The 144,179-nt window shown below is 41.8% G+C and overlaps 2 protein-coding genes and 1 long non-coding RNA gene across 7 annotated transcripts in view; 1 reads left to right on the forward strand and 2 right to left on the reverse strand.

The window, feature by feature from the left end:
• The first annotated feature begins 41,121 nt into the window (after positions 1–41,121).
• Positions 41,122–105,713, forward strand: LOC142109367 (interleukin-31 receptor subunit alpha-like). The gene is made up of 14 exons (XM_075193529.1): positions 41,122–43,010; positions 56,912–57,041; positions 57,872–58,029; positions 59,370–59,488; positions 67,296–67,431; positions 68,806–68,885; positions 72,520–72,727; positions 72,962–73,123; positions 74,830–74,949; positions 75,899–76,051; positions 89,791–89,937; positions 101,096–101,189; positions 103,799–103,883; positions 105,341–105,713. Exons 1-14 carry the CDS (start codon positions 42,635–42,637, stop codon positions 105,593–105,595), a joined length of 2,223 nt encoding a protein of 740 aa, XP_075049630.1. The 5' UTR covers positions 41,122–42,634; the 3' UTR covers positions 105,596–105,713.
• LOC142099304 (uncharacterized) lies at positions 93,547–99,476 on the reverse strand. Its single transcript, XR_012678508.1, has 2 exons — positions 97,567–99,476; positions 93,547–96,843 (listed from the first exon to the last, which is right to left on the reverse strand). It is a non-coding gene; the product is annotated as an uncharacterized LOC142099304 (long non-coding RNA).
• Positions 105,714–132,037: 26,324 nt separating the features above from the next.
• The window catches only part of SREK1 (splicing regulatory glutamic acid and lysine rich protein 1), a 62,567-nt gene continuing 50,425 nt past the window's right edge, over positions 132,038–144,179 (reverse strand). For 2 of the 5 annotated variants that reach the window (XM_075182668.1, XM_075182660.1), the window contains exons 11-13: positions 136,836–136,928; positions 135,644–135,773; positions 132,038–133,278 (exon numbers count right to left, since the gene is read on the reverse strand). In XM_075182668.1, coding sequence (XP_075038769.1) covers positions 133,147–133,278; positions 135,644–135,773; positions 136,836–136,928 — 355 coding nt within the window. In that variant the 3' untranslated portion in view covers positions 132,038–133,146. Of the gene's footprint in view, positions 133,279–135,643; positions 135,783–136,835; positions 136,929–144,179 lie in introns of all 5 variants that reach the window. The other 3 variants (XM_075182653.1, XM_075182643.1, XM_075182676.1) reach the window with 2 other exon arrangements.

The following is a 144,179-nucleotide window of genomic DNA, read 5'->3' on the forward strand; positions in this document are numbered from 1 at the left end:
TTATATATATATATATATATATATATATATATATATATATATATATATTAGAGATGTTCACTGACCCCCGTGTTTTAGTTGTGATTTCGGTTTTGGATCTGCATTGTTTAGAAAAATAGCTAAAATATTCTAAAATCACATCATTTTTCTCTTTTTTTGTTCCTACATTATTATTAACCTTAATAACACTAATTTCCAGTCATTTCAGTCAATTTTGACCACCTCACAGGTCACAATATTATTTTCATACACTTTTGGACAAAGACTGCAGCGACCTGGCTGGATGCTGAGCGACAGAGCAATGACTCAAACAGACGGCAGTTTATAGCACATCTGGGAAACATTGCCACACAGCAGTGGCAGAAAAGAAAAGTGGTGCAAGATGGAATTGTCCTTTGACCCTCCCACCCACCCTCATGTATGAAATTGAAAAGGACATGTACAGTTTAACAAAGCAAGCACTCCATGACAAGGAGTGCACTTTTGTGGCTGAAGTGTTTGGTTTGTTTGGGCCCCCACAAAGCAAGCTAACAATGGGCTTACGGCAGCTAAGGTAACAGAGCTGTCAATGAACTCTACAGTGGCAAGATGTTGTCATCATCTTCAGCCTCATCCTCACCCTCATCAGTGTGTACATCATCCCAAAATTAATTCATCCCGCACGAAACATAAATGTAAAAAAAAAAAGGTAAAAAAAAGGCTTTTACCTTTTTAAAGAAAAAAACACATCTTTAATAAAGCTGAAACTTTACTGTGGAAAAACATAAAATTGCCAACATGCATTTTACCCAAATATTAATAAGCATTCCACCATCAGCTAGCTTCCTTCTCTCAGCTAGATCCCAGCACCTGCAATGTACACTACAAGTCATCATCCTCACCCTCATCAATGTGTACATCATCCTCACACAATACTAATTAATCCCCGCTGGAATTCCTTATTACAGAAGTCTCTGTACTTTGATCTAAATGCCAGTACAGGCCTTCTTTGGGAATTTGTAGTTCATTTTGATGAACATCATCTTTTCCTCATTTTTAGTAAGTAGCCTCCTATGTAAATCACCAACAAGGTTCTCGGCTGTGCTGAAAACCCTTTCTGAGTACACACTGGAGGGTGGGCAGCTTAGGTATTGCAAAGCGAGTTTGTACATGGGTCTCTAAATTTACTTTTTTTCCTCCCAGTATGTAAAGGGACTGTCTGACGTGTCTTTTCTATGCTGTCATTAAAATAATCCTCCACCAATCTTTGGATGTTGATAGTAGGATCAGTTTGCGTTACAGCAGAGGTGCCATGATTTTTGTGCAATTCTTTTAGACCAGATCAGATGTCAAAATGTTCTGCTAAATCATCTGCACCATTTTTGGGTCTCTTAGAAAAGCTTATGTTTTCAGGTTACTGCTGCTAGGAAAAAACTAAGGAGGGGATGCCATCATATCAGGTACCAGGCAACTGTGTGTGATCTTAGGTTTAAGAGCTATGTCTTCTCTTTCTTTCCAACTGACCCAGATCTCAAGAGATGCAATGAGCTCCTGGTCAGCAAGCTGACCACTCAAGTGGTACATGACACAACGACTTATTCTCCCACAATTTCTTTGGCAACTGCTGCTAGCTTTCCCAAGACACCCAGTGGTGATGCAGATGAGTCAGCACAGCATTTTGACATTTGGTCTGGTGTAAAAAAAATTGCCCAAAAATTATGACAACTCTGTCTTAAAATGAACTATAAATTCCACGGGGAAAGCCATTACCGGCAATTACATCAAAGTACACAGACTGCTGTAATGGTGGATTCCAGCGGTGATAAATTAGTATTGTGCAAGGAAGGTGATGATGATAACATTGTAAATTGCAGGTGCTGGGATCTAGCTGAGAGAAGGTAGCTAGCTGATCTGGTATGCTTGTTAATATTTTGGGTAGAACGACATGTTGGCAATGTTATGTTTTTCTACAGTAAACTTACACCTTTATTAGAGAAGTGTTTTTTCTTTAAAAAGATCCAAGCTTTTTTTTACATTTTTGTTTTAGCTTTAGCACATGACGTAGATGGATTAGTATCATCATGACTGAGACTAGAGAGTGACAAGAACAATGTGACTAAAGACTGGAGAGTGACAAGAACAATGTTACTGAAGACTGGATAGTGACAAAAACAATGTGACTGGAGAGTGACAAGGACACTGCCACCCCTCCTGTCTCTGTATAAGCTATGGCAGAGTAGAATGTCACTGGAGACTTTTAAAAACACTGCCAGCAATATTATTCTGAATTTCTGTTTCAGCACTGAACACTTGTACCTCTCCTGTTTCTGGGTGAGTTATGGCACAGTAGAATGTCACTGGAGACTTTTAAGGACACTGACAGCCCTATTATTTGAATTTCTATTTCAGCACTGAACCCTGCCACCCCTCCTGTTTCTGGGTGAGCGATGGCACAGTAGAATGTCACTCGAGACTTTTAAGAACACTAACAGCCCTATTATTAGAATTTCTGGTTCAACACTGAACACTACCACCTCTGCTGTCTCTGGGTGAGCTATGGCACAGTAGAATGTCACTGGAGCCTTTAAAGAACACTGCCAGCCCATTTGTCTTTCTGTCATCTCGCCCCCCTCCGGCTGCTCGAATCATCTTTCTCTCACGCCGCTCCTCCTCTGCTTCCCCTCTCTGCCTTGCCCTACACTGGCTCCCCATCCCCTACAGAATCCTCTTCAAACTCCTTACCACCACTTACAAAGCTCTCTCCCAGTCTACTGCCCCTACATCTCCGACCTCCTCACCATTCACACTCCTGCCCGATCCCTGCGCTCTGCCACTGACCGTCGCCTCTCTTCCACTCTCATTACCACTTCCCACTCCAGAATCCAAGACTTCTCCCGAGCTGCCCCCCTACACTGGAATGACCTCCCTCGCTCCATCCGTCTCACTCCCAAGCTGTGCTCCTTCAAACAAGCACTTAAAACTCACCTGTTCCTTAAACCCTACCAATCATCCACCTAACCCCTCACCTACTCTGCTCGCTCTTCCCTCTCTCCACTGGCATCACCGCTCCCTCTTGTGTCTGTTTCGTCCACCCTCCCTTAGGATGTAAGCTCGTTTGAGCAGGGCACTTCTTCCCTCGTATCTCCACACCTGTTCTTCTGCTTCGTCCTTACTCCATTTGTCTGTCCCAGAGTTTCTGAAGCACTGGTACTTTGTGTTTACTGTTCTGTACTGTTTAACCCTGTATGGTTTACTGTTTGTACTATGTACGGCGCTGCGGACACCTTGTGGTGCCTAACAAATAAATGATAATAATAATAATAATTTCAGCACTGAAAACTGCCACCTCTCCTGTTTCTGTGTGAGCTATATCTCTGTAGAATGTCACTGGAGACTTTCTGTTCTAGCTATGACTCTGCCCAACTGCACTGGAAACTGCCAACAACCCTGCTACCCCTTCTGTGTCTCTCTGTGAAATGGTGGCCGATCTCCTTAGAGGGCGGTATTTATAGCATCCAAAACTCCTGAGATCTGATGACACGACAATGCCTTGCTTTCAGTTCTGAGGGCGCGCAAAAGTACCGAGCCAACGCGGTTCGGTACTCAGATTTCTCTATGTTCAGGTGGGCTCAGTTTTCCGTAAAATGAGCGTATGTATAAAGATGCTTCATTTAATTCACGAAATGTACAATGCCTGCACATCAATAGTAAACCCATTTATTGTGAAGATAAATCTTCACTTGACAACTCTTCTTTTTGACTGTGGTGGTAATATAAAAAAGAAAAGTGTTACTATATGGAAAGTTATACAAGTTACAATATCCCAAACCTCTCTAGCAATGTAATTCCCATGTTCAATCAATTCACTGTATTTAAAAAAAAAAAAAAAAAAAAAAAATTTGCCACACCAACCAGTTCTGATATTTGATTTCAATAAGTTTTAAAAGATAAACACTTACATTTATTTTTTTAATGGCAGGCCCTATGCCATCACTCCACGATATGCCAGTTATATTCCTGGATAGCAGTGATGGACCCTGATGTTGTCTGCTTAGTTGTTGTCTGTGTTGAAAAGAAATTATATTAACTATGGTATTCGTTCTCTGTATTCATTGACAATTATATTTAAAAATCTGATTCTTCATCAACTGTTATTTCACCATTTATACTTTCAATTTTAAACAGAGTTTATGTCTAAATCTAAATGATAACAAATGTTTAATCACAAATCGTATACATATACTTACCGTAGCTGTAATCAAATTAAAGGTAATTGACTTGTATATGTGCCTTCATCAATGCTTCCAATAAATGTGCCAATAACTTTTTCCTCTACGGCATAGGCTAGGTACACACTGGCCCGATGATTGCACAAAAAACCTCCAATCAGCTGACATCTGACAATTTGGTCAGATATCGTGTGAGTGTGTATAGTGACACGATGATCTGAAGTTGTCCCAAAAGTGCCGATCATCATTTCATTTGGTTGTCGTACTGTTTAATATTTTCCAACCAATCACTGAACGATAATGTAGTATGCATGCACTCGTAATCACGATCTCCATAGAGTTTACAAACTCGTGTTATCTTCATCCAATGCTAGTGATGAATGTCTCAGTGAATAAATGTAGAAAGTCCTGTAAAAGGAATAATTTATTTGTTCGTTCTGAGACAGAATGTTTAGTTTCAGAGTCACAGAAGCCAATGAATTTCATTAGGACATGTCGATAGATTAAAATTGAAATAGAAGAAGAAACAGCCTGCAAAGACTGTACAATAAAATAGAAATGCCCAAAGCAGATGTTCTGTTTAGGTATAGATGATTCCCATAGATTAAAATTGAAATAGAAGAAGAAGCAGCCTGCAAAGACTATACAATAAAATAGAAATACCCAAAGCAGAGGTTTTGTTTAGGTCTAGATGATTCCCATATATTGAAATTGAAATAGGAGATGAAGCAGCCTGCAAATACTGTACAATAAAATAGAAATGCTCAAAGCAGATGTTCTGTTTAGGTCTAGATGATTCCCATAGATTAAAATTGAAATAGAAGAAGAAGCAGCCTGCAAAGACTATACAATAAAATAGAAATGCCCAAAGCAGATGTTCTGTTTGGGTGTATATTATTCCCAAACCTTATTAGTGCAAATAATGAAAAATACTGTGTAATCCCTGCTAGGCCCTCCTTAATTCTACAGCTACACACACCAATCCAGGGTGGCAGGCAACGGTCTAAAAAGAACTATTGAAATTCATAGCAAAAAAGGCAGTTGGGTGTATTTTACACCCTACACTTATAGTTAAATAGAAAAAAATTCAGCCTGCAAAGACTGGACAATCAATAGAAATGCCCAAAGCAGATGTTCTGTTTGGGTCTAGATTATTCCCATAGATTAAAATTGAAATAGAAAAAGAAGCAGCCTGCAAAGACTGTTATATAAATAGAAATGCCCAAAGCAGATGTTCTGTTTGGGTCTAGATTATTCCCATAGATTAAAATTGAAATAGAAAAAGAAGCAGCCTGCAAAGACTGTTATATAAATAGAAATGCCCAAAGCAGATTTTCTGTTTGGGTCTAGATTACACCCTACATTTGTCCTCCACCATCCTTTGCATGTTAATAGTAGGATTGGATGGCGTTATGGGCAAGGTCACACATTTTTTGGTAAAATCTTTCAAGCCAGCCCAGATGTCAAACTCTTGTGGTCTGCCACCTGCGTCATCCCTGCTTCTCTTTGGAAAGTGCAATTTGGTGCCATAACCTCACGTGCCAGAACTTCTGCCACTGGTGCCACACTGCTGCCACTGGTGTAAGGATTTACACAAACAACCTCATCCTCATCAACATCCTCATTAGCGCCCTCGTTGGCTACACAAATCTCCCCCTCATCCTCTTCTAATTCCAAAGTGTCATCCTCACTTGGTGTATCACCGGCTCCACTCCGGGCTGTTCAGGCACACATCAGCAGAAATGCCGAAATGGCCGTTCTTTATGGGTACACTATCAGAATGGTCACGATTACACATACCACTCGTGGATGGACTCTCCTCAGGGATTGGTGTCATTTCTCATTCTGAGCATACAATTTCCTCTAATGCCTTACTGTTTTCTTGCAGCTCGACTTTCACACGTAACAGTAGTTGTGCACCACTTTTGGACTCCGAATTACTTGGTCTTGCATGGTCACGAGTGACCTTACAAGAAGAAGGCTCAGTAACATTTTTAGATCTCGCACTAATAGAGAAAAGCGAAGTCCTCATTCTTTCTTTGCCACTGTGTGTGTAGAATGGCATGTTGCCAATTTTTTTTTTCTCGGTAGTTAACTTTTCATCAGTTACAGCTCTCTTTCTCTTCACCACGGTAAAAGGTTTGTTTTGTGTGTTTTTTTCCCTGACTTAAAAAAACTATGTACTTTTACATAGGCTTTACCAGATGACGTACAGGGAAGACTACCATCAGGACTGGTGCCAGCAGCTGCTTGCTGATCCTGCTCATATGTAGCCTGCTGTGAATCCATTTTAATGAGACCCAAAACACTTGTAGTGCAAATTCAGAAATATATACTGCTGGTATATAATTATTTCAACACCAGAAAATAGATTTTTGGGCAATGGGAAAAATGTCACACCCCAAGCACTTGTAGTGCAAATTCAGAAATATATACTGCTGGTATCTAATAATTTCAGCATCAGAAAATAGATTTTTTGGAACAGGGGAATATGTGACACCCAACACTTGTAGTGCAAATTCAGAAAGAAATTGTGCTGGTATATTACAATTTCTGCAGGCAGAAAATAGTTTCTTTAGGAGGGAATATGACACCCCAAACAGTTTGTAATGTTTGGAAAAATGCCTCCTCTATACTCCTCTCTTCCTGCTCTAATAACTGCTCTCTTCCTGCTGTAATAACTGTTCTCTCCCTGCTCTAATCCTGCGACCTAACCCTTCTCTCTCCCTCTGTCAAATGGCGCTGGATTGCTGTGGAGGCGGATATTTATGCATTTGAAACATCGCGAGAACCATGCTCCGAGATCCGATGACGTCACAATGACGTTTTGCCTCGTTTTCAAATCCGAATTGGCAGGAGAGTACCGAGCCGGCTCGCATACCTGAAGTTCGGGTGGGTTCGGTTCTCGGGGAACCGAGCCCGCCCATCTCTAGTTCAAATTCTCATTGGCATCAAGTCCTTCCTATTCTGCACCCTCCTCTTCTTGGCATACAACATGTTCTTGGTTCCTATTTTCAGATCAGTGACTCAGAAAATGTCATACTTATGCAAACTGTATATTTTTTATTGAATTGTGGTTTAACATGATTACCCAGTGGATTGCTTTGCACAAATTCAGACATTAGTCAAAGTATACACTCACCTTTGCTTCAAGGGAAGAAAGCTTGATATCTGTACTTGCAGAAAGTTAACGTCAGCTACATAGTTTCCTGCAATCAAAACAGAATAAAAAAAAATAAAACTACTTTGCTGTTTTACATGGTAGCACAGAGGTTTGCATTGTGAAGATGCAGACATTAGGTTAAGTACACACTCACCGTGAACCTTTTGAGATGGCAGCTTGACACCAGTATTTGCAGTCAGACAACACCACACTCTTGTTTTGGTACAGGGATGGCAAACTATTAAAAAAACATTACATTACAGTGTAACATGGTTGCACACTAGTTTGCATTACCGAAGTGCAAACATTAGGCTAAGTACACACTCACAGGGAACTTTTTGGCTGTGATCATTTCCAGTGCTGTTTTTTCATGTGCCAATGTTGCATTATATGTGCTGCAAATGTGTAAGTTGTAAGCGATCCCTCTCAAAAATGCCATCAGGTCCACATTTTTTCTCTGCTTGATGCAGGTTTCTAAGGCAGTTTCCTGTCTTGGCGGTGTCCATCTACTGTTGGCAATCATTTCCTCAATTTGTGCCTTGGTTGGGGTCTGTTCTTTTATGAAATAGGTGATCAGGTAATAGACACCTAACTTTTCACCCAGTATGCTGTTCCAACGCTGGTGTCAACCATCCAATTTATTCTATATTCTTGGGATCCCCAAAGTGTTATTCTCATGCACCGACCAAATGCTGGGGGGAAAACAATGGTGTTGTTCTTATAGATAAGCTCCGGATTATTTCGCAACGTCTTCCCAGCACATGGTTTTTTTTTAAAAAAAACTTGACGACTGCTTCTGCATTTTTGGGTAAATGTTTTTTCAATTGCTCAAAAGCAGCTGGAATCTCTGTCAGTGGAAGAAATGCCAGGGCTAGTAGATACCTCATCAGGAGTGAAATATCAGTGTCCATGCCGTATAGCTGAGCTAATCCTGTCATCTGGATGCTTCCTTCGGTAAAGGCTCTGACCCAAATGAAATAAGCAGCATTTATGAGTGCTGTTTCCAAATTCTTGGTGAGTGGCATTGACCCCAGCCATTTCGAAATTGGTCAGGATGTATTGTGGTGCCAGCTGGATGTCCTATGTCAAGGCACACTCCTGGAGGTCTTGGAAAGATCCTTCATAGCACTCCTGGCTTTTACCTGACAGTAATCAAAGGTTCAGGTTTTCTCGACGTCAATTTCTTTAAATTTTCTTTGCTGCAGGATGTAGGATGTGCTGGCATATTAGCGAGTTTCACCCTCTTCACCCACTGTCTGAGAGAGTCTCTCGTTTGCATATAAATGGTTATCCGCTGTAATTCCGCTGTCACACAATGAATTATCTGTGCCAGTGTCTCTACGGTAGTTTGGACCTGTTGCCTGATATTCTCCCTTGCAATCGCCACTTCTGTTTTATCTGCCCTTGCTGGGTGGTTATGCTCGGATTGTGACACAAGTTCTCTGCTACTGGCAAATTCAATGGGGATGGCCCATGATCGACAATGGCCAGTAGTTTTCTCTGTACAATTCCAATAGCACCGTTCTGCACCCTGACGGTTCTTGCGGAGCTTGAATCAATTCACATTCAGGACGAATCCGCACTTTTGAGAAGGGACCAAACTACAGGCATCTTTAGCCATCATTTATAAACTACAGTTGTCTGGGTCGAAATGACTTCCAATGTATTCCTCCAATAGGTCACAAATCTGGATACCAGCAGAATGGCAAACAGGTGTTAGGAACTCTCAAGTCATTACAGTGAAACTCGGGAACTACTCTGAAGGCCAGATGTTCGCTGGAGCCCCTAGTGGTGGGGACAGACTGGGCTGCGGGCTGACCAAGGGTCGAGTAACGTATACTGACTTAAAGGAGTTCCCAGAAGTGGAGTGATTGGTGGATTGTAGTATAAGAAGAATCCTAGGTCAAAAGGTCATAAGCACAGATGCAATATCCAAGGGCAAGCGAAGGGTCAAACTCACAGGCAGAGAAGCAAAATCCGAATTCCAGGCAAAAGGTCAAGGTCAGAAGAGAAGAGTCACAGGTCCAATAACAAGCAGGGGTCAAAACACGGGTAGTCAAATCCAAGGTAGCAGGAACCAAAATGGATAGCACAAGCAGGCAGCAGGACTGAGGACAGAACGCTATAACCGGCAGTGAGGCTGCAGACCTCACTGCCCTAAATACCACAAGCCACCAATCAGAGCCTAGCTCTGAGTCTCACACAGCCCCCATATAAATTACATTAATCAGCCCACAGGCTGTGTTAAATTGCGCGCATGCGCCCGGCCACTAGTACCGCCGGGACGCAGCGCTAAAGTATAAGCGTCGGACCGTTGCCTTGGCAACGGCCGACCAGGAACTGGAAATGACGTCCCGGTCGTCAAGGTGACGGCCGGGATGCTAGCAGACCCAGGAAGCCAGCAGCAGCGGCTCGTAACAGTACCCCCCCCTTGAGGAGGGGTTAAGGAACCCCGACACCCAGGTTTAGTGGGAAATTTCCTGAAAAATTCTTTAATGAGTCTCCCAGCATGGAGACGCCTCCGCGGTATCCAGCATCGCTCCTCAGGGCCATAACCCTTCCAGTGTACCAGAAACTGAACTTGGCCTTGGACCCTCCTTGAGTCAAGGATTCTTTCAATGACATATTCCTGGTCTCCATTCACATCCAACGGCCGATGCCTGCTAGAGGAAGGCTGACTGAATCTGCTGGGAGCAGTGACTTTCTTCAGAAGCGAACAATGGAAAGTAGATGGTATTTTTAAAGACGGTGAGAGTTTCAACCTGAAAGCCACTGGATTTATCTTTTTCTCAATTGAAAATGGTCCAATGTATCAGGGCCCCAGTTTCTTGCAAGGTTCCCTCAACTTGATGTTCCGTGTGGACAACCAAACCCGATCTCCCACCTTCAGAGAACATGGCACACGATGGCGATCAGCGAAAGCCTTGGATTTTTGCGAGGCTTGACCCAGGGCAGAGTGCACCTTTTTCCAGATAGATCTCAACCTGGCCGTAAAAGCAGGTGTTCCAGAATCCCCACTGGGAACAGCAGTAGAGAAAGAGTTAGACTTCGGGTGAAATCCAAGGTTGCAGAAGAACGGAGATGTGTGTATTGTGTAATGGCAGGAATTGTTGTAAGCGAATTCCGCCCAGGGCAAGAGAGAGGACCAGTTATCATGAAATTTTGAAACATAGATGCGTAAAAACTGTTCCACGGACTGGTTGGTTCTTTCTGTCTGTCCATTCGACTGCGGGTGATACGCTGAGGACAGACTGATAGTGATCCCAATGGACTTACAAAAAGATCTCCAGAATCGTGCAATAAACTGAGAGCCTCTGTCCGAGATGATGTCTTCAGGAAAACCATGGAGACGAAAGATATGGGTCAGGAACAAGGTAGCCAAAGTCCTGGCATCCGGTAGTTTGGGTAAGGATATAAAATGTGCCATCTTACTGAATCGGTCCACAACTACCCAAATGGTGTTATGGCCTGCAGATACTGGAAGGTCAACAATAAAATCCATCGAAAGATGGGACCAAGGTCTGCTTGGAGCAGGCAAGGGTAGCAGTAGACCATCAGGACGGTTTCTAGCAGATTTGTTTTTAGCACACTCAGGACAGGCACGAACGTAAGTCTCCACATCATCCGATAAGGTGGGCCACCAAAGCCAGCGAGAAAGGATTTCGATAGTCCTACGAATTCCCGGATGACCAGCAGAGCGGTTGTTGTGACCCTCTATGAGGACAGGTTTCCTTAGATGAACCGGGACAAATAACTTGTTGAGAGGTGTCTGAACGGGAGCAATTTTCTGGAAGTGTTGGATAGTGGCTCCCAGATCCTGGGTGAGTCCGAGATGAATTGAAGTGGAAGGAATAATAGACTGTGAGTCAGGAGTCTGAGGATGCTGAGCCAAAAAACTTGGGGACAAAGAATCAGCCTTAATATTTTTTGCACCTGGACGAAATGTGATGATGAACCTAAATCTGGTGAAGAATAGGGCCCAGCGAGCCTGCCTGGGATTCAGAGTTTTTGCAGTCTGAATATATTGGAGGTTTTTATGGTCTGTGAAGATGGTAATGGTGTGTGCAGCCCTCTTCAACCAATGTCGCCATTCCACCAATGCCAACTTAATGGCCAATAGTTCACGGTTTCCGACGTCATAATTACATTCCGCTGGCAGAAATTTTCTCGAGAAAAATGCACAAGGATGTAGCTTTTTACTCTGTGGGTCTTTCTGAGAGAGAATGGCACCAGCACCGACATCCGAAGCGCCCACCTCCACAATAAACGAAAGTCCTGGGTCAGGGTGTCTAAGGACTGGGGCGGAAATAAATGCAGCTTTGAGAGCTGAAAAACTCGCCAGTGCTTCTGCGGACCACTCCGCTGGGTTTGCTCCTTTTCGAGTGAGGGCAGTGATAGGAGCCACTAACGAGGAGAATGAGCCAATAAACCTTTGGTAATAATTGGCGAAGCCAAGGAATCTTTGGATTGCCTTCAAGTTAGTAGGTAGGACCCAATCCTGAATTGCCTGCACTTTGGCGGGATCCATAGCGAATCCTGATGAGGAGATGATATAACCCAGGAATGCCACTGTGGACACCTCGAATTCGCATTTCTCCCGTTTTGCGTACAGATGATGTTCACGTAATCTCAATAAAACCTGGCAGACGTGCTGACGATGCTGAGATAGGGATTCAGAATAAATTAAGATGTCATCCAAATAAACAACCACTGTTTTTCCCAAGAACTCACGTAATACATCGTTAATCAGATCCTGAAAGACTGCCGGAGCGTTGCACAAACCGAATGGCATTACGAGATATTCGTAATGTCCCGAGTGGGTATTAAAGGCAGTCTTCCACTCATCCCCCTTCTTGATTCGGATAAGATTGTAGGCCCCTCAGAGGTCAATTTTAGAGAATACAGTAGCTGTTTTTAATTGATAGAACAGAGATCAAGGGTAACGGATACATGTTCTTAATCGTGATGCTATTTAGTCCACGGAAATCGATGCAAGGCCTCAGGCTGCCATCTTTTTTAGAAACGAAAAAAACAACCTGCGCCAACCAGAGACTTAGAAGGGCGGATGAACCCTTTCTCCAGGTTTTCTTTTACGTATAATTCCATGGCCTGTGTTTTAGGAAGGGATAGTGAATATAAACGCCCTTTGGGCAACTTAGAACCGGGTACCAATTCAATGGCGCAGTCGTATTCCAGGTGTGGTGGAAGTGAATCAGCTTTCTTCTTGCAAAAGACATCACTGAAGTCCTGGTAGGGTACCGGCAACAATTTTGGACTAGGCTGTATAATTCTAAGAGGCAAGGTCAAGCAGGACGTAGAGCACCCGAGACTCCAACGGACAATCTCCCCTGTTTTCCAATCAATAAGGGGGTTATGACTGCGAAGCCATGGATACCCCAAAATCAAAGGAGCAGAGGGACAAGAGATGAGATAAAAGGAGAGCTCCTCCGTATGGAGGACTCCTACAGACAACCGAACCATTGGAGTCCTGGCGAGAATCCTTCCCCCAGGCAAGGGGTTACCATCCAAACCACATGTGGTGATGCTTGATCCTAACCTGATATGTGGAATATCAAGTGTCTGAGCCAAATGTATATCCAGAAAATTACCAGCCGCACCACTGTCAAGAAAAGCTTTCAGGTCCATGGATCTCTCACGGAAAGTTAGACGTCCAGGGACTAATAAAGAATTGTCTGAAGAGGTAATCTGAAGACCCAATCGCACCTCTTCACCTGCACTTAGGCTTTGGAGTTTCTCGGCTTGCTGGGACATGAACGGACTAAGTGGCCTGGTTGACCACAATACATACACAAACCTAGTGAGCGTCTTCTGGAGCGTTCCTCCGGAGGCAAGCGATAAGCGCCCAATTGCATAGGTTCAGAGGAATCGGGCAAAGTGTTATCGGAGCTAGTGAAAACGTCCATCGGAGCAGCGGACTCTCGTTCAGCCTTCCTCTCTCTGATCCGACGATCAATTTTTATGACAAGTTGCATCAAGTTCTCCAGCGTGTCGGATATCGGATACTGAACTAAGGAATCCTTAATCTGCTCAGTAAGTCCTAAGCGAAATTGGCTTCGCAATGCTGGGTCATTCCAGGCGCTATCAGTGGACCATCGCCGAAATTCCGCACAATACTCTTCCGCTGAGCGACGTCCTTGCCTTAGCGTACGGAGATGAGCCTCAGCTGAGGCTACCCTGTCCGGGTCATCGTACAATAACCCCAGAGCTTGAAAAAAGGCATCCACAGACTGTAAGGCTGGACTTGTGGAAGGCAAGGAGAAGGCCCAAGACTGAGGGTTGCCCTGGAGTAATGAGATGATGATCCCTACCCTCTGTTGTTCGGAACCAGAGGAACGTGGTTTCAGACGAGAGTACAACTTGCAGCTCTCTTTGAAATTATGGAAGGCTGGCCTGCTTCCAGAGAATCGGTCAGGCAAATTCATCTTAGGCTCCGGTGTGTCACCAGCGGGAACTTGCTGGAGCTGCCAGTCTCTGGAAGCCCCTTCTTGGACTGCCAGACGCTGGGATAAAGTCTGCACCACTTGGGAAACCGCCTGTATCTGGTTGGCCAGAATCTGGGCTGGGGACAGATTTGACTCCTCTCCGTCCATGGCCGTATGATACCAATCTTCCTTGGCCGGTTATAATGTTAGGAACTCCCAAGTCAGTACAGTGAAACTCGGGAACTACTCTGAAGGCCAGGTGTTCGCTGGAGCCCCTAGTGGTGGGGACAGACTGGGCTGCGGGCCGACCGAGGGTCGAGTAACGTATACTGACTTAAAGGAGTTCCCAGAAGTGGAGTGATTGGTGGACTGTAGTATAAGAAGAATCCTAGGTCAAAAGGTCATAGGCACAGATGCAATATCCAAGGGCAAGCGAAGGGTCAAACTCACAGGCAGAGAAGCAAAATCCGAATTCCAGGCAAAAGGTCAAGGTCAGAAGAGAAGGGTCACAGGTCTAATAACAAGCAGGGGTCAAAACACGGGTAGTCAAATCCAAGGTAGCAGGAACCAAAATGGATAGCACAAGCAGGCAGCAGGACTGAGGACAGAACGCTATAACCGGCAGTGAGGCTGCAGACCTCACTGCCCTAAATACCACAAGCCACCAATCAGAGCCTAGCTCTGAGTCTCACACAGCCCCCATATAAATTACATTAATCAGCCCACAGGCTGTGTTAAATTGCGCGCATGCGCCCGGCCACTAGTACCGCCGGGACGCAGCGCTAAAGTATAAGCGTTGGACCGTTGCCTTGGCAACGGCCGACCAGGAACTGGAAATGACGTCCCGGTCGTCAAGGTGACGGCCGGGACGCTAGCAGACCCAGGAAGCGAGCCGCGGCAGCTCGTAACAACAGGTATCTGAAAATAGTAGATCTTCAAATCAGCTCTCTGGATATGTTTCTATTAAATGTCATCCATTTTGTTCGGCGACCATTATTCCTGATTTCAAAAATGTACGTTATATAATAAGCACACCTTAGTCATTTGTATTACAATAAGATGTTTTATGTATTTCATTGTAGGATTGTAGTTTCAAACACTAACGGGGGTCATGAAATGTTGTACAATCGGTTTTAGGTAATGCCTGAAAAATGTGTCATTAGCATAAGACTGTTAATACATTTTTCTTTTGATACAGACCCCTGTAATGTTAATCAGTCGTATTTAATTACAATTATGTGGATTTAATGCATATCTGGATTACTATTATATACCTGTGAGCTCCAAACAAATACAGTATAATTTTTTATCATGAACAATTTATAAAATTTCACTATGGGTTGCAGTGAGACAGGGCAATATACCCAATATATGTTCATATTTGGAAGTAGCATGTGGTAATTAATATATGCTCCAAACCTATAAGGCAGTGTTATGTACGTCTAGTCGTTATCTTTATTGTCCACTTCCAGTGATGTGGTTCCAAAGCACAATGCGATTTAATAGCAAAAAGCAGCAGAGTAACAATTCAAAATAAAAAAAGTATAGCCGTTACTATTGCAGGCGCCCTGGATCCAGCATACAGTCATTCAGTCCTGAAGTCTGTGGTCAAAGTGACTGAATACTGGTCCAGAGCCCCTGCTTATATACAGTCAGTGATACAATGAAAACAATACAGATGATTTGGCTAGTTTCCATAGGTTCAGGCTTCAGGAAGGTCCAGTGTAATGCAGGTCATTGGCCAGTTCAAACGATGCCATCCAAGGGTGGGGTCAGCTCTTCAGAAGATGCATACTAATCTTCCCGCCAAGAACTAGTTCAAACTGGTCTATTTACATTACACAGACAATACCATTCTCATTATTTATTCCCTATAATTCATATCTAGCATACGCAAGGCGCGATCCTTTAGGCGATTAAACTGAACGTCTGCAGATAAATAGGGGATTAGAATGATACCATATATTATATGTTTCTTGTGACCTGAACCATAGCTCTCACTAACATGCATATAACATGATATATCACCATAAACTCTGTAACATTTCATTACAAATAACTATGTGTTGCAACTAATTTTAATTTGAGCTAATTGTATGTGTATGTGTTCGCGTAAATGCATGTATAAGTGTTTGCACATGTTGTGATAAGTTACTCTCTTCCACACCGTAGCGTGCTATTCGCATAACTTCAGACATAGACAATCGGATTGTTAGAAATTAGTTTGAAATGACCATATCCAATTAGCTGACTTCGACAGCTCCACCCTTTGATAGTGAACAAACCAATCACCTAATTATGCTCTCGATATCAGGATTGTAATGTAGTTCTTCATTGACTATGATACGTGTACCGCTCACCACCATTGCAGTTCCATTTTCAGTGTTTACCTCAGTAGAACGTTTTCCACACTTCAACACAGTAGGAACACATCTGACACATAAGCCAATTACTAAGGTGACACCAAGTATAAGGATAAGGAGCTTACCTATGCTAGCTGTCACGAGCCGCGGCGGTACTCACAGCTGCCGCGGCTCGCTTCTGGTGCCCTCTGGCATCACCTTGACGACCGGGACGTCATTTCTGGTTCCTGGATTTCCTGTGTATGACCCCTTGCCTGGATTTGGACCCTGCCTGTTGTTTCTTGTGACCCTGACCCTTTTGGCGTATACTTTGGACCCTACTACCTAGCCCGTGACCCCGACCCCTGGCGTGTTTACCGACCATTCTGTTTGCTCGTGACCCTTGACCTTGGCTATCGTTTGACTACCCGCTGCTTTCTACCAGTCTCCTGGTCCGCCGCTGTGATCCTGCATTACCAACCCACACTACACATACAGCTAAGTCCTGGGGGCATCCGAGTACCGGTGAGCGCGTCAAGCTCTAAGGGAAAGGTGGCTGCTATAGGCGAAGATCTTCATCATCTAGTTCTGTGGGTTGGTGATCAGGGCCAGCAGCCTAACATTATAACCGGCCAATACTGAATTTCCGGAGACAGAATACGGAATGGATGAAAGCGGAACCAACTTGTCTCCAGCTCAAGTCCTGGCTGGCCAAATTCAGACACCGTCACAGATGGTTCAGGGATTGTCCCAGCGTTTGTCCGCTCAGGAAGAGACCTCAAGGACTTCACAAGCCACTTCAGGTCCCACCTGTGAACCTAAGGTGAATCTGCTGAACCGGTTCTCCGGAAATAGATCCTTGTTCCGGAACTTTAAGGAGAGCTGCAAACTCTACTTTCGGTTGAGACCCCGGTCTTCTGGTTCAGAACAACAGAGAGTCAGGATTATCATCTCCCTTCTTCAGGGTGACCCCCAGTCCTGGGCTTTCTACCTGCCACAGACAAGTCCTACCACGCAGTCGGTAGAAGCCTTGTTTGATGCATTAGGTCTGCTATACGATGACCCGGATCGAGTGGCCTCCGCTGAGGCTCATCTACGGGCCTTAAAGCAAGGCCGGTGATCGGCAGAGGAATACTGCGCTGAATTCCGCAGATGGTCGCCTGACAGTGGATGGAATAATCCAGCTTTACGCAGCCAGTTTTGCTTAGGTCAAAGATTCACTAGTGCAGTACCCATCTCCTAGCTCGTTAGATAATCTTATGCAACTCGCCATTAAAATTGACAGGAGAATTAAGGAGAGGAAGTCAGAGAAGGAGGCATCTTCCTTTTTGTCTGCATTTATCCCTGTTTCCACGGATGTTGAGGAACCTATGCAGTTAGGAGTGTATCGCCTCTCTCCCGAGGAAAGAGACAGAATACGGTCACAAGGCCTATGTCTTTATTGTGGTACTAAGGGCCACTTCTCCCGTTCCTGTCCTAACAAATTGGTAAAAGAGCATGCTTAGGGAATGAGGGGAAGGTTCACCTAGGTCTGCAAATTGTTTTCCCAAAGAATGCTGTACTCATTCCCGCACAAGTCACTTTCAGTGCCAGTTCTGTGACCCTGTCGGCCTTCATTGACAGTGGAGCTGCAGGCAACTTCCTTGACATTGGGTTTGCCCGCTCTGCTGGGATTCCGACGGTGAAGCTCAAAGCTGCCATTACAGTCTGTGGCTTAGATGGGAGTCCGTTGCCTGGAGGCAAGATTGTCTGGGAGACTCCGCTACTACAATTGAACATAGGAACTCTCCATTCAGAGTCCATGACTTTCTTCCTTATTGACTGTCTCTCGGTTCCGTTAATTGTGGGCCATCCGTGGCTTTGCCGTCATAACCCTGCCGTGGATTGGGTAAAAGGAGAAATTATTCAGTGGAGCTCTTTTTGTGCACAGTATTGCCTAACTATGCCTCTGCGTATCATTCAGTCAATTCCTGAGCAGCTTCCCTCACAATATCATGAATTTTGGGATGTGTTCTCCAAAAAAGCTGCTGACACCTTACCACCTCACCGCGACTTCGACTGTGCTATTGTGATTATTCCTGGTTCCAAGTTACCCAAGGGACGCTTGTACTCTCTCTCTGGTCCAGAGACTAAGTCCATGAGGAGTATGTAGATGAAAACTTAGAGAAAGGGTTCATTAGGCCATCTAAATCTCAAGTAGGAGCTGGATGCTTCTTTGTATCCAAAAAAGATGGAGGACTAAGACCCTGTATCGATTATCGAGGACTGAACCTCATTACAGTCAAAAATACCTACCCCCTTCCTCTCATCTTCGTATTATTCGATCAGTTAAGAGGCGCTACAGTCTTCACCAAAATCGATCTTCGTGGAGCATACAACCTCATCCATATCAAGGAAGGAGATGAGTGGAAGATGGCATTCAACACACATTCTGGCCACTACGAATATCTGGTCATGCCGTTTGGTCTTAGCAACGCACCTGCAGTGTTCCAAGATTTGATTAACGAAGTTCTTTGTGAGTTCCTGGACCTTTTTGTAGTTGTCTATTTAGACGATATCCTTATATATTCCAAATCTTTATCAATACATCGGGGTCACGTCAAACAGGTTCTACAGAAATTACGAGAACACCACCTTTACGCCAAACTAGAAAAGTGCGAGTTTGAGGTGCAGAAGGTATCCTTCCTGGGTTATGTAATCTCTTCTGAGGGATTCTCCATGGATCCATCAAAGGTCCAAGCTATCCTGGATTGGGTGAAACCAAACAATCTCAAAGAGGTGCAGAGGTTCCTGTTCCTTCTATTATAGAAGGTTCATTCGTGGCTTTGCTGACATCGTGGCTCCTATTGTCGGCCTGACCCGCAAAGGAATGGATCCAAACTAATTGGTCGCCTCAAGCAGTTTGAAGTTTGAAAGTTTGAAGAAAGCCTTTGTATTTGCTCAGGTCCTTAGACACCCGGATCCTACTAAACCATTTGTTCTTGAGGTCGACGCCTCTGATGTCGGTGCTGGTTGTCACGGGCACTAGGAGTCTTTGCCCAGGATATCACCAGATGATGGACTTACCAGAGCGATATAGTTGGTACTATGGTTCTCTGGTAGCAGGGTGACAACGGAACAGGAGAAACAGCAGATGGTGAGAGAATGCTCGAGGAAAGTCTATGACTAGCAGCAACTGGTAATGAGTAGAAGAATGTACACGAGGAACCAGATGGACAAGGAAACGTGAGGAAAGTCAGTGGTCTGCGTATAGCAAGTTGTACCACTGCTATAGTGAGGAGGAATGTCCAGGAGTAGCGAGGAGGTAGTGAGAGTCAGCGGTCTGCATATAGCAAGTTGTACCGCTGTCTATAGTGAAGGAATGGAATCCAGGTGAAGGTAGGTAACGGGGAAGTCAGTGGTCTGCGTATAGCAAGTTGTACCACTGCTTATGTGAGAGGATACTAGAAGCTGGTGTCACAGGGAACAGGAGTCAGTGGTCTGCGTCAGCAAGTTGTACCACTGCTATATATATGTGAGGAGGGGCACGAGGAGATGAATGTAAAGCAGAGTATACACGGGGCACACAGAACTTGATCCCACGATGCTATCCACAATACAACGATAACTGACAAGCACTGCTTGCAATATACAAAGTCACAATAGCTATCCAGGCAATAGTAAACAAAGTCAATGGTAACAATAGCTTCAATGGATAGGAGGCTCCTGAGGAGAACACAACGCAGTCCAGATGGATATGCAATACATAAGCAAAGTCAATGGAAGGTATGCATACCGCGGTTCAGGAGAGCAGGCTGTCAGAGAGACGTGCAGGGATACCTGAACGGCTGAAGGCCGGCAGGAGGAGAGACCACTGGAGAGTGGAAGCGGTAATGAGGTTGGTGCAGCGCACGGCAGGTAATCCAGAATCAACTAAGCAATACTCAGGAAGCAGTAGTAAGTGGAACTGGAAATATGAAGAACACGGGAGAGTTGAGGTTGTCTGGTATCCAGTAGTAGAGGTGGAGGCAGCGGAGAGCTGACACGATAAACCCTGGAGAGATGAGACAATCAGGAACTCTGCAATAGTAACGGAGGCAGCGGATAGGAATCAGCTGAGTGCAGACACGATGAACACAGGAGAGTTGAAGTGAACAGGAACTCTGTAGTAGTAACGGAGGCAGCGGATAGGAATCAGCTGAGTGCAGACACGATGAACACAGGAGAGTTGAAGTGAACAGGAACTCTTTAGAAGTCACGGAGGCAGCGGATAGGAATCAGCTGAATGCAGGCACGATGAACACAGGAGAGTTGAAGTGAACAGGAAATCTGTAGTAGTAACGGAGGCAGCGGATAGGAATCAGCTGAGTGCAGGCACGATGAACACAGGAGAGTTGACGTGAACAGGAACTCTGTAGAAGTCACGGAGGCAGCGGATAGGAATCAGCTGAGTGCAGGCACGATGAACACAGGAGAGTTGAAGTGGTCTGGAAACCACAATAGCAGCAAACAGCAATCAACAGGAGCTGAATACACGAGGAACACAGGAACACCTTCAGAGGCTCATGGGGAATGAGACTCCAAGATCAGGCAACCAGGTAATGATCACAGGTGGTTTAAATAGGGAGGGTTGCCTGATCATCCAATCAATTAACAGCAACAGGTACTGAAGGCTTGATAAGGGCTGCACATGCGCAGACCCTCAGGATGGCGGACGGCCACGGTTCCTAAACACACAGGAAATGGCACTCACAGTCCGGTGAGTGACACTGGTGCTATATTGACTCAGAAAGACTCTCTTACTCACCGTCTGCACCCATGTGCCTACTTCTCCCGTAAGTTCTCTTCAGCTGAGGCCAACTACAATGTGGGCAATAGGGAACTACTGGCTATTAAATGGGCCTTTGAGGAGTGGCGACATTGGCTGGAGGGTGCAACACATCAAATCTCCGTTATCACAGACCACAAGAACTTACAATATATTCAATCGGCCAAACGCCTGAATCCCAGACAGGCCCGTTGGTCGTTGTTCTTTACTCGCTTCAGTTTCGTGATCACCTACCGACCTGGTTCTAAAAATGTCCGGGCAGACGCTCTGTCTAGAAGCTTCTTGGCACATCATGTTCCAGTTACAAACCCGGAGACTATTATTCCCTCTTCCATAATCAATGCTGGGCTAACCCAAGACCTGAGCGTCACACTTTAAAAATTTCAAAAATTAGCTCCAGATAATACTCCGGAACAATGTCTATTTGTTCCAGTCCATTTAAGGAAGGCGGTTCTTGCAGAAGCGCATAATTGTAGGACTGCTAGACATCCTGGAATTCATAAAACAATGGAAATCCTTTCCCGCACTGTCTGGTGGCCATCATTGTCTGCTGACGTTAAGAATTATGTCCTCTCATGTGAGGGTTGTGCCAGGAACAAAGTCCCCAGGAGTCGGCCTGCAGGCCAATTGGTTCCTTTGCCCATTCCTGCAAAACCCTGGACACACTTATCTATGGACTTTATAGTCAATCTACCTCGCTCCACAGGTCACAACACCATATGGGTGGTAGTAGACCACTTCAGCAAAATGTCACATTTCATACCGCTGACCAGGCTTCCTAGTGCTCGAGATTTGGCAGTCCTGTTCATTCAGCATATATTTCGCCTTCATGGACTTCTTACTGATATCGTTTCCGATCGTGGTTCCCAATTCATAGCACAATTCTGGAAATCCTTTTGTTCCCTTCTGGGAATCAAGGTTAGTCTTTCTTCTGCATACCACCCTCAGTCTAATGGGCAGACTGAGAGGGTTAACCAGTCCTTGGAACAGTTCTTACGTTGTTACACTTCAGAATTTCACGACAACTGGTCCTCCTTGTTACCCTGGGCGGAGTTTGCCTACAATAATTCATGTCATTGATCCACTCAAACCTCCCCATTCTTCTGCAATTTTGGTTTTCATCCCAGGGCCAATTCCTTGTATTCCCTCAAATCCGCTGGTATTCCGGAGATTCGTTCTACAGCTGCTGATCTCAAGGTCATCTGGAAAAAAGTGCAATCCTCTTTAAGACGGGCCTTATTCTTTGCAAAAAAAAATTTAGATCGCCACCGTACCACCTGCTCCTTCAAAGTGGGCCAGAAAGTGTGGCTTTCTACACAAAATATTAGGCTCAGACAGCCCTGCAGGAAATTGGGCCCTAAATTCATCGGTCTGTTTCTCATTGTCAAGCTGATTAATTCCGTAGCATTTAGGTTGAAAATTCCTGGGTCATTGAGGATCCCCAACACATTCCATTGCCCCCTGCTTAAACCTGTGCTTTTCCCAAGTCAATCCCAGCCTCCAAGTTCACATAGACAGAATCGGATTAGACCTAAAAAATGTATTATTCAGAGGACTCTTGATTCTAAGAAGGTGCAGGGTCAGGTGCACTTCCTGGTGCAATGGAAAAATCGAGGTTTGGAAGAGCGGTCTTGGGTTCCACGAAGACAACTCCATGCCATTAAGCATCTGAAGGAGTTCTTCAAGAAATTTCCTAAGAAACCTGGGTGTCGGGGTTCCTTAACCGTAGGGGGGGAACTGTCACGAGCCGCAGCGGCACTCACAGCCGCCGCGGCTCCCTTCTGGTGCCCTCTGGCGTCCCAGCTGTCACCTTGACGACCGGGAAGTCATTTCCGATTCCTGCCCGCCATTGCCAAGGCAACGGCCGGACGCTTCTCGTGTGGCACTGCGTCCCGGCGGTGCTGGTAGCCGGGCGCATGCGCGCAAATAAGTACAGCCTGTGGGCTGATTAATGTAATCATTACAGGGGGCTGTGTATGATTCAGAGCTAGGCTCTGATTGGTGGCCTTTTGTATTTAAGGCAGTGAGGTCTGCAGCCTCACTGCCGGTTATAGCTTACTGTCACCAGTTCTGCTGACCTGCTCTACTCCTTGTTCCTGTCCTGTGGATACTCTGTTGGATTGCCTGTGTATGACCCCTTGCCTGGATTTGGACCCTGCCTGTTGTTTCTTGTGACCCTTACCCTTTTGGCGTGTACTTTGGACCCTGCTACCTAGCCTGTGACCCCGACCCCTGGCGTGTTTACCGACCATCCTGTTTGCTCGTGACCCTTGACCTTGGCTATCGTTTGACTACCCGCTGCTTTCTACCAGTCTCCTGGCCTGTGGTCCTGCATTACCAACCCACACTACACGTGGAGCTAAGTCCTGGGGGCATCCGAGTACTGGTGAGCGCGTCAAGCTCTAAGGGAAAGGCGGCTGCTATAAGAGAAGATCTCTGTCATCTAGATCAGGGCCAGCAGCCTAACACTAGCAACTTTTTTTTGTATCCACTCTCATAGACCAGAGAACCACTTTGCAGGATTCAACCATGAGAACCATCCTGCCACCTTTTCTCCTACCTCATACAATGAAGAATTATGGTTCTTACGAAACTGCCATTTTAGGTGCAGAATTTCATCCATTTTCCGATCTATGACTTCTTTGGGGTCGTCAGTATTATTGGTGATGTACGTACAACATTTGATACCGAATTGGGTAGCCAAAGTCACACAGTATCCACCAGTAATAGACATGAGGTAATTCAACACTAGTCTATGTTGCACCAACTCTCTTTTATAAGCCTGTAGCTCTCTACCCGTATACCTGAAAGTGTCATCATACATCTTGCTGATATTGTCTATCAATTTAGCTAAGTCCTCTATATACCTAAAATTTAAATTTCCCAGAGAGATCCTGATGGGATCTAATGCAACCATAACTTGGAAACCAGTGGTTTCACTAATCAATTTTGTAGCTCTACGGGTTCTTTACCAGGAATCATATTTCTATTGCCACAATGTTCATACTTCGTGTGTATTTATGGAGGTGATGTAGTTCTATGTATATCAATCATTTCATCATGTGTAATGGTCATGACCTTAAGAACCAGTTTACCTAAAAAGCACAAACCCTTGGACCTCAGAGATAACCAGGAATACACTTTTCTTCCACAAACATAATAAACATCATCTGGGAGGACATAAGGTACAGTACGATCACTGATGATATTACCCATACCTATTGTCTCCATCTGTTCAAGACAAGTTTCGGCATGGATAACATTTTGACAGTAACTTAGAAGAACTTTCCCAACGAGTATTTTCTTATGTCTGTTAACACGTCCTTGTCTATGATATCCATCACAATTCCTGCTCACTGATGACCTTGAGAGTCTCCCCTCAACACTGGTGTTGCGAGCCATTGTCTGATCAGGTAGGTCAGCTTCCCAATTCTCCTGTCTTTTTACCTATGAGATGTTCAGACACAGCAAAGACCGATCTAAGGAGTATTGGCAAAGCTTTAGACCAGGGGACCTAGTGATATTATACCTCCCGTCTATGGACCTCCCTCTCCATAATTCGAAGACCTCAGAGATGTTTAGTGGGAACGGTACTAGTCCTATGTTATGCTGTCCATGAGGCACATGAGAGCACACCCAGCCCTCGGTTTGGTTTAAGACCTTACCCACTAGGGAGTGATAATCCTTCAGAGGATGCCCGCCCATGTCCAGATTACTATTGGACTGGCATCGCTGGATGCACTTCTCTTCAACTAGTGAGTCACAGTACTTACAGATACAATATTCCTCAGACAATAGCCCCTCACACTGCCTCTGAGTTCCAGAGCTAGCAGATCTTTCATAATCCCTGAACCGAGTTTGACAATTTTCAGACAAAGACGATCAAGCTTGCTAGATATTAATTGAAAAGACTTTATCCAACTTGCTGACTTCGACACTTGCCAACTTTTTTCACCAAAAGAGAGGTGAAGTCTGATGATGGAGGGGTGCAGGGCAGGGCTATTCATGTTATTTTGGCCCTGCGGTAAAAATGACATGATTCACCATGAATTGCATCATGGAGGCTCCTATCCTGCCCACTTCACTAGAAAGTGGGCGGGATGCGGGGGTATGGCTTGCTCTCCCTGGAGTCAGGAAAACCTACCCGGAATTCAGGAGTCTCCTGGATATTCTGGGAGAGTGGGCAATTTGGCTCTATCTGCGGCTGGGGGTTATTGTCTTTATATGACACTGTGTGTCCTCTCGTGTGCATTTTACTGATGGGTTCCATTAGGACTTCTTTTACATTTGTTTTGATATGAGATGCGTGAATCCCCCTTGGACCAATTTACAGGTCAGCCCACCAAAATGTTGAGGCTTGTCAACTTTTTTCACAGCTAGTTTTGGTTCTGAATAGAAGCTAAACCTTGTATTAATTTCTGGTGATACAGGAAGTGCTTAGAATTGCGAGAGAGAGTTAGCTGCTGAACTAAGCATTGGAAGCGTAGAACAGACCTACAAAAAGTTCACAGACTCTTCAGGGTTTCAGCAACAAATCTGTGTGTGCGCGTATGCATGTGGCCTGTTTTGTGGGCATGTGCAGTACAAAATTATTGGTTATATCATAGACAAATCAAGTCAATTGTTTTGCATTATTAAATTCTGCCATGCATTTTTCTACCTTTAGTAGAGTTTAGATTTGTGTTCTGTTGTTTTTTTTTATTGGTCTGCATTGTTCACTGTCCTACTTCTTTGCCATTCCCATAGATTGTAAGCTTGCGAGCAGGGCTTTCTCACCTCTTTGTCTGTTTTACCCAGTTTGTTTATTAGTTTATTATGTTTTTCCCCAATTGTAAAGCGCTACGGAATATGTTGGCGTTATATAAATAAATGATGATGATGATGATATTTATAGTACTGTTTGACAGGGCCACCCATAGGCCCAAAGCCCCATGCATCACAACCGCGTTGCAATGGTGCCGGTCATGTGACATGCAAGCCAAGCAGCTGCCAGCATGCAGTGCAGCATTGTTATTTCTCAAGTGAGAAGAGCAATGCACCAACCCACCACCGATATACAGTTCTGCTACTTAATATAGTTATTATAAATCTGTTTTTTACATTGCAGTAAAAGATACAGTACCATCTAGAGTCTATAGCTGATCTTCTGATCTGCACTGGAGATACCCAATTAAACTCTTACCGCCCACTTGTTAGAAAACCACCACAGTAAAACAGGTGTAGTGGTTTACTATAAAAGTTCCCTCTCTGATCAGCGTAATTATAAAGTGACGTGGAGGGCAAATACACAGCAGTGCACTTTCATCTACAATCAGAGTTTGGTGGTCAGACACAAGGGAACTCTGAATCTTTGATATTAACCATAATAACTCTTTGATATAAATCTGCATGCAGCTCACAGAGCCATAAACTGCATAATGGTGATGCTTCCTTTTCACTGCACTAAACCGTCTCTCATGCTCAGACTTAACACTGTACTTAGAATAAATAACAACACTGACACCAGGAATTTCGTTGCCAATTAAATGTCACAGTTTATTAAAACAAGACATGGTGGCGGAGAAAGCAAATTGCGAATCAGATACAACTAACCAAACAGTGAATGGCGCTAACCACTGGTCCCAGGATATAATCCTTTATGATTGGCTGATGCTAAATCTGGTGTCAGAGTGACTATACTTCTTCTTGACACACAATGATGTGTCCATACAAAGCAGGTCAAGGGATCTTCCACACAAAAGGACCAAGAGCCATAGTTACTTAGAAGAATTCAGTGACCTGCGGCCAATCAGCAGACGCACCGTATTAATTAGTCGCTGACTGCAAATGCCTTCTTGCCAATGCTGGAATCCTTTAAAAAACCTACAGCCTGCTACCAAGTGACTGAAATACATCTCTCAACCACCAGTAGATCTGCTCTATGAAAATCCACAGACCCTCTCCTGTAAGTTGTACACCATCCGCCCTATACAATTGCTTCTGCTCTGACGTAATCAAATGGTAATTAGTACACAACCCACCTAGCGACCCGACCATGTGTCCCATGGACCTGTTGACCTTTGTAATCAACCTTCCCACCACGATAGCCAGGATCTGAACCCTCTAGGAGAGCCTGGGTGTCATGTCCAACCAGCATTGAGTTACCATTGGCCAGCATGCCTTCATGGTCTTTAAATTCTCCCTAATGGAGATTAGCAAATTCGGGGACTTACCCTTTATCAAATCATTACCCCCTAAATGAATCATCATTATGTCAGGGGGACCAACTTTGTCTACCTCTAAAGACAGTAACGAAATGAGGGGCGGCCAATCCCAACCCCTCCTACCCAACCATTTCATGACCACAGGAAATGCAAATGAGGCCCAATTGCGCACCCATTGGTGACTGGATGCCCAGAATAAATATGAGTGACACACATATCCGGATCTTCTCCTGGCGTGTACCTAGAAGCATGACAAAGCAATTTCACATCAAAGCTTGGCCATAGCCGTCCATTCATCTGTCACCACTGCAAACAGGGTGGGACTAAAAACCCAACGGGAGGTGGGGGGTGGTTCAGGTATGCGGTAACCCATATAACGGTAAAAACCCATAAAACTCCAGAGGCACATAGCTAATCAGGGCTTGATCTGGGGAGAAAAGAGGAAAAAAATCCTTCATGTCCTTGCTAAAAGCAACAAGCAGCCGAGCCCTGCGTTACCGAAAGAAGAGGAGGGAAATGGACGGAAGTGAGTCTCTTATTTCCGCAGCTGTCTCTAAGTTTTGTAGGCAATGGACTTCCATCTATCCAGGGATTTAATGGCCCTTGTCTGGGAGTGGGGCACTGCGACCTCTAGCAGACCTGGTTGAGTGTCTTGGGCAAAACTTAGTGGAAAGTGGGTGTGAGCATACCGGGTTTACCTGGTCCACTTCTACTCACTTTACGCTGGCTGGTCATCCAAGGGTGCCTTACTATACCGGGAAGCCTACCTAGTGCTTTCTAGGGTTCATATAGTCACTCAGGAAAATGCAGTTAGAATGTACAACAATATATTAATTGTAATAAAAACAATCACTAGAATATTATATACAATAGTAAATAAATGCCAGGTAGGTTTACCATGTTATCTGTTCTTTACCCCATTAGCTTAAGGAATTACAGTGACCTGGTTGTCCTGACTTACAGAAACCAAAAACCCATGGATTTCTCTCAGCTGCTGTCAGGAGCCGCGGCGGCCTGGGGCACCGCCAAGGCAACGGCCAGATGCCGAGTGTAGCAAGCGGTGCGCTCCGGCAAGTGAGGCAGCCGGGCGCATGTGCTAGGATAGCCTGCGGGCTAATTCATGTTGGTAGCACACCTGGGATGCATTTCAGGGCTAAGCCCTGATTGGCCAAAGTCTGTATATAAGACAGGGAGAGCTTAGCCTCCCTGCCGGTTATAGCGTCCAGTTACCTGTCAGCTTAATCTGCTCCTGCTCCTGCCTTGTATTGGTGAAAACCTGTTGGTCTGCTTCCCTGTGTATGACCCCTTGCCTGGATTTGGACCCTGCCTGTGTTTCTCGTGACCCTGACCTCTGGCTTGTTTACCGACTTTCCTGTCTGCTCATGACCCTTGACCTCGGCTTGTTTATTGGAATTGCTACCTGCTGCCGGCCCTTGACCTCTGCTTGAACTTCACTCCGCTTGCCTGGGTTCTCCCCAGCCGGTACACACTTCACGACCCTCTGTCAGTCTGCAGCCCAGTCTGTCCCCACCATCAGGGGCTCCAGTGAACACCTGACTGGCAGAGTAGACTCCGGGTTGTGTTGTGCCGGCTGGAGGGGTTCCTAACAGCTGCAGATGTAGTATAATGAAACTCAACACCAGCCACCTTCCACCTTCCAGGAATCAATCCTCAGAGTGAACATCCCTTGAACACTAAACTGCTCCTTCTTATACCCACAGAATAGCCTCAGACTCTAGGGCTGTGTTTGGCTTCCTTCTGTGTCTTAGGATCATAAGAATACAATACACATTTCCTAATTAGGATGTTTAAATCAGGCACAGAGAGCCACCCTGTCTGGCATGTGAATACACTCCTAAACCTTATCTAGTTTCCCTAGAGATGTAGCTAAAAGCACCATCTTACAGTCTCTTACTGTTAGCCCGTAACATGTGGTTAAATAGCAAATATCAGCTTCCGTTAAACAAAAGTCTGGTCTATCTGATTATATAATTATTGATTCATTGTTTCTGCAGATCTAGAATACACGTAGACTTACACTTTTGGCATAAGTAAACAATAGGAAACCATAGACTAACATACATACCTCAACTACAGTATAATATATAACATTATACAATGTCAAATATTATGAATTTTAAGGCTGATATTCAAACACAGTATTGAGGTGAGCAGAGACATGGGGAATAAAAACACACATTCTGAATGCAGACAGTCATAATGTGTGCTCGGGCAGACACTCTAGGGGAACATAGGGATAAAAAGAACATATTCAATGGTGTTATCACAGTGGGCCGTGGCAATGGGAACAAGTATGTCAGAATCTATAAGCCACTCCTTGGTTGCATGTTCCGCTATTAAATGAGAAACATTGATTTCTAGGTTGTAGGGAAGTGCCATGCCTCCTCTGGGCAGGAAACCTTGAGCCCCACCCAGTGGTGCAGAGGTACCTCCTGGATGCACCATTTCTAACCATATCTCAACATCCTAGCAACCAAAAGGGATTGTGGGCCTGAGACTTTGCGTACGGAAATACTCATTGTACGTGCGCCAACTCGTGAGACCATCATTAACAAACATATCTGTGATCATGTGTAGATAGAGCCAGACGTTAATGGATGCAGCGAGCTTAGATTTAGCTTAGAGTTTAAGTCGCAAAAGCACAGAAACCCATCACCCATCTAGGGAAAGACTTATAGATTTCCTCGCCCATGCCCTCCTTATTCTTAGCTGCAGCAAGGTCTTTTCTTGCCATGTCCATAAGTGAGAACATGTTGACATAAATACCCTTCCAAATCTTATCCCTCATGCTAGTACGCAAACCGCTCAGCAGCGTCATGCTAGAGCACCTCACTACATCCTTATTAGGTTCCGGCGGCCCAGTAGCCCTGTGCAGAACCCTAGTGCCTCCAAACTGTGCATGCAGAAGCTTCATTAATATGCGCTGTCCCTGATCTGTGTCCGATGATTCGTCACTCGTACTATCTATTGGTGGACTATGTGTGTCTTAGTGCGGCATCATGCGATTCATACTCACTGGGAAGCGTCACTGTCTCTTTTTATTTCCTGGGGTCTCCTTAGCTTGCTGCATTGGAGTGAGGACACCGGATCCGGAAGGCTGCCTCATCGAATGGTGGCACCGTTTGAATCAAGACTCCATCCTGTGCACTGTGCATCTGTTGTGCTAAGGGACAGAAAACATTAGGTCCTGGGCAATACTGAGGCGCCAAGTTGGGGTATGTGGCAGGGGAACTTGAGTCGGGGCAGGATATAGGGTGCTCAAGACAAAACACGGGGCTGGGGGGTGCCCACGCTGGTGGATGCAAGTGGGGAAGTACTAAGGGCTTTCGTAAAATTGCAGAACATGGGAATTATCTCAGGACCGTGCATCCAAAACCTGGAGGCCGGGATTGGGAGGGGGAGGACCAGTGAGCCATGAGCTGTGAGGGCAGCGTGGGCGCATCTGGGTATGGCAAAGCTGGGAGAACGCCCAGATTGTCCCAGATACAGCAATCTGAACAGCTGGCCGTGACTGGCGTCACCATAGTCACTTAGCAATGAATACACCTTTTCTGCCACCACAAAGGATTTATTATGGTGTCCTTACATTCACCAGAACCACTTATTAATGTTTCACACTTAAATCATATGCACATGTAGCATGAGTTTCCCTGGGCTTCGTAAATTCACAAAGAATCATGGAGACTTCAGCTGGCAATACATTATCAAGATAAGTTAAACGGAAAAAAACTTTTTTTCGGAACTTGTTAGATTGCGGTTGGGAGCAGTCACCATACTGTAGAATGGTGACTGCTCCCAAAAATGAAAAGGAATGCAAAGCAGCAGATATCCATGATATCTGCTGCGATGCACCTGTCTTAAATATGCGGGACACACTCTGGGACCTGGATTTCACGGTAAGTGCACTATTACTATTTCTTAAATATGCCCCATAGTGTGTTTGTGGCAGTTGCTTTTATTTTTTTCATATTTTAGTATTCTTTATGGCCTGTCATATACACACACAGACAGACAGGGGCATACAATACAATATATGGAGGCTCTTGGCCACCAACACTTTCCAGATGAGCGGCAATTGTTCATAGACTCAAAAGTTAGAAAAAATCGAGTATGAAAAATATAACTGCAATATCTGTGGTCATTTGAAGATCGTTGCTGTATTGCTTGGTTTGCAACTTGGGTACACCAAATTCTGCTGTTTCTTGTGTGAATAGGATAGCAGGAATAGGAATAGGAAGTCTCACTAAATGAGAAAGCAACGGCCTAAATGTGAATCTCTTATTCCTGGGCAGAATAATGTGTTAAATACCCCTTTTAGTGGTTCCTGAAAAAGTGTATTTACCTCCACTGCATATTAAACTAGGACTGATGAAACATTTTGTAAAAGCAAAACTTTGTTGCATTTATGCATTTTAATTCTAAAATTCCAAAAGTAAGATCAGTAATGGATGATGAGAAATTTCAGGAACTGTTAAATCCACTGGAAATTGCAGCCTGGGGGTAAATGTATCTAGCTATCATTTATTTAGTACAGTCTAAAAAATGAAAGCTAGAATCTGATTGGTTGCTATAGGCAACATCTCCACTTTTCAAACTTGCCGGAAAACTCTCAGCTTGATACATTTACTCCCAGGTTGTCATTAAAAAATATCTGTTCTTGTTTTCTTGGAAATCATAAAGCAGAAAGCTATTGTGATATAGTGAGTGATCTAGTGAATTCATACAAAGCTATGGGATGCAACATGTCTTTAAATCTTCACTTCTTGGACTCCCACCTAGACTTCTTCCCAGAAAATCTTGGGGCAAATGGAGTTCCAGTATGCCGGCTGACTATTGCTGAACCATGAAGAGAAACGTCCCAAAGGCAAAATATGCCCAAAAATCATCATCTACAACTTTTTAGGTGAGCCAAAATTAAGTGTATATTTATCATTTAGATTTACGTAAGTACAAATTTTATGACATTTTAAACATATGTCACAAAAAACCCTGCCTGATGGAAACAATCTGAATGCATACTCGAATTCAGCACAAAACATACATTTAGATTCAGTGTTTTTTTGTAGACCAGTGTAATCTGTGTTGGTCATCTCTCATTCTGAGATGTACTGCATGTATCCACTGGTATGCTTATTTCCTGTAAGATGTCAAAAATACTAACACTGTATTTTAGTTAAAGATCTCAATCACCAGAGACATGGAAGTAATAATACATTACATCTTTGCACAAAACTTTAAACGATATCTCTTGGAGGACATTATAGTCAGAGAGGTGTGCTCTATCGTGATCGTATCTGTTCTAGAGAGGCAGCTGCAGGTACTTTGTCTTTGGCAAATTAAACACTTTGTATTTCATGCTGATAATGTATTTCACCAGTCAGCACCTATAGCACTGTGATATCTCTTAATATAAGTAATATCTGAAATCTGCAAAGCCTGCGTTCACCTGGAGAATTCTTTACTCTTTCAGAGAGATCACTAATTACAGACAATTACGTTATACCTCTGGGAAAAGAAGGTAAGGAAATTTGATTTGTTCCAAATCCATAAATGCTGTTGATGTTGATGTCATGTTGCAGCCATGCTTAATGCAAGTTAGTCGGAAGGAGAGAGGCTTTATTTCTAGGCGAATTTTGCTGCAAATGATTTTGTTATGCATCCAAGAACTGTACGAGGGCTGTTGCTTGTTTCTTCAGTTTATATTGACTGACAGAGACCTGGATGTGAAAAACAGATGTTTTCTACCTTTGGGAAACTAAACAGTACAAAAACAGTGATTAATCACTTTTATGTAAGCTGTCTAAACATCTATATCATCCTCAAAACAAGGTCTGAAAGGCCCAAAGAGGAGCAGCAACAGCATGATGGTTTGTCTTGTTTTATTGAAATGACAGAAATCACCTCTCCAAAATATCTTGTGGAAAGGCTACATCTATACATGGAATCGTTGGTGGGGCGCACCACACACTTTTTCTTTAATATGCTTCAGTGAGTGCTGAATAGTGATAGGAGGCTTAGTGGTTAGAATTTCTGGCTCACAGCACTAAGGTCATGAGTTCAATTCCCAACAATGGTCTTATCTGTGTATAGTTTCTATGTTCTCCCCGTGTTTGCGTTAGAGACGGGCGGGCTTGGTTTCCCGAAAACCAAGCCCACCCGAACCTAGGGGATCCGAGTACCAAGCCGAGTTGGCTCGGTAATTTCGCACTTTTTCAGATTCCAGAACGAGGCAAAACGTCACTGTGACGTCGTCGGATCTCGCTAGTTTTGGAATCTATAAATACCGCCCTCCAGGAGACCTAGGGCCATTTGAGAGAAGGATACAGAAGGGGTAGGATATAGAGCAGTTGGGCAGGCAAACTTACAGAAGTGAAAGAGGAGGGTGGTAGCAGTATTAAAGAAAGCTGCATTTCTAATTGTCATTGCTGAAATCCCAATATACAAGTCCTTGCAGGCTTTTCTTCTGAATTTGCACCAAAAAGTGAAGGGTGTTATATACACCCAAAGACAAGAGTTCCATTGTTGAATTTATCATTGCTGAAATACAAATATAATATACTAGTCCTTGCTGGCTTGTTTCTGAATTTGCACCAAAAAGTGTAGGGTGTTATATACACCCAAAGACAAGAGCTCCGTTGCTGAATTTGTCATTGCTGAAATACAAATATAATATACTAGTCCTTGCAGGCTTTTCTTCTGAATTTGCACCAAAAAGTGCACGGTGCTATCAAAATGGATTCACAGCAGTACACAGAAGAGCAGGAGTACCAAGCAGCTACTGCCACCAGTCATGATGATAGTAATCCCTGTATGTCATCTGGTAAAGCCTATGTAAAAGTATATAGTGTTTTTAAGTCCGGCAAACAAAAATGTAAAAAAGCACCTTTTACCTTGGTCAAGAAAAAAACACCTTTAATCAAGGCATAGTTAAGTGCTGAAAAAAATAAAATTGCAAATATGCCATTCTACACATGCAGTGACAAAGAAACAATCAGGCCTTCGCCTTTCTCTATAAGTGCTAGTTCTGCAACTGTCACTGTGGCATCTTCTTGTAAGGTCAGTCATGATAATGCAAGAACGTGTCATTTTGACTCAAAAAGTGTGTTATACAGGTAACACAAAAAAGAGAGCTGCGTTGCTAGTTCTCATTGCTGAAATGCAAATACTAGTCCTTGCAGGCTTTTCTTCTGAATTTGCAGGCAAATTCAGAAGTGTTAAATAGGTAACAGACAAAGAGGAGTGCTCCATTGCTAAGAGTCATTGCTGAGATACAAATAGGAGGGCTAGCAGGCTTGTCTTCTGAATTTGCACCAAAAACTGTAGGGTGTTATATACACCCAAAGACAAGAGCTCCATTGCTAACTGTCATTGCTGACATACAAATATACTAGTCCTTGCAGGCTTTTCTTCTGAATTTGCACCACAACTTGTGGGGTGTTATATACACCCAAAGACAAGAGCTCCATTGCTAACTGTCATTGCTGAAATACAAATAGGAGGGCTAGCAGGCTTGTCTTCTGAATTTGCAGGCAAATTCAGCAGTGTTAAATTGAATAAACAGACACATAGGGGGAGAAGGAGAAGAGGGAGACAGAAAATTAATCATCTTACTCTTCCACAGGACTGTCAATGGTGTTATAGTCTTACTATTGAGTGAACATACAGAACCTTACTATTAAGTGAACATTGATCATTTTGTAAATGCTTTCAAAATTCAGAAAAAATATAGCAGTACCAATTTTCTTGAACTGTTTGATGTTGGACAGATGCATTTATGTACATTTTACACTGAACATTTTTATTGACCCACCTGAATGATTATAATCTATTTTATTATATTTTACATACACTGGAGAATGGAAAGAGCTGATAGGAAAACTGTTCATAGATCATCAGGTGTTAAAAAGGATAAATTGCACATGCAGGATATTGGGAAACATGAGCATATTAAAGAAGTGTAACCAGATTCAAGTGTCCATTAACAATGTGTTTCAGAGATCCCCTTCTATAAACCTATGAGACACAATATAAACATATATTAGCAGCTAATTAACCAAGTAGTATGTTTTTGGAGTGTGGGAGGTCCAGGAGTGAGTCTAGCTTGACACCATGGCAATTGAATCAGTGATGGAAGGTCCAGCCTTAATGGACAAGCTTAAGGAAGAGAGAGAGAGAGAGAAAGTGTCATGCTCTGCCAGAAAACCTGAACCAGAGTATTGGTCGAAAGAATAAACCTCCGCCAGCTAAATGGATTGGAGAAAAAAACGAAGGCAAGCTGCGCAAGCTCCAACACAGAACCAGTTCCTGACATTTGTTGGCGAGACCTCCAATGAAGATTCCACCCGTCCCACGCCTCTGAGCAATCAGATTGGTCAGTGTGATCTAACTTGTTTCCACTGTGAGACTTTGGCTGAGACCAACTTGGAGATGGTACCTTAGCAAAATGTAACTGAGATAAATGGGGTAGAAAAGGCTGACAGGCCTGTAGAAGGTATTGTCTATTGATAAAATACAAGATAAAATTGCAGAACATTAGTTGTTGCCACAAATTCATGTACCACTTGCACTTAAAGCTGCACATACACATCTGTGTGGGGGACACTTGGGAGAAGACAAAACCAAGCGAAGGTAATAAAGACATTTTGCTGGATATGTCCGGTATGTCAGAGAACATGGCCAAACCGGACTACAGGGCCCTTTCTCGTAGAAGCGCATTCTCCACAGTGTCCGCATCACCGAGGTTGGCAACACTAAGGGGAGGGGAATGTGACAAAGAGGCTTATTTGCCACACCTCTCCTACAGAGGGATAAGGAGTCTGCAGGAACAGGCTGCAGACAGGATTAAATTCCCTCTGGGTTTCTATTGCAGCACCTAAACACACCGGTGCATCACATAGGTGTAATTGGTTTGTTGTTTTTTGTGATTGGTTTGTAGTGTTTGGGTGGAGGATAAAAAAAACTGTCTGTTCTTGTGGGCGGGCTGACCGATGCCATCTAGTTTCTATTTTTTTCAAGCAAGAAGTTGTTTGTGTCTGTCATCAGCTGGGTGTCAGTATCACAATATATATATAGCAAAAATCACATTTATGTTTGTTCAATTTCTTTTCCTTGTGTCTGAGGTATGTCCTTAGGCAAATCTAAATTGCAGTGTAAAAATAAAGCTGTCCGGTATCATCATCATCATCGATATAGCGCTGTACAGAGAATTGACTTATATCAGTCCCTGCCCCATTAGAGCTTACAGTCTAAATTCCCTAACATACACAGGTCAATTTCTTTTTTAATTGCAGCCAATTAACTTACTAGTATGTTTTTGGAGTGTGGGAGGAAACCCATGAAACACGGGAAGAGCATACAAACTCCACACAGATAAGGACCTGGTCGAGAATTGAACTCATGACCCTAATGCTGTGAGGAAGAAGTGCTAACCACTAAACCACCATGCTGCCCACAAAATTTTCCATGCATACAAAAAACTGCATCATTTGAATTGCAACATGGTTTGTCCTAAAATTAAATGAAGCCCTATATGTTTACATTTTGGAACCATTGCTTGGTCCTCAAAATATTTGAAAGCTATATATTGCCACAACAATCCAGTTATAAATTGCTTCTAGATGGAAAACTTCATGACTGCCGTAGCCCCTTATTATCCTACCTTTCCAATACGTATGACATATTATTGATGGTGTTTTTGCCTTATATTTTAGGTCTGTAATGTTTATCATAGTATATTTGTATGTAATGTTGATATTTGTATTTCTCTTCTCATTTTTTATTACATTCTGATGCAAATTATAATAAAACTGAATAAGTGAGGGTCAGCCAAAAAAACTAAATCTAAACAAAATAATATGCAGTATGTATATAAATACTAACTACAAAGTGTCAAATACATCAATAATTTTACGTTATTTTATGTTCACTTTTAGGACAATCATGAGACATATTTTGGTGCTAATATTCATTATACCTTATGTACCAGGTAAGGCAATAATTGAACTCTTATTTCATGTATGAAATGATTTACATGTGTTGTACAGGATACATGAAAATCGCTGTCTCCGACTGGATTTCAAGCACGGAAGGCAGAATTTATTTTTTTAATATTGCTTGATTTTACTGAGGAAACTACTTTTTCCTTAATGTTTCCTTTTAACTATTCAGATTACTGTGCAGCTTGTTATTGCTGATATATCTTATTGAGAAATCTTTTTGGCTCATGCTTTAGAAAGTTGAGCGTGTCTCAGCCAGTATTAAGGATGTGGTATTAAGTGTGTGTTTTGTAGGAAGGCTGTGGAACATAGCTGATAGATAACATGAGTGTGTAAAGCAGAATCTACTTGGTTTATTTAGGAGATCTTAACACTGTGCAATGAGTACACTTTTGAACTGGACGCCTGCTGATTTCAGTAGGTGTAAACCCAACTGCAACTACCTCATTGGCTGCCATTTTTTCATTTCTAAGTAAAATCCCCTAAAATATTGCAGAGAAAATGTATTCCAATAGGTGCTCTTTACATGCATGCAATCCACTCCTTCTTTCCCAATATATTAGACTGATAGACCAGGTCATGAATAAAATCAGCAGTGTCTTCATTCAGCACTCACTCGAGCCTGCCTGACGTGTGTGTGTGTGTGTGTGTGTGTGACAAAGGTTTAATCAAGAACAACCACCTAGTCTGTTTAAAATATATTAAAATGCTCCCTGTCTATCCCACACACTAACATCGCCTTACCGATTATGTTTTTTTCTGAAAAACTGACACTCTTACTAAAGAAGCTAAAGAAGCTTTTGGCTCTCCCTTCATCTAAACTAAACTCTCACAATTTACTTTAATTGGAATTATCCTAAACCAAATGAATCTAATATGGAAAATAAATGTACAATATTTAAGAGGAAAACACTTAACAACAATGACATGTAACAATATAATACAATAGTTTCTTGTAAAGATAAAAAGCAATAAACAACAGAAAATGGCACACTCACACATGATCAGTTTTCTGCCTGTTGTATTATCAGGAATTATCAAAATGAAATTGACTCCCAAAAATGCGAACAAAACTGTTTAATTTACAGGACATTTTAAACTTGTTTCAGGTGCAAAACAGCCCCATTCCACTGTAGTGGCAGAACTAGAAAGTCTATGTAAATGCAAATTAGTTTTTTATGACTTTCAAACACCTTTCAAGTCAGGGGTTCTTTTCACTGGAAAACAAAAATACAGTTGTTATCAGCACTTGTCCTTGACACTGCATATGTGTGTGTGTCTAGCAAAATGAAAACATGAGGTATTGGTTCATAATTTGATCAAGACATTTAAGTCCTATATCCCAACATCAAGGGCACCTCATTATATGCAGGTCCTACGCTGACCTATATTCTTCAAATACCATTAAAATGCAGTTAAAATGAGATGCACTAATGTGAAGGAGCGATTGCTTCTGAACGCGCCACTCGAGATGACGCTTTCGCGGTCTATCGTCACCACATTACAATAGCGTTATCGCAAATGGCGCAGTCAGAAGCAATCACTCCTTCACAACTAACCTCCTAGGTATAGGGGCTTATATCTAACAAGGACTGACTTGTGAGCCACACCCAAAATGGCCGTGTGTAGGCCTGATAGACAGCTGCTACAACAACAGAAGGCAATATTTTGAAACAAAATAAGGGAAGAAATAAGCTTGCACTAGGTTAATCCCATATTATACATGGTACCAGCTGCTTGGCAATGTAAATGTCCTATATGTATATAAAACAAAAAGACAGTTGTTGTCAGCGCTTGTCCTTAACACTGCATATCAGTGTGTATCTAGCAAAATGAAAACATGAAATGTTCTATTTTAAACTTAAAACAGCCCACACAGAATTATTTACCACTCTACGGATCTTAGAACTGTAGAAATAGCCAGCCCGGGTTTTCACATGATGTCTGAAAAACCTGTAGTTTAGTATAGCCAGTGCCACTTAAAAAAAGAAGAGGTTATCTGCCCTGAATTGGTAAGCATAGGGCATCACTCTGGCCACATTGGAATCTGGGGACCGGGTAAATATGGTAGGCATGATAAATAATACAACCAGAGACTGGCAATGTTTGACTTAGGGCTCACACCAGCAAGTTGTATAACAGCACCTCCTCACATTTGTTGGCTATCAAGTGCTACAGAGATAAAAGGATAAGCCGCCAGCAATGCCCTTCTGCAGGAAAGACTTATCTTTACTTATTTCCACTTCTAAAGAAATCTCCTTTGTATCTAATGTAATGAGCCTGTGACATACCTCCCATCTGTGCCGATGTAGATGGGACAGTATCGATGTGGTTTGGACTTTCTCACCATTCCGACAGTCAGGACTTTTTTACCCTTTCGAGAGGCTGTTTTCTGCTCACCTCTGTAAGTGAGTGGCACTTGTACCTGAGCAGGGCCTGATCAACCACTATGCTGATCAGGCTGCAGCCTGGGGCGCTGGGTCCCGGGGGCGTGATGCTGAGGGTATATTTTTTTTCTTTCATTCATTTTTTTTTCATTCATTTTTTTTTCGCGGTGGGGGAGGGGGGAGGGTCGCCGCACGCGGGGGGGGGGGTGGAGGTCTCAACAATCCAAAGCATTGGTGGTCAGTGGTTAGTAACATGCAGCCAATCGCTAGGCTGCCTGTTGCTGTGCAGCAGACAGGAAGCAGGAATTCTTCACTTCCTGTCTGCTGATCTGAGGAGTGAGGAGCGACGCTGGCCAGCACAACTACAGGTATGTGAAGGGGAGGACTGCCCTGCATATCTATAGGGAGGGGGGGGGGAACTGCCATTTATATCTATAGGGAAGGGGGGGAATTGCCCTGCAGATCTATATGGAGGGGGAGAGGGACTGCCCTGCATATCTATAGGGAGGGGGGGGACTGCCCTGCATATCTATAGGGAGGGCGGGACTGCCCTGCATATCTATAGGGGGGGAACTGCCCTGCATATCTATAGGGAGGGAGGGGGAACTGCCCTGCATATCTATAGGGAGGGGGGGGATCTGCCCTGCATATCTATAGGGAGGGAGAGGGGGGGGGGGGAACTGCCATGCATATCTATAGGGAGGGAGAGGGGGGGAACTGCCCTGCATATCTATAGGGAGGGAGGGGGGGGACTGCCCTGCATATCTATAGGGAGGGAGAGGGGGGGGGACTGCCCTGCATATCTATAGGGAGGGGGAGGGGGGACTGTCATACAAATCTATAGGGTGGGAGAGAGGTTGATATGTGTGAAGGAGGGCAGAGGAGGGGGGCTGATATATGTGACTGGGGGAGTTTTGATGTGACGGGGGGATAGCTACAGAGTGGAGGTAAGGAAAATAGCTGCAGGGGGATAGATGCAGGGGGGTTAAAGAAAATGGCTGCAGCAGGGGTTAAGGAAAATGGCAGCAGGGGGTATTTAAAAAATAGAGCAGCTTTGGGGGGCATAATCTCATAATTGTGTGGCGGTTACATGGATGCTCTTTGTGGTCTCAGCAATCACTAGAATAGTAAATATTAGTGGGATGGGGTTGGTAGAGGTTGTTAATTGATTGACAACCAATATTCAGATATTGCTTATATATGCCTGTACAATGGGGAACTTTTAGCTGGCCATAATGGAGTGTTTTATTTAACTAAAGGGCCTAATCATTCAGGGTTTGTTAACATTCTGCATTAATAAATGTTTGCATTTTCAAAACAGGACGCCAACTTTCCAGAAGCCAGCGAAAGGATAACAAAGTTGAAAGAGAGAAGAGCAAGAACAGGTAAGAGACAATGGCACAATCTGTCTAAATTTGAATGCTGGAGAATACACCTGAACATTCATATTCAGGAGTGTTCCTATACACCTATATATTCAGTGGGTGGGGGGGTTGGCGCTGCGACCGTATTAGCCTAGGCTGGCCAGAACCCTTAATCAGGCCCTGTACCTGAGGCTCGTTCCCATGTCAATGTGGAGGTGCTGAGTGGAGTGGTGTTGAGGTTGGCCTAGTGATAGAAGTGCTAGGCACAGCCCTATATGATGCGACCATGCATGGTGTCCCAAATTACACAATTAAAATGTTGAGAGGAATGCAGTGATACAAGTAAATAGCCACAAAATCACACAATATGCAGAGACTATTCACTGTTTATTGCACTAGCTGCAGCAGTTAAGGAAGGTTTACCCTTCTCTTAATGTGCTGGGTCTCATCTGCAATAATAAATTCAAAATTCATGAAAATAAACACAATAAGGACACAGTTTTAAAACTTTTATAATGATTGTTAGTTAGTTCATCTAAGCTACAAACAAATTTGTAAGTGCAATACATTTGTATTTTATATACTTTCCAATAATACTGAAAAACACACTTGATCTATTAGAATTGTTACCTTTCATAGCGCACAACTGATGGATTTATGCAAGAAGTTCACCTACGGAACAGGGGCGGAAGGATGGTTTGGCTGGTTTTCCTTAGAGTCAGTGGTGCTGCTGATACAGTTGGCCACTGGTGCGGTGTGTCTTCACTGTGCATATATACATGATTTCTGGTCTTTTGGCCTAATACTTGCTCCTCAGTGAGGACATCCCTTATTTGAGGAGAAAAGCTTAAATCAATGAAATAGGTGATTTCAAAGTAGTAGGTGGTTTCACTTTGATGTGACAATACACTTCTGCACAGTGCACCCCTCCTGATTTTCACTATCCCCCGTCAAGTATAAGTGCATTTAATTTACTGCGGCATTTTCAAAGATCAGAAAGTAAGTGAAGACCCCCCCCCCCGAAGTACACTGGGCAAGCCATAAAGATGCACCTGTGCAAAGCAGGGGAGGGCTGGCAAATTATAGCCCAGGGGGCAAGACTCAACTTGAGCAGCTTATTAGGAATATTTTAGGGAAAAAAATGCAGGTGGCCCAGTGACTCAGCCCAAGGTAGCCCACTATGGGACCGGCCCGGGGGGCAGATGCCATCCTGCCCCCAGCCCAGTCTGTCCCTGGTGCAAAGGCAAAGCAATTTTCAGTGCACATCAATGGGTAAATGTATCAACCTGCGCATTCTGCAAGTTGCCGATATTCTGTGACTTTGCAGGGCATATTTAAAACGGCAATGTCTTCACAGGCAAAACTTGATACTTTTACCCCCAAGTGTGCTACATAAATTAAGTCCAGTGAGTTTTCTTCCATACAACAGGCGAATATGACAGTTCATTGGCAGTCCCTTCTGCTCTCTCCCTTTCCCCTCACTAATCCCTGCATATTTCCATGCTCTTCTCTTGGTCTCGTCCTCTTTCAGACTGTCTCCACTGTTGCAGTAATATTTGTCGGGCCAAGACATCATCCCTTTTATCTGTAAGCAGAGCACTGTAATCAGATGCACTGTGGTCGCTTTCCTAGTCAACTCATCAGCCAATCAGAGTATAACTTCACACCTTGATAACACAGCACCGTTCCTGAGCAACACCGATGTGTGCTTTGAATTCATGTGAAAAAAGCAAGTGGTGCACTTCCGATGATGGCATTACTACACCTGGTGGGTCTTCAATGAGTGTTGGCATCGCTACATGGTTATCCAGTTCTCTGTGCAATGGGGAAATTGGGTACATAAGTCATAATGATGCTCACTTGGTGAGTCTCTGTACAAAGCAAACTATGAGTACACATCAAGGATTAGGATATTTGTTACATCCCATGTTGCATAATAATGTATACACCATACCTTTTGCAATTCTGATTCTTGCAGAATTTGAAAATGTACTGCCATCCTCTGTTTGTTTGTTTGTTTGTTTTTTAGCAGCTCTCTCAGAAGATTGTGACAGCTCAGATTGTCGTATGCCTCCGGGTAAGTTAAGCATTTACATATTTTTGATTGTCAGAATTCTACAGAGAAGTTGTCCCATTTATGTTGGTTTGTCAGGAGTCTCCGGAGTTGTCCTGTATGCGAGATGATGTTATATGGTAACAGACTATGACATAGGACACAGGACATAGGAATTTTCTGAGAAACTGTGAAATATAAAGTAGGCTCTTTAAACTCCACTTTATGAAGAGGTACATTTAACACCACAATCTTCCTGCATTATTCTGACAGGAAGCTCACACCACAACGCTTTCTGCTTAGGGACCTCAATCCTTCTAGCACATAACTCTCTCTATGTGTCGTTGAGCTTACCTTCATTCTCCTCCCCTCCTCACATTGGCACTGCCCTTGTCACGTACAACCCTGTCCTCACCAACATAATCACACAAATGGAAAGATCACTGCCTCCTACAAGATCCCCACGCTCCTCTACTGAAATGATTTGTGCTGCTGTCAGGATTGTGATAATCTGATCGGCTATCCTGCCCACTGCCTAGTACACAGACATCCACAAAACAAAGAATGATAACAAAAAAGGTGCTCACTAGTCAAAAATGAGAAATACCTATTTTTTTCTGTAACTTGACAGGGGCTGCTCTGGGGAAAGCTTTCACCGCCGTGATAATAACTTGCGGAAGCTATCTCTGCAGGAGAAACCGCATGGGGAACAGGCAGTTTTGATGCTGTCCCAGAAGGCTTAGTTTTAATAGTGGAGAAAACATTTTTTTATTACTGTGATAAGTGATGATAAAAATATGAGTCTTCTACAGATCATGGGTCAGATGATGTTTTTTTTTTATTATTCACTAAAACGTGACACATGCAGTAATGACAGTCCTGATGTCTCCTCATGATTAACTTAAGGGGCCCGATTCATCAAGGCACGTATCTGACGATTTTGAGCGTATCGTATGCAAAATCGTTCTGCGCATGCCAAGAACCTGAGAGATACGTCCGTGAACGCAGCCCTGTCCGCTGTGTCCACGAATGCAAAGGGCACTTACTAGATCCTATGCATTCAGGGAGTGAACATTTTGCCGTAGTCAATGTACTGAAGTATCTCTTCCTCCAGCTAAAGGGCTAGTCATCTAAGTCATGATCAACTGTGGTGACAGTCTTGTATGTATGCTCAGGGTCTGATTAGGGGTTCATGCCGCATTAGGCTAATATGCTTGAAGCACCCCTCACCTTCCACGCCACGCTAATACCAAGGAAGGTTAATCCCCCTTTCCCACCAATGTTTATGTTCCCATGTTTTCAATGCTTAGCTCGACTTAGCTTTTTAAATGGGTCACATCAAACATTTCATTCATTAAAATCATAACTGTATAGCAGAACAGAGGCGTGAACGAGCGCTACTGAGGATGATGGCATGAAGGGGGGGGTGAGGGGCAATCATTCCTGCCCCTGTCCCCATCCTTGGTTTTCCTACTGGTTTATCCTCAAGCTCCTGCCAGGATGAGTAATTCTCTTCTGCCTTTACCATAGGAATGTGTCAAGATTAAATCCTTATTACATTTTTCCCCGTGTTTTCTGGAGAACAACTAGTCTCTTATATTTTAAAATTAATTTCAGTTTATACCTCTCCCTGTCACAATTTTGCACCCCCAAAATCTTGCACCCCACTAAAGCCCTGCACCCTAGGCTGCAGCCTAGTAAGTCTATTGGATAAGCAGGCCATGTACCTTGCAATCACAAACAACTGTATAAATGTAGTTTATGCTCAGTAGACATTCACAACATCCTAATAAATGTATTTCACGAAAAAAACAAACACTTTTTTTAACTGTTTTATCATTAATGCCTTTATTGTTAATAGGTGACATTAATTAAAAAGAAATCTCCTCTGGCTTTTTTTGCGAATTTATCATCCACGTAGGTATTAGACGTGTCCTGCAGCATCCTATGTAGTAGAGCACAGCAGACCAGATTACGATTTCAACAGCACACGTATCTTGAGATCCGTGCCAAAGCTGAAACATGTGCGTTTAATACTAAACGCGGGTTGCGCTCAGGATGCCTGTCTTGATGAATCCGGCCCAAGATATCAAACTAAACCAAGAAGCATTAGAGAAAAAAAAAAAAAAAAGCTTCAATTAATGAAAAGAGTGGTCCCAAAGTGCCAGTGATGTTTTTACTGTTTCCACCACGCACGTATTCCAGTGTTTCTGCAAACCCAGAAATGTAGTTGCAATTTGACATTGACAGGTGCAAAGAGCAGAAAGTGAAGGTGCACATTGAAATGCTCTCATCAAACAAGTAGACTCACCTGCACATATATATAAGTAGACTCACCTGCACATATATATAAGTAGACTCACCTGCACATATATATAAGTAGACTCACCTGCACATATGTATAAGTAGACTCACCTGCGCATATATATATAAGTAGACTCACCTCCACATATATATAAGTAGACTCACCTGCACATATATATAAGTAGACTCACCTGCACATATATATAAGTAGACTCACCTCCACATATATATAAGTAGACTTACCTGCACATATATATAAGTAGACTCACCTGCTCATATATATAAGTAGACTCACCTGCTCATATATATAAGTAGACTCACCTGCGCATATATATAAGTATACTCACCTGCATATATATATATATTAGTAGACTCACCTGCTCATATATATAAGTAGACTCACCTGCACATATATATAAGTAGACTCACCTGCACATATATATAAGTAGACTCACCTCCATATATATATAAGTAGACTCACCTGCGCATATATATATAAGTAGACTCACCGCCACATATGTATAAGTAGACTCACCTGCTCATATATATAAGTAGACTCACCTGCACATATATATAAGTAGACTCACCTGCTCATATATATAAGTAGACTCACCTGCACATATATATAAGTAGACTCACCTGCACATATATATAAGTAGACTCACCTCCACTTATGTATAAGTAGACTCACCTGCACATATATATAGGTAGACTCACCTGCACATATATATAAGTAGACTCACCTGCACATATATATAAGTAGACTCACCTGCACATATATATAGGTAGAATCACCTGCACATATATATATATATAAGTAGACTCACCTGCACATATATATAGGTAGACTCACCTGCGCATATATATAAGTAGACTCACCTGCTCATATATATAAGTAGACTCACCTGCACATATATATAAGTAGACTCACCTGCACATATATATAAGTAGACTCACCTGCACATATATATAAGCGGATCCACTATTTTTGTGGTTCGTATATGAGCCTTTTTGAGTAACCAGAAATCATGTACATTTTGTGGTGAGAAAAAAAATAAACAACCAATGGGTTAGTACTATAGTGTAAATCCAATGTAAAAAAGTAATATATAGGATTTATTAGCTGATATATCGAATATCCACATAAGAAAAGGTGCATGTAACATGTAAACTGATTACATTAGCCATTCATCTAAGTAATTTCTGTTTGATTCCTTTTAATATAAACCTTTTTTTGTTGGCTAGAAACTTTGTTTTGATATAGTTAATATCAGCAAAATTGTCCTTAAAACAGTTTCACTAAATGATTAGGGGAATGAATGCAGCCATTAAAAAAAACTGTGCTTTCCTCCATTAATACCAATTTTCAGACCATAAATTTGTCATACAAAATCAGATTACTATTTCCAAAAAAGTAATGCCTGCAAAAAACACACGGATGCAGTGTTTAGTAATGATCTATAATAATTATAATTATAATCCCATGGAAAATAAAATAGAATCATTTAGGGTTTGGACTTATTTTTGATTTACTGCAAGTACGCTTATGAGGCAGTAAATAAATGACAGTAATTTGCAGTAAGAAATTTAACAAATGTGATTTCAGCATAATATCTTAAATAGCTCAATAGGAAATGTTTGCAAGCTTAGAAAATGCTGAATTTGCTATAGAAAATTATACATTTGGGAACATTCAGTGGCGTAGCTAAAGGTTTCGGACCCCGAAGCACAATCTGAGACGCGGCTCCTTAAACATGTTGAAGCATCAGCCTGTCCTGTTTAATAGACATTAATAGACTTTCTAGTTTTGAATTCTTAGGGGAGCACTGTGCAATAATCACACAATATCCTGATTTAAAAGAAACCTCCTAGAGCTGTTGATGGGGCCGTAAAGGTCCTTCTATGTTTGCAAAGAGAGGTGGGAGGGGGCCAGCAGCACTGAGCCCCCAGAACCTTTTGGTCCAAGAGCAGTTGCTTGACCACTGTGAACATTTATGAATACTGGGGCACAGGAAATAGCTGTCGTAACTCATAGCAGTGATCAGATGGTTGATTTCTATGTTGCACCTAAATTAGAAAAATGACAGAATCTGATTTTACCCTTTATTTGTGCAGCGTATCTTATTTGAAACAGCTCTGCACATGCTCAGAAGAGGCCCCCAGCAATAGCCTTTACTAGCTGGGGGACTTTGTTAAATAGTAGAGATGTGCACTGAACCTCGTGTTTTGGTTTAAAAATTGGTGTCAGTTCTAACCCAACTTCGTGGTTCAGCTTTGCTACCGGTTTTGTCGAACAAAACGAAAGGTTTTGCTTTTGCTTTTAGTTTTGGATCTGGATTTAATTAAAAATTGCGAAGAATAGGTAAAATAATGTCATTTTGAGCTGTTCTTGCTCCTATATTACTATTTATAGAATTTACATTATTTATATACATGGGTCTAAGGGACCACCTCCTCTGCAAGTCTTGGGCAGTTCCCTTTACCCCGGTGTTGGACGAAGCTTACCCCAGGGGAATGATCTTTCTTCCTCCCTCCCTCCCCATAAAATATATGGTTTGATTCAGAAGGGCATCATTGTGACACAGATCATATAAGTAAATCAAGGTATTGAAACCCATGCTGTTGGCAACTGATGAATACTCAAATATTGTGTGCCTAATTGTTGACTTTTTGTAGTAGAGGTGCAGGCCACATTCATCTCTCGGTATCCTCATTTATTTATATAGCGGCAAGGTAATGAAAGCCATGCCCTTGGCAACCGATGAATACTTTGGCAATGTATTGTGTGCCTAATTTTTGTAGTAGCGATGCAGGCCACATTCACCTTTCAGCATCCTCATTTATTTATATAGCGGCAAGGTATTCAAAGCCATACTTTTGGCAACTGATGGATACTCTGGCAATATATTGTGTGCCTAATCTTTGAATTTTTGTAGTAGGGCTGCAGGCCACATTTATCTCTCAGCATCCTCATTTATTTATATAGCAACAGCAAATTAGATAGCATTGAATAGATTGAAAAATCGAAAATTAGAATATATTGTGTTTTTTGGGGGGGTCCAGCTGCTTGCTGCCCCTCACAAACAGCCTTCTTTAAATATGGATTACACTGAATGACCCTTCCAAATATAAATGTATTGCAAAATAGAAAAAAATAGAATCTTATAATATATAGTCTTTTTATTGGGGTGTGCAACTTTTGCTGAATCGCATATGCAAGCACCCAGTTTTTTTCTAAATTATGTCACTTGTCAATGCCAAAGATTACTTTCACTAGAAAAACTTTCAAGTTTACAAGAAAGAAATGTGTTTGTTTTTTGGATTCTGCTGCTAATAGTCTGTCAGCAAAAGCACTATTTTTCTCAAAGAATATAATAGTTCAGAATGATATCAGTCTAACTCAGTCATTATATACTATGGGCAGCATGGTGGCTTAGTGGTTATCACTTCTGCCTCACAGCACTGAGGTCATGAGTTCAATTCCTGACAGGGCCTGTGTGGAGTTTGTATACTCTCCCCGTGTTTGCGTGGGTTTTCCTCTGGGTGTTTCGGTTTGCTCCCACAATCCAAAACATACTAGTAGGTTAATTGGTTGCTATCAAATTGACCCTAGTCTGACTGTGTGTATTAAGGAATTTAGACTGTAAGCGCTATTGGGGCAGGGACTGATGTGAGTGAGTTCTCTGTATAGTGCTGCAGAATTAGTGGCGCTATATAAATAAAGGATGATATACTGTCTAGTACTGTTAGATATATGCAATGCATTACCAACAACAAGTAGTTAATTGTCTATGTAAGTGTATTTAAGATTGAAATTAAAAGCAATTGATCAGTAAATTATTGTAGCTGTCTATTCTCTATAGAACTGCTTTACAATAATGACAGGATTCTACTGCTTTCCTATGTCTCTGGTTCATCATTAATGCTGTTTTATGAGCAGAGCTCCGCAGCTAACCTTCTCCCTACACGCTGTCTCTTCTAACATGGCACTGAAGAAAATGAGGAAGGACTATATATATATATATATATATATAGCGCGTTTTCTGGAAAAAAAAAATTGCTGGAAATTTTGCCTCGTTTTGCCTCGTTTTGAGATCCGCGTTTGGCAGGAGAAACCAAGTCACGACTCGATTTCACTTGGATCCTCAACGTCAGCTTTCGTCGGATTTGAAGTAATCCGAACCGCTCATCTCTATTAAATACGGAGAAGCCCTAAATTCTATGAAAAAAATTCCCTTTACGCAGGGTTTAATGTTTATCTCCCTACAATTAATAAACCCCTAAATATCTACTATCTTAGAAATCAGTAAGAAGAAGAAAAAATATTATGTGGTGATGTATGATGCAAATTAATAAGTAATACTTATGATACTATTATGCAACTGGCAAACTATAATTTTTGTGTAAATTTGTGCATAGGACTTTTTTCTATAGGCACAGAAGATTACATTTTGTTGCAAAAATTTTCATTCCTGTAATTTCACATTTGACATAACTTATCTACAAGATTTTGCTTTACCAATTTATGATATTAGCTTTACAAAATGACTTTAGTGGGTTAAAACAACTTTGTGGCTGTAAAACTATTAAATGCTTGACAAAATTAACTTTATTTCACAAACAAAAATTTGGCGCACCCAATTAAAATTATTTATCAAATGTAAAAAATGATTTGTGCTACATGCCACACTATGTTTTGTTCATTGACTTTACTGTTGACAATACTGATGTCCTCACATCACTGGCAGCCAATAGGAACACGGGACACATCTAAATCGCTCAGTACATGTGAGAGGAATGTCTTGTGTACTGTGTAAGTGATGTGACCCTATCCTCAGGTTATAATAGTCTCAGCAGAGCTGTCAGACTCAAAAGGCGCTGTGGACTCAAGATGTACTGAAAACCACTAACTGGTATTTACGCCACTGAACTAAGAGGTGCAGATTCTAATGTACCCCTGGTGTTCACTAGGGTCCCCCCCGCAAGGTTTGGGCTTAGCTGCAAAGGGTACGCAGGTCGGGGTCCTCCAAGACAGTTACCAGTGTAGTGATAGAGAATAATGAAGACGGTCCGGGTCAAACCAATCAGGAGGAGACGGTACCGAAAGGAGATCCACAGAGACAGACAGACAAACCGAGATCTCAAAGATGAGGGGAATAACGCAATCCAGGAGAATGGTCGACAAGCCGGGGTCACAACAGAAGGCAATAACGGGCACGATCCAGAAGAGTAGTCAGAGGAAACTGGGTCAAAACCAAACTGGAGCAGGAACATGTAAACAATGCTGGAGACAGGAGACCTGATACTCTGGCACCCTAATGGTGCCAGAGCAGAAGTTAAATAGAGGCTGGAGGAAGTGGGCGGTCAGACACACTGACTGACAAAGCTCAAAAGCTTCCCATTGCCTAGCAACGGGCAGCGCTACCACTCATGCTCCTGATGGTGCGAGGACAGCTGGGGATTCTGCGCAACTGTTGCCTAGCAACAGGACGCCCCCGGCCAGAACTGCCAGGTGACCGTCCCTGCTCCATGGGAGAACAGCGGGGACAGTGCCTGACAAAAGCTTTGTTTTGATTTTAGATGCGGCTTTGGTTCTAAAACGTCTTTGTGTTTAGATTTTGTTACTGGTTTTGCCCCAAAGTACTGAAAGGTTTTGGTTTTGGATTTGGATTTAATAAAAAATTGTGAAAAATAGGTAAAATTATGTGATTTCGATTTTACTCTTATACTACTATTTATGGCATTAATATTCATTTCCAGTTATTTCCAGTCTATTTTCTAACGATCTCATCTTAACTGTCCAAATTTTCACCATTTGTGGCCAAAGTCTGAAACGAGCTGGTTGGCTAAAGTTAGTGACAGAGAAGTGGCAAAAATACATGATAGTTTAATAATTATTTCTTATTTCTTAACAAACAAATTAAAGAAACGAACACCCTGCTGCTCACACTCAAGCACAACACCCTGTTTTTTTTTACCTGCTTAATAAAGATGTCACTGCCTACCCTTGACAAAATGTAAAATTACTTTGACTAGAAAAGAGAAAAGTTTTCAGATCCAATTTTGGGGCGAAGAATCGAGTCGTGTTTTGGTTCTACTCGGAACCCCAAAAACTTGGATCTGTCAGACTTCTCCAAATCCGAACCGCTCGTCTCTAGTTTGCAGTCAACAGTTGCCTTATACCTCACAACATTCCCAATCCTCCCACATCATAACTCTTGTCATCTTCCATATCCCATAGGCCATGGTTTTTTACTCCCAAAAAAAATGACTGTCTATAAAAATCAGGACTGTTTGGTAGTATGCTATATATACTATGTAGAAAATAGCATAACAGGACATTAGATATTTTTACAACATTTCTTAAATTTCTTAAAAAATGTAACGTATAATTATATATGTAAAAGTAGGTAGTGCAGGATGATGAAGTGTATAGATATACAAAGCAATTTGCTACTCTCTGTAAATCTACTTACAGGATATTTAAATATATGTGTTTTTCTTCATTGTGATTACACAGGATACGAAGATCTTTTACCTTCACACCACAGATCAGAATCTTCTTTAAAGTAAAATTCGGCAGCATCCTGTTAAAAAAAAAGAGAATAGTCATGGGCTGCCATTACTGACGTATGTAGTGCCAGTGATTTACCACAAGATGTAAAATAAACTGTGCACAATCAATACACTTAAGGGTCTATTTATCAATACACTGCAGTAATCAATATGCATTGCTGGAAATCGCAGCGATTCATAATGAAACACGTCTGTAATCTACCATACCGGGGCTGCTATGGGAACCCCAGCGATGAGCTCTTTACAGAAACCTAATGAAGAAAGCGCTCTCCAGGAAAGCCGAAGAGGGACCCAGCAAAGCCAGAGAGGGATCCAGCGAAGCCAAAGAGGGATCCAGGGGAGCCAGAGAGGGATCCAGCGAAGCCAGAGAGGGATTCAGTGCAGCTAGAGAGGGATCCATCGATGCCGGAGAGGGACCCAGTGGAGCCAGAGAGGAATCCAGGGGAGCCAGAGAGGGATCCAGAGAAGCCAGAGAGGGATTCAGTGAAGCTGGAGAGGGATCCATCGATGCCGGAGAGGGACCCAGCGGAGCCAGAGATGGATCCAGGAGATCCAGAGAGGGATCCAGCGAAGCAAGAGAGGGATCAAGCGAAGACAGAGAGGGAACCAGGGGAGACAGAGAGGGAACCAGGGGAGCCGGAGAGGGATCCAGGGGAGCCGGAGAGGAATCCAGTGAAGCCAGAGAGGGATCCAGCGAAGCCAGAGAGGGATTCAGTGAAGCTGGAGAGGGATCCATCGATGCCGGAGAGGGATCCAGCGGAGCCAGAGACGGATCCAGGAGATCTGGAGAGGAATCCAGCAAAGCCAGAGAGGGATCAAGCGAAGACAGAGAGGGAAACAGGGGAGACAGAGAGGGAACCAGGGGAGCCGGAGAGGGATCCAGGGGAGCTGGAGAGGGATCCAGTGAAGCCAGAGAGGGATCCAGTGAAGCCATCCTGAGCTCTGCTTTTTGCAACTTAATAAATTATCTAATGTTGCTGTCCCCATAAAAGTCTATTTGGACAGTGATAAGTGCTGGTAATTAGGTTAATGCTGGAGAATCTTTGATTTCTCTGGTGTTAACACTTTCTTAAATAACAAAAAGCGGTGAAAGAACCTTTTGCCGTCTATAAGGCTCTTTACCGGTTAATATATATACCCCTTTATACAGTATCTTATATGTATTCCCTGAATGGAGGCTTCCTCAAGCAGTAATAATGGCAATCTGACTCTTGAATAGGGAAGGTCTGCCTGGAGCCACAGACCTTCCGGGGCTGGCTGGGCTGGGGGGCAGGGTGGCATATCTCCTTGAGCCAGTCCCATAGTGGGCTACCTGGGCTGGGTCACTGGGTCACCTGCATTATAATGTTCCTAGCAGGCTGCTGTGTCGAGTCTCGTCCCCCGGGCTTAAATCTGCCAGCTCTGCCCTGACTTCCTCTGATGAAATCACCCGGCAGGTGAAGAAATGTGTCAGGTGACTTGGATATCACACTGAGCCGCTGGACATCCCAGTTGCATGCATCTGGCTTCTGGTTTAGTGAATTCCCCGAGATTATCATTACCACTTCAAGTTGTTTCATTATCTACACTCTGTGTCACGCTTGCAGTAATCGCTTCAGATTTCCCCAATCGGATTGGATCAGTCAGCTACGGTTTCTCCACAGACTCTACGGAGCTACGTGCTGTGAGAAGACCATACGTACAGCTTTCCATACGGGACTGAGATTGGGATCAGGTCTGTAGCGCGACTTCTGCCACGGCAGTCTAAGGTCAGGCTCCCGTTTAACAGAGTATACATCTCACTTGTGGAATATATTACATTATTTTCTGCCACAGCAGTTTAGGGACATGTCCCCGCTTAACAGAGTTTACATCTAACTTGTGGCATTTATGACATCATTATCTCCGGGATTCACGGGCCAGAGATTTATAAGTGGTGCTCCTTATATCATCGGTACCAACTAATCTTGTTCCAGCAGTGTGGCCACACTCGTACCATCAATCCGGCTCCACTTTATGCATTGTGACTGGGTTACTGGACAGTAACAACTCTCCATTGTGGGATCCCATATTTGCAATCAATTAGAGAGTTATTGTTACGTGTATATATATTTTTTCCACCTCCAGTATATGATATACCTATTCCATTGGTTCTATTTGATGCACCATCCTTATCCGCTGGCTAGTGTTGATTTTATCTTGTTTATTTTATGGTTTATTTGTATTAACATTTTTAATAAAGTGTTTGTATAACCCTCACGGATTGATCTTTCCAATTTTTGTGTACATCAGTTATCAGCGCTGTTTTTTGTTGTCTGCCCTGAAGACCTTATTCTGTTTCAAGACATCCACATCATATAAGGTGTTCAACGTCACAGACATCTGACAGATTAGGAATTCACACCCAAAGCATTTTGTATCTAGAATAATGCATATATTTGTATGATTCAATAGTTGAATATATGTATATGTATATGTGTTGTATATGTTATATACATTGATTGTGATTGGTCCCTTGTTAAGTGGAATATTAATTTATTAATCATTATGCCAGAAGCCTATAATAACATCAGAATCAAATCTACCAATTATCATGAATCCTGCATCACATTGAGATTGCAATAATAATTTAATTCAAATAACCGCAGTATAGTAAAGATTTCTTAATGGAAAATAAATTGATAAATTAACCATTCAATATTATTAGGACAATAATTATTATCATTATTAACCTTTATCTAGCGCCAACATATTATACATTGCTTTACAGAGAATCTTTAATCATTTACACAAGTACCTGGCCCAGTGAATCTTACGGTCTAAATTCTTCACCACTACTACAACACACACACACACTAACATTAACCTACCAGTAGGTTTTGGTACTTAGGGAAAAAAAACATACATACATGATTATATTATTCATGCTATACATATATATAATTAATATCAATAAATTCATTATGCATACAAAATGGGCCTGATTCATTAAGGAAAGTAAGGCAAACAAATGAGTAAGTTTTCTCCTGGACAAAACCATGTTACAATGCAAAGGGGGCAAATTAGCTTATTACTTTGCACATAAGTTTAATAGTGCCTTTTTTTTTCATGTAGTACACAAATACTTGATAGCTTTATTTGTACACTGAAATTACACTGAAATGTCCCACTCAGGGACATGCTTGTCCTGCGGTTGGGTATGTTAGGGGAAGGGAGGTATGTAACGGGCAGCCTAATGGTTTACAGCCCTAGAGGGCGTGACCACGCTCCTGTCATGAAATGGCCACGCCCCCTGTCCCGATGCCAGGGGCAGATATGGGAGGTATGCCAACGATCCATTAATGATTCTAGCCAGCAAGAGGTGATTAGCTCTCTTTGTTTACATTATGTCCTTAACTAGGTTAACTTTGTAATATACATTAATATAGTGGATTCACATATATTTTAAAATAAGTCTTTTCCTTAGTGTCTTTTCATATAAATTAACAAACTTAAGCAATACTTAAACTGAGGTAACTAAAATATCATTCCTAGGGGCATATTCAATTGTTGGCGGAAACGGCGAAAATCTCGCGGTCCGCGCACTATTACCGTTAATACAGTAATAGTGCGCAGAAAAACCGTTATTATGGTACTTTTCACGCTGGATTTCAGCTCGCGGCTCAGGGAGCTGCGAGCTGAAATTCAGCTAACTATTACCGTAATAACGGTAATAGTTTTAACGCGCCGCGGAAACCGGATTATACCCCCTAGTGTTAATTTATAAGTTAAGTTTGCCCAGTCAGTATGCTGGATAAGTAAACTGGACTGGTGGGGGGTCACTGAGCTCTTTACATAGCCTTTGGTAATAGTGAGTAGACTGAATTTTTGTAGCAACTTCATAAAGCAAAACTATTAAACTGGAGAGATCATATGGAGAATTTACGGTTGGTTGCTGGGCGCTCACTATAGGGTTGATTAAGATTTAGGAGCTACTGGGTGCAAAAGCAAACATACCGCAGGAGGGAAATATAAAATACACAACCTGATTTAGAGTTGTGATAAGGTCGCAGCCTAGCCCAACTGTTAGATGTCATGTAATATCATAGCTGGCCAATATGTGTATGTACCATGCTAGAGCGTACAGTATTTGGCCTGTATGCAAAAACATTTTTTACATTTGCATCACTTGTAGTGCAATATGGTTTCAGCTTCATGGTTTGCGCATGCCCTGAGATCATAGTAGATGCAGGCAATGGTGGAACTGCTTGCAGCCACTAGTAATGCCTGAATCAACTAGTGATTACTGCCAGCGCTGTAAGATGTGCAGCGACTATGGCCCCCCTCCCCTCTGGGCCTACTGACCACCACATCCTTTGCGTTAGTTCCACCACTAACTTAGTTCCTGTCACATAATCATTGATACACTGTATGAATACTGCCTGCCATAGCTGCAAATCAGATTCTGACATTTTTGCATTAGAGTTTAGAAACTGATGTTTTGCATTAGAGTTTAGATGACAGGAGGGAGAGCCAGAATGTTGTAATTACTCTTACTCTTTGTGACCCTTCATTTCTATATAAGATGCCTGAACACTGCCACTATACACATTCCCTGAGCCTCTCTTCTAAAATTACAGTCATCGACAGTAAACTGTATAAAAATCCTAAATCACAAGGTTTTTGAATGGCACCACGAGCTTAAAGGATTGCTTCATATAAAAAGGAAATAAAAGCCAGGTAAGTAAGGATACAGTAAGTAAGTAGGATGCCCTTTAGCATTTGAGGGGCAGCATGATGGCTTAGTGGTCAGCACGTCTGCCTCACAGCACTGGGGTCATGAGTTCAATTCCCAACCATGGCCTTATCTGTGTGGAGTTTGTATGTTCTCCGTGGGGAGACATTTATGGCAGAATGTGCATTGAACCTGAATAATTATTGTATTATGTATAATAGGAAGGCCTAATGCTAGCAGGGTGCTCCTCTGTCAAAGATAAGGAAAAGATTGTAGAAAAAAAGGTTGTGCATCCGTGTGTTTGTTATAATATTTTGAAGTTACACTTGTAAATATAATTGTCTTTTTGTAGACTGGCATGATGTGATCTTTTGTAAGTCGGTCTTCAATACAAAAAAACGTTTTCTACATGTACATTGCTCATGGAGTCCTTATTTGTCATCATCATCATCGAAGAGCACAGAGTACAAGCTACATCTATGGTAAGTGTACCACTAGTTAACGTTATGTCTGAAGCAGGCTCAATGTTGGGGACCTTGCAGAGCACCACTGTGTTCTAACCATGTTCCAGAATAAGCAGGCATGAAATTATGTATGTTCGGAGATAAAAGATAGGACAAGTTCCATAGGACAGGGACTGCTCCCATTCAGTTTTTAAGGGAATAATTAGTGGAGTTGACAGTAGGAATTTACTGTTGTCAACAGACTCTGGTTTTGAAGATTTGGTCCTGGAAATATCCCTATTTTACTATCTAATCATTATAAATTAATATTTGTTGAAAAATGAATAATAAAATAGCAAAAATAACATACTACCAAGTTCAGTAAACATGATATGATGGGTATTGTAATGCCCCAAGGCCCAGTACAACAGTGTAGGACAGTGATGGGCAACCTGACAAAGACATAGTGTGGCCCTCTAACTTCAAAAGGGTCACACATTACTCTCAGGTCGCACAATAATCTCAGTAATAAGTTAAAACAATTTATTTAATCAAAGAAAGAGACATCTATCTGCAATAACATATCAGGAGGCATTATACACAAATGTTACAAGTTATAACAAACAGGAAGGAGCTGGGGCAGCAGGTGAAGGCTAAGGGGGGCTCCTGTCCCCCATCACTGGATGCACCAGCTCAGCAACAAAGTGCCCAATGGAAAATATTTGAAAATATTGCTAACTATGGGAACGATACAGATTAGAAAAGGCAGTTAGCATGGCTTACATACATCAAGGATAAAAGAATAAATATGAATAATATTGACACTACCTAATTTATTCATATACATGTTTCTGTTTTATATTTTCAAGGTCTGATTCTGATTGTGAAGCAATTGCTACAAATGGACCCGATTATACCATTCGGAAGAATAAGTTGGCTGTGACTGAAAAGACAACTATTTGGGTATCACATCACAACGTTTCTGGCCATTGTGTAAAGACAAATAATTTCTCAATTGTACCTCAAGGTTCGTGTTTCAATATCATTGTAAAAAGGATTGATTTTGTAAATGACAAACCTCCCTTCACAACCTTTCTATTATAAATGATACTTCTAAAATCAGGAAACTAAAATATATTACGCCAGCAATCCAGTCACTTCAGTATTGTTTAGGTAAAAGCAGCGGTAGAAGCAGAAGTTTAGAAGTGGCGCTATGTAAATTTAGAAGTGGCGCTATGGAAAATGTAATGAGAATGTAAGAGAATGTACTTTTATAGTTTTACAATGACGGCAGTAGGAAAAGTGACAGCATGGCATAACCATGTATACACCACCACTTCAACCACTGGTTAAAAGGCCAGGGGACAATATTTTGCAGTTAGGCAAATATATAGGACAAGTTAACCCGTGCATGATACTCATGCATTCCAGTCAAATCAAGCTACTTAAGGTGTTAAAAAGGTTCTTGTCATGCATTTGGGCCATAGCCCAGGCCTCAACCACCAACCACTCCCCACTGTCACCCCCGGCAACCACCAACCACTCCCAACTGTCACTTCTCCTTCAAGAAATATATATATATATTTTTTAAATCTTTATAAACACTTTTAACAATTAACAAATTAAATTTACAAATTAAAAACATCTTAGTATACCAAATTTCAGCCCTTTCTGAAATTTTTTTTACACACACACTAAGAATTTAGTAGGTCAGTGTATAACTCCGCCCAGCAGGTGGCGCTGCAGCTTGGTTTTTTTTTTTTTCACACACACACAGACAGACTAACACACGCCACTAAGCATTTATATTATAGATAATGTATCCACTGAGATAAAAATTATAATATTAGAAGTCAACAAGGATATCCATAATAATTTAAAATAGGGAGTGCATTATTCCTTCCAAGACACTGCTGTAAAAAGTGAAATAATTAGTTATACAGATATTATTTACATAAGTTTTTACATGCATTACTTGTACATTAAATTACAAATATATATATGTTTGAAATCCTATTAACATTATTTTCCATATACATTTCTCTGCAAAGGGTTGTGCTATATAAATACATTTTAATAATGATATATTTGTTATGTCTTTTATTTATTGGATAAAGTGTATTTTAGATTTAATGGTTTAATGGTTAATTGGACTATACACGTACTTATTTTCCTGTGGAATTCAATGCGCCGGATTTCACTGGACAATACTGATTTGCAGGCAAAAGGGGAATGGCCTTATTGTTTAGGGCTGTGGTTATGGCAACAGGGGGCTTGGTCTATTGTATTCGTGTGGTTGGGTGGTTTTGGGGAATGGTTTGTGTTCATTGAGAGAAGGAGAGGTTCACAGTCTCCTTTTTATTCTAGTAAATTGTGAACCTCCAAATATCCAGTACGCAGTTCACGCATCCAATTCCTTAAGCTTTAAGCTGAGTGACAATGGACAAGTGAGATATCGGGAGAACGTGTCAACTCAGTGGCATATTGTAAGTAAATAATGATGTACAGAGCGAGATATCAAATTCATTCTGCTTTTATTAATAAATTGCCATGTTCTTGCTTGTGCAAATTTTAGGACTTGCAAAACAATTAGTGGGCTAATCACTTATAGTTGTAAATGTAACTTAATATGTAACCTAATATTTAATGAAAGTACATTATATGTTATTGTTATAGCTATATATATAAAAGAAGAAGGTTGTTTGTGTATTTGTTTGTAGGCAAATATCTTCAACACCCGTGCACTGATTGGGATGAAACCAACGCGACGTGCTCCAGTTGGAATTTGGCCAGGTTTTAGGGGGTATAGGGCCCTGCTCGGACCTCCCGTTGGTGAACGCTGAGCAGAACTTTGACCCGAGGAGCCTGTTCTGGGCCTTCCACTGGATGGCTTTGGATGACATCTGATATAAAAAATTAATTGGTTTGTTTGTCCGATTATGCATTCGGACACCCCTGCACCGATTGGGATAAAACCAAAATGAGCTGGGCCAGTTGGAAGCTGGCCAGGTTTTAGGGGGTTTAGGGCCCCGCTCGGACCTCCCGTTGGTGAACGCTGAGCAGAACTTTGACCCAAGGAGCCTGTTCTGGGCCTTCCACTGGATGGATTTGGTTTGTTTGTCTGGTTATGCATTTGGACACCCCTGCACTGATTGGGATGAAACCAATGTGAGCTGGACCAGTTGGATCCTGGCCAGATTTTAGGGGGTTAAGGTCCCGGTCGATCTTCCTGTTGGTGTACGGTGGGCAGATCTTTGACCCAGGGATCCTGTTCTGTGCCTTCCACTGGATGGATTTAAATAATATTAAATATGAAAATAAAAAAATTACACTGGGCAATCCCCTTCATGGGTGTGTTGGAAGAGCTGTTAAGCTGCTAATTATTTTTAAAATGTTGACAGTTACATCCAACTCTTTGATAACTTAATAACTTGTAGATTTAAACCCTGGCAACGTCAGATACTTTAGCTAGTACATTTTTATAAATATGTGTTGTTAGAATACCGGGTTTTTAGAACCAAAGTTCTCTAGGTTACCCTGCCCTCTTATGTTCAGGAATCACACAGGCATGGAGGAGAACGAAAGATACAACGTTATCTTTATTGTTTCTTCATTAACACTTTTTCCTCATGCACACTTTAAACAATAGGTCAACGGATCACCAGTGTCAATAGGAGTCCCAGCAAAGTTCCCTATCCGCCTTTGTCATGCAACAGTTTCACAGGCAAAAGAGTCTTTCAACAGGAGGTTCAGGGAGACCTGATATGTTCACCATGATGGACAACTCTTCACCAGCATGGGGCTCTGGGTCTCAGTCTCCCCACTCTTGAGGGTGCACCAGTTTACCCAGAACCTCACGAGTATCTCCCGATGGAGTGAGGTGATGACAGGTCCCCAGATGGAGCAACAGCCTCCATCCCAAGATCTAGGGCAGCGATGATCACTGGGTCTGCTGATGCAGCAAAGAAACTCAACACCAGTCAGCCCTGCACCTTCCAGGAAATCAATCCTCAGAAGATCCACCCCCACTTCCCCCTGGTGTGGCTCCTTATATCCATGGACAAATTCCCACTGTGTTTTTCGCTCCCCCAGGCAAACCCCTGGGTCTCTCCTTCTTAAAAATTGATGGGCGCTGGACCAGGGGGTTGGAGTGGGAGTGGAGATGAGTCAGCCTTCCACAGTGGCTTCTCTGCTGTGTCCCTGCCACAATGTCTGGGCCAGTCCTGTGGAATGGGTAATTCTTGATCTCCCCACCTCCAGATCTTAGATAGCACCACTCCTGAACTTCTTCCATGCTTTCGGTACGTGTCAGGGCTTCTAGCTGTCCCTCATATCCTGTCCCTTCCTTCTTACTCCCCCATATGTCTGCAACAAGCCCTCCCCCTATCTGCCAAACGAACTTTAAGAACTGGTCCTGGGGTGACAGTCCATGTAACCCTGGAAATTAATGGGCTGGTGAGAGATGTTATCTTGGCAGTGTGGCCCGTTCCTGTCACATATGTATATATGAACCTTTATAAGGGAAGGCTGATACTGGAGGCCATTTACAAAGTGCAAAACAGCAGCTCCAGGGTACAGAAGCACAATTGGACCTTTCATGTCCCTCAATTGTGTGAGTGCCCATAGGTTTTTGGTTGGGCAAATATTTTTTCTGAGCAAGATGGTCACATTTACAGGCTCAGGGAAGGAGTTGGGTGGCGTGAAGGCATTTTTAGTGAAGTATGTCACTTCAGCTCTGCAGAGGCGGATCCTGAGAGCAGAGGGGAGGTGTGCAAAACATTGATGCGCTCTGGTACGAAACCAAGGTATTTTCTGGTGTGCTTCAGGTGTGCTTCATATATGATTTTCACTGTTATTTGCATCCTTCATCGCCCATCTCTATCTACCTGCATTTAAACACTGCAATTTTAATGCGGTTGCAAAGCATGCAACCATATGTTAAAATAAACCCATTGTATTCAATGCATCAATACTTATTTGCATTCACACTAGTGTCAGAGTGCAATTGGCTCACAATGCATTTTTTTACTCTACTTGTTTCAATTCAATGCATTCAAAGCATTCCAACACGCTTTGAAAGCGTGTTTCTATAGGAATGCATTGTGTAATTACCCTCTACAGGTTAACAACAGTGTGTCAGACGCCATCCCCGCTGATTCCCTGTCAGCCGGGGAACGGATGTCTGATCCCCCGTGGCGGCTTCCGGCTTCCTAGTGTTGTGTCGGGCGCATGCGCCCTGTCTCCGTCCCGTTGCCTAGCAACGGGACGCTACTGCTGCCGATCAGCGCCGCCTCCTGGGTCCTCCTATCAGCGGCATTCCCCTATTATTTAAACCTGGCTCTGGCGCCATTAGGGTGCCAGAGTAACAGGTTATTAGTCTGTGTTCCTGGTTTTGTGCCTTAGTGCTTCTGTGAGTTTCATCTGTTCCTGCTCCCCGTTGTGACCCGGCTTGGCGACTATTCTGATATCTGCGTGACCTACATTGTACTGTGACCTCGGCTTGGCAACTACTCTTTGGATTTCCCTTGGTACCGTATTATCCTGTTTGGTGTGACCCGGACCGTCTGACTCTTCTACACTACACCGGCAACTGGCTAGTAGGACCGCGACCTGCGTACCTTGTGCAGCCTTGCGAGGGTCCCTGGTGAATACCAAGGGTACGTTAGACTCCGCACCTACCAGTTCAGTAGTGCTAATTCCGGTTAGTGTTCTGCTCCATTGTAATCTCCAGAAGGTCTCCAGCCTGACACAGTGTTGTGCTAAATTATTAACATGTATTTCTATGGCACATTAATTCCTGTATCCCAATCATTTTAATGAAGTTGTACGCTACAGAAACTCCATTGAAAAGAATGAGCTATAGAAATGAATGGGCCATAGACATCACTGGAGCTGCACAGCATTAATAATGGGTTTTCTCTCCTACATTAATAGATATTCAATTAAGGTAGTGGTTGCAGACCACAAATAGAGGTCTCCATCTGGGTATCAGCCAAGCCAGGCCGTGGCCCACTAAACCCTTTGACTTTGAAGGCCTACAGTGCTTTTGAGTCAATCAACCCCACTGCATGCCTTGCACTTGTGGGGACTTCTCCAGGATACTATAGGATAGCCCTACAGGGCTTTGGGGGTCAGGGCTGGCAATTTTCACCCATGCAAGTGTGTGTGTTAGCTCTTGGTGAGTTATAAGTACGTCATCAGGCGTGTGAACAAGAGCTGCACAGTCATGTTAAAGGGACCCCTTGATATAATACTGAGACCATTGGCATTGCTGTCATCAGAAACTGTGGGGCCCAGTACTAAGTATTTTGGCATCCCCCCTCCCCCTTCCCATACATGCCCCCTCCCTCTTCGCCGTACATGCACCGACTCTCTCATCGAAGTACATTGCCCCTCTCCCTCATCACAGTACATCCTTCCCCCACTTCCTCATCACAGAAAATGCTCTGCTTCCCCCATCCCATTACAGTAAATGTTCCCCTCTCCCCCAATCCCATCACAGTAAATGTTCCTCTCTCCCCCATCCCATCACATCACAGTAATTGTTCCCCTCTCCCCCCAGCCCATCACAGTAGATGTTCCTCTCTCCCCCATCCCATTACAGTAAATGTTCCTCTCTCCCCCATCCCATCACAGTAGATGTTCCTCTCTCCCCCACCCCATCACAGTAAATGCTCTGCTTCCCCCAGCCCATCACAGTAAATGCTCTGCTTCCCCTATCCCATCACAGTAAATGTTCCCCTCTCCCCCAATCCCATCACAGTAAATGTTCCTCTCTCCCCCATCCCATCACATCACAGTAATTGTTCCCCTCTCCCCCCATCCCATCACAGTAAATGTCTTCCTCTCCCCCCATCCCATCACAGTAAATGTTCCCCTCTCCCCCCATCCCATCACAGTAAATGTCTTCCTCTCCCCCCATCCCATCACAGTAAATGTTCCCCTCTCACCTCCCCCCCCTATCACAGAAAATGTTCCCCTCCCCTTGCTCCTATCATAATAAATGCCTTACTTTCTTAAAGCGATGTGGTGGTTCCCTGTCACTGATAGACTTGGAGCGCGATACACAGTGATGATGTCACCACCACGCACGCTCCCAGCCTATCTGTGACTGGGAGCCACTGCATCATGGAGGCAAAGGGACCAGTCAGTCAGACTAAGGGGCCCAGACAGTCCAGGGGGCCAGGACAGACAGAGAGGTCTGTCAGGGCACCTCACAGCTGTACTAGCTGTATCCCCCTGATTGTAGCCCTGACCATTGGGGTGCAAAGTTGCTATTTCAGGGGCAGCAATTTGTTCCAATATACCATTAACCACAGCCCAGGAGTCCAGGAAGGAGCCCTATCACTTTTCAGCATGGGGATGATAATTTTCAGAAGTAATGGATGCACTTGTTTTTTTGCAGACCCCCGCTGTAGAGGCTCCAGACCTACTCTGATCAGCCTGGTGCTCATTTACACTGACAGTAGGACAAAACACTACAGGTTTTAGTGGAAACCAGTACAGGCTGTATGGCGCTGATGCTGGTAATTGATTTTAGGGGGCAGTATGTTTTTTTCAATCATTTATTGTTTTACTAGCATAGTTTCTCCTTTCATTTCAATAGCCCTTTAATTTCATTGGGGTTTTCACATGCTGGAAAAAAAATAATGGGCTATTGTAAGTAATGGAATAAGCTCCATGCTGAATGTGTCTGTACGCATTTGCAAACGCTTATCGGCACATGTGACTGGATCACTATTAAATTATCTTTTGGTATGAATTTATTTAAAGCAAATAGCTCAGGGCACTTATTTATATAATTGCATGTGCACTTATTTTTGATATTGTGTATATCGGAAGATAGGAAATTGTTATTTCTGAGACCAGGGTAGAAAATTTGTTATTTCTGTTTTAACCTTTCAAAAGCAAATACCTTATACCTGATACAATGAGCCTTTTTTTTACAAAGCCTGTTGTGTATTGTGATGTGGGAAACTGGCTTGTTTTTGGTTTTTGTTGTTCTGTGTGAATATGTATTCCGAACAGTCTGTAGAAAGGCCTCGTGCTAATTAGATCTTTTGATGTGTGAAGGTCTAACATTGAAGGCAGGAACTTTTTAATTAAGAACTGGGTCCTGGATTCTCTGCATCTGAAATCCAGATGCAGGACATCACAGCGTTTCTATAATTTCACATATAAATATAAATATGGCTAGCTTTCCAATGCATGTAAATCCATGTTTGTGTAAATAGAGTACATCCTGATGCTAAAAATAGCCTGTGTCAAAACTGTATAAAAGTTGAGCTGTGTGAGCATGTAATGTATCATTCTGATGTTCCATCTGACCTAACCACTGATACCTTAAATCAGTGGAACTGTCCTTGTCAGGACACTTGACAATAAACATCACTCTGCTTCAAGACCCTGCTTGACAACTTATTGCTGTAATACTGTGACCTGCCGATTAGACCCTAAAATCTAATCCGTTCTCTGGCTGTTTCTGAGGTTGGACCCAGCTCTCCAGTACCACCGCTCTGCCGCTACCCTGCAGCTCTGGACAGTGTGATAGGCCAGGGGGGATCCATCCACATCAACCCTGACCCACAGTAAGCAGTCTGGAGTTACCAGCCCAAGTGTACCAGCACAGGAGTACACTAGCAGTGACAGTTATCCAGAAGATCGTGGTTCTGAGTGCCATAAAGGAGCTCAGTGGTGGCAGCATTGTAAGCCCCTCTTACTGCAGCAAGAGAGCGCATTTGGGATAACGTAAAGGAACGATGGCAAAGTAAGCCCAGCCTGTTCCCAGCAACAGACAGGGTGGCATAGGTGGTCCATCCTTTCACAGCACATATAAACCACTTTATGTGAATCACATAGCAAACAAATGTGCAAACACATAGCATTTCTATGCATTTCACATGGTAGTTTGCACTTACGTATTTTTTTTAACGAAGGCCAGTTGGTATAAGACCTAAAGGATACCGCACAACAGTACCTGCCACATGTGGCCAGGAGGGACTCTATTTTACCAAAGTCATGGCTCATATTTTATCAGATGAGCTCTATTCAAAGAAATCAGATTCTTGTTTGCAAATATCCTATATCAAATTTATTTGATAGGACATTTATGTAATAAAGTTATATGTTATAGCTAGGACCCCAAGAGGAAGTGTGTCATTGTTCTGGGACCCCAATTGGCAGTGTGCCATTGTTCTGGGACCCAATGTGGCAATGTGCCATTGTTCTGGGATCCCAAGTGGCAGCGTGCCATTGTTTTGGGACCCCAAGTGGCAGCGTTGCATTGTTCTGGGACCCCAAGTGGCAGTGTGCCATTGTTCTTGGGCCCCAAGTGGCAGTGTGCCATTGTTCTTGGGCCCCAAGTGGCAGTGTACCATTGTTCTTGGACCCCAAGTGGCAGTGTGCTATTGTTCTGGGACCCCAAATAGCAGTGTGCCATTGTTTTGGGACCCCAAGTGGCAGTGTAGCATTGTTCTGGGACCCCATGTAGCAGTGTGTCATTGTTCTGGGACCCCAAGGGGCAGTGTACCATTGTTCTGGGACCCCAATTGGCAGTGTGTCATTGTTCTGGGACCCCAAGTAGCAGTGTGCCATTGTTCTGGGACCCCAAATAGCAGTGTGCCATTGTTTTGGGACCCCAAGGGGCAGTGTACCATTGTTGTGAGACCCCAAGTGGCAGTGTGCCATTATTCTGGGACCCCAAGTGGCAGTGTACCATTGTTGTGAGACCCCAAGTGGCAGTGTGACATTTTTCTGGTAACCCAAAACAGGCGGTTCCCAATAAAATGTATTGCATGAGAAAGAGGTTCATACCTTGAAACTCCAAGCTTTGTTCCAGATAGCTTGTAATGGCGGGGAACAGCCTAGTGTTTCAAAGTGTATGTCGATCATCTTCAGTCTAAGTGCAATCTTTCTTTTTTTATGAATGGGCATTAATAAACTCACTTTAAATGGAGACTTCTCCTCTTTGTCTTTGTCCAGCACACTTCATTCTTATCTAAATTACACATTATCAACTTCTTGTGGCAGTAGTTTGCTTAGAGTCCATTCTCTCTGATGTTAAACTTGAGGTGCAGAAGAGACTTTCTGAATTGAATTCCCCCAATACTATAAATATTCAGCGCTAACCTCTCTCTCTGCAATTAGAGGTTTCATACATCTCATCTAGAGCAACAGTGTTTGAGGGCAAAGTGATTTTCAAAGTTTACTGATTGTGACAGGTTATTAAATATATGGTCATGATTATTGCATTTGATGATCTTCTACAAAATAACTTTACATTTTTTATCATAGATTAATGTGACAAGCATGTGGACCACTATATCATTGCCAGAAACATCGATGCCAACATCATACGTAGTCCAGCAAAGATGTTCACGTGAATCTTGCTTTCACTGCATATGGAAAGGAGAGACCAAGATACCTCATAGTGAGTTCTTCTGATAATCATTTTTCTTTTACAGTACATCAGTGCACTATTCCACCCATTACATACTTTTAGTTAAATCTCATTTTGTTGCTGTTACATTATTTCCTTCCTAATGTCAGTATGAATGAGAAGAGACAGATTTCAAAGAATAGAGATACATTTAACCTATGCCTTCTGTACCAAAAAATTCACCAAAAACTTAACATTTACTCCAGTATGTGAAGCTAAATCTCAGCATTTTACTTATGGTCCATCAGATCTCTAAATTTTTTCAGTGATCTAGTGCTGCGCTGTTCCTGTTACGAGCTGCCGCGGCTCATCACCTCACCTGACAGGCTGAGTCCCGACTGTTGCCCTCGTAGTCAGGATGTCACTTCCTCCGGGCTGTCACCAGGGCAGATGCCGGGACGCTCTCTCATCCACCGCCGCAGCCCGGACAATCTGACAGCTGGGCGCATGCACACCACCATGATCTATTAGCAGCCTTTTGGGGCTGATTTTGAGCTGCTGTGCTTCCCCTGTTCTGATTGGCCTATCTAAGGCAGGGAGGGCTTAGCCTTACTGCAGGTTATAGCATCCTGTGTGCCTCACATTGTTGGCCAGCTCCTGTCCTCTGGATACTCTGCTGACTTCTATTGACCCTTGGCTTGTTTCTGGACCCTACTCGAATTCTGATTGCCCCTGACCTCTGCCTGTTTACTTGGATTATCCTTGCCTGCAACCAGCCCTGTCCTCTGGCCTGTCCCTGTTTATACAGCTTGCTACGGACCCTCGACCTTTGGACTGTCTTTAGTATCTATCTCCTGTATTCCAATTACCCTCCATCTCTGTGCTTCGGTCACTATTGATAAACTTGTACTCCGCTAGAGTGAAGTCCTGAGGCATCCGAGTACCTTTGAATGCAGCTAGTTCTATGGGAAAGGTGGCAGCTATAGGAGAAGACCTCTATTCCAATCTGTTCTAAAAATATATATAGGTAGTTGTTAGCCCTAATGGTTTCATGAAATGGGAAGTGGGGGGGGGGGGGCAATGGCAACACTGTATCCTGTCTGAAGTAGGCCAACCCTTAGTAGCAGATGGCAGGTGACAGCTGGACCCATTGGTGAACTGGCCAGACTGAAAAACATGCCATGCTCCACTAAGTAAAACTCTGCATTTTAGCTGAACATAGTGAAGTTGACACCAAACTAAATGTTAGGTTTTGGATGGATTTCTTTGAAATGTTGAAAAGGGGTGATCCAAATATGATTGTAGGTAGCATTTGCTGGTAACATTTTTACTTTTATTGATATCGCATTTCAGACAAAAATGTAGTTTTTTGTGAGAATGAATGTCCACGTTTCCTAATTTCTGTGTCTCATTAAATTATTTTAGAATTAACTGGAGCACCCGATATTTTTGTTACAACTAAGAAGTTATCTCCTGGCAAACAGCGTGTTACTGTCGAGTGGAAGGTATTTAGTACTACGCATAAAAGATACTGTAAAAAACAAACAAAAAAAACGCACAGACCATAGAAAAAAATCCTTTATTTAAAATAAATACGTACCTATAATATATAAGGACCAGTGTTTGATACAGCTGTATATTATCATTCGTGTGTGACAAAAAATGTTTCATATTATTTTAAAAATTATGCAGATTCTATGTGTATGCTGAATTTGCCCTTTTTAGTAAGAAGTTATGTGTCTTGTAAGCAGGGCCGCCAAGAGGGGGGGGGGGGCGGGTACATTTTACCCGGGCCCGGGTTTGCCAGGGGGCCCGGGCCGGGCCCTCGCTTGCTAATTTGTAATTTTATTTTAATTTTATTTTTTTTATATTTGGTGGGTTTTTTTTGTTTTGTTTTTCCGCGGGGGGGAGGGGGGGTCCGTCATTGGTGGGGGGAGCTGTAAAGAAGGAAAAAAAAGATTCATACAAGTATTTCGCAGTGTTTGTGAGTTTGGCTATAAATCCATCATTTTTAAAATGCCAAGTATACAAACTTGAGCTATATCTCTGCTGCCAGGAAGTGCTGGATTTTAAGGGGTGCACCCCTCCAAAATAATTACCAAGCTGTCCTGGTTTATAAGTAGTTGGGTCACAATAGTGTAATGAGTATTTAAGTCAGGAGAGAAATACTTAGTAAGTTGTTTGTAAAAATAATACACATAAATCCAAGGGAGAAGAATATTTTTATGTATTTTTTTCAATTATATTTCTGTCAAATAATAATTTACAGCTAATATTAAAAGGAATAAGATCAAACAAAATAAAACAACAGCATGTATAAAAAATCATCACACTGTGCCCCTTCCCTTTACACTGTGCCCCTTCATCCTCACTCTGGGTGCCCCTTCATTCTCACATTGGGTGCCCCTTCACCCTCACACTCTGTGCCCCTTCACCTTCATGCTCTGTGTCCCTTCATCATCACACATTGTGCCCCTTCATCCCTTCTGTGCCCCTTCATCCTCACATCCTGTGCCCCTTCATCCTCACTCTGTGCCCCTTTGCCCCTTTATATATGGACCTCTGTGCCCCCTTTATATATGGGGCATATTTGTGCCCCTTTATATATGGACCTCTGTGCCCATTTATATATGGACCATATGCCCCTTTATATATAGACCTCTGTGCCCTCTGTGACCTCTGTGCCCCAAGGAGAATCAGTTCTCCTTGTTGTGCTCTGCCCCTTTCAACCTCCGTTTATTTTCTTACCTTTTACTTGCCCTTCTTTCTTCAGTTCTGTCTTCTTCTGTCTTCTTCCGTTGTTGCTCCTCGCTACACTGGGCTTCACTGAAATGTCGGCCGTGATGATGTCACGTCCGACATGCAGTGCAACTGAGCAGGGAGATGGGGTTTTTTTGGCCGGACGGCGACCAAGCAAGGGGATGGTGGCAGGCAGAGGGGACCGCTTGGTGCCCCCCACACCTTTCCGACCCGCTCACCGTCGGCCTCGCCGCGGGTCCCCAGAAGCCACGGCGCACAGTGTGAGAACCGCTGGTATAAGGTAAGCTGATTGAGAATATATTCCAAATTTGGAGCATTATGGGTACCAATTACACTCTATTGTATGGCCTAAATTATTCACTTCCCCAGTTATCCACTCCATTTCAATAGCTTTCCAGACTCTATCCATCCAACAAGACGGCAGCTGGCAATTGATCTCTAGGATAGCATTGGTATTGCGCTCAAAATAGCTGGTACAATGGGCACAGTCACCATAGTTGTGGGTCATTAGCCACTCTGTAGCTTCAAAGTTTTTACACACTACATAGGCGATGTGGGAAATATTTCCTATAAAGCGACTGAGTTAAATAACCATTGAATTACATTTTTCCATGAAATACATTTTTACATTTACTCCTGATTGCAAACACATGAATAGCATGAATACGAGACTGTCATCACCAGTACTCAGGACTTAGGGCTAGATTTACTAAACTGCGGGTTTGAAAAAGTGGAGATTTTGTCTATAGCAACCAATCAGGTTCTAGCTGTCTTTTTGTAGAATGCACTAAATAAATGACAGCTAGAATGTGATTGGTTGCTATAGACAACATCTCCACTTTTCCAAACCCGCAGTTTAGTAAATATGCCCCTTAGACTCTGTAGCCGGAGCAAGAGATACAGCAGAAAAACAAGTAACTTTGAGATGCCCAAAGCTTGATTTCCACGTGGCTGAGTGCGCCGGAGTTTGGCACGTCCTTACTGTACATTGACTACGTCTCCTGCCCCATTCACTCCCAGATATCATAGGCTGTAATAAGTACGTAGATGCAGTGAACATTGCTGCGTTTACTTGCACATGGCCCGGTTCTGGGTATGCGCAGAATAACTTTGCGTGTGATACGCACAAACTCGGCAGATACGTGTCTTGATGAATCAGGCCCATAGTGGCTCCAGCAACTCTTGGATGTCTGCTATCCCATATGAAACAACTGATACTCTGCTGTAAACTCTGCAAAGCCAGCTTAGGCACCTGAGAAGGTAATGTGATAAACAGGGTTCATAGGGCAGGAAAAGCTGGTAACATCAACATACTGTAAAAGTAGACTTAGGAATTAGTGTAGGTACTCAGGAAACTACAGATTGTACATTTTGGGTCTGTGCATTTCTAAGAGCATTTCTACCAAAAACAATAACATTCAAACACTCAAAAGTGACACATGTAATATAAACAGTGTTATTGCCCCTTCACTCTCCTTATGAGCATAACTCACCTAAAGTGAGCAGAATACTAAGAGGAAAACTGAATATAACAATAAGGAATGGCATGTTCCTAACACAATAGTAGACAGGAATTTGTAATGAAGTTTTTACTCTTCTACACAATGCACATTTCCCATCGGAAGACACAGATTGATTTTCCAGTGGCATACACCTATGTATTAATTACAAGGACAATTAGGTGCATTTGCATAAAATGAAAAGATCTGAGCACCATTGTTGTTTCTAGATTAAAAAAAAGGTTTATTTAGTAGAGCTCATTTACTATCATTGTACTTTGTGTTTATGCAGCCCATCAGACATTTACTTTCATTGGCTAAGTTGCACTAGACAGATAAAAGCTAATTGCTGATTGGTTAACGTGGTCAGTGAAAATGTTCCACCTAACTGCAATATTAGTAAATTAGCTGAATAAGCAATATGACAGGATGCTCTGCAAAATATAACTTTTAGAAAATCAGGCATCTGTCCAAATATTTATAAAAGTAACAATTAAATTGATATAACATGTAAAAGGAAGTTTATTAAGTCCAGTCATACATGGACATTTTGGACAATTTGAGAACTCATCTTGTAAGGGGGTGTCACATTGTGTGAATATTTATGGGTCGAAGTGAGCCAGTATATGGTGGTATGTCATACCGCCACTTCTCCTAATGCTGTCACTGTAAAACTATCAAATGACATTCACTGCTCCATACCGCTGCTTCCCAATTTCCACTTAGACCACTGCTTGTGACCACAGCATTTGGTGGCATTGTTAAGGTCACCAGCAGTCCACTTCTGATAAATATGTAGACGAGAAAGCAGTTTCTCTAAACAGTAGCTTGTTTCTAGTGACGTACTTGTTCCTATATTCCCTTCTTTTCCTTCCTACAGTATATCAAACATGACTACGTGGATGGATACTTTGCAACAATTCAGAGACTACCAAATAGCTGCGATTACAGCATCTCCTTTAACACGACAAACACTACATTACAGATCGACCTTTCCGTGGCTTTCTTCAATGTCTCCATAAGAGCTTACAATAGAGCAGGGAGCTCCGAGTTAACGAGCGCTGTAGTCCATCCTTTGGACATGCCAGGTGATACATAATGCATCTTCTTTATTACAAGTAATATTTGTTTGGTACTTAAAGAAGTACCAGAACACTTACCTTTTATGCATCAGGAGAAAACACAAGAAAGTCAAATAGAGCCTGGTATCTTGTACCCCGACAACCTTATCCTCCATTATAAGGATATTTAAAGTCGCCAAGATTAGAGGAGCTAATAATAACATATTAAGCATATTTTTCTATTATTTTGTTTTCTTACAGAATTACCTGGAAAGATATTTGCTACGTATGAAAACGACACCATTTTTCTGACGTGGAGCCCATTGTTTTCATGCAATTTTGTTGTAATCAATTGGGGCACTAGCTTCTTTCAAATGAAGTCACGAACCTTGATGCACAAAATTGACAACTATTCAATTCCAGGTAGTTTTTCTTTTACTCTTTTGTGTTGTTTAGTGTCTAGTTGTTGTTTAAAAAAGCTTTATTTAAATACATTCTCAGAGGCTCTGAATGCTACAAGTGGACTGCAGCGAGGGTTCTTCATGGTACAGGTATCTTCATGGGTGCCAAAGGATATTCGAGCAAGTTACTGTAAATATTTCCTTGAGGACTTGGCAAACATGTAAATACACACTAAATTCAGGGGCCTTCCTTGCATAAGGTGAGATGAGAGTCTTGTCTCAGGCAACACCGTGCTGTCGCCTCCTTAGCCCAGGTCCGGTGCAAATGCAGGGGGTGCCCTCCCAGCCTAACACAGACATGGAGGAGAAGCAGCGAGTAGCTTCACATGTAAGAAGCTGCTAGCTGCTTCTCCTTCAACGTAGTGGCAGGCGCTCTGTGTGGAGGCAATGCAAGGTCATTCAAATCACTGTCTGCGTGACACTATGTAACTCATTCAGTGTTTTAGGCACCCCCTAACCACTGTCACCCTAGGCAATATCCTAGGTTTACCTACTGGTAGGGCTGGCTCTGGATAAGACTCTCTCCATCACCACCAGTACTCTGCAACAACTGCTTGCAGAAGAAGCACAGGGTGACACACACCTCCGGCGCTTCTTCCAGCAATCTCTGCAGTGCGCATACATATTGGCATCAATGTTTTAATAAATACTTACAACACCTTGTTCTGCTTTCATGTCCTATGTAGCATATACTCTATTATAAGGGTTTTTCAAGTCACCAAAACTATATAAAGCCATAGACCCATATTTGCAAAGTTATTTAAATAATTGGAGGAACCGATATGCAAAACAAATCTGAACATATAAAATATTATGCATAATAAGAAAAAATTTAAAAATCCTCTTTCACAGTATTTTACCTCTGACATGGCCATGCGCATGATATGATGTAATTATCTAGCACAGTGCAGTCAATGTTACAACAGATCGGTGTTATTATGATACACTTGAGGTGACTGGACCCTGCCTGCGCTTCACACGGCTCTGCTTGAAAAAGGGAGCGCTGCGTGCACCTAACAGTAGTGCACGCAGCATTGCCCATGTATATTATGGGGATAGGAAGATTTGGAGAGCAGCCAAGCACTGTCTAAAATTATAGCCACGCCCCCATGCATACTTGTAACGTCCACTGGCGGCATGGTGTGGAAACCCCCTCTACAAATCCTGCGTTTGCCCTTGCTGTGAAAACAAGACTTATGAGGCGTGCAACTCTTTGGATTGTCAATTAGCCTGCATCTGACAATGACGTTGTGAGTATGACCCTATTGCTCCATAGCAGTACATCAAGGTACTGAGCAGTTCCAAATTCTCAGACACATGTCTCCTACCAATGTTCATATGTACATTACATTCGCAGTGTTTTCTGGTCTATGGTGACTGTATTGAACATACAGCTGCTTTATTATTTAACAACGCTGTCATGGAACATTGACTAAATTCTAGGCCCACTTACAAATTTGGAAATGATGGTTTTCAGAAACATATATCTACCTCCATTGACTAGCTGAACAGTAATAGGCAGTGCCATGATTCCCCACTGCTCCAGAGATGCAGTCTTCTAATGATGAATTATCCAGACATTGAAGTCATAGCTGGGCAAGAATGTGATTTAGTAAAAGCCACGTCCGATGGTTCAGTTGTTATGGTTTATCTTTTGGTGACATTCAGGGCCATTTGAAAGAATGAAGCGTTACATGATAATGATATACCTGTATGACTCGTGTCAATGTCAGTATTCGACCAATGAAACAACCTTTGGGATCACCTCTATTTATTCAGAAGAAGGAGGTATGTATGATACTTATTGTAGTAAGAAAAATAAAGCAGAACTCTCGTCATATTACACTGAATAGGGGAGAAAAATATTGACCTTGATAAAAAAAAAAATAGAAACATACTTTTTTAGAGCCTAGAAATAATTATATCTTTAAGCTAACGATCTAAAGTCATTTACGTCAAGACCTGACCCTTTTAATCTAGGAGAAATGTCTCTGCTCCTTTTAATTCAGCGCTGACTTTCAGACTGAAATAACATGTGTTCAATGACTTCAGTGAAGTAAAAACTTTTATATCAATTTATTAATTTAGCCCAGATTAACTCATACTTGCCAACTCTCCCGGAATGTCCGGGAGCCTCCCTAAATTCGGGTAGGTCTCCCGGGAGAGCAGGCAAATATCCTGCATATGGCAACATGCTCCCCAAAATGACGCGATTTACCGCACCCCGCCCCTCCCAGCCTCCAACCGCGCCCCCCTGCCTGGGATCTCCCAGAATTAGCTTGCTAAAGGTTGGCAACTATGGATTAACTCAAGTTTAAAAGTTACTGCCATCACCAAGATGAAATGGGTCAGGTTGACGTCTCTGTGAGTGTACATTAAAATAATCCATTCATTGAGGCAATGACATCTATTTGCTTAACAAAACACAGCTCTGTGACCTCATTGTGTCACAGGATAGTACACGGTAATTGAATAAAATTGTGACCAAGAATAATTTGCAATTTCTCACCAATTTTGTTTCAGCTGTGGTGCTTATAGTATATGATACTGTTAATGGGTAGAACAATCAAAGCTACATGCTATCTCTTATGACACACATCAAAGTAAGGCCAAACAGTATGGACCTTTAAATAGTAGTCTCAACTGCTCAGAGGCTGTCTTGTGCGTTGTTGTTGTTGTTGTTGTTGTTGTTGTTGTTATTAATATACTGCTCTGCACTTTCTGGCATTTTTTGAAGTTCCTAGGACAGGTCCAAGTGATATCTCTGTAAGAAATGTGACAAAGACAGCTGCTGCTATCGAGTGGGGAGAGATCCCTGAAGAGGACTGTTTGGGTTTTTTGTTGGGCTACAGAATATATTGCACAAGTACCTCAAGAAACACCACTCTAGGTAAGTGATGACAATGTATGTATTGTTCGTAGCAAAGGCCAATATTTATATTTAAAATAAAGTGATTTGTATATTCCGTTTTCCTTATGTCTAGAACAGGGGTCAGGGAACTTTTTTACCTTTTACCCCAAAATATATTTAGATACACCTACATTACCCCCTTGATTTGAAAGGAAGGAAATCATATATTATTAATTATTGGAATTCCATAGTTTTGTTCCCCCTTCTCTTACTATCCTCACCCTATGTGCCTCCATAGTTTTGTTCCCCCTTCTCTTACTATCCTCACCCTATGTGCCTCCATAGTTTTGTTCACCCTTCTCTTACTTCCCTCACCCTATGTGCCTCCATAGTTTTGCTCCCCTTCTCTTACTATCCTCACCCTATGTGCCTCCATAGTTTTGTTCCCCCTTCTCTTACTATCCTCACCCTATGTGCCTCCATAGTTTTGTTCACCCTTCTCTTACTTCCCTCACCCTATGTGCCTCCATAATTTTGTTCCCCTTCTCTTACTATCCTCACCCTATGTGCCTCCATAGTTTTGTTCCCCCTTCTCTTACTATCCTCACCCTATGTGCCTCCATAGTTTTGTTCACCCTTCTCTTACTATCCTCACCCTATGTGCCTCCATAGTTTTGTTCCCCCTTCTCTTACTATCCTCACCCTATGTGCCTCCATAGTTTTGTTCCCCCTTCTCTTACTTCCCTCACCCTATGTGCCTCCATAGCTTTGTTCCCCCTTCTCTTACTTCCCTCGCCTTATGTGCCTCCATAGTTTTGTTTCCCCTTCTCTTATTTCCCTCACCCTATGTGCCTCCATAGTTTTGTTCCACGTCTCTTATTTCCCTCACCCTATGTACCTCCATAGTTTTGTCCCACGTCTCTTATTTCCCTCACCCTATGTGCCTCCATACTTTTGTTCCACGTCTCTTATTTCCCTCACCCTATGTGCCTCTGTTATTTTACTTACTTTTCTATTGACTTTTTCTCTTCTTCTTTTTTCTTCTTCTCTGTTCTTCTTGTCTTGTTTTCTTCTGCCGCTGCTCCTCTCTGTTCCTCACTGAAAATGACGTTGGGCCGCCCGACATTCAGTGGGAGAGAGGAGGAGAGGAGACTGCTGGGAGCCGCCGCGCGGTCATGTGATAGAAAAAAAATCACATGACCGCCGGCAGTGTGTCTCTGCAGCATTACCTCCAGGAAATTAATTTTTACCCCATTTGGGGTAATTTACCCCGGTTCCCCGACCACTGGTCTAGAAGATACATGCTTCAGTGTGCCTGACAGGTTTTGTAAGCTTGTTTTCAAGTGTCTTTTGGACATTAATATATTAAAGCCTGTGTATTCCTGAGCTCAAAAATATACCTAGTGTGACCGGGTAGGGGGGCTCGGAAACATCTTCTGAGGTAGATGGTGTTTATAGCACGCGAGAGATTTCACACAAGTCTAAAGATTTCATGCAACTAGCCTCAGACAGTTTTATTCAGTAGGAAAACAGAAGAAAATTCCAAAATAAACACATTGCCTTCTGACTCTAACTATACACTGGCCACTCCTGAATAACAAACTAAGACAAAACAAAAAAAAAATTACAGTACAGATACTTACAAATATCAGGTTTTCTCTTACAAATACTCTGCAGCCCCTGTCCCCAGGCTGTAAGATGCTGACTGCGCTGGTTTGCAGCTTTTTACTAGCACCAGTCATGTGCAACTACTGATTACCAGCAGAATCACAGGTATTTTGGAAGGCAAAGTTTATGGACCTAATGGATGGAGCCCATCCTCACTCTCCATCCATAACCCCAGGACCCTTTTCTGTCTGATGTGGCCTATTAAATTAAATATTTGTAGTATGATTTATTTTCTATCCTCTAAAGAAAGCAGACATTGCTAAGGAGTGTGGTGTTTCTTTATCTTGTACCACTCTCAAACAGGGTAAAGCTATAGTTTGTGTGTTTGACTTCCCAGTGTCCTAGGCGATATGAATGTCTGAACAGTATGTAGATTAGTGGATTGATACATAGGAAAGGAGCAGTAGCATCAGAACAAGCAATTAGTTACTGGTATGATATTATTTATCATTTCAGCTTTTTGTTCTAAATCAGAATCGAGCTGTTTGTTATTGAGGGGGAGAATAAAATACTGAATTAAAATGTATATTTTAACAAAACTGCAGTTGGAAGGTAGGGTAAGAATAAGTATATTTTAACTTCAACCTTTGTATATGAAAAATTCAACTGATGGTTTTTCGTTGTCCTCACTTGTCAAGCTGTATTATGCAGAATTAGCCTTATTCATAACTGGTCATGGTCATACCGTAGTACTAACTCTGCACATGCTGGTCAAATAAATGTATCAGTTGATAATTCACCAGTGTGGATACAAGCAGAACAGTCTCCTTCAGTCTTTATTTCCCAATAGAGAAAGTGCAAACCTCAACACTGACACATATCTCTAGTCCACTATCTCTAAAGGTGATCTCTTGCACACTGCTGCGTGCATCTGGGAAAAGGCAGGTGTAGAATCTGGCTTTATGCATTGCAAATGCATGTCATCAAATCACTGATCTGCTCTGTTGATTGCCAAGCAAAAATATATCAAGTTACTTATTTCCGCTCATATCCACAAACCAAAGTGATTTTCAGCTCCCTCATTTTCCCCACCTTCTCCTGAAACTTCATCATCATTTATAGTTCAAAATCTAGTTCAAATAAAAGTAAATGGTATCAGAGATGACACGAATACTCCTTAAGTCCCATGCCCCATTATCTAAATCCCCACCCTATTCATCCAATGATCTTTACCAGATACTTAGGTTGAGGTTGCTTTATTTATCTTTTATCGCCCAAGCACATGTTCTTGAGACTCAATAACCTCACATATTTTATGCTTTCTACCTTCAATTAACTGCTTAGCTTTTAACCAACTCTTTATTCTTACACTCTTCACTGGTACATTGCTCTCTTATTCTAAATATCCAAAAATAATGAGCTGCTGCTCTCCTATGCCACTAAATGAATGCCTATAATAAAGCAATCATATTTCTGTCCTCCAACTCTCTTCTTGTCCCTGACTGGTTTGGCTTCCATTCCCAAACTGCTCCAATGTATCCAATAATCTTATATCTGCTAAGGCCAACGGTCACTTTACATTTCTTTTTTGCACACTGTCAGGATGAGGGCATAAATATGATATGATGAAATAGAATATTAAATGTCAGGGCCCAAATAAATTATTGCATTGATACATAGAAGTGAACATAGTTTTCCCCTCAGATAAAAATTTGTTTCTTTTTTATAACATATTTTCAATTAGCACATTAAGAGGTAATTATGTTGAGCAGACCCTTTGTGAGGAGACCAGCTTAAGATATGCAGATCCTAGACATCCATTGTTTTGATCATGTATTCCACTTCCTAATTGACTTCCTTTCAATAGGTATTGTAAACAAAAAAGAACCACTAGATGTAAATTAGAGAGAGCCATATGCCTAGGTGAGAATCTTGGAGACTGAGGCAAAAATCTGTAGGCTCTTTATGCAGGTATATAGAAATATGAACTTCAAAGAAAATGCCTTCATATTTCATATTTTGGGAAATCTGTGTGCCACTCCATACTGAGGGGCAAATACGACATCCAGGTTGTGAATTATACTTACTAGCAGTACGGGGGACAGCTTTAATCACGTCTTTGGGAAAGGTATGTCATATTGTTATAATTCCATCACGTTTGGTATTTAAATGTGTGGGAGATTAGGACTGGTTTATTGAAGGAGGAGCTATGTCTCTGGGATATATCTGTGAAGAGTTACCAAAGGTCAAAACTTCTGTAATATTTTTAAGCAAACTATAGTTGACACCCAGGGGACATTCCTGCCCCCCTATTAGCATCAACACTGCCCCTGTGAAGGCCGTCCCATTTCATTTTGCCTAAAAACATGTGTTGTGAAGGTGCAATTTGTCAGTCTTTTGGGAAATCAGTCGATATTGATAAGCTGTCAGTCTTCAGGCTAATTTCCCTTGGCACAGAACATACCACTTATCTGTAAGTTATACTTTGAATTTAATCCCATTATTTTAAATTATTTTGTTTATTATGTATGTTATGTCATCTTAGTTGTTTTTAATAATCTGTAAGCATTGTAGTTTTTGCATAGTAAATCTAAAAATGTAATAGTTTATGTCCTTATTGCTCTAAACGAATTCACTGCTTGTTTAGAAGAGAGAGAGATTGCTTGGCTGGGTTAATTCTTTAGAAACCAGTGTGTGAAGGGTTAACTGTTTAGCCACCAGATCACAGAGGGTGTGCCATTGGGTAATTATGTCATAGGTTTGCTACAGGCCTTATATGTAGCTGGTGGCAGTTGCTGAGAAGTGTGATGCGTGTGTCTGTATTGGGAAAGGGACCAGTTAAACCTGTAGCCTGAAAGGTAGTTGAGAGTGAGGTTTAGGCTGAAATCCCTTACAGTAAACTTCCAAGTCACAACTGCGGATTGTGACAGATAAAGGGGATCAAGAGAGGTTTCCTGATAAATTAGTGGTGATATATTGTTTGACTGTGTGAATATATGATAAGATATTAAACCAGGGAGTAGCTAGAGGTGGCTATTCATGACACACACCTTTTCCACTCTGATCTCTCTGAATCTTTCATGACTAATATCTTCATCTGGCTTCCCACTAGCTATCCTTACACCATCTATAGATCAAATAATGCAAAATATAACTGGGGGCCTTCGCAATAACTAATTGTTGAAATCTTGACTCGATATTGATTTATCCTCGAGATTAACATTTTATATATTAATTCTTCTCCTTTTTTATATTATCAGCATATAAAATCTATCTTGCAGTGTGAATTTATTCCCTAATCAGTGAACTATATCCGTTTAGTTAGCTTAATAGCTACAATGTCATTAGGATATAATCTCACAATCACACTTGTTGTCAGAAAATTGTAATTGGTGCAGTGTTCTCCCCACGTTTTATTTGTTGGGCGTTCCACCATCAAAAATCCACTGTCGCCCTCACCCAGCGGAAAAGCAATGACCCCTGCCGCACGGCATTATGATACGGCCGAAAGTCGTGCTGCACTAATGTCAGCTCGACTTTCGGCCGCGTAACAGTGAGTGCAGGGCAGCAGGGGTCATTGCTTTTTCCTTTCCAAAATTAGCCCTCCACTTAGGCTATTGCCTCTCTAGTTGACGCAAAATTCTGCTGCCACACTTCTATACATCACTCACTATTTTCCACTGCTTCTTCTGTTTGTAGCTCCCTTCAAACTTTTGACACTAACGAGCTACAATGCCCTGCATTATGTCTCCTCTATTATTTCAAAATACTCTTTAAAGTGTCCTCCATTATGCTAAACTCATCATATTTATGCCCTCAAGACTCTTCCTGAGAAGCACCATGCCTAGACTTTATCAAAATATTAGAGTCTATTCCTATTCTCCTGCATTAACGCACTCTTCATTGGTTACAGTAATCCCCATAGACCTAGCTCTGGAATTGTAGGTATGGGTCTATTGCCAGCTGCATGTGTGCACATGTGGTGTTTGAAGTGACCAATACATTGTCTCCATTGAAAAGCCTGTGCACTTGGTAGCCATAGAGTCTTTCACTCGATCGGGTAGCTGGCTGATTACGTCCACAGACTTCTAAAATCAGGAACAGGTCCAAACACTCCGGTGTGTGCCTTGTAACCGCCCCTTGCCGACACGTTTAAATTACGGAAATCTTTATCAAGGCAAAATCTTCCTTGATAAAGATTTACGTAATTGAAACACGAATTTAGAAGTCTGTAGACGTAATCAGCCGGCTATCCGATCGAGTGAGAGGGATCAGAGATTACTGCTACATGCTTGTATCCAGCTTAAATGGGGTAAGGGTCCAGCCTTATAGATGGTGTTTGTGTTTCTACATGGGGAAAGAGATATAAGGATTTTTTGCCTATTTTATTATTGATTGTTATTAAATATCTTTTTTATTGGGATAATGCAGCTTGTTAGTATTTGTTTTTTTTTTTGTATGTGCTGCAAGGATTTATGCACCAGAAAGACGGATTCCATCTAATAGGAGAAGTGCTTTATTGTGTCCTTAAGCAACCACGGCAGTTTTGAGATTACCCTCTTGTAGGTTTGAAACCAAAGGGGACGTATTTCGCTCACGTGGTGTTTTCAATTATAAGGCCACACACATTGGTGTTCATCGGTTTTAAACAATTATTCCCTTAATATGCATGTTACACTATGATGCGATTTTTGTGGTTTATTTTTCACATATGGAAATTACATTGTGATATAGCTTCATAGTGCTCTAATTGTATGAATATTGGCTAAAGTGGAGATTGTTATTTTTTTATATAATTTTTAGGTTGTTAGTGCCATACCTGCTTACCATATTTTATATTATGCAATGGGATGTCAAGAAGATCTGGGGCTGAATGTATCAAGCTGAGAGTTTTCAGGCGGGTTTGAAAAACCAATCAGATTCTATCTATCATTTATTATGTACATTCTGCAAAATGATAGCTAGAATCTGATTGGTTGCTATAGGCAACATCTCCGCTTTTCAAACCCGCTGGAAAAATTGCAGCTTGATACATTTACCCCCTGGTCTTGGAGAAAAATCTTGTTCAACAATTTGAAAACAATCATGATATGTATACTCTCAACTTCCACCCTCTGATTGTTCAAACTCTCATCATCCTCAGGGAATGTTAGAAGTGTAGCAGGATTATGTACTGCACCTCTTTACAAACCAATGTTGGAAGGAACCCGCAAATTGTGTTCCCATTTTGTAAGACCGGCAGTGGAAATGTGTTGTGTTTGTTTACAAGTGAGCAGTGCTTCTACTGCATTTTGGAACATACAAAAACAACTGCTGTCCAAGTACAACATCTACTATTTTCTCAACTAACAGCGCTGCTGCTGCAACAGCTCTAAGACATACAGATGAAGACTGAACAATAGGATAATAGGATCTAGATGGGCACTGTAGTATGCTACAGAGCTTTGTTTGTGACCATGGGGTATATTTACTAAACCGCAGGTTTAAAAAAGTGGAGATGTTGCCTATAGCAACCAATCAGTTTTCATCTGTCATTTTGTACAATGCACTAAATAAATGAAAGCTAGAATCTGATTGGTTGCTATAGACAACATCTTCACTTTTTGAAGATGTTGTCTATAGCAACCACAGTTTAGTAAATATAACTTTCATGTCTCTGTGTTAGAACCCCTGATGTGTATCCTAATTGCTCATGTATGAAAAGTAAGAATGATTTGTCATATGTTGCAATACCAAGTGCAGGTGGGCTGGAAAGCGCTGTTTGTGTGTAGCAGATCATTAATTTGTTTCTGCAACATGTATGACTGGATCTGGTGCTGTGCTGTTTGTAAGGTCATATAGTGAGGCTGCTGACAGAAATTAGGAACCCACTGCCTTCCGCATCCCATCATTCTTAAAAATACTCTTACTTGTTTCTTGGGAAGCTGTATGACATGAACAGTTTTCACTCTGTTGTAAGGTGTCTAAATCCAGGAAAAAGACAATGACCAATGTGTTCAACTTTTGTTAGCGCAACTGTAATTTGTCTTTAGAAACCTTGTGTCCTTTCTTAGCCAGAAAGCAGAGGAGGACAACTGTATCCTGCTGGGAAATTTCTAAGCTCTGTGAATACAGCAAAAGTTCATCCACATATTGCATGAGTGTGGAGCCACAAAAACATACTTACCTATGTTTGGCAAGTTGTATCCGGGAGAGGGGCGTGTCTAGAGGGGAGAGGTACAGCGAATCGAGTCATTTTGGCCCCCGCGTCAAATATGCCGTTTTGTCGGGGGGGGGGGGGCGGGGTCAAAATGACGCTATTCACCGCAAATCGTGTCATTTTAGCACCACAACTGCGGGATGTGGGAGATGTGCCAGCTCTCCCGGGAGTCCGTGTGACCAACCCGAATTTTGTAAGTCTCCCGGACATTCCGGGAGAGTTGGCAAGTATGCACAAAAATATGCTAAGTCTAAGTTTGACTAAAGATTGTGTGGCTATCAGAATAACCCTGGGGAATTCTGGTCCATGTATATTGCTGTAGGTGAATGTAAAGAGTATGAGCTATCAGGATGCAGGGGAAAGCTTAAAAATACAGAACACAAGTTAATTACTGAAAAATGTGCGCTATTTTCTGACACTTGCATCAAAATTGTAGCAGGGTTGGATATAACAGGACAAAGAACTTGCACTACAGTGTTAATATCCCTTAAATCCTGTATCAGCCTATAGCCACCACATCCACTCTTTAACAGGCATGATTGGGGTGTTGGCACTGCTGCTTGTTTTTACAAGAACTCCTTGTTTCAAAGTTATTTGCATCACTGAAAAAAATCGAATTTCTCAGGTTTTAATGGATATTGAGGTAACTTAAGTAGGCATGCCTGGTTGTTTAAAGTAAATTTGTACAGAATAGATTGTGGTCATCAATCCTACATCATCTGGGCCCTCTGACCACAGTGTGGGAGGGACAGATGAGATGAGTGTTTCACATACTTGCCAACATTTGTTTTTGGGCTTCCGGGAGATGCCGGCTGGGACGTGGGCGTGCAGGGGGCGGGGCACCAAAAATTGCGTCATTTTGGCCCCGCCCCCGTGACGTAATGACGCAAACCGCGTCATTTTACTGCGGGGGCGGGGCCAAACGCCACGATTCTGGGTGAATCGCGCCGTTTGAAGCGAATTCTGCCCACTTCACTAGGAAGTGGGCAGATCAGGAAGATTGTCACACTCTCCCGGGAGTCGATTCCAGGTGAATCGCGGTGTTTGAAGCGAATTCTGCCCACTTCACTAGGAAGTGGGCAGATCAAGGAGATTGTCACACTCCCCCGGGAGTCGGGGAGACTCTCGCGAAATGCGGGAGTCTCCCGGACATTCCGGGAGAGTTGGCAGGTATGGTGTTTCATTAATCTGGGTTTGCAACACCCATAAGTTGGATCCATGTGTCCATAACAAATCCTGTACAAATGTCTGATGCTTTTCAGGAACGTCAAGAAAAACACTTTTTTCAAAACAATTCATAATACATCTTAGTTTAAAAAGCAAATATCTTCCCAATAAACTGACCAGAGCATCAACAGAAAGGAGAAAACATTGCTGGTCATTGAGGGGACCCAGTTGTACAAGCACAAGTTTAAATTTTTGCATTTGCACAGCCTTTCCACTGACTCCAACAGTCATCACAGTTTTGGAAGAGAGGGGACATTAGTAATGAGAGACAGTGCAGTCCCCATATTAACAAGAAAAGGTATTGTTAGTCTGTCAACATTAGGAATTACCACTGCTTCTGCAACATGATTATTAACATGCTGCAGAAAACAATCATTACGAAAAGTCTTCAGTCACATTATTATCTGTGGCATTGTCAGTCTATTTGACTCTGTATGTTCTGCCATCACCCTAGAGTGAGGTCAATTTGTTTTTGGTCTATAGGGCTTTTTTGCAGTCATAAGATAGGTGTCCCTTTTTCTGACAATTATAGTATTTCGCATCCTTAAGATCTTCTCTCTGACATTTTCTGTAGTTTGGTCTTTGTTCCATTCTGCAAGTGGTTTCTACAGCCTTTATTTGCATATTCACCAACATGTCTGTTTCTGTCTTTGTGTGTGAGATTAGTTTCATGCAGTCTTACAGCATCCAGCTACTCTGCCAATCCTGTGTGTGTGTCTGTATTGTAGGTATTGTGGCATCACTCGACTTTTTAGTGGAGGAATCAAATCATTTACAAAAGTTGTGCTTACCAGGACTGCATATCCTGGGTTTACAGCAATATTTTCTATTCCTGCAGCTTGGTTCAATGCTTCAATAAAGCTAACATGATATTCAGCACATGTTTCTGTAGGGTTCCCTCTAGTGTTCATAACCTTAATCCAATCTATAATAGTGGGCTAGAGTGTCCTTTCCCAATAAAAATTCTATTGCTTTTGTGTAATCATCTTTACTACAGATATTTATTGTTTTTAAGTCAGCTTCTCCAACTATAATGTCTGTAACACTTTCTCCAAAGATTAACTTAACAGGTGCAATATATCTGGAAAAGTAGGACTGTGTACAGTGTAAACCAAATTCAGATATTTTATAGTACAGTCATGGCCAAAAGTTTTGAGAATGACACAAATATTAGTTTTCACAAAGTTTGCTGCTTCAGTGTTTTTAGACCTTTTTGTCAGATGTTGCTATGGTATACTGAAGTAAAATTACAAGCATTTCATAAGTGTCAAAGGCTTTCATTGACAATTGCATTAAGTTTATGCAAAAAGTCAATATTTGCAGTGTTGACCCTTCTTTTTGGAGACCTCTGCAATTCACCCTGGCATGCTGTCAATCAACTTCTGGGCCACATACTGAACGATGGCCGCCCAGTCTTGTCTAATCAATGCTTGGAGTTTGTCAGAATTTGTGGGTTTTTGTTTGTCCACCCGCCTCTTGAGGAATGACCACAAGTTCTCAATGGGATTAAGGTTTGGGGAGTTTCCTGGCCATGGACCTAAATTTTTAATGTTTTGACCCCCGAGCCATTTATTTATCACTTTTGCCTTAAGGCAAGGTGCTCCATAATGCTGGAAAAGGCAATGTTCACCACCAAACTGTTCTTGGATGGTTGGGAGAAGTTGCTATGAAGTATGTTTTGGTACCATTATTTATTCATGGTTGTGTTCTTAGGCAAAATTTTGAGTGAGTCCACTCCCACCAGTGCAGAGCTTGCTCAGGAAAGGCATTAGGCAGGTGTGAGTGCATCTGCACGCACGCAAAGACTTTTGGAGGATGGCCTGGTGTCAAGAAGGCCAGCAAAGAAGCCACTTCTCTCCAGAAAAAACATCTGGGACAGACTGGTATTCTGCAAAAGGTACAGGGATTGGACTGCTGAGGACTGGGGTAAAGTCATTTTCTCTGATGAATACCCTTTCAGATTGTTTGAGGCACCTTGAAAAACACTTGTCCGGAGAAGGAAAGTTGAACGCTACCATCAGTCCTGTGCCATGCCAACAGTTAAGCATCCGGAGACCATTTATGTGTGGGGTTGCTTCTCAGCCAAGGGAGTGGGCTCACTCTCAATTTTGCCTAAGAACACAGCCATGAATAAAGAATGGTACCAAAACATCCTCCAAGAGCAACTTCTCCCAACCATCCAAGAACAGTTTGGTGACAAACAATGCCTTTTCCAGGCATTGTGGGGACATGGCAAACCGTATGAGGCAGTGAGTTTACAGAGAATAGGAGTCACAAACCTAAAAGCTCGAGCCCCAAATTAATTATTGGAGATTCTAGGTACTGTTAGTTGCCCTTCATCTGTAGATAGAAGTAATCGAGTGTGAATGTAAGGAATCAAAAGCTGCTTCAAGTACCCAGGACCCTGGTTGTGTAGGACTCTAAGTGTCAATATTCCAATCTTGAAACAGATTCACCCACTAACAGGCATCCAGTGATGGTAATGGAAAACATATGTTATGTGGCAGGAGTGGGACTGGTTAGTTAACAGCCCGGCTGCTGCATTTTGTACCAGCTGCAATCGGTCCAATTGTTTTCTAGGAGACTTAAGTAAAGTGCATTTCAGTAGTCCAAGCGTGAGAACACAAATGAATGTATGAGTGTAGAAAGATCTTCTGAGAGAATCAAATGCTTGAATCTGGCTATGTTCTTCAGATGAAAGAATGTAGATTTTATCATAGCTGAATTCTAATGTTTAAATGTCAAGCCACATTCAAGTACAATGCCAAGATGCTGCACACGATCACAGTTTTGCAACTCGGAACCCCCAAGCTTAATTCTAGTTGGTTGGCACAGCTGCTGTCTTCTATTGCTTCGATGGCTATTTCGTGTTGTGCTCCTATCATAAGAACTTCTGTTTTATCAGGATTCAGTCTCAGGCAACTGCCACTCATCCACTCTTGAAGCTCAGATAAACAATTCTTTAGGATTGGTATTGGGTTCTTAGTACCAGGAGCAAAGGACAGTTCACCCAGTGGTACCATGTATACTGCAAATAGCATGGGAGGTAGGATAGAGCTCTGCAGAATGTAGCATGTGGCACTAGTAGAGATGAGTATACACTTATACTCTCTATTACCTGCCAGTGAGAAGTGATTTGAGCCAGCTGAGGAATGTGCCATCCAGTACACAGAATTTCCTCAGACGCACTATTAGAATCACATGGTCTACAGTATCATATGCTGTCAAGGAGTATTAAGATAGAACAATCATCTCTGTCTGGTCCATCAGATGATCATTAAGCACACTTACCAGCAGGGCCATCTTACCAACATTATGGGCCCCCGGGCAAAGCAGTGCACTGGGGCCCCTACCCACACAACCACAGGATTTTATATATTTTATATATATATATATATATATTTATTTTATTTATTTTATTTTTATTTATTTTTTATTTTTTTACAGCAACTAAAAAATCAAATCCCCCCTTCACTTACCTTTCAATCGCCTTGTTCTCCGATTGCACCCCTTCTTCTCTTCTTTTTTCTTTTTTCTTTTTTTCTGTCTTCGGATTCTTTGAATTTCGCTTGCTTCTCCATTGCTTCTTGCATTGTGGCTCCTCCGTGCTGCGCTCCTCAACGAAAATGTAGGGCGTGATAACGTCACTGGCAACATTCAGTGTGAGCGCAGCATGGAGGAGGGGAACAGAGAAGGAGCCGGATCACCATCTAACCTGACCACATGACCACAAAAGGTAAGTTTTGGGAGGTTTTTGCAGGATTATTTATTCTAATTAAGAAAGAGCCCTGCCTATAGGGCCCCCTTGCCTATGGGGTCCCTGGGCACTTGCCCATTGTGACCAGTGGAAAAGACGGCCCTGCTTACCAGGGCGATTTCAGTATAATGTGATCTCCTGAATGGAATGGATCACAAATATTTTTGAGTTGACAAATGGACTTCCAGCTAGGTTGCAACCACTTTCTCACTAACTTTCTCTAGTCTAGTCTGGGTCTTTTTTTTAGAATAGCTTTGACAATTGCTTTCTTTCAAGCATTGTACTATTTTGGCAACTATTAGACCAATTACATCGATACACCCGATTAGAAGGTTTGTTGAGGTTGAGTCCATATCACTGTTGGTAGGACACAACCTTAGGGTGAATTCAACAATGTCTTCTACATTTTGCATAAACATATTCATCTCTTACAAAACCAAGCATACAAAAAAGGACAGATCTGTGTACAACATGGCTGCTAAACTCCATTTTGTATCCAGTTTGTTATTTATCTTTCACACCTTCCCTTACTCTAATGGTGAACAGCATTGAAAGAATAATCATCTTGCACCATTTTGGGTTGTAGATGGTTAATCCTGGACATGGACCATATATAATTCTGAACACCATTAAACCAGTGTATGAAAATGTTATGAATTTCAATAGTATTCTGGTTAAATGAGGCAGGAGATTAGCAAGTTTTCTTTACAGTAAATTGTGTGTAATAATATTTGGTATTTTATTATTTTGTAATACCCCAACTTCATATCACGTTTAATTTTGGTAAGGTATTTGTGCATATATGTAACCTTTATAATATTTTGTATACATGAATCCTACTATATATACAGTAGCCTTATTCATATATATCAATACATACTTTACACAATGAGGCAATTTTTATTAGCGATATTTCTAAAAACAGACAAAATAAGAAGTGCTTTATTTTTTTCTGTAGAAATAACACGCTGCATGTTTTTATCCTAGAAATGTTTCTGAATTCCACAAATCAAAGAAGATATCTGTTAGAGGGACTCACAAGCGATCATGCATATGAGGTGACCGTGGCAGGAGTGACAAGCAAAGGGGCAGGAACGCCCAGTGCTTCTCGTATGTTCAAAACGCTCAAATATGGTAAAAGAACATTTCATTCACTTCAGTTTGTAGCATTAATTATTTTATTCCTTCATTAAGAAAAATTATTAAAATATTTAACAGACTATCAAAAATTTTGGTAGAAACATGTAATATTCCCATTTGCTAGAATATCTGTGCTCCTTTTAGGTAGGTCAGACCTCTAAGCAAGTGGTACCTGCCTAACTCAGACCCTGCTGACCCCTCGGTTTCAATTCTAGCTTTCAGTTCTGTTCTGAAAGTACTTAGCTCCTTCTCTTCCTGTTATGGGCTGAACTTTAAGGGGAAGTTCCATATAAATGTTTTGTATTGAATTCATATTACCAATTATTGTTTATTAATGTTTGCGGACTTCTGGTGGAAACATAAGCATATGCATTTATTATCAAACCTGTGTGTCTGGGAGATTGCAGCTGACCTGTATCAAGTGAGTATGAATATATAGCGCACCTGTGTCATCTTCCATTTTATAATACAACTTGATTTGCAGACATGACTGGCTGTTGTCCTCATTACAATTTGCACTGCATAGGTATGCTGACTTAGGGGTAGATTTATCAAACCTTCTCAAAATGAAAAGTGCTCATAGCAGCCAAAATCTAGTTATCTAGTACACTCTAGATGTCCACCTGAGTGGAAGGAAGTAGTGGTAAGTTGGCCAAGTGACCAGAGAGGATTTGGCCACCTTATTACAGAACATAGTTATGGGAATTAGGCTCCTGACTGTAAGGTATACATAGTGATGGTGTCTCCCTTAGAAATCATGAAGTAGTTGACCAACATGCTATATACATTCATTGACCGACATTGCCTGTTTGAGTGAAAGATGTCCCCAATCCACCCAGCTTACTGAATGCCCATAAAAGGAAAAATGTGACTTCAGTTGGATGCATGACAGCTACAAAATCCTAATACTGCCCCGGTCATGTTTCTTGAATGAAATTCTCTCATTTCCTAATCTACGTCGCCTCTTCCCTGAACGTTTACATTGGAAGAATGTGAAGAGTCGGTGGTAATGGTCAGTACATTTGTTTTTGCTACACTGTTATTTCCCCATAATTAGCACATAATGTAGGATTGAGGATCCGTAACCACCCCAGAAGTAGTTGTTTTTAGGCAACATGGCGGCAAAAGGGTTTTCTAACAGATGCATATACTACAGCTATAGAACTTGTGTCCTTTATTATAGCCAATGGCAGAAGTCTAATGCTGACCTAAGCCAGGGTCTCCTAGCTAATATCAGAAATTATTTGAAAATGAACTGCTCTTGGAACAGATGTTATGGCCAGGGATATTAGCAAACTGGGGGTTAGTTTATTTACAACATATTTTGAGGGTTTGCTAACATTCTACAATTTCACAGAGCCACAGAAAATAACAGGATCCCCATAATCCTTCAAAATGCAATCACTCCGATTTTCCCTGCATCTAAAACAAATCTTCACTAAAGCATCAAGCTGCGGATTTCACTAGTGCCATTCAAACAAAAATACTGCTGTACTCTATACATATTTAAATCTAATACTCTATTTATAGGAATTAAAAACATCCATAAAAGCATTTAAAAATACACAAAATGCAAAACCCTGCACAAAAGGTCACACACTTAATATGTCTAGTGGGCATAAAGTACTAATGACCTCTGAGAATTTAGTAGGAGAGGTTTTTAAAGTGTATCTAGATTTATAACTTTGAAATTACTTATAGATTATGATTTAATAACGTTGAGGTTTGCAATAGAAAACCTGCCATAAAAACACTTGAGTTTGATATGTTATCTACTATCCACTTAAGCTCAAGCTCCTAATCTATACACAAAGAATCCGACCTATAAGTACAGATCAGTTTCAGAATAAAATGTATCTGAATGATTAAGCTGCTGAGGGTATCGGTGACAAAATAGCACATCTTTATTAAATACAAATGGGTTAATGTCACTGAGCAACTCACAATGAAATAGAGTGAACCTTATTGATTACGAACATTGGATGTATATCACAAAACACCTTGGTTTTACGCTGGTCCACCTAGATGGTCCACTATGTGCAAGGAAAGCCATTAAAATGATGCCTGCATTTCAATAATCTCATTATTTTTGTACCGATACCTTACATACTTTGAAAGGAATGCTCTCACTCCACCAAAATGTTCCCATCAGTCAGTGCATGTCTGCTTGTCCGCAGGTGCTGCCATATTGATCTTCTGCTAACCCATACACTTTGGAAGAAGCCCAAATGCAAAACAACACAAATGTGGACCTTGCACCATGACTCAGCAGTTTGGTGCTTCGTAAATGAGGCCCAATGATGTTTAATGGAACACACAATGTAAAAGTAGAGTACTCTATTATACTATTGATTTTATTATGAGTCATTTAATTGATTTCATCAGATACCTGACTGAACGAAAGCAAGTGTACTTGTTGCCCAATTAGACAATAGGCTAGTAATAAGGCATGTTGAGTAGGTTGCACCTATTCCTAACACCTTCTCTGAAGAGACTTGAGAATGACAGATATGTTTTCTTCAGATAGCACAGCAAAACACTTTTTTTTCAATAATAAACAACATATTTACATTGTCGTTAAAATACTATCTAATACAATATGGTATAAAAAATGTAGTTATTCCCGCAAACAATTTTTAAGGACACTTTCTGAATCCGCCGCACTTATAGAATACTATCGTAGCGGTCGTCCAATCCCTACGAAAGCATAAAACAACACTTCACTTGTGTCAACATTGGCCACATACCATCATCATCATCATCATCATCATCTGTTTATATACCAAGTTAGCAAATAAAATGCATATACATTACAGGCTCAGCTGTTTTCATTAAAAAGCAACATACAGTCATGATCACAAATATTGGTACACTTGCACTTTTTTCAAATAACTCACAATTTCCTCTTCTCTTCTTTTATTCTGTTAACCTGTAGATCCTTTGTTTTTTATTCAAATGTAATGCTGTATATCCTTTTAATTCAGAAATTTTAAAGAAATGGCATTGACAAAATTATTGACACCCTAGACTTAATGTATTGTAGCACGTCTCTACTGGCAGTTTGACCCGATCTCCTGGTGCAAACTGCTCCAGATATCCCAGATATGAAGGGTTCCTTCTACCTGACTGATGTTTTCAGATCACTCCACAAATGGTCTATGGGATTTAGATCTGGGGGTAAATGCATCAATCTGCGCATTTTGCAAGTCGCCGATATAACTTGCCTGTAAATACATTGCCGTTTTAAATCTGCCCTGGACTCATTGCACACACTGACACAAAACAGGAGAATGAGTCCTTTTCTTTATTCTAACTTGTTCAATGAGTGATTTCTATATTACAGGCACCTGCTACTCACCGCTGCAAACCAATGAAATACATATGTGGATAGCAAAACATGTTTAATTTTAAAAAAAAATATGGAAGAAACGGCGATTAGAAAAAACTACAAGGGTGACAATATTTGGGCCACGACTGTATATATAGTGCAATAATATTGATATTCACTTGTGTTAAATCTAAAATTCTGACCCAAGTCAGCCTGTGGTGTCAAGTATATCTGGAAGCGCTTCAATCAGCTGGAGAGAATTGACACAGACCAAGTTCTGTATGCAAGGAATATTCTCTAGTTTATTGATACAAAGATACAGGTTTTTATAGGCTACTGAATAAATGAATCCTACGTCATATGCATACAATAGTTTATACCACTAGTTTATGAGAAGCGCTACTGATTAACTTTCTCACGTATTCTTGAGGTGTTTACTTTTCTCCCCCTTCTAAGGACAGATGAGCCTATTATTTCTTATCTCAAGGGGAGTTGGAGATATGCTATGTGCAACACCATGGATACAGCTCCCATACTACCAGCTGGATATGAAGCTCATTATTGTTTTCATAACTGGTTACATTCTTCAGGTGTTCCCTATTAGTTCAACTTCAAGGCCATAGGCTCACATATTGCAAAACTGCAAGTTAACAGAAAAATGAATAATCTCTTCTAGCAAATAATATTTCTATACAAGTTACAATAAAATGGCTGAACAAAGGCCTTATGAGGCCTTAACAAAAAATCATATTTAACATTTCCCATCTTTTATTCAATTTTTGACCCTTTCTCCTCCTACCTACCTAATCCTATCTATAGAACCACATTCTTAATAAGCAGGTACTTATACACATGTAGGAGGCCACATGCATAGAGTTGGTCCCCTTAGGAATCTGTCAACTCATCCCCCACTAATAAGCCTGTGATCCTCCCTGTCCTAACTTGATTTATGAGGAGATGCATTTTGGCAAATGTCCATGTCTAGAAAAGATGGTTTCTTAGAAGATGGTTTCTTAAAAGATGGTTTCTTAAAAGATAGTTAATGAGTCTATAGTAGTTCTGCAGGCCTTGCATGTCCTTTGTTCAATCTTTAGTAGTTTCTTGTTGCAAACTCTGCAGTTCTTTGGCTTTGCTAGTCCAAATAATTCATGACACTCATAGTCTGGTCAGGTTTCAGAAGTAATTTCTGTGATCATCAGAGGTTCGGGATTTTCAGTGGTTCCCTTTTTGGAGAGACAACAATCAAGTGTCAGTAACTTCTTAATCAGCCATATATTTAGTTTCATTATCACCTATACGATCAACAGGATTGCTAAACCATTTGCTACTAATGCCAATATTTCCAATATCCAACATGAATCATTACTGACAACTTTACCAATGAGGTTATGCATCTGCACAAAGACATTTTCAGAGTTTACTCTACTATGAGTGCAAATTGTTGAGCACTCCTTCCCATATGTTTCTCACAGTGGCATAGGCAATATGTCACTTAACTGTCTGTTTCATACTGGGTTAGGGAGGCCTTAATCCCTACTTCAGTCACAATTATTCTGGCAAGACATATCAATACAATGAGACAGTCATTTCTATTTATCAGAACAAGACTCCCCTGATTTGAAGACTTTGCAGTGTTATGCGTGAATCCAGGTGTCTCTTTCCTGTACTTTCACTGCCATGGGAGTCGTCAACAGGACTTGATAAGGACCCTTGTATCTGGGTTCAAGACTTCTCCTGATGTGCTTTCTCACGACCACCCAGCCCCCCAGGGTGCAGTTTATGGGTACCTGTATCAAAATTAGGGTTTGCAATGGAGGAGAATATTTGACCATGTATTTCAGTTAGTTGTTTCTATAATAAGGCAACATAATTCAACAAATCACTATATACATGGTGTAGTTGCTATGGAAAATAACAGCCTGTTCTGTTTGCTGTGCCAAACAATATCTCATATGGTGTTAAACCTGTGTCTTTCCTAGCAGTATTTTTTACTGAGTGCAGGTAAACATGAGATCCATGGCAGACCTGTTTCAGCCATTATTTTCTGCATTTTCAATTTCAGTGTACCATTAAGGCGCTCCATACATCCTGAACTTTGGGATCTGTAGGGGGTGTGATAGTTTCTGGAATCCTTGCCCCGTAAAGTGTATCCCTCTGTCACTTACAATGACCTCTGGTACACCATATCATCAGATTACCTCATTCGCAATTTTCTTGGCTAATGCTTTAGCATTTGCTTTTCTATACAGCCATGTCTCCAGCCAGTGACTAAAGAAGTTGACACAGACAAGCACATTCTCAAAGCCCGAGCATTTGGGAAGTTATAAAGTCTATCTGTATCCTCTTATAGGGATATTATGTCTGGGGTGTGCTTTTCCATAGGACAGACTTACTCGGGTTACTTTGTGCACAGACTAGGCATTCTGCCACTAACGACTGTGCTGCTTGGGCGAACCCTGGTACTATCCATAAGCTGCTAGTGAGTACAACCATAGCATCTTTTCCCAGATGCACTTTCTCGTGTGCTATATTGGCCATAATGGGATAAACTACCTTTGGCAGACACAAACGCTGACCTTTACACCACTCCTTGCACTTCTAGTGCTCCATGTATTGCCCAAGTCTTTTTCTTATTTTCTGTTGCTTGTCTTTCCATAAGTTGGAGTGTGCTCTGGTCAAACAGGGGTCAGGGGGTCACCATGTAAATAGACTCCCCTTGGGGTACTGGGGCTATGGCGGCTTCTCGTGCGGCCTGGTCTATTTCACTTAGCTTCGGGGGTAGTATCTCTGTGTGTGTCTTCATCTTCATCACTGTTTGGAGGACAGCTGGAATGCAGTGAACAATGCCCTGGTATGTTCATCATATTGACTGGTTTGCTTGCTGAACCCATAAGGTCCCTACTTTTCCATACAGGGCCATAATCATGCGCAATTACAAATGCATAACTTGAATCAGTGTAAATATTTACTCTTTGTCCTTTTGCATATATGCATGCAAGTGTCAGGGCCTTTAGTTCAGCTTCTTGTGCTGACATGTGACTCGGTAGAGTCTGTTGAATCACTATTTCTGTGTGTGTGGTTACAGCACACCCTGTATACGGGACAGGATCTATGTGATAGTGTGAACCATCTACAAAAAGAGTGATGTCTGCATCTGGTAATGGTTTATCTTTAATGTGAGATAAAACCAGAGATTCTTGTTTCATTAGTTCTATGCAATCATGTTCAGAAAAATTTTGTTTGCATTTTTTTTTTCCCTTTCTTTCTGTTCAAGCTGGAATGGAATTCCCCCAAATCCTTAGGGTAACCCCAATATATACAGGTACTTCTCCCATCTTTTGAAACTTGCTGCAATAAGGCAGCAGGATTCAACATTGTGCACTGCTTAAGTGTAACGTTACTGGGAGTAAGCAGTGCTACTTCATTAGGATAGGCTTCAGTAAGGAGCATGTGGAATCCAAGGAAAAGGTTCTTGGTTTCTGAGTTCCACAAAGTTTACACTCATTAGATGGAGTGTACAGTACAACGGTTAAGACAGATGTGGTAACTTTAATTCTTCTGGAAGAGAAACACTTAGCTTAAATAACCTGTTAATAAGCCACATCATCAGTTCTATTAGTGTATATAATAATGTGTTGGGCCACAATACTCACAAACACATTCCTGCATTGGGTGTAAACCCCTGTAGTCATGGGTTGCTCTTTTCTTTATTTGGTTGGGTTAAACTTTCATATTAGAATTTTCTAATTATGTATAATGATCTATACATTACTATGGGCCTGAGTCTGGTTCTTCCAAACTTGGCTTTCCTTTCTAGTCTAGTACACATCTACAGCGCACAGCAAAGGAAAATAACGTGCAATCTATATTCCTCCTGCTAATATCAATGAACTCCCCTCTCTGGTCTCCCTTGGACCTTTAAAAAACTTAAAATACAGTTTACTCAGATTCCCCTTGTCTGAAGGTCTTAACATATATCTGTGAACATGAGAGGCTCTGGGGCCTCTTGTGCTTCCTTTTTTTTTTTTTTTTTTTTTTTTTTCTTCTAATAAAAAAGGAAAGGGAGGAAGAAAATACACAGTGCGCTCGGCAAGTGTTATATGTCACTCATTTCACAATAGGAGGGAATGTCCTTTGTGCTGTATATCTTCATACTTAGTAAATCTGGCCGGTAACAAATGTTTTGCTTGTGCTTGGTTTCTGTCACAACTTACGATACCGTTAAGGTAACTGGGTGTCCTAGCACAATATCTATACTCTTTTCAAGCACTAAAGCAGAGTAGTATGCAAGTGACCTTAGCTTGCGACCATGTATTTGTGTCAGTACTCCTTGTACATGTGCACTGACTTCATAACAAAATAATGTGAAAGGCTTGTCATAATCTGGCAAAGCCAGTGCTGGCGCTGAAGTTATTTCAGCTTAAAATTGGTTAAACATTTGGTTCTGCTCAGAGGAGAGTATAAATGGCTTGCTATGATCCAGAAGTGCTAATGCAGGAGCACATACAATTGCTCTTAAAGTCTTAAATCTTTTTCATTTCTGTAAAAATATAGAATTCCCATCAATGCATTACCATACCCACAATAAAAAGAATTATTTACAGTATATGACAATTATAGCACAGTAAATAAGGGCAGTAAATGTCTTTACAAACACTGATTTACTCAAAACTGTAATGAGGATACAAATAAAAACCTTTTGCTTTCTGCACATACAGAAAAACCACCTAGTTCATGCATTTGCTATGTGAATAGCACATAAACTCTAATATCTCTTCCAAAACAAGGTAATCATTACTCAGAAGAGTTTACGTTATTTAAATCCTTCATTAGTTTATACTTATGTTTGTTGTGGTGCAAAGATGGTGCATTGGAAGTTAAATCAATGCAATCTGGATTGCCTAATGGGTCTTTGCAGCTGGAGACCTGTGAATAAAAAAACTTTTGCATAGAGATTAACATTTATTTACTAGGAATTACTGTAACTGTAACATGCGTGTATACTGTTATCAGGTAACCAGTGAACAGCTGCTAAAAGCTTAACTGTGACGCTATGCGTTCCATGCCTTGATTTCCTCAAAGGGGCAGTCCCTAATTTCACAAATAGAGAATGTCAAAGTGACGAGACCTGGGCGAGTGTTCAAAGCCACTCCTTTCTTATCATCTCTTAGTACAGCCCTTTTAAATGACACTAATTAAATTTCCGGGTTTAGAAACATTCAATCTGGAATCTTGGTTCCAAGTATTCAACCATTTTAAAAGCAGCACTGTCTCATAAATCAGAGTACTCTCGTTAGACACAATACATTGTGTCTGTAAATCATTCAACATTTTCTCAACAAAATCTCTCTCCCGTGACCAAATATTCACACATATTTCTAGATTCTGTGATTTTCGTGTTCAAAGTAAAAATATATTCACTTAAGTCTCGCTCACAGACGACATTTTATCTCGTAACATTTCTTTAAAGGCATAACAAACCCTCCTGATTTCTGAGAACATTCATCAGCGCCATTTTAACACAGATAAAAACAGCATGTAAGCTCACTCCCACAATTCTCAACTTCATTAAAGAGAAAGCTATATTTCTGAACTTCAGAAACAAAATTATTTTGTTCAAATACAGAAACGGCTTGTTGGATCCCAGCCAGCTTTGTTCTGACACTAGTACTTATAGTGATAATGTACATTATTTACAATCTTGTCCGTGCAATCGGACCAAACATTTTAAAACTTCTTTTGTATCTTTTTAAAAGCTTATCATTAAGCAATGAATGTACAACTTTTTCAACCTTGAAACATATCTCTTGTAAAAAAAACGGACAAGACAGACAAACATTGTGATTTAAAGTAAATCAAACATCTCCCTTATAGAGCACTAAGACAGAGAACAAACAATGTGAATTATCACGGATCTCTCTCACACGCAGTAAGACGGAGACAAAACTCACATACAGAGAAAGAAAACTTAACTGACATCTTCCAGCCTACTGCTGTGGAACTACAAGTCCCAGCATTACACTAAATACAAGTTAGCTTCAACATGTTATCATCAATCAGCACTCCGGACACATTTTTTTAATTTTACATACATTGTCAAAAAACAAAAAACAGTGTGCTTCTTATCTCAACACACTGAAATCATTTACACAGAATAAGGGAGGGGCACATTTCACTTATTCAGCTGCACAGGATCAAACATACATTTATAATATACAACCTACTTGATTCATTATTCAGCTTCCGATGCATTTAGCATATCCACATATATTTCGACTTTTCAGATCTCTTAACTTTCCTGTGCCACCTCAAACAATCTCTTGGGGTTTGATCTCAATACCCCTTTGTTCTTGTCACATTACCACTTGCAACACCTTTGTTTCTCCATCCACACATATCTTTGGCTATCCCCGCTTTCTTGAAAAATTTCCTGCAGACCTTCTACTCCCCCATTTCCTTTAGTCTTTGTGCATCATATCTATGAGGGAGCTGCTGTCATTTGTTTACTATCTATATTACTCGTATTGACAGTATTCTGTTGAGTCCAAATCGGGACTCTTATCTAGTTTCTGTGGGTTGTCCTTGCACTGGACGTCCCGTTCTGTGGACTCCTTGTACTGGATGTCCGTGCTAAATAGCTTCTTTGACAGTATCTGGGACGAAGGTCTTTTGGAAATCTCTCTTACACAATTTGGGCAGATTACAGAATCTCCCTTCTTTGATATACCTCTGGGGATGGTGTCTAAAATGTTCACTCAATGTTCAAAACAATAACTCTCTAAATCCCTCTATTCCATTACATGCTTCTTTGATCAATGTCTTATGTGACTTTTATGCTTTATACATCATACATAGGTACAAACACATGCACTCAAAATTCAATCATCTTTCAAAAATCTAATCAACAATACAATTACAGTAAACAAATTGGGTTAATACTGTATTATATTAATCAGATGATACTTGAGACTCACAAATTCGCGTGTCAGGTGCCTCAGACAGACATGAGGTGACCCAGACTAGGAAGACCAACGAGTAGAAATCTACTGACCGCGGATGTTGGGGTTCAATGTGCTGGGAAACCTCCGTTGTCTGTCTTGTAGCCTGCTGGACAGCGAATCTCTGTGGCGACCTCCAAGTTGTTAAATCTAAAATTCTGACCCAAGTCAGCCTGTGGTGTCAAGTATATCTGGAAGCGCTTCAATCAGCTGGAGAGAATTGACACAGACCAAGTTCTGTATGCAAGGAATATTCTCTAGTTTATTGATACAAAGATACAGGTTTTTATAGGCTACTGAATAAATGAATCCTACGTCATATGCATACAATAGTTTATACCACTAGTTTATGAGAAGCGCTACTGATTAACTTTCTCACGTATTCTTGAGGTGTTTACTTTTCTCCCCCTTCTAAGGACAGATGAGCCTATTATTTCTTATCTCAAGGGGAGTTGGAGATATGCTATGTGCAACACCATGGATACAGCTCCCATACTACCAGCTGGATATGAAGCTCATTATTGTTTTCATAACTGGTTACATTCTTCAGGTGTTCCCTATTAGTTCAACTTCAAGGCCATAGGCTCACATATTGCAAAACTGCAAGTTAACAGAAAAATGAATAATCTCTTCTAGCAAATAATATTTCTATACAAGTTACAATAAAATGGCTGAACAAAGGCCTTATGAGGCCTTAACAAAAAATCATATTTAACACTTGCAATACAGCTGTAGTTTAAATAATGCATTAATTATCATCAAGCAGTCCAATACACATTCTGGACACTTTCTCTAATTGTCTTGTATTTCCTTTTTTCTTAAACAGCTGAAGTTGAATTTCAAAGTATTATAATGTCGATATGTGGTGGAATATTTATAAGCGCTATATTAATTAGCGTTCTTGTTTATACAATTCACAGGTATGTATCCAATGATTTACTTGCAATCCAAAGTGTGAGACAAGGAATGTCATTTACAAACTGTAAAACATTTTGTTATTATGTTATCTGTTAGCAATAGGTCCATTGCTCACTCATTTTTAGGTTTATACAGGATACCAAATTATATCTTTTAGTTATTCTTTATTAGGATATTGTCTCATCAGCCAGATTGGTATATAAGCATTGTACATGTTATCGAGTGTATAAAGATATATTATATAATTGATAAGATAGTTTTAATATGATTTCCCTATAGTGGAATTTGCCTCTTAGTATACTATGATTCATGTGGTCACGAATAATCAAGGGTCATACAAGAATAGTCATGAATAACCAAGAGTGTGGGTTATCACCCTTGATTGGTTAACTGAAAGTGAAACACATATAAGGCTTTCAAGAGCTCCCAAAGAGATCCTAATATTTTCCTCTGATGAAGTTACAATCTGCAATGAAACGCGTTAGAGGTACTATGACAAGTATTTAATTGTTTTTATCATCAACTCTTTTGCTAATTGGCTACATGGACACTTTTTATTTTGCCAATTGTGGATTCCCTGGAAGGATATAAAAGCCACTACTATCATTCTGCTTATACTCTGAATGGGGAGAGCTTTGGAAGCAATACAAAGTATCTGTTCAACTGATTGCTTAACACGATACAGATTCAGCAGTCTACCAAGAGCTGCTTGCTCCTATATATCGATGAATAAGTCTGAACGTTGATCTACACTATCTGTGAATTACAGAATTGTAATATTCTTATCTAGCCATCTAGATATTACTGACTATTTATTTGTGGCTCTCTATCCACCACGGACATCTGTGGCACCGTACCCATTACTGATCATTTATTTGTGGCTCGCTATCCACCACGAACATCCGTGGCACCGTACTTATTTACTTTTACGGAACTACTCTAGATGCTCATATCATTTGTATATTTAGCTGTCTTATACAGTTGGTGACCTAGTAGCGCTACTACCTTATGAGCTTTGTACATTTTCATACATCACAGTGCACAGTGATTTATTAACTGTGGGGTAGTTATATTTATATATAGTACCGTGTAGCTATATAGGTATTTTTATATGTTTTATTGAATAAATATATTGTCAGATTATTCGTGATTCAGACCATATTTTTCTATTGTGTCAGTTAGGTTTATAGCGCTGCATTTCCTGTTTTTCTACAAAACATTTAGCAGCAAAACTTTAATTTTTTTCATGTGTAATTTCGCCAAATATTTTCCCCATGCACATGCATTGGATCACATCTGCTATATTGTACTTTGATGCTTTGGGGCAATTGTTATTTCAAGGATCAATCTTACATTTAGGTGTAGATTTATCATATTTCTAAAAAGGAAAACTGGAGGTATTGCCTACATCAACCAATCAGATTCTAGCTATCATTTGTTTAGTACGTTCTATAAAAATGATAGCTAGAATTTGATTGGTTGTTATACCTCCAGTTTTGCTTTTTAGGTTTGATATATTTACCCATTACAGTTTTTATTTACATTTATTTATATGTATCCACTATTGTGCTTCACCTAAAATTTCTCCCAGATGGAGTAATAGGTTTGTATTGAAATTAAGGGGCAGAGGCCCATTTAACCCACCTCCAAGGTGGTGTAAAAATCTGGCATACAGCTAGACCATAGAGGTTCTGCATATTCCTGCTAAAATGGGAACACCTTTAAACAGGCGCCGTCTACACCAATATTGGGCTGCAGGCGACCCTCCTAGCCTTCACCTGCGGCCACCAGAAACTCTCTGCTTTATTGTCAGATCTGTTTGTTATAGCTTGTAACACTTGTTTAAAATGTCTGCAGATATGTTATTACAGACAGGGGTCTCTTTCTGTAATTAAATGTATTGGTTTAACTTATTACTGAGATGAAGGGGTACTGTGAGGCTCTTTGGGCGGCCTGTGAAGCGTATCGGGTCACCCATCACTGGTTACACCCTTCCTAGGTCAGTAGATTTACCATGGCCCAGAAAACAAAAGCTTGCTTTTCCATTTATGTGCAGAACCAGGAACATCAGGGTAATGTCACATAGGGCTAAAAATTACCATCATCCTGTAACTAAAGAACTGCAAAAACTCTACATAGATTATAATAGAAAGAAAATTGTTTTGCCGCTCTACATAGGCAATATTTGAGATGAAAAGACACATACTTTAAATTGGCTGCAAAGAGCTAATGTTCTGTAGCCCGGTATGAAATTAGCCTTATGCCATTTTTTCCAGTATTCTCTGCAGTACACCTCAATCCGCACCGTCTGCCCATCAGAAGAGATTAAGATCTGTTCCCCTCATAACTCACCATCTAACTACGCAAACAATATGTGCATTATGTCACAAAACAGGAAGAAATGTCATTTGAACTGCGTCTTTGTTTTTTTCCCCCCATTATGTAATTGACCTACACAGTTTTATAAAATGCCTATTCTATTACTGCTGCAATATGACATTTTGTATTGTCAAAATTAAACAACATCATTTCCTCCATCTTGAATATTGTAAAACAATGTAAATCCTGGTTATATGTATTCAGATATGCACCATATCATTTTGTGTCACAGAAAAAAGAAGAACGTCTATTTTCCAAAAATACCCAATCCAAAACACAGCCAGGTTATCAAGATGAATAAAGAAGCACCCTCAAAGGTATGGGATTGAATCTGGCTGCAATTCTGAATAGTTGGCGATAGGAACATTAGTACTGTTAAAGGAGAACTATACCAAAGCATTTTAATTCATGTATAAGAAGGATATTAATTGCTATTTATTAAACCTGCAATAGAAAAATCTCTACAAAGTGTGTTGGAGCTTTTTCTCCAAGTTGTATAAATAAAACATTTAAAAGCCAAATGTCAGAGCTTATCAACAATGGGTTAAAGGATGATGGCACAGGGGGCAATAAACTTAACTGAACCCTGTGGAAATCAACCAACATTGGAGACTGCGAGCCAATTAAGTAAACTTATGCTTTTGGACTGCCCAAGTGACAGGATTGAAAAGCATTGCACTAATTCAAATATTTGCTTTCAGCAAAAGGACGACACCCCGTGTTGGACAAATTTAATAATAAACACTCCCAGTATTTCAGTTATAGTATTTAGCTTTAAAATACCCAGTCCCTATACACTGTTTTGAAGGTCAATTAGGCCATTTATTACTTCGCAGGCTGTAGAAGTACAAGGCCTGATTAAGGTCTGCACACAAGTTACGTTTGCATATAGTCAGAACTATGGTAAAGTTCTGTGCCTTTTTTACAATCCAAGACTATCTCAAGATGTATTTTCATTTGAATCTGGGTCAATTTGTTAGCAGCCAATTTACTTATCAGTATGTTTTGGGAGTGTGGGAGGAAACCGGAGCACCCGGAGGAAACCCACGCAAACACGGGGAGAAGATACAAGCTCCTTACAGATAACGTCATCGTCGGGAATTGAACTCATGACCCCAGTACTGTAAGGCAGCAGTGCTAACCACTAAGCCACCATGTTGCCCGATGTAGTGAGCAGAGAGGCTTTGGAATATCCTTCGGAGCTTAATCTACACTGTGCATTGTAAAATCGACTTCTTCGTTCACACTTTGCCATAACATGACATACTGAGAGTTGTGAGTTTGTTTGTGTAACTGGCAGCCACACCAGAGATATTTTAAATAGAAGATAATGATTTGTAGGAGAACAGCTAAGAATGAGTCATGCTCTACAGGTACTTGCTTTCTAAAGAAAAAAGGGCTATGGAGGATTGCTGCTTTATATACTGTATATATTTACCTACATTAATTTACCTATTAGCTGTGCATTGAGCGTACTGAGTTGCTGTGTTTACTGTACTGTGCTGTCTCCCATTGTATTGTGATTTTGTTTGTCTCTGTACGGCGCTGCGGATGCCTTGTGGCGCCTTATAAATAAATATTAATAATAATAATAATAATAGAGCAAAATAAGAAATTTTATCTTTATGATGATCACAAAAGTGTATGGAAACAGATATTTTTGGAATTTAGGAAAATTAGCTTAGTAAAACTGTATTATTTGTTTAAAATGAAGGTATAAATGAATCATATATACTGCATAACATGTAATAGTGTATTTTATTTTTTTCAACAGATTAAACTTATTCAGTCTTCACAGTTTCCTGAAACTAATTGTGACAGGTATGGAGTGGAGGTGATTGAGCAGATTCCTATAGTATCTATTCCAACAGAGTCATGTATCCAGAGGAGGGAGACATGCACTATGAAGAAACAAACTCACCCTCAGGTTTCTCCAGCCCAAGCACCAAATGTACAAGATTACACCAGCATGATGTCAATGATCAATGTCTTCAAAAGGATGCCACAAAGCACCAACCATGTTAACTAATGGCTACCAAACTTACAGACCAATAAAACAGTCATATCAATAGCTTCCCAACAGAAGCAGAGTCAGGCCTTGTAGAGCCCAGAGCAGTAGTGCAGCAATTAAACTTTTTACTACACTTTATTTGTATTATTATTATCTTTGACTTATAAGGCGCCACAAAGGGTCTGCAGAGCCGTACATTACATATACAGAGAACCAAGACATGACATTATACAAAAATATATACAAACACATGTGACAGGGTAAAGCCAAATCAGATTATTTCTGGGACAGATAGTAAAAGGGATGGTAGAAATCAGCGAGAAGAAGGCCGAAGCTTAAGAAAACAGGGGAAACACTTTTTATTAGGCATGCTGCCTGGTGCACACATGGGTGACATAACTAGTGTGGTAGGTTATTGTGCTTGCCTAAACTTTCTGCCAAATTGACAGGTATCTTTATTTTTGTCTTATAATTACTACTTTGTACTCAAATTCCAAAATAAACGTGAATGTTTATTAAATGTGACAAATAAACAGCTGTTTATATGCATGTACTAAAATCCAAATTCATTAAAATCCAACATAATCTCTCACGATTAATATTATATAATATGAAAAAAATATATATACTCATTAAATTTGCATAATTCCATATTTTAAGATTAACTCTTTTGTGAATTTCAGAGGAATGCCCATTCTCTGATAAATATAGTGAGTAATATTAATTGAGTTAGCAAAGAGAGTGCAGATTTCCTTTCAAAAGCATAAAGGCTTCTCCAAATGCATACGTCACACATATGTACATGTCGATTGAACGTTTTCATGTTACAGACAAGTTCTGGGAAAAGACAAACTACATTTAAATGTAATATACATCATCCTTATATGTAATTGATACATTAAGATGAAACACACTAAAGATGGAACAGTAAGGTCTGGCCAGCACAATATACACAGATGTATTTTGCTTTTCACATTTTTTTCAATAAGCACGACACCAGAACTGGCTATTACACCGAATGTCTCCAGAACTCCTGTATATAACGGTAGGGTACTAATTCTCGAGGATGAGAATTCCGAAGCCTATGATACAGACATCTAATAAATCTAGACTTACACATAAACTGACATGAAACATAATGTTTATAAAACAGACCCCTAAGCTTTTCCTTTTACCTTTTGTAGTAACAGTTCTACTTTATCCTGCTGCCGGGTCCTGTCATCGCCCACTTAAGAGCAGCAAACTGACTGTCAGGAACTTAGCTGTGTGCAGAATGACAGTGTCGGGACTCAGTGTTCTCACAAATGTTTCCTGGCAGTTTTTGGGTAAGGTATGTCACTATCATAGGCTTTGGAATTCTCATGTCTACCTCCTTCCTGTCCAAATGGTAGTCATCCGAAAGATGACTACACCCGTATATAACATGGTCATAACATCCAATCAAAAAACAAACATGATTAGGGATTCCCACTATATTTTTATTTAGATATTCTAGAAATTAAATAGATGTTGGCTCCTCTACAGCTTAGCCCATCTAACAGGCTTAGACATTAATAGCAATTATAGCAAAAAAAAAAAAATTCACAAGAACTAAACAAACTGAATCTAAATTTATTTTTCATGCTGAATGAGTATGCATTCCGATTTTTTTTTTTCCAACAGGCAGGGTTTTTTTGTGATATGTGTTTAAAGTAGAAATTCTCACTGACCCCTGTGTTCTGGTTTTGGTTTTGGATCTGGATTAACTTTGTGTTTTGGTTTTGGCAAAATTGCCCCTGTGTGTTTTGGTTTTAGATCCCTATTTTTTCCTAAAATCCCTATTTTTTGCCTACAATCATATAATTCTGCTCTTTTTTTCCCCTACATTACTATTAACCTCAATAACACTAATTTCAGGTCATTTGCAGTCAATTTTGACCACTTCACTGGTCACAATATTATTTTCATACACTTTCAAACAAAGACTGCAGCGACCTGACTGGATGCTAAGCGGCAGAGCAATGACTCAAACACACAGCAGTTAATAGCACATCTAGGAAACATTGCCACACAGGAGTGCAGAAAAGAAAAAAAAAGAAAAGTGGTGCAAGATTGAATTGTCTTTGGGCCCTTTCACTCACCCTTATGTAATATATTGAAAAGGACATGTACAGTTTAACAAAGCAAGCACTCCAGAGACAAACAGTGCTACTTTGTGGCTGAAGTGCTTGGTTTGTTTGGGCCCCTACAAAAAAAGCTACCAATGGCTTAGCTGCCTTAAGCCTAACAGTGCTGTTAATGAACTCTAGATTATTAAACAATGTCTGCTCGTGCTGCATCTTTAATCTCCTTCGCCTCTGTGGATACCTCCCTCTCATCTCTGAAGAACTGCCAAACTTATGTAGACACAGCAATGGATATTACAACTGGAGTGGCATTAGGTCTTCTTCAGACAGACTGTGACATAGAACATGTGGGCAGCATGGAATCTGTCATGTTGCAATATGCTGCATTGACCAGAGATATAAACCAATATATAGATGCAGCTGAGGAGACCGTACTTAAGTTAAAAAGTGACCCACCGGATGAGATCCCGGATTTAAGAGAGCTTGGACATGAGAGATACACTGCGCTTCAGAAGAAAAAATAAAGAGGAGACCCTAAGGCAGGATGATAAATATGTCCAGTTTAAAGAACAGCTAAGAGACCTGAGAAAACAAATGGGTGTGTCACTGGCCCCTGCAGACTAAGCTTTGGAAGATGAAGACGGGGAGTTTGCCATCACCCTAAACACATGGCCGGTAAAGTGAAACTGAGAATAAATCATGAAATCAGTTATGGTTCATTTGATCACTCCACCCGTTCCTTGGATAACTGTGGTAATTCTACAGCTAAAACATGGTGACGAGCGCTGAACCCCGGGATGTGTGCTTTTATCAGACCAAGACCAATCCATGGTGCTAGACAATGCACTAAAAAGAGCCATTGAAATTCACAGCAAAAAAAATTATAATATAGTTAGGTACCTTTGACGTAAAGTGCAGATTACAAACACTTTGTGCAATACTGATGAAAGAGCAGCAAAGTGGAAGGTTTGAGTAATACATATACACGTCTATTTAGACATCCATGCTTACATTACTGCTGCAAGCAATGTTGTTCTTTGTTAATAAAACTGTTGTCTTCATGCCCCTCAAAAAAATTAAAAATAATCCTCCACCATTCTTTGGATGTTGATAGTAGATAGCAGGATCAGGTGGAGTTACAGCAAAGGTGTCACTAATTTTGTTCAATTCTTTTACAGTAGACAAGACCAGGGGGTAAATGTATCAAAGTGCGATTTTGCAACTCCAGCGATTTTCTCGGGAGAGGGAATCCAGCCCAGTGCTGAACAGTCTAGGGTTGGTTAGTCATTATGGCAGGGGGACCCCTGCCGCGTGTCCCCCTGCTTTAGTGCCGCCAACCCTGGCTGGTTTGCCTAGTGCTGGTAAAGTGAAAATCGGGGGGACCCCACGCAAAATCAGGCAGCACTAGGGTTAAGCATGAATAGTGGGGGGACCTCATGCTTTTTTTTTTTTCAACTTTTATCTGTTCTTTACCATTTTAACACTGCCAGGGCAGTGTAACAGGGATGTGTTTGTATAACACACTGCTATCAAGCAGCGTGTTTTATCTGGCGTGTTTTGAAGCAAACTCTCCTGAGTTTGCTAACTCACAGCTTCATACATTTGAGAGCTGTATAGCTGCAGTGGCAAACAGTCGGGAGTTTGATCTCTGGCGATTTTGCAAGTAGCGATTTTGACAGAAGCAGAACTCTGGTGATTTTGCATGAAATTTCAGCTTCATACATCGGCGAGTTTCAACTCTCCCGAGAAAATCGCTGGAGTTGCAAAAATCGCACTTTGATACATTTACCCCCAGATGTCAAAATGTTGTGCTGAGTCATCTGCATCATCAATGGGTGTCTAAGATTTTTGCAAAGCACACAACAGTATATAGCACAGGTAGGTAACATTTGCACACAGCGGTAGCTGAAAGGAAAAGTGGTGCAAGATGGAATTATCCTTGGGCTCTCCCACCCACCCTTATGTTGGATCTTAAAAAGAATATGCACACTTTAACAAACCAAGCACTTCAGCGATAAGGAGTGCCACTTTTGAGGCTGATGTGCTTGGTTTGTTTGGGCTCCCACAAAACAAGCTAACAATGGGCTTAAGGCACCTAAGGTAACAGTGCTGTCAATGAACTCTACTGTGGCAAGATGTTGTTGTCATCACCCTCAGCCTCATCCTCACCCTTATCAGTGTGTACATCATCCTCACACATTATTAATTCATCACCGCTGGAATCCACTATTACAGAAGTCTCAGTATTTTGAAGTAATTGGCAGGAAAGGCCTTCCTCATGGAAATTGAAGTTCATTTTTATGAAAATCATCTTTTCCACATTTTGAGGATGTAGCCTCCTACAGCGATTGCTGACAAGGTCCCCGGCTGTGCTGAAAACTGTATTCGAGTACACACTGGAGGATGGGCAGCTTAGGCAGGGCAAAGCGAGTTGGTACATGGGTATCCAAATTCTCTTTTTCGTCCCAGTATGTAAAGGGACTGTCTGATGTGTCTATTTCTATGCTGTCATTATAATAATCCTCCACCATCCTTTGGATGTTGATAGTAGGATCAGGTGGAGTTACGTCAGAGGTGTTACGTTTTTTGGTCAATTCTTTTAGACCAGACCAGGGGGTAAATGTATGAACCGCCGATTTTTTCAACTCGCCGGAAATCTGCGACTTTGCAGGTAAAATTTAAAGCGGCGATGGCTTGTAAAGGCAAGTTTGCCTTTACAAGCCATAGCCGCTTTAAATTTTACCTGCAAAATCGCAGATTTCCGGTGAGTTGAAAAAAATCGGAGGTTCATACATTTACCCCCAGATGTCAAAATGCTGTGCTGAGTCCTCTGCATCATCCCTGGGTCTCTTGGGAAAGCCAACTTTTTTTTCTAGCAGCAGTTGACTGAGAAACTGAAGGAGGAGACGCCATTCTGTCACATAACACTGGAGCTGTCATCTTGCTCACTGGGAGCTCCATGCATCTCTGAGTCACTTGGAAACAAAGAGAAGACAAAGCTCTTAAACTGAGGATCAAACACAGTCGCCAAAATGTAGTGATCTGATTTCAAGCTTTTGATAACTATTGAATCTTGCCGAAGTGAATAAAGTACTTGATCTACAAGACCGACATACTTGGCGTAATTGCTTTGTTTCATCCCCCCCTCCTTCAGTTCCTCAAGCTGCTTTTCCAAAAGTCTAATTAAGGAAATAATGTGGCTCAAGCTAGCAGTGTCTGAACTCACCTCACAGGTGACTACCTCAAATGGCTTCAGTACCTTGCACAACATGGAAAGTATTCTACACTGTGTTTGAGTAAAATACATCCCCCTCTTTTCCCAATGCCATGGCTTGTGGAGTAAGCGTAGATGGCTTTCACTGTTCCTCCATCCTCAGAAGCATATACAGGGTGGAATTCCACCTTGTTAACACCTCTTGCTTCAGTTGGTGACAGGGCAAATTAAATTGCTCTTGCAGCTGCTGCAATCTCCTACATGCTGTTGCCGAATGCCGGAAATGTCCAGATATTTTACGGTCCACAGATGGCAGGGACGTGCAGGAGATGCTGTTTTTTAAAAAGCTTTGCACCACCAAGTTTATTGTGTGAGCAAAACAGGGAATGTGATGGAATTTACCAAGCTGTAATGCTCTCACAATATTGGTGGCATGGCATATCATGAGGAGAGTCCAAGCGGTATAAGCCATGTTGCAATGACATTCCTTTGTTTTTGTAAAATATTGTCAGCTGTATGACTCTTAGTGAAGCCGGTGATAAACAGCGTAGCCTGCCGCTGAAAAATGTGACCTTCTTGGGTACATGCTGCTACTGTTCCTGCTGGTGAAGGCGAATCACCAACCCAGTCGGCTGTCACAGTCATATAATCTTTAGTTTGCCCAGTTCTGCTTGTCCACATATATGTAGTTAAGTGTACAGTGGGTAGAATGGCATTTTGCAGTCCAATAATTACATTTTTACGTACCTTCTGGTAGAGATGAGGAATTGCTTTTCTAGTAAAATGGTGTCGTGATGGAATTTGGTAACGGAGAGACCTCAAGTAAGTGTCTAAAACCAGCTGCATTAACAGTGGATATTGGATGCAGATCTAATACTAGCATAGTCGCCATGGCGTCTGTGATCCGCTTTGCGACTGGGTAACAGCTTCCATACTTGCTTCCTCTTGCAAAGGATTGTTTAACAGTCAATTGTTGTAAACTACTAGTAGTCTTCTTCTTGATCTGCTTCTGGGATGAAGATCCACTCCCAGCCGCAGCAGCAGTGGGATTAATGCTCAAGAATTCTTCTGAGGAATCCAGGATAGTAGAGGAGTCATCTAGCCTTAGCAACTTGGATGCAGGACTAACTCTGATCGCTACTGAGGATATTGATGAGGACGGTGTTGTGGGTGTAGATTGCAGGCATCGGGATCTAGCTGAGAGAAGGGACCTAGCTGATGATGGACTGCTTTTTGCTATTTTTTTTTAGCATAAGTTTACGATTTTCCCAACAGCTTGCCATGAACTTACTTCAAATGGCGTAACATGGATGAGGTTCCTAGATGGTTAAGGTCCCTACCTCTACTGACTGTGGCTTTACTAACGCTACAAATGGCTAGACAACTGTTGTCAGGATTTGGGTAAAAATAATTACACACAAAAGGTAGATTTTTTGGTCTTATACCCAGGCGAAAAACAATGGCCTTCTTCTTATCACGTGCAAGAACTGCTTCCACTAATGCAGGACTTACACAAACAACATCATCCTCATCAACATCCTCATTAGCGCCCTCGTCAGCTACACAAATATCCCCCTCATCATGTTGCAATTCAAAAGTGGCATCCTCAATTTGTGTATCACTGGCTACACTTTGGCTGTTCATGCACACATCAACAGAAATTCTGAAAGGGGCCTTCTTTATGGGTACACTATCAGAAAGGTCAGGCTTACACATAGCACTTGTGCATAGACTTTACTCAGGGATTTGTGTCATTTCTGAATCTGAACATACATTTTCCTCTAATGCCTTACTGTTTTCTTCCAGCTCGGTTTTTAAACATAAAAGTATTTGGACACCACCTTTGGAGTCAGAATGACAAGGCCTTGCTTGGCCATGACTGACCTTACAAGAAGATGCCTCAGTAACAGTTGCAGAACTAGCACTCATAGAGAAAGGCTGCATTCTTGCCTTGCCACTGCGTTTGTAGAATGACATGTTGGCAATTTTATTTTTTTCTGCAGATAACTTTGCCTGGATTACAGGTCTTTTTTTCTTTACCAAGGTAAAAAGTGTTTTTTTACATTTTGGTTTCCCTGACTTAAAAACACTATGTACTTTAACACAGGCTTTAGCAGATGACGTAGAGGGATTACTATCATCATGACTGGAGTCAGCAGCTGCTTGGTGCTCCTGATCTATTATGTACTGCTGTGAATCCATTCTGATAACACCGTACAATGTGACTGCAGATTTAGACCAAGACTGCCAGCCCTATTTCTATTTCAGCAATGACAATTAGGAATGGAGCTCTCCTGTTTGTGTGTGTTATATAACAAAGTACATTTTGACTGCAGATTTAGACAAAGACTGCCAGCTCTATTATTTATATTTCAGCAATGACAATTAGCAATGGACCTCTCCTGAATGTCACTGGAGACTTTGAAGAACACTGCTACCCCTCCTCTTTCTTTTCTAGCTACAATGCTGTCCAACTGCACTGGAGACTGCCAAGAACCGTGCTACCCCTTCTGTGTCCCTCTGTGAAATGACGCTGGATCATCGTGGAGGGCGATACTTCTAGAATCCACAACTTGCGAGATCCAACGACGTAACAATGATGTATTCAATTACGAGGGCGCGCAAAAGTACCGAGCCGGCTCGGCACTCGGATTGGCGAAGTTCAGGTGTGCTTGGTTCTCGGGGAACCGAGTCTGAGCATCTCTAGTTTAGAGTTTTATAAACGTAGTACTTACATAAATGATAAAAAAATACACCTCATTCTGCCTGACCTAAAATGTTGTAGGTGATGATTTTCAGGCACATTTTGCCTTTGGGATGTCTCTCTTCATGGTCCAGCAATAGTCAGCCAGCATACTGGAACTCCATTTGCCTTGGTACCTCTATCCCCTTAGAAATCCGTTGATCGAAACGCTAGCCATGCTCATCACTGACAGCTAAAATATTTTCTGGGAAAATGTCTAGGTGGGAGTCCAAGAAGTGAAGTTTTAAAGACATGTTGCATCCCATAGCTTTGTATGAATTCACTTGATCACTCACTATATCACAATAGTTTTCTGCTTTATTATTTCAAATAAAACAATAACAGATATTTTTGAATGAGAAGCAGGCTGCTTTTTCTAGTGAATTTAACAGTTCCTGAAATTTTTCATCAATCATTATTGATCTTAATTGTGGCCCTGTAAAATTTCCTTCTTTCAGTTTTTCATCATTTACTTTTGGAAATTTAGATTTCAAATGCATAAATGCAGCAGAGTTTTTATCAATTGCTTTTACAAATTGTGCCAGCAGTCATAGTTTAATACGCAGTGGAGGTAAATACACACTTTCAGGGGTATTTAACACATTTTTCTGCCCAGGAATAAGAGATTCATGTTTAGGCCGTTGCTTTCTCATGTAGTGAGACTTTCTATCGCTGCTATCCTATTCACATAAGAAACAGCAGAATTTAGTGTATCCAAGTTGCAAACCAAGCAATAAAGCAATGACCACAGATATAGAAGTTGTATTTTTCACACAGGATTTTTTCTAACAGCAAATTCATATTTTCATACATCTCTTCCATATCAGTGGCATGCGCTACAGGTATTGATGGGAATTTATTGCCGTTATGCAAAAGCACAAACCAACTTTTGATGAGTCTATGAACAATTGCCACTCATCTGGCCAGTTTTGATGTCCAAGAGCCTCCATATATTGTTTGTATGCCCCAGTCTGCATGTGTGTGTATATGACAGGCCATAAAGAACACTAAAATATGAAAAAAGAAAAGTAACTGCTACAAGCACACTATGCCTGATGGACAAAAAATCTAATTACATATTTGAATTCAAAATTTTAATCTGCACTAGAGTTACTATTCAGTCTTCTTGTTCAAAAAAAACAACCAAAAAACATGTTGACCGGTATAACTTCCCTTTTATGCTTAAGCTATTTAGCGGAATAGATTTGATCAATAAAGGCACTATGCTTTTTATCCATTTTACATTAAAGGAGAACTATCGAAAATGTAATTTCCCAATAACCCAGCCACTTGAGAACCATGAGGGACCTGCACTGGTAAAGAATTACCACCACAACCCCTTTGTCATCTCTACAGACAAAGCTGCGATAACTTACTTTCTTTTTAATCACTGTTTATTTAAGTTTCTCAAATATCAGTGGTACAGATCATAAAAATAAAATAAAAAAAAGACTAAGAAAGGGGAAGGGAACAAAAGGAGCATAGGTAGGAAAAGCAAACACAATCACATGGACAGTGATGCTAGGAAGTTTGTGAATCCTTTAGCATTTTCTGAATTTCTGCATAAATGTGACCTTAGATGTATTCAGATTAGGGATGTGCACCGGCCACTTTTGGTGTCTCGTGTTTTGTGTTTTGGGTTCGGATTTGCTTGATGTTTTGGGTTCGGATTTGTTTCGCAAAACACCTGTCGAAAGGTTTTGGTTCGGATTTAAGGTTTTGGATTCGGATTTATTTTGAAAAAAGCACAAAAAGTTCCAAAATCAAGTTTTTGGGCTTATTTTCACTCCTACGCTATTATTAACCTCAATAACATTCAATAACAATCATTTCCACTAATTTCCAGTCTATTCTGAACACCCTCACAACTCACAATATTGTTTTTAGTCCAAAACGTTTCACCGAGGTAGCTTTCTGGACTGCATAGTGGAGTGGTCCCGGTACCCAATTTGGTACCGGGGCCACAATATATCACCCTCAACTGGTCTCAATTCCACCAAAAAAGTATCTGGACTGCGTAGTGGAGTGGTCCCCACAATATAAAAAAACACTCAACTGGTCTGAATTCCACCAAAAAAGTATCTGGACTGCGTAGTGGAGTGGTCCCCACAATATAATAAAAAATCCTTCAATTGGTCTGAATTCCACCAAAAAAGTATCTGGACTGCGTAGTGGAGTGGTCCCCACAATATAATAAAAAAGCCCTGAACTGGTCTGAATTCCACCAAAAAAGTATCTGGACTGCGTAGTGGAGTGGTCCCCACAATATAATAAAAAAAAACCAATTGTTCTGAATTCCACCAAACAAGTATCTGGACTGCGTAGTGGAGTGGTCCCCACAATATAATAAAAAAAAAAACAATTGTTCTGAATTTCACCAAACAAGTATCTGGACTGCGTAGTGGAGTGGCCCCGGTACCCAATTTGATACCGGGGCCACAATATAATAAAAAAAACCTCAATTGTTCTGAATTCCAGTGCACAGATGGCGGACACCGGATGGACGTCTAAAACCAACATAGCAGTTAAGGGCGCAGTTCCTCTTTTTTGTGACTGCACAAACAATTAACGTAGTAATAGAAATGACAGTTTTTGTTTTTTTAAAATATAGAAAGAAAGAAGGTAGTACTAGAAATGGCAGTTATTTTTTTTTTTTAAATACAGAAAGAAAGAAGGTAGCAATATAAATGGCAGTTCCTCTTTTTTGGAACTGCACAAACAGTGATGAAAATGAAGGTGGAGCTGTTGGCATGTCACGGTCCTCTTCAGAGGACAATCTCCTGACCAGCAGGTCTTTGCACCGCTGTAGACTTGTGTCCGCCGGAAACAGAGACACAACATACACTTTAAACCGAGGATCGAGAACAGTGGGCAGAATGTATTCCTCTGACTTTAAAAGACTGACCACCCTCGGATCCTGGCAAAGCGTACGAAGGGCTTCATCCACAAGAGGTACATGCTTGGTGGAATCGCAATGGTGTACCAGCTCCTCCCTCACTTTCTCAAGCTGCTTCTGCAAAAGCCTGATCAGGGGAATCACCTGACTCAAGCTGGCAGTGTCGGAACTGACTTCTCGTGTGGCAAGTTCAAACGGCTGGAGAACCTTGCACAACACGGAAATCAGTCTCCACTGCGCTTGACTCAGGCGCATCCCCACTCCTTTGCCTATGTCGTAGGTGGCTGTGTAGGCTTGAATGGCCTTTTGATGCTCCTCCATCCTCTGCAGCATATAGAGGGTGGAGTTCTAGCCCGTCACTACCTCTTGTTAATTTAGATTGCAAGGCTTGTAAATACTTTGAAGATAAAAAAAAGCAGGCTGCACAGACTGTGGAGCTAGAAAGTGAAATTAAATGGACCACGTTACTTTGGTGGCTATCTATGCCCCCCCCCCTGCCCTACACTTGTAGTTGAATATAAAAAAAGCAGCCTGCATAGACTGTAGAACTAGAAATTTAAATATACAAAGAAATGGACAAAGGCAGTTTGGTATCTGTCTGCATCAGAACCCCTCTCCACTAGGAGTAAAATAGAAAACTATTCAGCCGTTATATAATCTAGAATATAAATAGAAATTGAGAAAGGCAATTTGGTATCTGTCTGCATCATAATCAACATCCTCCTCAGCGCCAGCTACATCAATATCCTCCTCCCGGTGTACAACATTCACACCTTCATTAGCCAAATCTGTAACTGGACTGTGGGTGATCCTTCCAGCATATGCAGAGGGCGTGCTGCAAATGGTGGAAGGAGCCACCTCTTCCCGTACAGTGATGGGAAGGTCAGGCTTCGCAACCACCAACACCCTTGGACTCGCCTTGGGGATTTGTGATAATTTCTCTTTAGAAGGCAGAGTTGTTTGCTGTGTTGTTGCTGACAGCATAACTCTCTTAAATTTTTTGTAGGGGGGAGGAGGAGGGCTTAGTTCCTTGGGTGAAGCTGAACCACTAGTCATGAACACGGGCCAGGGCCTAATCCGTTCCTTGCCATTGCGTGTCGTAAATGGCATATTGGCAACTTTACGTTTCTCCTCAGATGATTTTAAGTTTCTCTTTTTGCTACTTTTACTGAACTTGGGCTTTTTGGATTTTCCATGCCCTGTACTAGGAGATTGGGCATCGGGCTTGCCAGACGACGTTGATGGCATTTCATCGTCTATGTCATGACTAGTGGCAGCAGCTTCAGCATTAGGAGGAAGTGGGTCTTGATCTTTCCCTACTTTATCCTCCAAATTTTTGTTCTGCATTATATGTAGCACAAGAGAGTGTACCCCGAAGCCACACACACTCGGCAAAGCCTTTAAAAATTATATGCGGCACAGGAGAGTACCACTGGACTGGAGTTATACAGCACTACCACTGGACTTATACTGCAGAATCAGTGAAATTTGTAATATGGCAGTAACAACAATGGACTTATACTGCAGAATGAGTGAACTTTGTAATATTGCAGTGCCAATGGACTTATACTGCAGAATGAGTGAACTTTGTAATATGGCAGTACCACTGGACTTATACTGCAGAATGAGTGAACTTTGTAATATTGCAGTACCACTGGACTTATACTGCAGAATCAGTGAACTTTGTAATATTGCAATGCCAATGGACTTATACTGCAGAATGAGTGAACTTTGTAATATTGCCAGTACCACTGGACTTATACTGCAGAATGAGTGAACTTTGTAATATTGCAGTACCAATGGACTTATACTGCAGAATGAGTGAACTTTGTAATATTGCAGTACCACTGGACTTATACTGCAGAATGAGTGAACTTTGTAATATTGCAGTACCAATGGACTTATACTGCAGAATGAGTGAACTTTGTAATATAGCAGTACCAATGGACTTATACTGCAGAAGGAGTGAGCTTTGTAATATTGCAGTACCACTGGACTTATACTGCAGAATGAGTGAACTTTGTAATATTGCAGTACCAATGGACTTATACTGCAGGATTGTTTTGGGATATTTTTTTTTTTTTTATAATTACTTTTTTTGTATTTTTTTTTAGAACTATTTTTGAAATTTTTTAGAATTTGGGAATAATGGGGAAATAACAATGCCAGAGCACAGGACACAGCACCACTGGACTGAACAGGGCACAGCACAGGACCCAGCAGCACCACTGAACTCAGAAGGACAGAGCACAGGACACAGCACCACTGGACTGAACAGGACACAGCACAGGACCCAGCAGCACCACTGAACTCAGAAGGACAGAGCACAGGACACAGCACCACTGGACTGAACAGGACACAGCACAGGACCCAGCAGCACCACTGAACTCAGAAGGACAGAGCACAGGACACAGCACCACTGGACTGAGCAGAACACAGAACAGAGCACAGCACAGCACAGAACTGAACAGCACGAGATATAGCAGGACAGAGGACCACCTAACACACCCTCCCTCTACCCTGATAAATGCCCGAGTGAAGATGGCGGCGACTAGCGGGGAATTTATAGGATCCGAGTATCGCGAGATCCGACAGCGGGATTATGACTCAGAGCCTCGGTTTCAGTTTTGCAATTGGCGGGAATACCCGGATCTGTCTCGGATCCGCAACGTTCGGGTGGGCTCGGATTTCAGAAATCCGAGTGCCCTCATCTCTCATTCAGATCTTTATCTAGGTCAGAAAAATAAAGAGGACCAAAGTAACACAAAAGGATTTACATTTTAATTCATTTATTGATCAAAATGATCTAACATTAAATTTCTATGTTGGAAAAAAGTATGTAAACCTCTAGGACTATCAGTTCAGCCAATGGGAAAATTAGATTCAGGAGCGTCGATCAGTAGGAATACAATGAGGTGTGAGATTGGGTGAAACTATCCTATTTAAAAACAAGACCAGCCTCTATCGGTGGCTGGTCTTCACCACACAGATGTAAACGAAAAGACTTTGGGCTTCACAAATCCATTGTCAGGCAAATGGTGTACCAATGGAAAAAAATCAACACTATTGTTGCTCTCTTCAGGAGTGGCCATCCAACAAAAATTACTCCAAGAGCAAGGCATATAATATTCTGGAACATCATAAAGAACACTAGTGTAACGTCAAAGGATCTGCACTGGCTGATTTCAGTGTTCATTAGTCTACCATGCAAATACTGAACAAGAATAGTGTGCATGGGACCATAGCAAGAAGGAAGCCACTACTCTTCAAGAAGAACATTGCTACCTGGATAAGCCAAAAGTCTACTAGAAGATTGTTCTGTGGACGGCAGAATCTAAAATAGAACTTTTTGGCTCAAACAAGAAAAAAAAAAGTTTGGAGAAAACACCTCAATCTAACTGTGAAAATCGGTGGATGTAGTACCTTTTACAACAGGATGGCCCGCCTATGCCACCCTGTCTGTTGTGCTGCCGCGGAGCGGTTGGGTTTGACTTGCCACCACCCCCTTTTCTTTATCCCAAATGTACTGTCTAACCGCAGTATGAGGGGCTTAAACTGATGCCGCCACTGGACTCTTGCGGTGTCCAGAACCGCATCCTTCTGGGTAACTCTCGCTGCTAGTGTAATCCTGACCTCTTGCCTTCAGATCAGGGTTGCTGTGGATGGTTGCCCCTGGCTTATCACACTGACCAGAGCTGTAGGAATGCTGGGTCCCAACATCAGAACATCCAAATAATGGATTAGATTTGGTCTAATCTACAGGTCACAGGAATTACAGCACAGTAAGTAGTTGTCAGGCAGGTACGTGAAGCAGTGATGTTTTATTAGCTCAAGTAGCCCTTATAAAGACAGGTACTAGAGTCTCCAGAAGTAAAGAGGGTATGATACATTTCAGTGTAACTTTAGTGCTCTTTTATACAATTTTGGAGACTAGCTTGGCAGGATGTAATCTAGCCTCCTGTCCCTTTAACCAATCTGGACTGATTCATGCAGCCTGCACATGAATCAGCCCAGAGTGGTTAACACCTTTTGACATTGAAGATAGTGGCAGGGAGGAGTGTACTCCCCCTCTGTCCACGAGCTGCCAGGTAAATGGAGGCTCAGCCCACTCTCCTCCTCTGGTACCAGACTGAAACTACCTCCAGGGACCCTGTTTCCAGGATCAGGCTCTCCCCCCTGGCCGAAAATAGTACCAGAGGGAGAGAGACCAGGTCCCAGCACAGCAGCCCCTGCCCTGCCACTAGCTGAAGCTCTTCAAGCGCCTGCATGCAGCTTTGCCTCCTAGATCAGTGTTGCCTAACCTGTGACACTCCAAGTGTTGTGAAACTACAAGTCCCAGCATACCCTTCCAGCAATAAGCTGCTATATATTGGCAAAGCATGCTGGGAATTGTAGTTTCACAACACCTGGAGTGTCACAGGTTAGCCAACACTGTCCTAGATCAATCTGATTCCAGAAGACTAGTTTGTAAGTCCCTTCCAGCAGCCACTGAAGCTATCTGCCAGGGGGGGTGGGGGGTTTGGGGTGAAGTATCCAGGGCTGCTCTGGACCAAGGTAAGTGCATTTTAATTATTATATATTTACACTTCACATTTTACACATAACACTTTATACATATTAACATTAGACTGCATAGTTACACTCCCGGCGTTCGCGCCGGGAGTTAACCCTTTCTGCGCTGTGCACTGGTTATCTACCAGCACTGCAGCAACTTTATACATACATTTGTCATTATTTTATTTAAAAACCAAACTTTTACATTCCCCAGTGCCTGGTGTTTAACCCGTTCATGGCTATGGCACTGGGTATCACTTCTCCCGCGCTGCATTGCACATAGAAATACACATTTTGAGTTAATAAAATAAATTTACATTAACAACATTGTCATGTGGCACCTAGCGCCGGTACTTTAACCATTCGGCACCGGGTATAAATCCTCCCAGTGCTGGAGTCAATAACTCGGGATCTGGCCACACCATTGTTTGGGGCTATTCTGCTGAAACAGGACAGGTTGCCATCATTGATGGAACTATGAATTAGGGACAACCAAATTCTACATGAAACCAGGGTGTCCATCCGTGAACTGAAGCTCAAAAGAAGATGGTTCTTACGGCAAAATGGTGACTATAAGCACACAAGTCACTCAAAAACATTGTTGAAGCAGAAGGAACAGGATCTTTATACTTAATCGGTTTCTCCCAGTTCATTAAGGTATAATGTAGTGAGATGGGCGTGTGGCACTTTAAGTTGCTAGCTAGCCCTAGCTCCTCATCTATCCTCCCCTTCCTGATTAGTTTATATTTAACCAAGTCCCGCCATAATAGAGAGGGAGGAAAACAAATTCTCTTGAACAAAAGAGACATGTCAAACCAGAGCATCTGGTGTCCCACAATGGACTAGAAAAAAACACATTTAGCGCAAGTATGGAAATCCTATTTTCTCCAAAATCCTATTGGGGGACGCCAGTGACATCCCAAAGCCGCAGATATGAGTGGGAACGCTCAGAAAAAAGTGCAAAGCATTTATTCCCAAAACCTGCATCCTGAGATGCAAACACATTAAACCTATAAAACAGAGTAAATGCGTGAATGGAGGACCAGGTGGCCGCCCGACACATGTGCTCAGTCGAGGCACCATGCCGTGCCGTCAAGGAAGCACTAACCGACCTCATGGAGCGAGCCCGAATAGTTTGAGGAACAGGCTCTCCAGCCCCATTACAGCCGTAATCCACCAAGTAATAGACACCTTAGAGGCTGGACAGCCTCTTTTCTGGGCATCAAAAAGGGCCAAAAGATCTTCTGTTTTGTGCATATCTTAAGTCCTACGCCCATAAATGCACAAAGCACGGACTACATCTAGATCTCTCTACTTTTTTTATTACCCTTGGAAGCATGGCTACCAGGGAAATAGGTAAATTATGTGGAACCGCCAAGACGTCTACTGAGACAGCCAGTGAATCCCTCGCCCGGGAGAAGTGCTGAACTTTGTGGTTCAAACAAAACGTCATCATGTCAACATCCAGTTGACCCCACCTGTCTGCCAACTGGCAAAACATGGATGGAGGGACCATTAGGTGGGATAGTCTGCCTGCTGAGAAAATCAGCTTTCTAATTTTATTCCCTTGGGATGAAGATTGCCATGACCGCCTGAAAGTGAAATGTGGCTGACTGAAAGATCCTGTGCAACTCCCGCATGGCTAAGGGAGTCTTCATGCCACCCTGGTGATTGAAGTATGCCACCACCATGGCACTGTCCAACTATCTTCACCACCTGTCCCTGCAACAATTGTTGCGCACTGATGAGAGCACGGAACACTGCTCTCAGTTCCAATAGTTGGATTGGAAGTTTAGATTCTTCTAGAGTCCAAATACCTTGAGAGATGTTTTTTTTCTACAGCCACCAAATGTGACTGAAGCACACAAGACTAACAATCCTGCATAGCTCTACTCTTCCTGGTAGTGGTCACATGACTCGCCCTCGGGGCAGGTCATGCAAACCTGCCTCTAATCTCGGCACTGACACATGCTCAGTGTCAGTGCAACTTGTTTGCTAGCCTGCCTCCCCTGGAAGCTCATGTGTATTCTTCATCCACTGATCCTCTGTGGACTGAAATCTGCATGCTATCCTAGCACTGCTGGAGCAAGCTATGTCCGGGACCTGTCCATTTTGCAAGTATTTACCAAACATTGCTGTGTACTGAACATTGCTATTAACCCAAATACTGCTGCGTACTGAACTATGCCTACTTACCAAGCTGTGTACTGAACATTGCTATTAATCAAGCACTGCTGTGTACTGAACTCTGCCTACTTACCAAGCACTGTGGTGTGCTGAACTCTACTAACCAAGTACTACTCTGAGTATCCATTGTGCTACTGCATATCTCTCAGCATTCCTGTTGATCCAGTTACCACCTTGGGTTATTAGTACCAAACAGGAGTAATTCCGCAACAGTTTGCACTGACCATAAAAGAAAATGAACCCAACAGGAGATCCCGTTGCAGAAGATTTACTGCAACATCTGCTGGGGAGAGTTGTGAAACAAGAGGGTAATCAAGATCGCCTCATGCAGTAGCTGCAGAGTTTATCCTCTCGCCTGGATTCTCTACAAAATACGTTAGCATCTTCCAGTCTTCCTGAGACTCCTGCAGAGACCGTTTCAGTTCCTTCCACTACTGCCTCTTCACATTTACAAATTCATAACCCCCCAATGTTTGGTGGGAATCCCAAATTACGTAGAGGTTTCTTGAATCAATGTGCGATTCAATTCGAACTACTGCTTGGAAGTTTCCCTACCGAGAGGGCTAAAAGTACCCTACATGTTATGTATCCTTTCGGGTCAAGCCTTGACTTGGGCCTCACCTTTATGGGAAAAGAATGATCTCTTGCTACAAGACTGTGCCAAATTTTTAAAGGCTTTTAAAAGAATTTTCGATGAGCCAGGTCGGATTTCCAGTGCTGCTACGGGGATTCTTTGTCTACAACAAGGTTATCACTCTGTTGGACAATACGCCGTTCACTTTCGAACAATGGCCTCAATGAGTTACGCTGGAACAATGAGGCGCTAGTGGCCACCTTCTGGCAGGGCCTGTCCAATAAGATAAAATGCGAATTGGCTTCCCGCGATCTTTCAGCCTCCTTAGATGATCTCATATCCCTGTGTGTAAAAGTGGATCTTCATTTCAGAGAGAGATCTCACAAAAAGGAACAGCTTTTACATTGTCTACGGCCCTGTTCCACAGTTTCAGGTGACCTCTGTCTCCCCTGAAGAAACCATGCAATTGGGCAGGTCTTCTCTTTCTCCTGATAAGAGGTAGAGAATATTTAGAAACAAATTATGCCTTTACTGTTGAGGAAGTCATCTTATTGGCACCTGTCTCACTCGTCCAGGTCAATGCTCAGGCCTAACAAAGCGAGATTGAACCTCGTTAGATCTGGTCTCGTCTCTCTCAACACTTCTCAAAAAGAGAATCTCCTTTGTCCTGTTCTAGTCTCTGGGGAACACTATTTCCCTTTCTGCCTTTCTATATTCTGGAGCAGCAGATAACTTTATTTCTGCTGCTATGGTCACGGAATATGGTGTTCCCACTACATCTCATGGCCATCGATGGCAGTAAAATCCCTAAAATCCATAGAGGTCTGATCTAGTTCCAGATAGTTCCTTATTCGTCAATTTGGATTTCCACATGAGAAAATGTCCTTTCTCGTCATGCCCAAGGCTATCAACTCCTAAGTCTTGGGACTTCCCAGGTTCTGCCTGCACTCCCCAACCCTGGACTGGCACTCTGCTCAAATCACCTCCTGGGTCACTTTCGTTGCTTGAAGAAAGTAGTTCCCCTCCACTTAACCACTACCCCCTCATTATCAGGAGTATTCGGATGTCTTCTGTGAACAGTAACCAAACTTTCACCTCATCTAGGATTGTTGAATCGAGCTCCTCTCTGGGAGATCCCTGTGGCCGTGTATATCCTCTCTCCATTCCAGAGACTCATGCCATGTCCAACTACATTCAAGAAAACTTAGAGGGGTTTCATTTGGAAATCCACCTCTCCTGCAGGAGCTGGATTCTTCTTTGTTAAAAAGAAAGATGCGGTCTTCGGACCTGTATAGATTTTTGAGGTTTAAACGCCATAACTGTCAAGAACAGATACCCATTACCACTGATATCTGAGCTGTTCAAACGCATCAAAGGAGGCACTATCTTTTCTAAACTGGATTTGCGGTGTGCCTACAATCTCGTCCACATGAAGGAGGGGGATGAATGGAAAACAGCTTTTAATATGCATAATGGACATTTTGAATATTTAGTAATTCCTTTTGGGCTTTGTAATCCCCCAGTTGTGTTCCAAAATTTCATGAATGAAATCTTTCAAGATATTCTTTACCAGATTATCATAATTTACTTGGACGATATCATTTTTTCTCAGGAACTTCTCTCTCCTAGGAGACATGTAGGGCAGGTGCTTAATCGTCTTAGAGAATATCATTTCTGTAAATTGGAAAAATGTCTCTTTGAGCAAGAACAAATACCATTTCTAGGATACATCCTCTCTGGAATAGCTCTTCTGATGAATTCTGCCAAATTCAAAGCAGTCTTAGACTGGCCCTTACCGAGCAGGTTTCAGGCCATTCAACGTTTCCTCGGATTCTCTTATTATCATCAATTCAGCAAGGGGTATTCTACCATCATTGTCCCCATCACAGCCCTCACCAAAAAGACGCCAATCCCAAGGTCTGGCCTCTGGAGGCGCTCAAAGCCTTCAACAATTGAAAACAGCTTTTTCCTCTGCTCCAATTCTTCGACAACCGGACTGTCAACTCCCCTTCTTCCTGGAAGTAGATACATCCTCCTATGGTACTGGAATAACATTATCCCAACAGGATACTTCTGGGAAGTTATACCCGTGTGGGTTCTTCTCCCGCAAATTCCTTCCCACAGAGAATTTCAGGATTTGTGTTCAAGAGTTACTGGCCATCAATTTAGCTATCTCAGAATGGCAACACCTACTAGAAGGGGCCTTGTTTCCTGTCACTATATATACTGATCATAAGAATTTCCTTTATCTCCGCTCAGCCCGTTGTTTGAACCTCCGTCAGGCAAGATGGTCTCTGTTCTTTTCTAGATTTGATATCAATCTCACATTCCGACCTGGATCAAAAAAAAAGAAAGCAGACGCTCTTTCCGGATCATTCCATTCCGAACACCAGGATTCTCCTGAGGAAGTCAAACCAATTCTAGATCCCAATTGTATTCTAGCCTCCACTCATCTTAAAAACCAGAGTTGCCACCCTGACAGAACCGTCATTGTACCACATCTCCGTCTCAAGTTATTACGTTGGACTCATGTATCTCGCTTTTCGGGCCATGCGGGAGTCAAGAAGACTGGAGAACGCCTTGCCCACTATTACTAGTGGCCGTCCCTCCTCAAAGAATTGAAATCATTTTTGGGAGCCTGTTCCAATTGTGCGCAACATAAGGTTCCTTGATACAAACCTTTTGGTCTACTTATTCCTCTACCGGTTCCTGAAGTTCCTTGTCTCAACTCTCCATGGATTTTTATTACCGATTAACCTCCCTCTAAATCACATACCGTCATTTGGGTGGTTACTGATCGTTTTTTCAAGAGCAGCTCACTTTATACCACTTAAAGAACTCTCATTCTCTTCATTGCTGGCAGAGCTCTTCATCAAAGAGCTGTTTTGTCTCCATGACTGTTCCCTTCATATCATGTCAGATCGTGGATCACAGTTCATCTCAAAGCTCTGGAGGACTTTCTGCTCCAAGTTAGGCATCAAACTGGACTTTTCTTCTGCATATCATCCCCAGTCTAATGGACTGACCGAACGGACGAACCAGGAACTCGAAAAACTCCTCCAAATGTCTATCTCTGCCCATCAGACAAACTGGTTCAAACTCCTTTCGTGGGCCGAGTTTTTCCATAACAATCATTTTCATGAAGCTATTGTCAATTCTCCATTATTTGTCATGTACGGCTGCCAATCCAGACCACCCACTTTTTTTTTCAAACTCCCATTTCTTCAATTCCTGTGGTGGACTCCCTAGTATGCAACATTTCACTCATCTGGGCACAAACTAAGACAAACTTGGAAAACTCTTCTGCACGCTCTTAAGAGTTCTACGATAAGAGAAGCCCCATTACTAAATTTTTTCTAGATGACAAGGTCTGACTATCAACAAAGAATATCCAGCTCAAGGTTCCCAGTATGAAGCGAGCACCCAGGTTTATTGGAGCTTTTCAAATCTGAGATTATCAATTCAGTAGCTTTCAGACTAAAACTTCTTCCTCTTCAAATACCCAGTGTTTTTTTGGTTTATTTTCTAAAACTGGTAGTACAGAACCAGTTCTCGATCACCAGAAGATCGCCACCTCCCGCTAGTACGAGATAAAGCAATTATTAGACTCTCGTAGATCCAGAAATTCTGGGCAGTTTCTTGTTGATTTGAGAGGCCATGGTCCAGAGAAACATTTAACTGGGTTAAAGCTTCAGGCATTCATGCCCCCAGGTTACTCACAGTTCCGGAAGAGGTTTCCTAATAAACCATGTTAGGGTGTTCAGAGTCCACCCTCAGTGCAGGGGGTACTGTAACAATCCTGCTTCGTTCTACTCTTCCTGGTCACATGACTCACCCTCGGGGCGGGTCATTCAAACCTGCCTCTAATCCCGACACCGACACATGCTCAGTGTCAGTGCAACTTGTTTGCTAGCCTGCCTCCCGTGGAAGCTCCTGTGTATTCCTGATCCATTGATCATCTGTGTACTGAACTCTGCATGCTATCACGCTGTGTCCAGGAGCTGTCCCTTTTGCAAGTATTTACCAAACACTGCTGTGTACCGAACATTGCTATTAACCCAAGTACTGTTGTATACTGAACTCTGCCTAAATTACCAAGCACTGCTGTGTACTGAACTCTATTAACCAAGTACTATTTTGATTATCCATTGTGCTACTGCACTAAATAACCACTGTCTACTTACCAAGTACTACTCTGAGTATCCGTTGTGCTACTGTATACCTAAGCATTCCTCTTGATCCAGTTACAGACTTGGGTTATTAGTATCAATCGGGAGTGATTCCGTAACCGAGACAAACTGAATACCAGAGCAGACAGAATTTGCTCCACTAAAACAGGAATTCCAACTGGAACTCCCATGCATGAAATGGAGCAAACTGGACCGCTTCGCAAGTCAATACCATCCTGCCCAGAACCTTCATGCAGTAATGCACAGAAGTCTGTTTGACAGCGAGATCTTATCGTCTTCTGCAGTGCCTGAACTTTGCCTGAAGGCAAAATCACACACTGTTGTTTGGTATCAAATAAAAGTCCCAAAAAGAACATTAGTTGAGCTGGGGTCAACTTGGACTTTTTGAAAATCCATCTGTGTGGGTCACTACCTGGATATGAGACAGGAGTACAGCGAGGAATCCACCTTGAGAAGAGGATCGTCCAGGTAGGCGATGATCATAATACTCTTGGACCAAAACAGAGCAGCCGTGACCGCCATGATCTTGGTGAATACCTGTAGGGCTGTGGCAATATCAAAAGAAAGTGCCTGAAATTGGTAGTGCTCTCACTAAGCAGCAAATCTGAGGGGCTGATGACCTTCCCAGATAGGAACATGCAGATAGGCATCCTTGATGTCTAGAGCCACCATAAACTCCCCATTCCATACTCTGAATCACCAACTGCAATGACTCAATCTTGAACCTGGGCACCCTGACCTGGGTGTTCACAGATTTCAGATTCAAAATCGGACGAAACGAGCTGTCGAGTTTTAGAACAAGAAAAAGGTTGGAATAAAACCCCAAACCTTTTAGTGGTTCCTGAATTGAAAGAACTACTTCGGAAACAAATCAGGAAGCAGATGACCTCTAGCAGAGCCAGTTCTTTTCATGGACATGCGGGAAGAACAACCTGGGAGGAAAACAAAGGAGATCGATCATGTACCCCCCCAGTCCATAACTTCCCATACCCAGGTATCCGTGGTAGACTGAAACCACTGATTCCTGAATAGGAAAAGAAACGCCCACAGACTGAGACCACACTAATTGGGCAAGCTACAGTTTTTGACAGTGACAAGAGTCCAGGCAGACTCCACGGAGTCAGAACCAGAAACTCATGGCACACACGGCATGTGATCCATAGACTGGCAGGCTGCACACAAAGAGCCTGCGCTTGACCGTCCTGATGGCATCTTGGGAGTTACAGACGGCACAGGTGAATTTCATCATAGAAGTCACCTCAGCCTCTACACCCAAAGAGCCCCAACAGTCTATGAGACAAATTAACAGAGACAAAAAACCCACAACCCATTACCTTGACCAGAGAGGGGACAGATAGAAAGGAGAAGCTGGAGCTCTAAAATGGCTGCCTATTCTGGTTTCTACACACAGTGAGCACCAATACATGAATATACAAATATCTCCCACCCTATAGGTTTGAATGATTCTTGTAGCACCTGCTTAGCTTCTCATGAAGTCCTCAATAGTTAACATTAATGTACACCCACACCCATGGAGATTAATATCCCATTAAACCAATAAAGGGCCACGATCCAACCAGGTGTTTGGGAATATGGTTATGTCTTTGGCCTCCTGGAGTGCCAATTTATCTGTACCAGCTATACACACACAAGTAGGTATTATGTAGAGGTGTAAATATCTCATATCAGATGACTTAATTCTCTAAACATTAAAGTCATGCAACTAATACTTAGATGGCAGCTGAAGGGGCAGATTTCTATAGATTTCTGTTTTGTTGTGAAATACTAGTAAGAACTAGATTAAAATTGCCCAGGACCACTAAATATGTCATGTTTCCATATCTCTTCGCAAAGGGAATGTGTCTTGAATTCTGAATAAAACAAAAAAGCAACACCATTGTATTTGAATGGTCCAATAGCAGTACATAATTTGAAAAAAGATTATCCTTATATAGAGAACCTATTAGAGCAGATATAGCGTCAGTTCAGTAGATTCGCTTTTCTATGTTTATGAAAAGTGTTTAATGCCAGTCTCCATTTATTTGGGAGAATTCAGTCCACAGATATTAAGTGAAAGTTAATCATGGTGTAGGCTAACTACAACTAGGTAATCTGGAAGCGGTGGTAATCTAAATGTCTGTATCATGTTCTGCAGAGAAACAAACACTAGTATGCATACACTTTCTGTCTGCAAGGTGGGGGGGGATGGGAAGTCCACAGGGTGGGGGAAAACCTTTAAAGGAGGATAGATTAACTGAAATAGCCAGGGGAAACTTGTGTTCCCACCTTTTCTCACCCTACTCGTGCAGTTTAATTCTGGAGCAGGTCACAATGTGACCTTTCAAAATGAAGCTCTCTGAAAGGGGCAGAAGGATTTGTCAGGGAATCTTATCTGTTAGTTGGCAATTGAAGGACGATGGCCCACGGCTCCTGTAAATCGGAGCCAACTACAGGGGAAAAACCCCACTGACATACACTGTCAGTATAGCCAGAGACTACATGTGATTTAATTACAGTTTACACAATATGAAAGATTATGCAGAAGTCCTTTAACCTTGGAGATATAAATTAATCAGGTTATAAGGTGATTCTGGACTGAATGAAGTCAATTGATCAATTAGACACCTGCAGGAGGGTGTGTATATATACACTGTCAGGATACTTGAGATCCATTGAGCTTCTGATGAAACGGCTATAGCCGAGAAACGCATAAAGCCTGTTTTTTACTGAAAGCTTTGCATATCCACTTTATGCCACGATATCCCCGGGGATCTGAACAACTTATACGGAGTTCTGGATGTGTTGCATTTACACGGCACTACGAAAGAGATGGCTCCACACAGGAGGGTCTGTCTAGCCGCACGGCAAACCAGGTGACTTTTTCATTAACTCCAAGTTAACCTATACAGACTGAGGTCCGTTTATGTGTCTGTCAAACTTATATGAAGTCTTTTTGGCCATTAAGATATGAAATACAGTGCACTGTACGGGACTTTTTAATCAGATCTACACATAAAACGGAGTTTTATTATATCGATTCCAACAGTGTGGTTTGACTTGAAGTGATTATTTGCCATACCGATAGCAACAGTGGAATAGTTCAACATACTACAACGAGGGCACATACGCGACACCCATCTTCTATTCCATAGGCTGGATATTGTGCCTGACTACATCTCGTTGATGTAATTCCACACTGCAAAGAGCAATATATCACAAAACGCAAGAAGTCATACTAATTTTTTCCAATATCTCCGTACATTGCATATATTTATATGCTTATTTATTGTTTTTGCCTCACCGGGAGTGGACTGTTAATATCACATGACTATAATACTATACGTCCAATATAAATTCTGGGACTATAGAATGTACTGTTGAATTTCTATGTCATATGCAGAGCTTTTTTTTATACTGTCTATGAATATATTTACAAGATATCTGCATTTATATATTAAATTAATGTATTTTAATAAATTTAATGGGAAGTGAGAAGACCAGCGCCCCCTTGTGTATTTTTATGGTGTTTTATCTATGAAAAATAGTGCAAGATGGAATTGTCCTTGAGCCCGCCCTCCCGCCGTTATGCTGGATCTTGAAAAGGAATCCAAAACTCGCAGGATCCGAGATCCGACGACGTAACAATGTTTTGCCTCGTTTTCAAATCCAAAAAAGCGTGAAAGTACCAAGCTGGCTTGCCTCTGTACTCGGATCTGCTAAGTTCGGGTATGTTCGGTCCTCGGGGAACCGAGCCTGCTACCAAAGTGTTGAATCCTTTAGACCATTAATTGTACAGTTACACAAAATCATGTCATTTTGGTGCAAAACATTAATATGCCGCATACTTTAACTCCAAAACTGGACTGTGAATACCACCTGTTCTTGCCTGTACACAACATAAGCAAAAACACGTGTAAGTTATTAAAACCAAAAGTTAACTTATGTTACATTAACAGTTTCCAATACCTATGACATAATTCTATGTATTGAGCAAATGTTATTAAATAAAATAGTCAAGAGTTTAATGAGGGAAACTTAATAAAATTAGGACAACAGGCGAAAATAACTAAATAGCTAGACCCATGTTCCAGGGGTGCAACGTCCCTTATAAGACGCAGGCACATAAAACATGCCACACACCGTTAGAAGGCACTGAAGCTTTACTTGTGCTCTAATGTAATAAGTGAAGAATAGCATTCTATAAAACAAACACCACAACTTCTTTAATAAAGAAGACCAGTTCCTAAGAATTTTCCCTGCAGTGTTCATTATTCTTGGGCTGAAAACTATTTAATAAAACAAAAAAAAAAACTATGGAGATTGTTCTCGGTGAAGCCAGGTGCCAGAATAAAGCAAAACTAGACCACGTCCAGATCAGAGGCTGCAAGTTGAAAGTCCTGGTTCAATACAATTAAACAAATTAGTCCAATTAAAAATAGGAGAATTCATTTAGTAGAGATAACGCACACACATTAAAAAAAAAAAAAAAAAAAAAAAAAAAAAAAAAAAAAAATGCAAGTCACAAATTTTGCATGATAACCTATGTAGTATACAACAATTGCAGAAGAAAATACACATGTAAAACATCATTGTATAACTTTTTTTTTTTAGTATTAAAATTCTGGAGGGAACAGTTATTGGTCAGTTACAGTTTGGGTTTTGTGGAAACATTAAACAGATTAAAACAACTGTTACCTCTTTCTCAACCATGGTCTGGTTTATGCTCCCACTGTCTGTGCAACTTTTAATAACCATTAGGAAATAAAATAAAAAAACAACACACTCCCATTACTGGCGACATTTCCCACCAGTGAGTGTTTGCACCTTGTCCGACAGCTGTGAAGTTTCAGGTGGAAAACAATTGTATGTATTCTAGCAATTTAGCACTTTACAGAGATATTGAGGCATGATGGAAATGAGGATTTAGTAGTACATGTCTTTGTGATCAGTTCATATACTATCCAACACCGCACTTGACCAATACTATTAAAAAGATGAGCAGAAGTTGTGATAAGGGCAAGTAATGCCCACGTCATGTTCATTGTGAGGCCTACTAAAGATGATCATCATTTTGGCTGTGAGTTCTTAGAGAAGCATAGTGTAGGCTTAAGCAACGTCTGTTTTCCCTGCAGTACTGTCATTCATTTTACAGTTCCCGTTGTGCCGAGAGTTTGCTTGATGTTTGTCTTCTATGTTTTCATTCACACTATCCCGATCATACTTTATTTGATCCTTTTCCTGAATGACAAAATAAGAATAATTCATTTGCAAGCATCTTGCAAACAAATAGAGCTATTTATAAACACAGATTATGTAAAAACGGCAATAAAAATAGGCAACACATGATTAGACACAAAATTGCAAGGAAAGCAGCAAAAGCAAATCTATAGAGTAGTCAGAAGACGTTGTCGGAAGGGTGCCATCGAAGACTCAGAATTAATAAGCACGAAAAAGGTAACGCAAAGAAAACCAGTAGACATGAAAAGAAACCACATCTCTTTGAAATTTAAGGTAAAAGTGCAAAGAGCAACAAAAGAACCAGATAGGGGATTTAAAAAAATGTATAGGTATCAGTATCAAACTCACAAAAAATATGTAGATTTACGCTAATATTGTCGTAAAGAGATCCAGGTCCTAAGACACAGTGGTGCATATAAACTTAATTGACGCTTGATGTTGTATGGCAGGAATTAGCTATTTAACCCACCTCCTTCAATTGATATCTTAAAAATCATTCCTTCTTTCCTCCAACCTTAAAAAAATGGTTCACCTGCACTGAATTGTGGATATATGAATGATTTGATCCTCTTCATGTGGATTCAGTGGTTAGAGTTCCAGGACACTGAGAAATATTCTAACTTCTCTAGATAGCCTCCTCACGAGGAGTTTCAATGAATTACCGTACGTTATTAAATGACCTAAATGATTATATTTGCCATCGAAGACAGAAACCCGATTCCTGTGACCCCCCCACCCCATCTCCTTTTATCTCTCCCAGCCTTTTCCCTCTCCATGTTATGTTTTTGTTAGGTTAACTTTTGTCCCTCTCTTAAAATGTTTAATGTTCACCTAAAAAAAGGCCTCCATTCAAAAGCATGACATTTGTAAAGCCATTTATTGTTGAAACTGTAACATGTTCTTAAAAAAAGGCTGCAATGAGGATTATATATCAGTTCTGATCTTGCAACTGTAGGACTGTTTGCTTGGATGTCCTTTATTTTGAATATTCTTATTTAATAAAAACTTATTGCAAAAAATAATTTAAAAAAAAATAACTGGACTATGCTCCTCACTGCATCATCTAAGTCCTTGCAGAGAACATCCTAGTGTTCCACCAGATGTTGTAGCCTTGCATTTAATCGTGTGGTTTGCAGCATCATGCTACTGCCTTGTGGAAAACCTAGGTGCAGTGTGTGTGTGTGATCATTAACAGGTGACTGTACAAACTTCTGGGGGATCATGGTCTCAACTTTATCTCATCTGCCATTATACTGTTAGCATGTTTTTCCACTTATGGCTAATGCTAATGCAGAATATGAAGTTCCCATTCCCAGAAATTTGTCACTTATCACATTGTGCTGGTAGCTGGGCTATGGTCAAATAGACATGTTTTTTTTTGCTGTTGCTGTTGCTGTATGCCGCTGCCTCTTGGACTCGCAGCTGAACAGAGTTAATCTGGCTGTGGATGTATGAGCATGTCCTCTATCAAGTTGCCCCCAGCCCCATCATGACAGTATTCTTCATTGATCACAGTTATGTTCATATTTTCCTCAGGCTTGGATGTTAAGGGTATTACTGAAATATCTTTGTTGTTTGCAAGATGCAGTCATTTTATTCTGTTTCTATTCGGAAAGTTCATGTACAGAACTTTGCATTCCGTAACATTCCTCATGTTTGTTCATAATTCATCAATTGTTGACCTTGAGAGTCTTTATAAATGATTGTGACAGCTGTCATGATCGCTACTTGGGTAAGGCAAAGCAGCATCAAAAGGAAGTGAGCACATTAAATGTCCAGATTGCTCTGGAGACCCTAATCCATCTTCACTAGATCATTATTTCTTCTCTGAATCATCCTCAACGGATGGTTTTTTTTTTCCTTGTGCTGGAAATCAATACACTTCAAGTTCAATTTGCTTATTCCCCAAGAGAAAGAGAAAATATAGTGCAAAAGAATAGAGTATGATGGTACAAGTATAGCGTAGTTCAGTAGTAAAGCAAAACCGGATATTATAAAATGTACACAAAATAATTAACACTAAAAATTATAAATATACAACTGTTTTCCGAAAGAGATTAGCAATTCATGCTTCATGTTAATATTTTATTGTTCCTCCATTACGCCATCAGGGTGAGAGATGGTTGTGCTACCCAGACTTCCACAAAAACAAGGTACATTAGTAGAAAATTTGATTCTATGTAATCCCCACCCAATTCTATTTTTTATCTTTAACTCAATAAATAGTGCCTCTATTTTACACACATGAATTTGCACAAACTGTTAGTTTTAGTCTCCATGTCAGGAGTGTGTGAGCTCTGGCTGTCTGTTGTCCTTAGAGCTAGGAACACGTAACAGATGTTATAAACAAAAAGGCACTGCTTACCCTTATCTTGTACTTATCAGCTGATTCTCTTAAATCTTTGTCTTTATTGCTATTTTTCCTGGATGATGAACGATCACTCTCCCTCCTATCACCGCTGTGATCCCTTTCTTTCCCTCTTTTCTTCTCCTTCCTATTTTTGCTAAGAAAACATTACATTAAGAACGTGTTTACTCCTGGAAAGATTGAGCTAAGTATAAAGAGTTGATATCTTTGTTTTGCAGCTCTAAATATAATATTATGTTGCATGTAGTTCCAGCAAGTTCAGATTTTGTTTTTAGTTCTTTTTGTGATGGGAGAAACCTGTTCCAAAAATAAAGCCTGATACCACAGCATTGAATGCAATATGTAGATAGACCACAGACTGTTAAAGTGCAGTATGCTCTGTAGCACTACCAAAAACTTTACGCTATAGGTGTGAAAATGAACAATGCCTGAAGTTTCATACAAAAGTGCTGCACGTGTACTACTTGCCTCTTTAAGTAAGGAAGTTCAAGAAGCTTCAAGCGAAGGTAGGTGGAGTACTCGCAAAGAACTGAATTCTCTTTGTCAAAAAAGTACGTCACACTTGCAAAAACATTTTAAGGGTTGATTCTATTGAACCAGTCCTACTTAACACATGAAAACAGCATCAGCATGTCCTTGTGTATATGTAGTTTAAAAATGGAAATATACTATAGTTTTACAACAGGCACCGACTCCTTAGTGTACGGTACCTAGAAACTTCAGACACAGATGTTGGAGCAATGTTTTTGGGCTTATTATTGATGACCAGGATGTCTGAAGAAAGTAGCGTAATCTTTAAAAGTGATACAATTTTAAGAATGCAGTATGTTCAGAGCAATCCGTTTTATATGTATGTGTGTGTATATATATATATATATATATATATATATATATATATATACACATATATATATATATATACATATATATATATATATACATATATATACATATACATATATATATATATATATATATATATATATATATATACATATATATATATATATATATATATATATATATATATACATACACACACACACACACACACACTATATCTATATAGATATTGAGATATATAGATATATTGCCCTGTTTTTGTTTTTTTAAGTAGCGGCAAATAAGAGGAGGTTATCAACAAATTCCGTGTTTGTTTCCAACAAGTAATATGCCATGTAAGTAATACCTTCTAGGAGAAGGAGATCGAGAAACCCTCTTTACAGTTTTAGAACTTCTGGGGGATTTTGAAAGGCTTCGACTCCTCCTTTTGCGCCTTTCCCTGTAAATAAAAAAATTGTTAACTGTAATAGCTTTAATTTTATGCAACAGATTATTGGCAGAGGTCCATTAAATTTAATATTAAAAAGTTATATTACACCCAATTAGTAAGACGTTCTCCAAATATTAATTGTTTTGCTATATGAAGATTGAATACTTAAATTAATTTTCCTGTGGGATTTTAGCTGGCCATAAACCTAGCTGAGCGACATAACTGTTAGGCGATAGATTTGTATGGAAAATCTGAAAGTTCTGAACATTTGATCAAAGTGTTAAATGGCCAGAACTTATGGTGCTGTTAGTGTGGGAGGACGATGACTGCATACACTGTCAGATGCATTCTACTACACATCCACTTTGACATCCAATTGTCCCAACCAGAAGTTGTGGTGGCCTGACCTAATTAGCCACCCAAATCACAGTGTGTTGGGTTTAATTTCATTTGCAGAGTAGAGTAATATTGTTGCAACAAATTAATAAGCCAACAGCAGTCTTGTCTGCCTGCCAATTTCTACTGTAGTGAATAAGAAAGGGAGTCCAAATTCCAATCTTTTCAAACCGTTGATTAAGTAGACAGATTAACAACTTCAGGACTGGGCAACTTCAGGATTGGGCAATTTTCCCTCTTCATGACAAGACCAAGTTTCACATATTGGCAGTTCCCTTTCACAGGTAAGATGATAATTTTTACTCACCGTAAAATCAATTTCTCTTACTCCATTGGAGGACACTGCGAGACATTGGGGTATAGTAGTGGGTAGTTTAGGCACTTATCAACTTCTTTGATCTCTACTCCCCTCCTCTACTATGCCCCTTCTCTCCTGTGGATACCTCAGTTTTGACTAACCAAGTGTATGAGAAGGAGCTGCCCTGAAGGGCAAAGAATAGAAGCATAAAAATTCACATAACAGACCATTTACAGAGCAAGGGAGGGTGCGCAGTGTCCCCCCAATGGAGTAAGAGAAATTGATTTTACGGTGAGTAAAAATCTTCTTTTCTCTTTCCTGCCATTGGGGGACACGGCGAGACATTGGGGACATACAAAAGCTGCCCCTAAGGGAGGGAATGCTCTGGAACGGCTGCGCGCAATATTCAACAGCCAAAGCTTGCAGCTGAGGATGCGAAGCCCTGCAACCTGTAAAACTTAGCAAACGTATGGACAGATGACCATGTGGCCGCTTTGCATAGCTGCTCCACCGAGGCACCATGGCGCGCCCACAGCTCTGGTGAAGTGAGCTCTTAGCGAATCTGGGACAGCTAGAGATGCTCGGCCAATGCTAGGCTGATGGTGGAGGTGATCCACCGAGCAATCGACTGTTTGGACGCAGGCCAACCACGCTTCTGGACATTGTACAGGACAAAGAGATCCTTGGTCTTGCGGACTTTGGCTGTGCGGTCGACATAGCACCGCAGAGCCCTGACCACATCCAGTGACTGCAAGTCGCCCTGAGAGGTGGGAGACTGAACGGAAGGGGCGGAACACCGGCACCACAATCTCCTGATTCAAGTGGAACCTGGAGACAACCTTTGGAGCAAAGGAGGGTTTGGTGCGAAGGACCACTCTATCGTGGTGGGAAAACAAGGGGGAGTTGCAGCAGAGCGCTGCTAACTCAGACACTCTCCGAGCCGACAAGATAGCCAAAAGAAAAACTTTTCCAAGTGAGGTGGTGTAGTTCAGCCGTCTGAAGAGGTTCAAATGGCGGCTGGGTGAGCGCCCTGAGCACCAGATTGAGATCCCAGGGCTCTATCGGGTGAGTGAAGGGGGGCTGAACATGAAGAACCCCCTGCAAGAAAGTCTGGACCTCGCTGAAAGCCCACAGTTTCCGCTGGAAATATATGGAGAGCGCCAAAACCTGGACTTTAAGGGACCCCAAACGGAGTCCTTTATCTAAGCCCTCCTGTAGGAAGGCCAAAAGAAATATGAAACCCCTGCGCCTCGCACCAGAGTATGTCAATTCTCCAGACTCTGTGATAAATGGTCGAAGAGGACGGTTTTCTGACCTTGATCATGGTGTCAATAACCCGTTGAGAGAATCCCTTGGCCTTGAGTACTAGGGTCTCAATAGCCACGGAGTCAAAGCAAGACGATTTAAATCGTGGCAGAAGAGGGGACCCTGGACGAGGAGATCTGGGCGCATTGGCAAGTGAAACGAAGGGTCCGTTGTCAGGCTTAGAATGTCTGAGAACCATGCCCTGCGAGGCCAATGACGGGCTACTAGGATAGCGGGGACCCGCTCCCTTTTTAAGTACCCACGAGAGCATGGGTATTGGGGGAAACAGGTATACAAGGCAGAACTGCCACGGTGTTGACATGTCGTCCGTGGCGTATGCTGGAGGATCCAGAGACTTGGAGCAGTACAGGGGAACCTGGTAATTTAGCCTGAAGGCCATGAGGTTGATTTCTGGCATGCCCCAGCATTCTGCTAGGAGGGCATACACCTCCTTGCAGAGGAACTATTCACCTGGGTGGACCCTCTTCCTGCTGAGGAAGTCGGACTCCCAATTGTCTACGCCTTAGATGCACACGGCTGAGATCTGCGGTATGTGGCGCTCTGCCCATGTCATGATCTTGGCTGTTTCTCGCATTGGCCCCCACACTGCGAGTTCCCCCTTGGTGGTTTAGATATGCCACGGCCGTGCCATTGTCTGATTGGATTTGAAGAGGCTTCCCTGTTAGGAACCTCTGCACCTTTAGCAATGTCCTGTGAACCGCTCTGAGCTCTAGGATATTGATGGACCAGAATCCCTGAAATCTTAGGGACCCCAATACCCCTCCCCAGCCTGACAGACTTGCGTCCGTGGTCACTAAAGTCCAGAGGCCCGTATGGAGAGTCTGGCCTTTGACCAGGTTGTGTGTGGACAACCACCATGCCAGAGAGAGGCGAGTGGGTTTCCACAGACGAATAATCTTCCTGTTGAGATAATCCTGAGATCCTGACCACTTCCGGAGAATCTCTAGTTGGAGAGGGCGGGAGTGGAACTGGGGGAACGGTACGGCTTTGAATACTGAAACCATGGTCCCCAGAAGCTTCATGCAGCTCAGAACGGATACAAGTGGCCGGGCCTACAAAGTCCTGGTCCTGCGCTGAAGAGCACTGACCTTGGCCTCTGGTAAGTATACTCTCTGGGTTACCGTGTCGAACACAAAACCCAGGAAGCGCAATCGCTAAGCTGGAATAAGGGAGGACTTCGGTAAGTTCAGAATCCAGCCGTGGGCCTCCAGGAAGTGCATGGATATTTGGATATGGCGAGATAAGAGTTCCGCCGATGGCGCCTTCCAGAGGAGATCGTCCAGGTAGGGCACTATTGTGATTCCCTTCTGTCTTAGAATCTCCACCATCGGGGCCATGAGCTTGGTGAACACTCGTGGAGCGGACGCTAGGCCGAAGGGTAGGGCCCTGAACTGAAAGTGAGACGCCCTTACTGCGAAGCGGAGAAGACAGTGATGCCTGTCCCATATGGGAACATGTAGGTAGGCATCCTTGATGTCGATAGATGCTAGGAACTCTCCCTGCTCCATACTTACGATGACAGTCCAAAGGGACTCCATCTTGAACCTTTGGGTAATTACCCTGCTTGTTTAGAGACTGCAGGTTTAATATTGGTCGGAGGGATCCGTCCTGTTTTGGCACTAGGAAGAGGCTAGAGTAGAACCCCTGGCCTCTTTCCAGTTCTGGGACGGGAGCAATGACGCCGGCCCTCAGTAACTTTAGGATAGCTTCCTGAAGTGCCTGAGGGGGCAAGAGGGGGTAGGGGTGGAGAAGAATCTTGGTGGTGGCTGGTCTAGGTCTATGACCTACCCCCTTGCCACAACCCCCCGCGTCCAAATGTCTGTGGGCCTGTCCACCACTGGCGTTGGAAGAGGAGGAGGCGTGCCCCCACGGATTCTCAGATGGGGGTGGGGTCACGCTGTGGGCTCGAGGCTCCGTGTTTTGTCGCACCTCTGGCATACCCTGCCCTGGGAGCAGATGACTGACCTTCTCGGTGGCACTGGGAGAAGGAGCGAAAGCGTCCCTGACGTGGTTTGTTAGATCCCATGGGGATTACGTTACTCTTAGTCTCCCCCCCCCCCCCCTGTGGCCACCTCAATGACTTTTTCTAGCTCTGCCCCGTAGAGAGTGACCCCAACAAATGTCAAAATTTCTAGGGCTCTTTTTGAATCGGTGCAGGTGGACCAGGAGCGTAACCATAGGGTACGCCGAGATGCATTGATAAGACCGCTGATCCTAGCATTGATCTAGATACTCAGAGGTCTCCTAGATATGTTCAGCCAAGGAGAGAAGTTCTGCGCGCGGGGTGTTATTTTGAATGCCTGTGAGGAACTGTTCCGCCCATAGCTGGACAGCTTGTTAGCCTAGGCCACTGCAATGGTGGGCATGAATATGCTATGTAGGCAGACCGGGGGGCGTGATCGTACTTTTTATCTGTGGGATCCCTGAGAGACACTCGCTCCTGTGTGGGGACGCCGAGGAGGATGACAACCGGGCTACAGCAGTGTCAACCCTTGGGGAAGCCTCCCATTTAATCGAATCTTCTGCCGGGAGGAGGGGATAAAGTGTTTTAAATCTGCCTGGCATCAAAAACTGTATATTCGGTTACCATCTCCACCATCTGGAGAGATGGTGGGAAGGCCGCCACCTGGGCTTTGGTTTTCTTGAACAGGGTGAAACCCGAGGGGGCCGTGGGTTCAGTGTCTGGAAACCCTAAGGTATGCCTGATACCCAGGAAGATATTATCTACACTATGAGACAATGCAGAATCTATTGTGCTGCCCGCGTCCTTTTCCTGTGTATCTAGGTCTAATCCCCACTCCTCATCTGAGGAGTGATCTGAATCGCGTCCCTGATTCGCATCCTGAATGACTCTCTTGGCCTTGTGGGTTATCTCGAGCATGCGATCGTCACCCTGAGCTGACTGGCTTTGGGATGATGTGCCTGCGTCCCATATGGCCAGTGAGTGTGTGTCTGCAGCAGTGGTTTCACGTACCTCTGTGGTCTGCAACATCGCACTGGTGAGTCTCTCCATGACTGCGGCTAGGGACTTGATCCAGGGCGGCTCCTCCATGACTGCTGGGGCATGACACTCCTGAGTCTCGGCATCACAAGCAGTGCAAAGAGCCCCCTGGTTAGGCTGTCCAACAGGTAATTTTGTGCTACACTTGGCACAAGTATAAAACACCACAGACACACAAGAGGATCCCTTCTGTGTGGGGCACCTAAAGCCCTAATGGCCAAAAATAATTGCCACTATTCTGGCTAACAGCTCGTTTGTAGGGGATGAACTGCCAGCAAGAGGTGCAGGGTAACCTGTCTGGTTCATTACTGGGACCAGTGATTCACTTCCACTTCAGATTCCTAGGTAAGGGGCATTGGGGATATAGGATACTTCATCAATCTCTCCAGAATTTCACTCGGATATTTCTTCACAAACAGTTTTCCTGTACATCAAAACAATGTCAGGCAAGGCACAATTCACGTCTTACTTTTCACAGACGTAATAATTCTAGTTCAATTTCAACAGAGAAGAAAAGGGTTTTATTTAAAACTGTTTTTGAACCCTAAACTGAACAAGTAATTTCAGTCCATTTTGAACCTCAAATCCCTAAATGCCTGTGTCTGGGTGGACAAATACAAGATCATTGATATCTAGGGTGATCAGTATGGAACAGGACAAAATCCAGGTATTTGGAAGAGTCAACAATGCCTTCTCAGATTTGCACTTTGGTTCATTCACTTCCAATATTGGACTCTTTTACTGTTCGACATGTGGTACAAACTCTGATGGCCCACAGGTTGATTATCAATTACCAGAAATTCAATCCAGCCAAGACCCGCCCCAGAGGCCGGTGTATCCGGAGTTGCTGTTTAATACTCTACGGCATGCAGGGTTTCTTCCATGGGACAATATAGACTGTTTGCAAAAATTAGCAAACTATTTTCTCTCAGACAGTTAATTTTTTCATAAAAGTCCTACAGAGGATGATCTCAAACGTTAAAAGCTGTGCAGTTTGCAAGGTTTTACTCAAGGGCATTCTAGATTGAACGCATTTTGAAATCTCAGACCACCATTTAAACTGACAGGTCATCAGTCTGCCTCCTCAGACACTTTGGTTAGTCCATTAATGGCAACAACCTTGTCCAGGGTCACACCCTTTCTTTATGGAATTGGACAATTTCGACGACGGATGCTGTTGCCCTTCATTGTCAGTTCCCGGAGGAAGCTAAGCTTCTGATCAATGTCAAAGAACTAAGGGTGTTGCTAAATACACTAAAAACGTTTGTCAGTTTCAGCAGCTTTTATAATCGTGGATGGAAAAATGGGAGGCAGCTACACCTGTACATGGGGGAGTGGCTCCTCAACCTGACTGACGCAATCTGCTATAAAAGAAAAAAAAAAAAAGTCCAGTCATCGGCATGATGGCATCTCAGCTAAACCAAAGGTGGAGCGTTGTTGCCCACATTTTCAAAAATAATTTAGACGAAAGTTATTTACTCCTGTACGGTTTGGATTCCTGCTCTTTGCCTCCCTTTTCCCAACAGTTGTTGTCAGTTATACTTACGGTGCAGACATTTCTACAGGGGTGATGCATTTGTGACCAGTGTTTCAGTTCTCCACTACTACTTTGGGACCAGGATTTGTTGTTGAACCACAACTCTGTAGATGTGAAGTTTATTACTTGAAAACTGTTTTTCTCTTGGCTATTTCCAAGGTGTGTCAGAGCTGGGAGCGCTGCCTTGTCGTTTATAAATATTGGGCAGTTCTTCCGACTAAACCATCAGCTTAAGGTGGTTTCTAAATTCAACTTAAAGGACATTGTGATACCAGTTTTGGGTCTGAATCAATCTAGAGAGGAATCAATCAATCTAGGAATCTCTTTACTTGTTGGACGTGGTTAGGGATTTGCAGGTATATGTCAAGAGGACATGTAAGTTAGGAAAATGGATAATCTCTTGGTTCTCTAGGAGGCTTACAAAAAGAAGCTGCCCTGCCTGTAAACAGACGATAGTGAGCAGCATACATTGGGACAGGGAAACCTGTTCCTTACACTGTCAAGGCAGATTCTCCAACATCAGTGAGCGCACTACACTGTTCTTCGGCTGAGCAGCTGTGTCAGGCAGCCATTTGATCCTCTGTGCATACTTTCAAAGTTTAATGTTTTTTGTGGCCAAGGATGCCAAATTTTGGTCAAAAGGACCTGCGCACCGCAACTCTGAGGGCGTGCCCTGCTTAGAGAGCAGGAATAGGACTTTTA

Source organism: Mixophyes fleayi, chromosome 1, assembly GCF_038048845.1.
Source record: "Mixophyes fleayi isolate aMixFle1 chromosome 1, aMixFle1.hap1, whole genome shotgun sequence".
In the NCBI taxonomy this organism is placed as follows: domain Eukaryota; kingdom Metazoa; phylum Chordata; class Amphibia; order Anura; family Limnodynastidae; genus Mixophyes; species Mixophyes fleayi.

Coding starts and splice junctions, on each gene's coding strand:
- LOC142109367 (XM_075193529.1), top strand. CDS start 42,635: ATGTGTGCTTTGAATTCATGTGAAAAAAGCAAGTGGTGCACTTCCGAT. Junction 74,950..75,898: donor TATTTATTCAGAAGAAGGAG/GTATGTATGATA, acceptor CATTTTTTGAAG/TTCCTAGGACAGGTCCAAGT. Junction 103,884..105,340: donor ATAAAGAAGCACCCTCAAAG/GTATGGGATTGA, acceptor TTTTTTCAACAG/ATTAAACTTATTCAGTCTTC.